Genomic DNA, 144,179 nt, shown 5'->3' with positions numbered 1-144,179 from the left:
AGATGATAATGATGTCTCAGACATTTTAAAATTATTAGCATTACAGGTAAGGAAATAACAAGTTTTGTAATGACATTATTTTATTGGCCTTAAATATTTTACAGTAATGTTAAGAGTCAGAAAATGCTATTAAATATGTATAACCAGTGTTTTGAACAAGCAAAATTCATGATGTGTGTGTGTGTGTGTGTATATATATTCACAAAGCATCTTTATTTTTGTTTCCCACTGTACCTTTAAAATTTGAGTAAGAGAAGTTCTTCCTATACCCTTGTTTAAAACTCAGTTAACCCTGTGACTTGTAGGTGATAAAAAGTGTGATTAGGTACTCTAAGTTATAAACACAGTTAAAATTTGGTTCTCAGAATGCCTAGTCCCGTGTGCACTTAAAAATTCCAACTTAAAACTCCTAAACCCCCTGACCTGTTGCAGGCTAGTTGCCTATAATTTGGTAAGAGGAGTGGTGGAAAATGGGTATCAGAAAGTTCTTACCTGGCTAGTTCTGTGATGGGATGGGCTACTCACAGTCTGGGCATGGGGGATATTTAAAGCTCTCTCTTGCTTGGGTAGAGAGTTTTCATGGGATCTTCAGAGTAGGGAGTAGGGAGGGCAAGTAAAACCTTACTCCACCAGCTTAAAAGCAGAAGTCCTGATTTTGTTTGTTTTCTAAGAAGAACTGACATAAAACATGTCTCCATCATAAATGTGACTTGTATATTTCAAAGACTATAGATGCTCTAAATGCTGACATTTTAAAAATATCTGGAGCTATTAGAGAATGAAGAGGGAAAGGATATATCAAACATTAATTGATGCTGATCTGGGCCCTGTTCACTCTGTTACCCAGTGTGAAGTTATATTAATTCTCTATATTTGGTTTAACGTGCTTCTTGTAAAAACATTGCAGAGAGCCTGGAACAATATACTGTATTCAGTCAGTCATATATTAATGTAAGTTATTTGATCTGAATGATTTTGTTAATATGCATTTTATATTTCATTTATACTCAAACTCCTTTCTTTCAAAAAGAAAGTTTTGATTTCTTTCTGATACTTACCTGAGATCATAGAGCGCATATTTGTATTTTTTCCCCTAAAAGTAGTTATATTAATTTTTAGTTATCAAAATAATAAATTTATATTATAGAAAACTCAGAAAATACAGAAAATAATAAAGAAGAAAATAAAGATTACCCTTAATCTCACCAGTCAGGTATAAATGCCTAATAACATTTTGGTACGAATTCAGAAAACTTTTTCCTACAGTAGCTAGCACTATCAGTTCTCCAGTATGTTATCATTATTTTAGTTCTTTGAAGGGTATTTTAAGAGCTCTGACAATGGACTGAATTTTGAGGGCAAAGTGATTTTCTAATATAATACGACAATAAAGAATGTAGGTACTTTTATGATTTATCTTTATGTATCCTTTTTTCTTTCTATTTGTAATGGTTTAAAGCTAAAATCATGAAAACATGCTGGAGAACTGATGTTGCTAGCTACTGCAGAAAAACGTTTTCTGAATTCTACGTACATTTATGATTATTACATAGAATTTATTGAAATTTCTTTTTTTCTCTGTTTTAGGTTGAATATGGCAAATTACAAGACTTTTAAAATGTTATTTTTATATATATGCTTAATTCTTAAGTGATCCAAGAGTCCAAACTTATGGTGTAACTGAATTAGTAATCATGTTATAAATGTAGGAAGTGTAGTGATTATGCTGAAACACCTTTTTTCCCCCCACTGCTTAGTTAGTTGTTTTTATTTTTCTGAGAATTGTGTTTCTCACTACAACCGTTTTTTCTTTTTTGGTTACATAGACAGAAGAAAACCTTGGTATGGTGATGATCTTTACTTTAGTGACAGCCGTGCAAGAAAAATTAAATGAAATAGTAGATCAAATAAAAACTAGACAAGAAGAAGAAAAAAAACAAAAAGAAAAAGAAGCAGAAGAAGCTGAAAAGGTATATTTAAAAGTCAGGTTTTCTTTCATTATTCTTTAAATCTGTTTTTGCGGGGTGGGGGGTTTGTTTTTGCTTTTGGAAATTTCAGTAATTTGGGGGGAATCACAAAAAGAAGCACAAGTAAATTTTAATAAAGCTTTACTAAGTAAAATTTTAGAAGGTCCCTCATTTAGTTGATGTACATGGCACAATAATGATTAATAATCAGTTAGTTAAAGGTTAATAAAGCTTATGCAGGTAAAATCAAGAAATATAAACTATTTCACTTACGGTATAGAGTTTAGAATTATAAAGCCTCCACTAGAGTGATTTAAATATTTACTAAATGTAAAGAAAACCTTAGATTCTAAAATGAAGTAAAAAAGATAAGCAATGATGTTAGTGTTATGAATTGATGTGTATTTAAACATATTAATATTGACAGTAGCAACTTTCTTCTTAACAGTGAATAACAGTGGGGACACATTACATATTATCTTTGCTTTTTTGTAATAAAAATTAAAAAAGGACTTTTCCAGAGTAAATTGCCAAAACCAATGAGAGTAGCCAATGCAGGCAGAAATCAGACTAAATATTTTAAACTTGAAACCATTTTTCTCTGTTTTTCCTGTGAGTGGCTGTATTCATTTGTCTAGAAGATCATTAGGCTTTATTTTCTAACTGTTGTATCATTTATCTCGTGGTGTGTCTTTTTTCTTTTCTAAGCAATTATTCCATGGCACTCCTGTTACAATCGAGAATTTCTTAAGTTGGAAGGCCAAGTTTGATGCAGAACTCTTGGAAATTAAAAAGAAACGAATGAAAGAAGAAGAACAAGCAGGAAAAAATAAATTAAGTGGTATGACCCCTCATATCCTGTTCCTTTAAGCCCTCCTATATTATTTCTTACATAGCAAGAGGATCACTTGGACAGATTTCTATAAGAAAATAATATACTTAGGCATCTAGGACAAAAAGAGAAAGCATTCTCTCCATATGGTGATGTTTCTTCACACATAATTATAATTAATTTTTATGGCTTATCTTTCATCTAAATATTGGAGTGGATAGATGTTGAGATATAACTACCATGACTTTTAGGATCACAAGCCTTAGGACTGATAGATTCAAACCCGTTTGTTTTTCTAGGACTCTGAGGCAGATTAGGTTTTCACTTCTTCCATTTTAATGCAAATACATTTCATATGCCTCTTAGCTACTCCCTGAGTTCATAAATTGATTGAAATTCACAGAAAAAACAGGTTTTAAGACTTGTTTTTTTATAACTTGTTTATATTATTCTACTGTTTAAAGCATTGTAGGGGAGATGGAGGAAAAGTATGCCATTCAAGTTAAATATGTTTATTTCTTTTAGGGAGACAGCTATTTGAAACAGATCATAATCTCGACACATCTGATATTCAGTTCTTGGAAGATGGTAAGATAATGTTAGAATTCCACATGTACATAATGTGCTGTTTTTATTAAACCATGAAAATCATAGTGGGAACTTAATGTAAATTTTTCCTCCCAAGGCTATAAAGAAACACATTTTGAAGAATAAATTCGAATGTTTGATCAATTTATACATTAAACTACAGCAAAGTATTTTTTTGTAACATCTTTATTGGAATATAATTGCTTTACAATGGTGTGTAAATTTCTGCTTTATAACAAAGTGAATTAGCTATACATATACATATATCCCCATATCTCCTCCCTCTTAGGTCTCCCTCCCACCCTCCCTATCCCACCCCTCTAGGTGGTCACAAAGCCCCGAGCTGATCTCCCAGTGCTATGCAGCTGCTTCCCATTAGCTATCTATTTTACATTTGGTAGTATATATAACTCCATGACACTCTCTCATTTCATCCCAGCTTACCCTTCCCCCTCCCCGTGTCCTCAAGTCCATTCTCTACATCCCTGTCTTTATTCCTGTCATGCCCCTAGGTTCATCAGAACCTTTTTTTTTTTTTTTTTTAGATTCCATATATATGTGTTAGCATATGGTATTTGTTTCTCTCTTTCTGACTTACTTCATTCTGTATGACAGACTCTAGGTCCATCCACCTTACTACAAATAACTCTGTTTCGTTTCTTTTTATGGCTGAGTTATATTCCACTGTATATATGTGCCACATCTTCTTTATCCATTCATCTGTCGATGGACACTTAGGTTGCTTCCATATCCTGGCTATTGTAAATACAGCTGCAATGAACATTGTGATATATGGCTCTTTTTGAATTATGGTTTTCTCAGGGTATATGCCCAGTAGTGGGATTGCTGCGTCATATGGTAATTCTATTTGTAGTTTTTTAAGGAACCTCCTTACTGTTCTCCATAGTGGCTGTATCAATTTACATTCCCACCAACAGTGCAAGAGGGTTCCCTTTTCTCCACACCCTCTCCAGCATTTATTGTTTGTAGATTTTTTGATGATGGCCATTCTGACTGGTGTGAGATGATACCTCATTGTAGTTTTGATTGTGCATTTCTCTAATGATTAGCAGTGTTGAGCATACTTTCATGTGTTTTTTGGCAATCTGTATATCTTCTTTGGAAAAATGTCTATTTAGGTCTTCTGTCCAGTTTTGGATTGGGTTGTTTGTTTTTTTGATATTGAGCTGCATGTGCTGCTTGTAAACTTTGGAGATTAATCCTTTGTCAGTTGCTTCATTTGCAAATATTTCTCCCATTCTGAGGGTTGTCTTTTGGTCTCATTTATGGTTTCCTTTGCTGTGCAAAAGATTTTAAGTTTCATTAGGTCCCATTTGTTTATTTTTGTTTTTATTTCCATTTCTCTAGGGGAAGAGTCAAAAAGGATCTTGCTGTGACTCATGTCATAGAGTGTTCTGCCTATGTTTTCCTCTAAGAGTTTGATAGTGTCTGGCCTTACATTTAGGTCTTTAATTCATTTTGAGTTTATTTTTGTTTATGGTGTTAGGGAGTGTTCTAACTTCATTCTTTTACATGTAGCTGTCCAGTTTTCCCAATACCACTTATTGAAGAGGCTGTCTTTTCTCCATTTTACGTTCTTGCCTCCTTTGTCAAAGGTAAGGTGACCATATGTGTGTGGGTTTATCTCTGGGCTTTCTGTCCTGTTCCATTGAGCTATACTTCTGTTTTTGTGCCAGTACCATACTGTCTAGATTACTGTAGCTTTGTAGTATAGTCTGAAGTCTGGGAGCCTGATTCCTCCAGCTCCGATTTTCTTTCTCAAAATTGCTTTGGCTATTCGGGGTCTTTTGTGTTTCAATACAAATTGTGAAATTTTTTGTTCTAGTTCTGTGAAAAATGCCATTGGTAGTTTGATAGGGATTGCATTGAATCTGTAGATTTCTTTGGGTAGTATAGTTATTTTCAGTGTTGATTTTTCCAATTCAAGAACATGGTATATCTCTCCATCTGTTTGTGTCATCTTTAATTTCTTATATCAGTGTCTTATAGTTTTCCACATACAGTTCTTTTGTCTTCTTAGGTAGGTTTATCCCTAGGTATTTTATTCTTTTTGTTGCAATGGTAAATGGGAGTGTTTCCTTAATTTCTCTTTCAGACTTTTCATCATTAGTGTATAGGAATGCAAGAGTTTTCTGTGCATTAATTTTGTATCCTGCTACTTTACCAAATTCATTGATTAGCTCTACTAGTTTTCTGGTAGCATCTTTAGGATTCACTACATATAGTGTCATGTCTTCTGCAAACAGTAACAGTTTTATTTCTTCTTTTCCGATTTGGATTCCTTTTATTGCTTCTCTGATTGCTGTGGCTAAAAATTCGAAAACTAGGTTAATAGAGGTGAGAATAGGCAACCCTCTCTTGTTCCTGATCTTAGGGGAAATGGTTTCAGTTTTTCATCACTGAGAACGATGTTGGCTGTGGGTTTGTCATATGTGGCCTTTATTATATTGAGGTAAGTTCCCTCTATTCCTGCTTTCTGGACGGTCTTTATCATAAATGGGTGTTGAATTTTGTCAAAAGCTTTTTCTGCATCTATTGAAATGATCATATGGTTTTTATTCTTCAATTTGTTAATATGGTGTATTGCATGATTGATTTGCGTATATTGAAGAATCCTTGCATTCCTGGGATACACCCCACTTGATCATGGTGTATGATCCTTTTATTGTGCTGTCGGATTCTGTTTGCTGGCATTTTGCTGAGGATTTTTGCATCTATGTTCATCAGTGATACTGACCTATAGTTTTCTTTCTTTGTGACATCCTTGTCTGGTTTTGGTATCAAGGTGATGGTGGCCTCGTAGAATGACTTTTGGAGTGTTCCTCTCTCTGCTGTATTTTGGTAGAGTTTGAGAAGGATAGGTATTAGCTTTTCTCTAAATGTTTGATAGAATTCACCTGTGAAGCCATCTGGTCCTGGGCTTTTGTTTGTTGGAAGATTTTTAAACACAGTTTCAATTTCAGTGCTTGTGATTGGTCTGTTTATATTTTCTATTTCTTCCTGGTTTGGTCTTGGAAGGTTGTGCTTTTCTAAGAATTTGTCTGTTTCTTCCAGGTGGTCCTTTTTTTTTTTTTTTTTTTTTTTTTTTGGTACATGGACCTCTCACTGTTGTGGCCTCTCCTGTTGCGGAGCACAGGCTCCAGACGCACAGGCTCAGTGGCCATGGCTCACGGGCCCAGCCGCTCCGTGGCATGTGGGATCTTCCTGGACCGGGGCATGAACCCATGTCCCCTGGATCAGCAGGCGGACTCCCAACCACTGCACCACCAGGGAAGCCCCAGGTGGTCCATTTTATTGGCATATAGTTGCTTGTAATAATCTCTCATGATCCTTTGTATTTCTGCAGTGTCAGTTATTACTTCTCCTTTTTCATTTCTAATTCTATTGATTTGAGTCTTCTCCCTTTTTTTCTTGATACGTCTGGCTAATAGTTTATCAATTTTGTTTATCTTCTCAAAGAACCAGCTTTTAGTTTTATTGATCTTTGTTATCATTTCCATCATTTCTTTATTTATTTCTGATCTGATCTTTATGATTTCTTTCCTTCTGCTAACTTTGGGATTTTTTTGTTCTTTTTCTAATTGCTTTAGGTGTAAGGTTATGTTGCTTATTTGAGATTTTTCTTGTTTCTTGAGGTAGGATTGTATTGCTATGAAATTCCTTCTTAGAACTGCTTTTGCTGCATCCCATAGGTTTTGCGTCATCATGTTTTCATTGTCATTAGTTTCGAGGTATTTTTTGATTTCCTCTTTGATTTCTTCAGTGATCTCTTGGTTATTAAGTAGTGTGTTGTTTAGCCTCCATGTGTTTGTATTTCTTACAGATTTTTTCTGTAAGATATCTAGTCTCATAGCGTTGTGGTTGGAAAAGATACTTGATATGATTTCAATTTTCTTAAATTTACCAAGGCTTGATTTGTGACTCAATAAATGATCTATCCTGGAGAATGTTCTATGAGCACTTGAGAAGAAAGTGTATTCTGTTGTTTTTGGATGGAATGTCCTATAAATATCAATTAAGTCCATCTTGTTTAATGTATCATTTAAAGCTTGTGTTTCCTTATTTATTTTCATTTTGGATGATCTGTCCATTGGTGATAGTGGGGTGTTAAAGTCCCCTACTATTATCATATTACTGTCAATTTCCCCTTTTATTATAGCTGTTAGCATTTGCCTTATGTATTGAGGTGCTCCTATGTTGGGTGCATAAATATTTACAATTGTTATATCTTCTTCTTGGCTTGATCCCTTGAGCATTATGTAGTGTCCTTCTTTTTCTCTTCTAATAGTCTTTATTTTAAGGTCTATTATGTCTGATATGAGAATTGCTACTCCAGCTTTCTTTTGATTTCTATTTGCATGGAATATCTTTTTCCGTCCCCTCACTTTCAGTCTTTACGTGTCCCTAGGTCTGAAGTGGGTCTGTCGTAGACAGCATATATACGGGTCTTGTTTTTGTATCCATTCAGCCAATCTATGTCTTTTGGTTGGAGCATTTAATCCCTTTACATTTAGGGTAATTTTTGATATGTATGTTCCTATTACCATTTTCTTAGTTGTTTTGGGTTTGTTATTTTAGGTCTTTTCCTTCTCTTGTGTTTCCTGCCTACAGAAGTTCCTTTAGCATTTGTTGTAAAGCTGGTTTGGTGGTGCCGAATTTTCTTATTAGCTTTTGCTTGTCTGTAAAGGTTTTAATTTCTCCGTTGAATCTGAATGAGTTCCTTACTGGGTAGATTAGTCTTGGTTGTAGGCTTTTCCCTTCATCACTTTAAATATGTCCTGCCACTCCCTTCTGGCTTGTAGAGTTTCTGCTGAAATATCAGCTGTTAACCTTATGGGGATTCCCTTGTATGTTATTTCTTGCTTTTCCCTTGCTGCTTTTAATATTTTTTCTTTGTATGTAATTTTTGATAGTTTGATTAATATGTGTCTTGGCGTGTTTCTTCTTGGTTTTATTCTGTATGGGACTCTCTGTGTTTCCTGGACTTGATTAACTATTTCCTTTCCCGTATTAGGGAAGTTTTCAACTATAATCTCTTCAAATATTTTCTCCGTCCCTTTCTTTTTCTCTTCTTCTTCTCGGACCCTTATAATTTGAATGTTGGTGTGTTCAATGTTGTCCCAGAGGTCTCTAAGAGTGTCTTCAGTTCTTTTCATTCTTTTTTCTTTATTCTGCTCTGTGGTAGTTATTTCCACTATTTTATTTTCCAGGTCACTTATCCATTCTTCTGCCTCAGTTATTCTGCTGTTGATTCCTTCTAGAGAATTTTTAATTTCATTTATTGTGTTGTTCATCATTGTTTATTTACTCTTCAGTTCTTCTGCATCCTTGTTGAATGTTTCTTGTATTTTCTCGATTCAATTTTCAAGATTTTGGATCATCTTTACTATCATTTCTCTGAATTCTTTTTCAGGTAGACTGCCTATTTCCTCTTCCTTTGTTTGGTCTGGTGGGTTTTTACCTTGCTCCTTCATCTGCTGTGTGCTTCTCTGTCTTCTCAGTTTGCTTAACTTACTGTGTTTGTGATCTTTTTGCACGCTTCAGGTTCGTAGTTCCTTTTGTTTTTGGTGTCTGCCCCCAGTGGCTAAGGTTGTGTCGGCCTCCTGGGGGAGGGGACTAGAGGTTGTGTTCTGGTGGATGAGGCTGGATCTTGTCTTTCTGGTAGGCAGGACCTCCTCTGGTGGTGTGTTTTGGGGTGTCTGTGACCTTATTATGATTTTAGGCAGCCTCTCTGCTAATGGATGGGGTTGTGTTCCTGTCTTGCTAGTTGTTTGGCATAGCGTGTCCAGCACTGTAGCTTGCTGGTCATTGAGTGGAGCTGGGTCTTAGCGTTGAGATGGTGATCTCTGGGATAGCTTTCACTGTTTGATATTACATGGAGCTGGGAGGTCTCTGGTGGACCAATGTCCTGAACTCTGCTCTCCCACCTCAGAGTCACAGGCCTGACAGCTGGCCAGAGCACTGAGATCCTGTCAGCCAGAAAGAAAGAGAGAGAGAGAGAAGGAGAGAGAGAAAGAAAGAAAGAGCAACCAAACCAAAAAAACAAATCCAGCAATGATAACAAGTGCTAAAAATTATACTAAAAACAAAATAAAGCAAAAAAATAACAGACAGAACCCTAGGACAAATGGTAAAAGCAAAGCTATACAGACAAAATCACACACAGAAGCATACACTCACAAAAAGAGAAAAAGGAAAAAAATATATGTATCATTGCTCCGAAAGTCCACCGCCTCTATTTGGGATGGTTCGTTGTTTATTCAGGTATTCCACAGATGCAGGGTACATCAAGTTGATCGTGGAGATTTAATCCGCTGCTCCTGAGGCTGCTGGAGAGATTTCCCTTTCTCTTTGTTCGCACAGCTCCTGGGGTTCAGCTCTGGATTTGGACCCTCCTCTGTGTGTAGTTCACCTGAGGGAGTCTGTTCATTGCTCAGACAGGACGAGGTTAAAGTATCCGCTGATTTGGGGGCTCTGGCTCAATCAGGCCACGGGGAGAGAGGGGTATGGAATGCTGGGCGAGCCTGCGGCGGCAGAGGCCAGCATGACGTTGCACCAGCCTGAGGCGCGCCGTGTGTTCTCCTGGGGAAGTTGTCCGTGGATCCCGGACCCTGGCAGTGGCGGGCTGCACAGGCTCCCGGGAGCGGAGGTGTGGACGTGACCTGTGCTCCCACACAGGCTTCTTGGTGGCGGCAGCAGCAGCCTTAGCATCTCATGCCCGTCTCTGGGGTCCGCGCTGGTAGCCGCGGCTCACGCCAGTCTCTGGAGCTCGTTTAGGCAGGGCTCTTAATCCCCTCTCCTTGCACCCCGAAATAATGGTCTCTTGCCTCTTAGGCAGTTCCAGACCTTTCCCCCGGACTCCCTCCAGGCTAGCTGTGGTGCATTAGCCCCCTTCAGGCTGTGTTCATGCAGCCAACCCCAGTCCTCTCCCTGGGATCCGACCTCCGAAGCCCGAGCCTCAGCTCTCAGCCCCGCCCGCCCCGGCGGGTGAGCAGACAAGCCTCTCAGGCTGGTGAGTGCTGGTCGGCACCGAACTTCTGTGTGGGAATCTTTCCACTTTGCCCTCCGCACCCCTGTTGCGGCGCTCTCCTCTGTGGCTCTGAAGCTGCTTCCCCCCCCTCCGCCACCCCCAACCCCCCGTCTCCGCCTGTGAAGGGGCTTCCTGGTGTGTGGAAGCTTTTCCTCCTTCACAGCTCCCTCCCACTGGTGCAGGTCCCGTCCCTATCCTTTTGTCTCTGTTTATTCTTTTTCCTTTTGCCCTACCCAGGTACGTGGGGGGTTTCTTGCCTTTGGGGACGTCTGAGGTCTTCTGCCAGCGTTCAGTAGGTATTCTGTAGGAGTTGTTCCATGTGTAGATGTATTTCTGATGTATTTGTGGGGAGGAGGGTGATCTCCGTGTCTTACTCTTCCGCCATCTTGAAGGTCTCCCCCCAGCAATGTATTTTTTAAAGTTTTATGATAACTTAAGCAATATCAAAGATAGCAATAGATAAACAATATGGTCACATTTGCCTCTAACAACTAGTAAACCAGGTCACTATGACTCAAGTGACCTGTTTTCTTCAAATTTCTAGTATCACAAATCTATGGTCTGTCATGGAGCTTTATAAAAACCTCAAACATAGAACTAACCAAAAGTCTTAGATTTTATATCACTCTCACTGTCTTTGGCACCTCTAGTCCCTTGTGCTTTCCTTTTCTTTTTTATCCTGACCCTTATGCTCTTGCTGCCTTTGCCCATCCATTGTCCATCCATCCACAAATATTTATTGCATCCCTGTAAGGCAGGCATTGTCCTGCCCGCCGAGGATACAGCAGAGAAATTTAGACAGATTTCCCTGCCCTCAAGGAGCTTGAGCCCTATGTGTATCTCTTAAACTGAGCTTCTTACTCAGTCACCCCTCCAGTAGCTCCCTGGGTTCTGTACTTCATCGTCCTTCTGTCATGCCCATTATGCCAGCTGGGGATCCTCTAGCATCTGGCCTTTCGACCTTGTTCCTGGACTACCTTCTGGAAAAGGTTAAGGTTAAGAATCAACTATCTGTTGAGGTGGCCCGCTGCTAAATCATGCTTCTTAACCTGAGCTGGGCTCCTACTGACACTGAGCAATTTTTTTTAATTTTAATATCTTATTACATTCTTGTTCTGAGATTTTTAGTCTCAAAAAAAAAAATTCCAAAACCAAAAACCGTGAAACAGAAAACAAGGATATCTTCATCTATCCTCCCTCTCATTTTAGGAGCTTATTTTCCTTTCTATTTTGTTGAGAAGTTTTAGATCCAGAAAGTTTAGTCTCATTCTCTCTTGAACTTTAAGAGTTTTACTGTCTATACTCATTTTTGACTCTTTTCCTTGTCTAATGGATCAAGTGCCTCCTTATATCCAGTAACTTACCAAAAGCTCTCTGTTGATTCTGCCTCTGAAATGTCTTTTCAGCTCTTTCCTCCTAATTTGAAAGTTTTGTTATTTTTCAACTGGACTTTAGTAATAGCTTCATAAATTATTTCCCTGCCTCAGTCTCTTCCTCCTGGTGCCCTTTCCTACCTTGTAGTCACCACCTCTGAGGTGGTATTTCTAAAAGCCATGTGTAATGATGCCATTTCTCTCCGTACGGTCCTCTGCTGCTTAGAGGGAGAGGTTGACCTGCACAGTCGTTCAGTTTGGCCTTCATCTGTGTTATCTCCAGATGTTTTTCCTCAAGAATCTTGTGTTCCACTTAGAAGTATTCAAGGTCTTAGCTCTTCTCTCTGCCTTTGCTTAACCTACGGAGAATTGCTTCATCCTGGCCCCTTTTCTTCTGGTTGGGTTCAAATTTATCATGAAGATATTTCAGATGTCGTCTGCTCTGTGAGGGCTTCACTGCTCCTCCCAGGCTGAGTCAGTTATTCTTCGGCTTGGACTTGACAAATTGTGTTTTATCACTGAACTGCTCTTAGGCATGAAGCAAGACTCCTTCTCATTAAGTTGAATGTCAGTGGACTAGAGTCTGAGAGGGAAAGAAGGTAAACAATGTTTGGTGATTTAAGAGTACTGTAATATCCTACTTTATTTACTACAGATAGACTGAAGAGTGAAGATGTTTCATACAAAGCCTGGGTGTTACTTCCTATAGGGCTTAGACATTTAGAATCTTAGAAAGGCATACCACTGGTTACAGGGGAAGTGGGTGAGAGTGAAGACCAAATTTGTCAATTATAAGTATAGTTGAGCTTTAATGATGTATATATCTCCAGTATTGGAAGAGATAAACTCTTGGTACAGGTCTCATGGTCAGTGATAATCAACTTTGTATCATCATTGTCTTCAACTTATAACATGCCAGATCATAAATAATTCATTCTAGACTGGCTTTTTTTGTAGCTGGATTTTTTAGACTATGAACTGGACGCATGAAGTTGCTCTTAAAATGTGTGAGTCTCTGCTGACCAGTGCAGATCACTGCTGGTATGAGTAGTAGTTCAGGATTTTGTCACGTGCACCTCGGATGCACATTTACGAAGTCTCTGTTTGGTACTGCCATTCGGTTGTATCTTTTATTTCTGAGTGTAAGACTGCAGGGGAAATCTTCTGTCTTTTGCAGCTGGAAACAACGTGGAGGTAGATGAGTCTTTGTTCCAGGAAATGGATGACTTGGAGCTGGAGGATGATGAGGATGATCCAGACTACAATCCTGCTGACCGGGAGAGTGACTTGACCGACTAATAGACTAGCCCGTCTTCAGAGAGGCTTGACTGCCATAGCATCTGTGGCTGTGCTAAGAGGGTGTTGATTTTCCTTGCTTTTTTCTAAGAAAAAATAATTTTCAGGAGAGTATTCTTCTGATGGCTTTCATCATTGAACTTAATAAACTGATCTTAAAATTTCAGATATAAAATGTTCAATTCCTCTTATTGGTGGGAAGAAGGCCACATGTTTAAAATCATTTAGCGTTGGAGAGAAATTCTGCCTAAAACACCAAGACTGGAAGGTCAGCTGTTGCTGTACCCAGGTGTGGGTTTACATGCAAGGAATTGGAATAACTTGGAATTTCTGTGCTAGAGACTGGTGGCTTTTGAATTCTAAGGTTTGTCATTCATATAAAATATTAGAAGACTGAGGCGAACAGAGCATTAAACCTTCTGAATTCTAGCCTTCGGGCATAGTAAATTTAAGTCTTAACAAAACCAGAAGCCCATATAATAGTCAGGAGTAAAATGGACTTTACTCTTATAGTAGTATCTGCATCAGAATCACCTTTGGAGCTATTAAAAAGTGTGCACTCCTGGTCCTTTCTCAGTGGAGGTTAATAGACACTGAGCCTCATTCTGAGCTTTAAAACAGTGAAATCTCATACCTGTGACACAGGTGATTGTGATGCACACTCCTGATGAAGAACTAAAATTGTGATTTTCCCCACTTTTCTAATTAACCAGTCTGAAGTGGTTTGAATTCTTGGGATTGTACACTGTCTGCAAGAGTACCACACATTCACATTCATGCACACATTAGACCTTTGTGATAATTTGGAATGATCGACTTGGGGGCTCCAGGTAGGAGAGCCAGGCTTCGTGCAAGTTATCCAGTCATTGCAGTTCTGGAGGATTGAATCTTAACCGCAATAGGAAATCACTTGTGCTATTGCAAATGGCTTCCTCAATTCAGAAATACTATAAACCCACAAACACAGCAATATCAATCCATGTTTATTTTTGAAGTCAGACCTTATGATTAAAATAAAGTTAAGACAGAACTATCATTGCGGAATTTAATGCTTTTCACCCACCTTGATCCTGACCAATAAAGAGGAATAGCAGTAATGTTCAGTATTTCTATGCAGAGAGAAGTCCAAAAGTTTGTTACGTGAGGTTTTGCTTTTCCTAAGGAGAGATCCTTTCTGCAGCTGATCAGCAGTTGCATAAGAACCTGAAGGAGTGGTTCAGTTAAGAAAAACAGTCATGAGCAGTGTAGTATGAGGTCAATGAAGACTTGACCTTGAAGTATCAAGAATGATTACACTTGCCCCTCACATAATTTTTTAAAGTCTAAGTTTTACACATTTTCTACAGATATTGAATAACCACCTTTGTCATTTCAGAATGTAGGCAGACCCTAATGAAATGGAAATAAAGACAACCTGGTTAGTTCTAATGATAATCCCAAATATTTTCACCCGGAGTAAAAATTAACTTTACTGTTGGCTTTGTATTCTGGGAATTAACCAAAGACTCTGCTTCTCAAACTGGAGCACACTTAATTCCTGGATGTGTAACAGCATGACTGGTAGTATTTGAAGCAATAATTGGCCCGTCTTGAATTATCAGTTTTGCTCTTGGATTTGGGAAAATTTTTGTTTTGGTTTTTCTACTCGTGTTAACTTGTATACAGTATTATTAAGTTAAAAACATACACAGATATTTGTATTCATTGCTGTATCCCTGGAACAGTGGCGCCTAATTGTTGGAATAGTATGCAAGATGCTTATGCATTTTAAAGATAAAATATAAGAGTTCAAAGAAATGTTCTATTTGCCGTCTGCAACTTTGAGTAATGCTTCTAGGTTCTGCTTTACATCACATTCTCCTGGCAGCAAGCATGCCTTAGGGAAAAAAAAAGTGGATAAATACTAACCTAAGATAACACATCTAAAAGGTTACAGGAACATTTCCTAGTTGAGGTAAAACCAAGAGAGATATCAGTAACATCTCTTATCAGTGAAAAGGATGAGATCATTGATTATTGTACTGTCCCAAACTCCCAAGATACATGTGCCAAGAAGTAAAGAGATGCATTCTTGGATTCCAGAAGAAAGGAAGTTGTGGGTTTTCAATATTTATGTGCTAGCTGGTTGTTAGGTGTTATGAAGGTGCAAACAGTAAGTAAAAGACTGCAAGTAGCTCCTAGTGTTTGTCTTTCAGAGAACATACGTGACAGGCAGCAATCGTAGGGATTGTATGATTATGGGTCAAAATGAGTCACACAGTTCAAGAACTGTAGGGAGTAATTTTAGAGAGACTATTGAGGTCTAAAGTGACAGGGAAAGTTTTCCACAAATGACACATGGAGTGTGAATTTATGTAGATAGGTAAATGTGAATGACACTAGTTTGTTTGCTGCCTTAGGACCTGTGTCTGAGTAACAGAGATGACAGAAGGTTGCCAAAAGATGTACTGTGAAGTTTATAGGTTTCTTTTTCATGTCACCTTTCTTGGGCAAACTCATCAAAGGACTTGAAAGAAGGGGGGTGAGTTGGATTCCAAATGTACTAAATCCCCTCCATTAATAAAAGATGGGAAAATGCTGGGGAAGTTTCAAGAATATTGTAAAGGGTTATCGAATCAAAAATTTCACAGTGCTGTGCAAAGCCATAACGGCACCTGCGCTAAAAGGAAAAACCAATAATTATTTAAAATTTGGATAATTCATTTATCATGGATTTTTACATTGATTTTTATTTTTTAAATGCAGCATTAAAATATTATTTATCTTTGTTGAATTTTATGCATCTCCTTAAATTTTGCACCCAAGGTAAGTGCCTCACTCACCTGACCATCGTCCTTGCTGTTTCAAAGAGGTTCTCAGGGTCCTATGGCCTCCATTCTAAAGAACATTAGGTAGAAAGACCAGGAAAAGAGACTACTTTTTCAGGTAAAGTGGGCTTCTCTGCTTAAATGAAAGTGCTCAGTGGACAAACAAAATGAAGCCATATTACTACCGGCCAAATAGTTAAGGTAAAGTAATTAAGGACATGAAATTACTGGAGTGTGGGCTGCTGCCACATGCCCAAGACATTAAAAAATAGGTCACTGGCTTTACTCATACCAGTCCAAGCTTATTTAAATGTGATATAATCATTAAATGAAAATGAATTATACTCCAAATTTGGTGGTATCATTAATAGATTTATTGTTGTGGAACTCTATTTTGAAAATATGGATCTAGAGCATTCTCCACCTGTACATTTGAGACAAAGTTAAAAAAACTTAATTGATTTTAATTTGGATGTATCTTCTGATGTAAATTTTGCTTTTAAAGTATCGGAGTGATCCATCTCTATTGATCTAAAGGCCCTTAAGACATTAGGATCTGTTACTAAAGGTATTTGTTTTAAAAGGTAAATATTGATGCTAATAAAGGTATGCATTTAATGTTTTCCATACTATTATCAGCTGATATTATGGGATTCTATTTGAGAATAGAATAGAAATAGGAAGTGTCTCTGTGCATACGGTTTGTTTTTACATAGTGAGGCTGAGATTTCTCACCGACATTGGTGCTCAATTGATAATAAACCAAGCACACTTTGAGCCAGCCCCTGGGAGCTTGAGCACAAAAGGAAAAAAGTAAGGATTTAATACTTGATATTTCAGTTCACCACTGAAATTTAATGTGCTGCTTAATATGAAAATATCTGAGATGGTTCTGCTGGAAAGAGGTGTGAGTTGGAATAATGGGCTTGTCTACTAACTGTGGGAGCTTGAAGAAAATTCACATAACCGCTGATCCTCAACTTTCTCATCTGTAAGGTGGGGGATTATAATAGTTCCTTAACATGAAAAAGGTGTTAAAAAAAGGAAACTTAAACATCCAAACTGGGCTGTTAACAGGGAACTTCTTCACAGGCCTTTGTCTACAAATCTCTCCCACCTTTCCCATTCCACCTGCCCTACACAATCAAATTATAATGAAGATGTCTACTGCTATGGACTGAAGATTTGAGTTCCCTGAAATTCAGATGTTGAAATTATAACCCCCATGGTGATGATGTTAGGAGGTAGTGCCTTTGGGAGTTGACGAATGGGATAATTGCTCTTGTAAAAAGAGGCCCTTGAAAGCTCCCTGCCCCTTCTGCCATGTGAAGTTACAGTGAGAAGACAGCCAAGGGAGCCAATTCTCACCAGACAAGAATATGCTGCTGTCATAACCTTGGACTTCCCAGCCTCCAGAACTGTGAGAAATAAATTTCTATTGTTTATAAGCCACCCAGTCTACAGTATTTTGTTAGAGCAGTCTGAGTAGACTCAGACAAATACTCCTCCATCTTCCTTCTGCCAGTATTTCATCAAAAAATCGAATTCTGGAAAAGAACAAAAGATATATTTGCAGCGGAGATAGCACCTCCTTTAGCTCCAGTTGTTGCCCTGCATTTTCATCTGTAGCAGCAAAAGTGCCTCAAGAGAGAACAGCTCTGACGGGTGTCCCAGCTCCTTAGCCCCGTGTTTGTGACCCGCTGTGGATACTGTTAAACCGCATCGCAGTTCAACTTCTCCCTGTGCCCAGTCTTGCTTCCTTCACTCCCTCACAGGTGGTGTTCCTGAGAGCTCTTCCCAGTCTGCAGGCACGTCTCTGTTTCCTGGGGGAACCCAACCTAAAATGTCTTACAATAATTTTTACAATAAATGTCTTACAGTAATAATTTAAATTAAAGCAGCACGGTGACCCAATGGCAGAACAATGATAGATCAGAACATACGAGGGCAGAGTTTGGTGGGATGGACCTTGAGTCAGTGCCCTTGGCTGCCCACAGACCCTAAGTGGTGCTCGGGAGTGATTCTGGGTCAGGGTTAAAGTGTGGGAGCGTTTTTGGCTGTCACAATATATCAGGGTGGCTAGAAGCCAGAGATACTAGACATTTTCTGGTGAAAGGACGTTCTCACAACAAGAAAAACTATTCTGAATCTTGCACAAATTTCTCACCTTCCTCTGGACATTCATGGCTGTGAAAAACCTGTCTACCTTAGAGTTGAACTAATTCCAGTTGTGTGTGAACTCAAAGTTTATTTTGCATAATTTTAAGAACTTCAGAATATTGTTACCATGCAAATTAAGAAAAGATTGTATTTTGTTTCCAGAAATTTATAAAAAAAAATTTCAACATCAAAAAAATAACATTGCAGGTAACAACTCCTCATATTCAACATGAATTGAATTACCAAGGCGATGTATATATTGCACTCATTAGAGCTGTTGCCTCTGTGGTGATTCTGCTTGTACCTGAAATGACTGGCCTACTCTATGACATCTTATACTGCAGGAATACTTGAGTATCTCATATGTAAATACACGTTATTTTTTATTTGTAACTTTCTTTGTATTTCTTTATAATCGGTATTATATTGATTTATTTTTCAAATTTCATATGTAGTTAGGTCATGTTATTTTTGGATTTTATGTTAGGAAAGTAAAGGAATTACAATGAAAAAATCACAATAATATACTTTATACTCACTAGAATGTCTAAAATTTAAAAAAAAACGAACAGTCTGGGGCTTCCCTGGTGGCGCAGTGGTTGAGAGTCCGCCTGCCAATTCAGGGGACACAGGTTCGTGCCCCGGTCCGGGAAGATCCCACATGCCGCGGAGCGGCTGGGCCCGTGAGCCATGGCCACTGAGCCTGCGCGTCCGGAGCCTGTGCTCCGCAACGGGAGAGGTCACAACAGTGAGAGGCCCACGTACCGCAAAAAACAGCAACAACAAAAAAAACCACAAAAAAACCCGAACAATCTGAATGTTGGTGCAGATGTGCAGCAGCTGCAATTTGTTCACACTGATGCTGGGGTGAAAAATGGCACGAGCGCTTTAGAAAACTGGATGTTTCTTACAAAGTAAGCAATACATCTATTCTACAACCCAGTAATTTTATCGTTAGGTATTTCTGCAAGAGATGTAAAAGGTATGTCCAAAAAGTGTTGTACAGGAATATACGTAGCAGCTTTATTCATAATTGTCCTAAAATGGAAACAAGCTAAATATCTCTTGATAGGTAAATGAACAAATTGTGTTATATTTATGCAATATAATTCTACTCAGCAATAAAAAGGAACAAACTACTGGTACACATTCAAACATGGATGACTATCAACAATTTCCTGTTTAGCAAAAGATAATTGATGCACTTTATGTAAAGCTTTAGGACAGGGAAATCTAATCAATGTTGATTAAGAAAATCAAAACAATGGTTTCCTCTGAGTTATGGGAGATTAACTGGAAAAGATCACATGAGAACTTCCTGGGTTGAGGGAAATGTATATATTTTACAAAATTCATCAACTACGCACTTAACATTCATGAATTTTATAGGATGTAAATCACACCTCAATTTAAACAAAAAGTGTTATGAAAGAAAGAGGGAAAACCCCCAAAAATGTGGGGATGTGATAGGGCTGAGAACTATTTTTCTAGGACGTTAAGTTCCACCAAGCTCTATAAAGGATGAAGAAGTAATAATAGAATCGGACAAGAAGAAACCTGGGAGGGGGGATAAGAGGCTCCTGAGTAGGAGGAACTTGAGACCTCAGGCAAAGCAGGTCCACGGTCACCAGCAGTAGCTGCCAGTTTCATGCAACACACACCTGTGCCAGAGGCCGCGGTGGAAGGAGAGACGTTTCCCTGGAGGTCTGCAAAGCTTGAGAAGACAGAACATAGGCCAGTCTAGACGAGACTCCCCCCACCAGTATGCAGACCCTTTTGAGAAGGAGAAGTAGGAGGAAAGATTAAGTTAGGAGGAGTGAAACAGCTTGACAGGGAGTTTAAAGTGTCTTAATTAAATTTACCTCAAGTCCATGTTCAACGCTGGAGGAGACATATAATCTTAATCTATTGTTTTATTATTTATTTATTTTGTTAATGGGAAGGAGGATTTGTGAATAAGATGAATTGGTATAGAAAATAGAAAATGTATACTTTTTCACACAGGGCTTAGTCATGGAGTATAAATCATTAATTTTGTTATAGGAGAATTAAATTGAGATAATATAATTAGAGCCTTGTCTTGAATTTGACTCAGTGCCAGGAGGCAGCTTCAAGGTAGCAAATAGCTTAGTTAATAAATAAGCACAGAGTATAATCTATTGAAAATCCCTGTGGGTATGAAAATCATGCAGGTTCTGCAGTTATGCTTCAAGAATGTTAGGTTCTAGCTATAACAGAAAGACAGTACTGCTTGTATTGTAGCAAGTGAGATGAGTTTCTTTAATTATTCATAATTTTTATGATGAAAAAATAAGCAAAGATAAGCACATGCCCAAGCATGGTTGTGAATGGGGAAGTCAGTTTTATTCTGTATTACCACCTGATACAATACATTATTACCATTTCAGAAAAAACTCTTTGTTCATAATAGAGTCCTTTTTGTTAAGCACAGAGTGTATTCCTGAGACTGCCTGTTCACTCTGTAAATGATGTTAAATACCTCTTTTGATCTTGAAGAGGACTGTATCGCCATCTATCAACCAAAATGAGTAAATTATCTTGAAAATGCTGGGTTCGCAAGTGTCATCTAGTGGTTAAGGAATCTATTGCGTTTTTAACCACCAGTATTTTTGGACAACGGTGGCTGGCTCCAGGGACAAAGAGGGCAAAAACCAAAACTTATCAAACAAAAAATAGGAGACCATCCCCGTCATGACCAATTATTCAAGTTTTGCATCCCCTCCACGCAATGTCTGCCTTCGTTTACTTTTCGGTATCTTCAACTAGTTGTGGGTTTTTAAGTCATTTGTCCAGAGAGTTTACAGATATTTGAAAGATGGGCTGAAAGGAGTTATGCCACCATCCCGGAACAAGAACTTGAGTGATAGGGTTTTTTGTTTTGTTTTGTTTTGCGGTACGCGGGCCTCTCACTGTTGTGGCCTCTCCCGTTGTGGAGCACAGGCTCCAGACGCGCAGGCTCAGTGGCCATGGCTCACGGGCCCAGCCGCTCCGCGGCATGTGGGATCTTCCCGGACCGGGACACGAACCCGTGTCCCCTGCATCGGCAGGCGGACTCTCAACCACTGTGCCACCAGGGAAGCCCCGAGTGATAGGGTTTTGATTCTAGAATCTTATGGAGCTTTGGGTGACCATGTTGGGCTTTATCCTCTAGATTGGATTGCTCTCAGAGAAAATTCTGACTCCCAGATAAGATTCTCTCTCTTCTAGTATGAGTAAGATTTTTATACAGAAAAATAGGCACCTGTAGTTGTTCCTTGGAATGTGGCCTGTCTTAGGTTCCCTGCCTAAAATTTCCTGCATCCCTGTTTTTCCCAGGAAACAATTGAACTGCATTTAAACCTTAAATCAACGCCCACTTAGAAAAAATTCAGAGAGAAGAGATTTCTTTTTTCCAAGTCTCAATCACCCCCATTGACATAAGAGAAATAGAGAATGACATCAGCACCTTGGTGGCGTAAGATATTCCTTTACTCTTCTCCTTTGATTTATGGACTAATTGGACGTCCATAACCAAACAAAAGTGACTGCACAGCACACCAGGACACCTGAGAAACATCCATTTTGTGCATCTGAAAGTGGGTGGGTTGGACCTCGAAGGAGACTGTGGAGCCGAGGGTGTCACGGCTGCTATAGAGGCAAAGGTGGCAGTGGTGGCCTCTCTAGCCAAGGAGGTGGAAAGGTGTTTAGTGAAAATCTGTCTGGCTCCCCTGGGTGCAGCTGGAGAGACCTGTTGCTCTCCAGCAGCACCTGTATCTGTGAAGAGACCTCAGTGACCCGGAGGAGGGAAAGGAAAGGGCAGAAGGCAGACAAAGAGAATAACGGATCACATTTCCTGCTGTCCACCCCATGATTTCAGCAAGAGGACAACCCACAGTCCCCTGGGACTCCCTATGGGCTCTAGACACAGCCAAAGCCCCAGTGCTATGCATATATCTCTCCCACGCTGCCACCACCTTCTTTTCATGCCATATTTTTTAGGGTCACTCCCAACTTTAGTTGCAAGTCAGCTCCACTAAAAGAAACCAAAAATTTGTGCTAAGAGCCAGCTTCTGGAAAACGAAAGAAAGATTTCTAATTGTCAATCTGTTGAACTGTTGAATCAAGGTAAACAAAGCCTTCCCTAAATAAGAAAGGTGTTTGCCATTTCAAATGAGATGGTAAAGGTGCATTTTAACATTATCACACACTATGAAATTGCCCAGTAATACGGCATCACAAGAGGAAAACAATTCTTCAGCAAAGCAATCGAAAGACACAGAATGCTGCAATCTAACTGATAAAGAATTCAGATGGCTGTTTTGAAGAAATTCAACGAGGTACAAGATAACTCAGAAAGGCAATTTAATGAACTCAAGAATAAAATTAACTCTATGGAAGCTGTTTCCCCAGCAGGATGCAAACTTTGATGTCTCCACTCATTAAAAGAAATTAAAAGTTGCAGTTTTATATTTACATATGGGCCTGCATAGCAGCATAGCTTAGTGGTCAGTCAATAATAGGTCAGGGTCTGTGCTTAAATAATTTAAGCTAGTAAGTTTTCCAGCTTTTCACCCTTATAAGACTGGAAATGAATTAGAAAGTTCACCAACCATAAGATTCAGTTTACTTGCCTTAATTTATTCACTTTAGTTGGAATCTCATAATTATTCTCTTCTATTAACATACTTTGTCTTCTAGAAATGGCTAATTTTTTAACATTTAGAAATCGTGGAAAAAGGCAGTCTGAATAATTATAAGGTCAAGTGTCTGTCACATTAAACTCTTATTTTCTTAGCAGTAATGATTTCTTCGGTAAAAAGGGATTGAAGCCTTCCTTGGATTAAGTTTTTATTTAATGAAAGGTGACAATAGGAAAGATGAAACTATGAACTCCAAAGCTACTAAGAGTTGTTCTAAGTGAGAAATACAATGTGGCCTTGCCTGGTGCAGCGGCTACGGGACAGGAGTGAGGGGAAGTGTGTTAGGAAGAGCTTGAGTTATGTTCCAAACCAGATAGTGTGTAGTGGTTGGTGGAGTCTAACAGATAAGAAACTGGTCTATAACCCTATTGTCTGTGTTACTGCGTCCTATGTTTGTTTCTTAGCTCATCACCCTGTAAGAAAAAGTGAGGTGCCAAACCCCACAGAGAACTAATGAATATTTGGCTTGGGTTGGAGAAGAGATTAAAGTGGGTTGTAGGAAGTTTTGTCCTGTTAGTGCTACCTCCTCACCCAGGTGCTGTCCATGTGCTTGTCCCACGAGGTATCATTGGACACTGGAAACATCACTTGACCATGGAGCAAAATGAAAGATTTGACAGAATTTTCCAAAGGAAGATGAAAGATTTTCCCTTGAAGTTCATCTAGGATATAAACGAGGAGTAGAATCAATGTGAAAGAATCATATAAAAAAATCTGCTAACCAGGGAGCATATTTTAATACACATATTAATTTGTGCTGTTCATACAAATGTTAATTATACAATTTTATTACAAAACAAAGTGACTAAAAAAAAAAAACAAAGTGACTAAACTGTGCTTAGATTAGTTGTCATGAGTTTGATGAACACATTGATATTTTGAAAATTAAAATGATTTGAGAATAATTTGCATTTGTAACCTATATGATAAAGGGATAGACAAAAAGCATGCAACATGAATTGTAAATGTATGGAGAGAGTTTTCTGTAGCGTGTATATTTTCTGTATATGCAATTAAATTTAGGATCAATCAAACATTAAAAATCCTTTTATTCTTTTATTTAAACCTTAAGTCTTTGGTTTAAAATCATTGTGAATGTCAAAATAGAGAAATCTCATGTAAACACAATGCATCTATCAATAATTTACCAGATCACAAAGTCTGAAGGGCAATCAAAGGTTCAAAAATGGAGTAATTATTTAATGGTTCAATTATTTAACTATTTGTTTGAAAATAGTAGTTGTGTAACCGAAAGTGGGGTCTGGCTGCTCGCCGCTCAAAAGCCAATAAAGAGGCAAGGTTGGTGGAAAGGAAATTTCCGAGGCCTGCAACCGGGGTGGGGGGAATGTCTGTGCCAGGCCAACTGCCCCCCACTGACAATCAGGGGGCAAGACCTTTCTTTTATAGACGGCGCGAGGTGGCTACACGCAGAAACAGCACAGTCAGCTCTGACGTCATCTTGAAATCGGTCGTCCGTGGTCTGACCAGCGTCATCTTGATTGTTTTAAGTACAGTTAATCTTCAGTTCCAAGGTCGGTTTGTTTCCATTCCTTTGAGGCCATTTCTCGGCACTGTGGCAGCCTGTGTCATGGCTACAGCCTGGTCATCATGTAGTTAACTTCTTCCACCTGGTAGGGGTTTCAGTATCTATAAGACAGCTCAGAGGACATGGCTCAGAATATTATCTACAGCCCTTGAGGGGGAACTAAGGGGCCTTGACTTTGCTTAATGACTACATTATTATGTGGTCTCACTTGACTGTTTTCCTTTGTTTCTGCATTTTCTCACTTCTCCGATTAAACTTATCAGAGAAGTAAGAAACTTAAAGTTTTTCCACAGACAAAAGGCAGATGGAGGACACGAGCAAGGACCTTAGGGTACTGCTCCGTTTCAGCTGTACCTATAACTGTACCCAAAGCATATTACTCACTAAACTAATTGCACCACGTGGAATTTAATTTTCACATTTCATATTTGAATATTTAAGATAAGTTATTTTGGTAACTAGAAAAATATAGGTGAATCTGTTTATAATTCCCAAATAGAGAAAAATTCGTGAAGCATAAAAGCAGTGGAAGAAACTTAAAAGAAAAAATTTAGGAAATTTACAATCATAAACAGTTCAAGCGCCACTGTCCTTAATAGTCAACAAATGGAAACAGCTCAATGTCCACGTATAGTTAAAAAAACAATTATGGCATTTCAAATAAGGAAACACAATTAGGATGCATGCATTACGACTACATGGAAAATATACATGAACCTCAGAAACGTAATATTCAGTGAGAAAAACCGGGCACTTGTTGAATGATTTGCTATGTAAGATTTAAAAAACAGCAAAGTTACTCTATGGGTTAGAAGCAGAGTTGTTATCTCTGGACAGGTAAATGAAGGAATTCCTGGGGTGTTGGTAATATTCTTTTCTTGAGTCTTAGTGCTGGTTCCCTAGGTGTTGTTACTGAAAATTTTCATTGGGACGTGCATGTAGAATTTGTGAATTTTTCTGTATTTATGTCATAATTAATAAAAATTGTGAAATAATTCCTGAACATGCAAGCATTTTGTGAGACCAGACAACCAAAATCTTGCCATTTATAGAAAATGCAAAAAATTTAGTCATAATTAGCAAAAGTTTAAAAATGCAGAATGCTCAATGTTAGAAAGACTAGGATGAAAAAAACATTCTCATATATTTTTGTGGAAATGGAAATCATTTCCAATCTTCTTTATAGCAATATTGATACAGGATCAATAGTCTTAAAAATCATTACGTCCTATTATCCTGTAATTTCATTTCTAGGAAGCTTCTCAACTCCTTTCAATTAACTCAGTTTTCTGTAATTTAAATTTTACATTCACTCCAGTTTTTTTAAACATTTTTTTCCCACGTCCATATAATTGGATTATTTTTTTACACAGTTAAAACATCTATTTACATATCTGTGGGAATATGAATCTGAGATTTTCTCTCATTTTAAAAATGATTTCCCTGGCATTTGGTCAAGCACGTTGTTGCAAATAAGAATAATCTACTTCTGACCAGTTTATGCATAATATGATTATGATTGATACGATTCAAGAAATCAGAAGAAATCGTCTTACCTTCCTGAAGAACTAGAACCAAAGGGTATGAAGCCATTAGGGATTCATATATTTTTTCAATTTTTCTCTCTCTCTCTCTTGTCTTGGATTTTCGTGGTCTCTCATTTCTGTGTTCTTTATGTGAAGAAGACATTCTTTTTTGTGTCTTTGAAGACCAGCTGTGCTTCAGCATGATTGTAGTCAGACACTAAGTCCAAATGAAATTAGTTCAAATAACAAAGAGAGATAGGCTGGTGTTGTTGAATTCACATGAAAACTCCAGGGAGAGAAACTGAACGGTATAGGTTAGGTCATCTAGCTTCTGTGAGCAGTCAACTTACAGTCAAGGGAAAATGGTCATGGAGTATAAGCACGGCACATAGAACCTTGTAGCATCCTTGAAAGGAGGAGATAGACATGAAAAAAAAATTTATTAAACTTGCTATAGCTTGAATTATCCCTAAAGGGCATGTTAATGTCTTAACCCCCATTACTTCAAAATGTAACAGTTTTTTGGAAATAGGGTCATTGTACATATAATTGATTATATTCAGACACCGGAGTGGTGTGTGTCCTTAATCTAATAAAACTGGTGTCCTTATAAGAAGAAGAAAGATACGGAGTGAAATGGCCATGTGATGACAGAGGCTGACTTTGAGTGATGTAAGCCAAGGAATGGCAAAGATTTTCAGCAAACACCATAATCTAGAAACTACAAGGAAGGATTTTCACCTACAGTCTTCAGAGGGAGTATGGCAGTGTTTAATTTGACTCAACATGGGAAGTGCTTCTTCATTTCCAACTGACAACCCTCTAGGGAATATTTTGGCAGACTGGTCAACCTATAATTATAAACCTATAAGTAAGGAAAAAATCAATTTAACACTGTGGTCACAATATTCTTTAGACTCTGGAGAAAATTTGTTGAGATGAAACTCTTTGGAAATTCCAAAACTGGCCCTTTTCCCATGTGCAGTTATAGAAAGTTGGCTTGATAAAATACTTTTTTCAGAACACTAACCCTGAGAGAACAAAAATATTCTTAGGAGAAAACTTGAAGTTAACTCTTATCATGTCCTTGAAGTAAAAACACAGCCCACTTTGCCTGGGACTTCAGCCTTGGGTTAATTAGTAGAACTTCAAGCCAAGGGAGGAAAAAAGGGAAGAAAAAGAAGCCTTTTAAAATCAAATGTGTAAATTTGACTATTCTGACTGTTATTTGTAAACTGGTAAGTTTAATTGCAATGGCTGATTCATGAACTATAAAAAGATGAAACAAAGATATCTCTGTTTGTTTGGATGTATGTATGTCTCAGTATGTGTCTTTGTCTTTGGATAATATTGCTGAGGTTAATTTGAAAATGAGCTTTATTTAATTGGCTTAAAGAAAGGTAAGTGCTTACAAATGAAACAAATCTAAATTTACCTACTTTTATCTTCTTGCAAGAGGGAAACTAAAGATGTTTGTGTTTATTAGACACATGTCTTGTGCCACTTTGAGAAAAGAAATTGTGCTCTGGGAAAATGCATGTTTTTAGAGATTATAGAATATGTTCTTAAATTTGCAAATCAGAGAATGCCAATATGACAAACAATTCACAATTGCTTTCTTCTTAGTTCTCACTAGAGAACAAGGTTTTTTTTTTTTTAAGGGTTAAAAATTACAATATGTAATTAAAACTACTAAAATGATATAGGAAACATTTCAATGTGTAATGCAAGTAGGAGATACATTGCCAGCGAGAGAAGATATAAAGACTGGAAATATTTTTGTTGAGGAAAATAATGATGCCAATAATTTTGTCCTACAGTTGGCTGTTTCTGGATGGAAAAAATAAGGGACAAATTAATATGAATCCAGAAAGTGATGAAAGGGTTGTGAAAAAGGCACTTTGAGAAAAGAATTTTGTACATCATTAAGACTGAGCTCCTCATTGTCAGACTTCTGCCATTCTGGTGACCTTATAGCATGGAAACGGTCTACTCCTAAATCAGGAAATTTAAAATGAATAAACAATAGCTGTATATTTTTTAAAATCAGGGCTATGGGAAGTCCAAGATGGCCACTTGACTTTTCCTGGCTCCCTGACAAACCTCATTTTCTATTCGGTGGGTTAAAGTTTTCCCTGGCTGCAGGGCTGATACCCTCACAATGAAAAGGAAAAGGTTAGAAAATGTGTTTCCCACTTGGAGCGTACTTTCTACAATCTCCAGTGATCAAGACATCCACTTCACTGGACAAATCATACAAGCCTTAACAAAAACTTCATGAACTTCTTGAAATTATCACTGTCACTATCATCCTCCATCATCAGCCAAGGTCAATGAAACTAATGGAAAAACTGGGCTCAAACAGAACAAAGATTAATTATATGGGATTAAATGAACTACTAAATATGACTAATTTTTATGACTTGTCTGACACACTACTGGCTTCTAATCTTTGTTTTCAGATATAAAAAAGCACTTTTCCTCAAGCTACTCATGATTTACAACAATTTGGTAATTTACACTTGTGGTTAAAATAAAAATATTTTTCTTTTCTTGCTGCCTGGTTCCTCCAGAAATTGGAGACTCTTGGGTTCAGAGCAACCTTATCAGGTGAATGGAAAAAACTGTCTCTTGGCATGTGCAGAAATCTAGATATTCTGGTGACCTGGAAAAGAAACAAATTTGACCGATGTATATATATCACAGGCAGAATCTGAAGGCAGGCCATTGGCATGGCTTTCCTGGCCTTGAAAGGCCTTTTAAAAGTTCAGTCTGAGATTCCTAATGAAAAGTTCCAGTGCAGCCAATTTAAAAGAGCCTATATGAGCAATTACATTTATATGAATAATGAGGCCATGTTTATTGAAACCAGACTCATTTTGAACAGATCAGCCTTAATTTAGCTGGATTTAGTAAAAATGAGGATAATCCAGAGAGAAAAATTATGTTTCAGTAATATACGTTTGTGGATATTGAAGTTTTGTATTTACTGAGGCTTTGCATTTATTATCTATGTCCAAGATGTCTCCTTGTTGCTATGTCACATTATTATAAAGTTTAATTGAATTAGTAAAAGAATATTCTAAGTTTGTTTCTAAAGCAGATCACAGTAATCTATCTTTGGTTGAAAATCAGATGCCCTGTGACCTACATCTATCTAAGAGGATATGCATACTGGAAAAGACATCATTTAAAGGACTGTCTCCAAACTAAATAAAAGGACTCTTATCAGGTACTCTTAACTAGCACATGTACAACAGAACTGAAGGGAATTGACTCCTGAATTTGTATTTCCATTTAAGAAGGGCCTCTGCATTGGACTGTCTATGGAAAAGACTGCTGACCCCAAAATGACACTCACACCAGGATGAGAAGAAGACAATAGCAGTGGAAGACAGTTGACATAAAAATCTGGACCAGACCTGTAAGAACCGTCCAACTAATTCAATTGTACTGTTACCAAGTGTTTGTCTTCCTATCAAAATGGAAATTTATTGTTTTACTTCTAACCATACTTTTGACCCCAATGTTCAGGATGAAAAGAAAATCCTCTAGTGAAGTTGTCACAGAGTATAACTATCCATGACATGTATCACTGCTTGTTTTAAGTGTATTGTTAAAAGCACATGTACAATGCTTGTGTGGCAATTAAGTACAAGTGATAAAATGTATAGCCCACACAGCATTTCCCCATTAGCATACCTCTGAGCCAGTTCATGATATCTGATTCCCCCCTAATGTGGAGAACTAGGTAAACTAGTTTCTGGAGATTTTTTTTTTTATCATAAATGGGTGTTTTTGAATTTTGTCAGAAACTTTTTCTGCATCTATTGAGATGATCATATGGTTTTTATCCTTCAGTCTGTTGATGTGGTGTATCACACAGATTGATTTGTGTTTTGTACGGATGCCAAAATTAAGTAAGCAGGACTACTGTGTACCTGAAGTTCTCTAGTATTTGACTCCTTTGCTTTTTCTGGAGTAAACAGATAATCTTAATGCCAACTAAATCTTACCCAATTTATTTTTCCAAATTGAGCTAGCTGTTTATACCCTGGAACACTACTCATTGGCCAAGACAAACTCTGCAGGGAATATTTCTTTCTCAACCACAAGTGGATCACTATCATCCTTAAAGTTATATCAGAAGTGAATTTTGCTTCCTCAGTTTATCTGTAACAGTGAGTAGAAAAAGGTAGATTTAGAGCCTTTTCAAGTCTTACCCTCTCTTCAGCATACAAATGTATTTATTTTTTTCTCCTCAATTTTCTGTTTTTCCTTCTCTTCTTTCAGACTTCAGTGAATGAATAAGAGGGAGACATTAGATGTCCTATCTCTTTATCCAAGCACTTTCTTCTATATTCATCAAGGAGATACAAACCATATATGATTTGCCAATACTGAGATCCTATATGAATCTACACTCTTTTTCTCTTGTTTCTGTAACAAAAAGCTCTCTAATTTTCTCTCTTCTGAGACAGTGCAAGAGAGACTAAGCTTACAAATAGCAAAAAAGAGTGTTGCTCAGAATGTTTCTGTGGAATGCCTGGCACTCTTTCCTCTCTTCTCAGCATTCTGAGTTTCTGAAATTGGTGTTTTTTAGGGCATGTTTGGGGTGGCTTTGTGGGGCATCAGGAGGTATGTGACAGTGACTCACACTGTCATCCTTGGCTTTCACTTCAAGTTTGACTGTTTGTAAAGGGATTAATTGTTTCTTGACATGCAATTTAGACAAAACCATATGTGCAGCTTTTTAACAAATTCATTTTCTTGGTGTTCACAGAAATTTTTAAAAGTGCATAATGAAAATATATGCTTATTATAAATCTAACGTTATTGGAACTTCTGGGATCCCTCACCTATTTCACATTCAACATTTCTCAGGCATGGCTAATAAAGAAATGCTTGCCTGGTCCAATTTTAAACTTTTTAAAAATTATTTATTTATTTACTTATTTATTTAGGCTGTGTTGGGTCTTCATTATTGCATGGAGGCTTTCTCTAGTTGTGGTGAGTGGGGGCTACTCTTCGTTGTGGTGCACGGGCTTCTCATTACGGTGGCTTCTCTTATTGTGGAGCATGGGTTCTAGGTGTGTGGGCTTCAGTAGTTGTGGCATGTGGGCTCAGTAGTTGTGGCGCACAGGCTTAGCTACTCTGCAACATGCAGGATCTTCCCCAACCAGGGATTGAACCCGTGTCCCCAGCATTGGCAGGTGGATTCTTAACCACTGAGCCACCAGGGAAGTCCCTGGTCCAATTTTTGAACAGGTGTATCTTTAGACAGTTTGCTTCTGATTTTTGGCTTTCATTTTTAGATTTATTTCAGAATTCTGATAAAAAACTCCTTTTGGAAAACATGACGATTACCATAAAACATCTTGCAACTATATGAGGGAACATTTCCAAAGGAAATGCAATTAGTATTTCTCATGCAAAACATTTCCCACAATTCATTTCAAACAGTGTATCAGATCTCAAAGCCTCAGAAGCTTCTTTCACAGATAGCAGATTATTTATGTTCCAGAAAAAAAAAAAGAAATAAAAATTGTATTAATTAAAGAATTTTCTATTTCTGGAACAATGAAAAAAATGTAAGAATAAAAATATAGGGCTTCCCTGGTGGCTCAGTGGTTGAGAGTCCACCTGCCGATGCAGGGGACACGGGTTCGTGCCCCGGTCTGGGAAGATCCCACATGCCACGGAGCGGCTGGGCCCGTGAGCCATGGCCGCTGGGCCTGCGCATCCAGAGCCTGTGCTCCGCAATGGGAGAGGCCACGACAGTGAGAGGCCTGTGTACCACAAAAAACAAAAAAAAAAGAATTAAAGTATTAAGAAAATATGATAAAGTGATTAAAAGCATGGACTCTGGCTAAATTGGCATCACTCTTGCAGCTGGACCACCTTGAATAGTTTGCCGAACCACTTGTGCCTTAATTTTCTCATCTGTATGTTTGGAATCATGATTATAACTCATTCATGGGGTTTTAGGAAAAGATGTTTAACCTCTTAGTATCTTAGTTTCTTAATCCTTGAAGTAGTTGTAGTAACAATACCTTTAGCAACTTTGGGTTGCTGTGAAGAGTAAATGATTTAATATAGAGAAGGTGGTTTGTATGCTAAATGAGTTGATACACATGGGACATTTTGCACATACTGAACACTCAGGAAGTGTTAGTCATTATTATAAAATACTCAGAACTTTGAAATAATTGTATCTGTTTTTACTTGTAGGTGAATAATTATGGACAACACAGACACATATTTATTGAACTTTAAAGGCTGTTATTTTCAACGTTCTTTACTTGATGTTGACCTTATAGAACATTTAGCTGATTTTGAAATTAGAGATGATGATGTGTTTATAATTACATATCCAAAATCTGGTAAGTTTGAGGAGTGGCCACCTGTTTTAGCCTTCACCGTGGTTTGGTAATTCATGTGGACAAATGTGCCCTTTTCCAGACATTGACAGTAACCCATCTACATTTACAGAACTGTTTAGGATCACAAAAAGTTAAATAAATCTCAAATCTCTATGCATTTGTAATGCATATATTGTCATTTCTGATGGAATATATGAAGAAACCAAATATTGAACCAAGAGGAGGTACTTGGTAAATACTGACCTGTTGGCTTGGTCTGAGAATGGAAGAAAATATATTTAAAAACCTAGGAAGATTTTTGTTACCATCATATCTCAGTCAGAACTAATTCCTAGTATTCTTTTCAATTACTCTAATTGTTTTTTATTTCCTTAGAATAATGCAATAATTTTAAACTAAAATTAATTGCTCTTAATCTTAAATTCCAAAAAAAAAAAAAAAGACAAAAACCCAACCTTATTTTTTATATTGCACTTTTCAGAACATAGGATGATAGGATGACTGGCGCCACTGAAGCAACGTTGTACAGAGTATTTAATGTGGTTCAAAGATATACTGGAGTCTAGGGCAATAAAAAAAAGTATTCCTGATTTTCATGAAAATGCTCCAGTCCCTCCCTTTTAATCTACTTTGAAAATCATGACCTTGTTTGCTTTCCCCAAATTAGTAACACGTTGCTTTACCCCTGAATTCTTCCACTCTCAGAACTTATGAGCACATCTGATTGAGCTTTTTTTTTTCCTGCATTAGATGTTAGTGGTATCTCAGTTTGCTTAGTTTTAGGTCAAGCAGAGCAGTCCATAAAAGAGTCTTTTCTTTCCCATTAATCCTAGTCTAGTGTTTGGGACACAACACACCAGTCCCCAGTGCAGCTTGCTGGATTCTTGCTCATCTTGGAGGGGAGATTAGTGAGTCTCCCCAGGATTCACTATAAATTGCATCAAATCTATCACATAGGTACATCAGTTGCATAGTGACATTGTGAGACTTTTGGCATCTCACATCCTTTTAGAACATTGATGATATATTCATGGACAAAAATGCAAAAATCCTAAACCCAATATAAGCAAAACACATTTAGCAATGTTAAATCATAAATACACTATGACAAAAGTGGGTTTCTTTCAAGAGTCAAGATTGGTTTCAAAAATTATTAATGTAGTTCACCCACATTACTGAAGTATAAGAGAAAGCCTGAATTATCATCTCAATAAAGCATTCAAAAAATTCAGCAGTCATTCATAATGAAAACCATTAGCAAACTAAGGAGAAAAGGAAACTTCTTCAACTTGATAGAGTTTACCAAAATTTCCACAATATCGTGTGCAACAATGATACAAATAAATATTACATTTAAAATCAGGAACAAGAAAAGAATGCCTGCTGTCACTACTGTTATTCAATATTGTGTGGGAAGACTTATGCTACACAATAAGTAAACAAAAAAAGTAAAAGAGGACTTGAGTTCTTAACTTTTTTTTTTTTTTTTGCGGTACGCGGGCCTCTCACTGTTGTGGCCTCTCCCGTTGCGGAGCACAGGCTCCGGACGCGCAGGCTCAGCGGCCATGGCTCACAGGCCCAGCCGCTCCGCAGCACGTGGGATCTTCCCGGACCGGGGCACGAACCTGTGTCCCCTGCATCGGCAGGCGGACTCTCAACCACTGCGCAACCAGGGAAGCCCTTAACTTGTCTTCTAAAAGATAACACTCTAAGAAAGGAGACTAAGGGAAAGAGAAACAAAGGTAGCCAGAGAAAATTGTGGTAACAGACTTTACATGAAGTACGGGAAAGAGAGGAGCTGAAAGATTAATCTGAATCACTGCTATCATGGAGTCAGAACCATCACAGCTCTTCAGAGTGAAAAAGAAACTGAGTCCCTGATTTTATCTTCATTAATTTTAATGTAAATGCAGACAAACAAAAAATTGGGCAAATTATTGGCATCCTTAGAGTGATTAAAAGAAATAAAAGTTCCAAATAATTTTAAGAAGGACAGCCTTACTGTTGACATTTATAATTAAAAATTAACTCAGAGTTGAAAACAAGATTATTTGTTTTCACAGGTACAATCTGGACTCAGCAGATATTAAGCTTGATTTATTTTGAAGGATATCGTAACAGAAGTGAACTGGTGAACACATGTGATAGAGTCCCCTTCCTGGAACACAGTGAACACAAAGTGGACCATGTCAACAGACCATCCCCTCGTCTCTTCACTTCCCACCTCCCATATTATTTAGCACCGGAAGGTCTCAAGAACCGAAAAGCTAAAGTAAGTCACAGAAATAGCTTATAGACATTTTTCACAGACAAAATTACTTTATTCAGATATTGTTTTCCAGCCCCATTCATCCACATCTTTTCAAATGTGATTACTATAGTCTTTATAATCTTGTTTTACATAATAAAAATATATACAAAATTATAAGTATATATATAAATTGGGTCACCATACATCATTGTTTGCAGTATAATTATGTAACATATAGTAAAAATAATTTTATATCAGCATATATAGTTCTATTTTTTAATGGTTTAGTAGGATTTTGCTGTATGACTACACAATATTGAATGTGTATTGATGGACAGGTAGGTGGCAGCCAATGAACATATCATATAGCAATAAACATTCTCATAGATCTTTGCACTTTTTTGTTCTGATGAAATGATTTCCTAAAAGTAGAATTTTCAGGTTAAAGTGTCCAAAAGTTTTGTGTTGGTACTTATTATCTCTTTGCCTTCTATAATGTATCAATTCACACTTCTCAAATAGCAAGAATGATTTTTTCCTCACACACTCACCAGAGACTGTGTGTTAGGTAAAAGCAATCTCATTCTTAAGTAACTGCAACCTTTTTGTTTTTAATAATTTTGAGCATCTTTTTATATATTTTGAGATCTTGAAATATCTATTATATTCTTTGCCCATTTTTCTCTAGCTTGTCTTTTATTTACTGTTTTGCAGAAGTCTTTATATGGGGGAAATATTTTCCCAATTAACAATTTACCTTTACAAATTGTTGAATGATTCTAATATTATAGAATCAACCTATCAATCTTTCTTTCATAGTTTCTGGATCTTGTTTCTTGCCAAGAAAACATTTCCTCACCAAAAAAAGAAAATATATGCAAATACACTTCAGATTTTTTCTAATTAACTTTATGTATTTATTTTTTTACATTTCACTGTAAATTATATCTGGCAATACATGTGATTTGAAATACGACTATTGCATGATATTTGCTAGGGGGTTGGCCAGCTGACCATCTATGAGTTGTTAAGTATTTAGTCTTTCCAACTAATTTGAAGTCTGCACTTTGATATACTACATTTCCATAGTTCCTCCCTCTGACCCTGCATTCTTCATACCCAAATTGGTACGATCTGTTTAATATGTGATAGTTCTTCATATTATAACTGATAAGGCAAATTGCCATCAACTTTATTTTTAATATGTTTATTCCCTCAATAATATTTAGATATTGATTAGAATTGATCAATTATATAGATTAATTCTAGGACAATCATTAGCATTGCAGTACTCCAACATTTCATCCTGCATTATTCTGATGCTCTATTTATCAGGTCTACTTTCAAACCCACCTCATGTGATATGTTTTTCTCTGCATGCTTTTTACACATTTTTTTTTCTGAAGTTGCAGTTTTTTATTCCTATTTTATGGATATTATGAACAGGTAATTTTTTCACAATTATTTTTTCTGTTTAATTATAAAGTAAATGGCACTGATTTAGGTACACTATTATATTTGGCTTCCTTAATTTCTCTTATTAGTTTTATTAATCTTCCCTATATTCTCTGGAATATATTTCTTCTTAAAATAATAATACATTTTATATTCCTTTACTTTCCAATATTTGCACTTCTATTTCCTTAGTTAAAATCTGCAGAAAAAAACAGAATAATGGAGGTGATGATGAATGTTGTTCTCTTGTCTTTGTAGCATTTTTAATGTCTTTTCTTGGTTTTGTTTTGTTTTGTTTTGCTTTGTTTTGCAATTGATTTTTGAGGCACATGATGCTGAGAAATAATTTTTTCCTGTTCTTAGTTTAATTGGAGTTTTACTTTTTTTTTCTTTTTGCTGTTCAGAAAAGGTCTACTTACATAAAATGCCTTTTTTGACAAATCTGACAGTACCACGTCTCCCCTCCTCCCCAAACCTCCCTTCAATTTATAGTGAAATGAAATTCATTAATAATTTACTAATGCTCTATTTCTGGAATAAATCCTACTTGTTTATAGCTTAGTAGTTGTTTTAACATACTGCAAGAAGAGTTTTGTTTTCTTTTACTCAGAAATTTTTATCTGTAATTATTTAAAAATATACTTTAGGGCTTCCCTGGTGGCGCAGTGGTTGAGAGTCCGCCTGCCAATGCAGGGGACATGGGTTCGTGCCCCGGTCCGGGAAGATCCCACATGCCGCGGAGCGGCTGGGCCCGTGAGCCATGGCTGCTGAGCCTGCGCGTCCGGAGCCTGTGCTCTGCAACAGGAGAGGCCACAATAGTGAGAGGCCTGCATACCACACACACACAGACACACACACAAATATATATATATATATATATATATATATATATATATATATATACTTTAATTTTTTGTGATTGCTCTATCTTTATTTTAGTATTGCTTTTATTCTAGTCTTGTAAATAAGTTTAGAAGCTTTTGGTATTTTTGCTAAGTTATCAAGTAGTTATAAATGTAAATCAACAGAATTTTTTGAAGTTTTAATTAAAGTCCATTATAAGTATATCTGACCCTGTTACCTTCATAATTCCACAACATTTTTCCTTTTTCTTATGCTTTTTTCAAAATTAGTTGTCTTTCCCTAAAGCAGTATTATGATTTTCCTAGATAAAATAAATTATTATGCATTCATATGATGTAATACTATGTAGATATTAAAATATCTGTTAAGATGACCAAGAATTGTTAAAATTGTTTCACTCTTCCCCCTGCAGATTCTTTACATCTATAGAAACCCCAAGGATGTTTTGACTTCATATTTTCATTTTTCAAATTGGTTAGTTACATTTGAACCTTCCGATAACATAGAACATTTCATGAAAAGGTTTCTAGATGGAAAAGGTAACTATTAATTCATTTCTCAGGCAACATTTTATGAGGCAATGTTGCTGTTTAGTCAACAATTCTCAAACCCATGGAAAAAAGTTTGGGGAGATGGAGAAGGGTAATCATAGAAGGAGGAATTGCACGTAAGTGGTCACTATTGTCTGTCAACTTAATCTGTCACCCAAAGGTTTTTCTATCCTCAGCAGGACCACTCTGGGGATTGTCAAGGTTGCAAAGATGTATTTTGACCAAATGAAAAGAGATCTACAAATGGTCTAGCAATTCAAACTGGCTAGATCCAAAGTTAGACCCAGGTGTTTCAATATAGCTAATGTTTAGGTTGGGTGAAGTTGTTGTGCTCTGTCATGGCCCTTGGGTAGGCCTTATATGGCAGCTGTGAAATGTTCATTCCAGCACTGAGGAGGATTAATTGATGCAAGAGGCTTGTGGAATGTGCAATCAGGGCTCTCACTCATTTCAAAAATTATATTCAGGTTAGCTAAATATTGGGTTGGCCAAAAACTTCCTTCGGGTTTTTCTGTAACATGGCGAAACCCGAAGGAACTTTTTGGCCAGCCCAATATAAATAGATAGCTAAACTTGCTCTGAACAGATTTTAAAACAGACAAGAGGGGAAATAAAGACTTATGTTTTCAGGTGGATGAAGTAGGAAAAGGAAGGGGCTTACCTTAAAGAAATCTTCAAAATGAATTCTTTGAGATTGTTTTTTCTGAATTCCCTATTCCTTACATACACAGAGTACCTTGCAAAGGCAGGGTTCTGTGAAAACCATTTACTTGTTTGCTCAAACACCATTTTAAAAAGGTAGCATAGATCTAGTCCAGTGGTGGGTGCTTGATTTGTCTTGATGATCCAGAACAGAAAAGAAAAACTGTAGTTTGCTATTCAATAAGTGCAACATTTTTACCTTCTTATGTATTAATTTTCCACAGTGATGGGAAGCCTTTGGTTTGATCATATCAGAGGCTGGTATGAACACAGACATGACTTCAATATTTTGTTCATGATGTATGAGGAGATGAAGAAGGTAGGAGGACTGTTTTGTTTTTAAAATTATTCCTTTGAGACCTTTTCTTATCTTGGTTAATGAACTGCATTCTCCTAGTTATCTTTGTATCACTGTATAGACTATAACTGAAACTATGATTATGCATAAAATTGAGAGTGGGAAGGGAGAAAGGTAGAAAAAGAGGAGGAAGAAAGAAAGGGAGAAAGAGGAGAGAGAAAAAAAAGAACTAGAATCTGTAATTGAGAGACATTAAGACAAATAGTTTGGGTAGGGAGAGAAAGCCTACCCAGGTAACAAAAGATACTATCAGAAACGTAGCAAGGGAAGTACCCCTTTGTTGTACCCCTTTGAATTCTTGTGGGTTTATACCCCCAAGTGGAATTGTTGGATGATATTGTAATTATATACTTATTTTTTTGAGGAACCACCATTCTATTCATACTATTTTCCATACTGACTGCACCATTTTATTCCTACTAGTAGTACACGAGGTATTTCTAATTACTCCACATCTTCATCAACACTTATTTTATTTATTTATTTATTTAAATAATAGCCATTCTAGTCCTTGTGAGGTATCTCATTGTGGTTTTTGTTTTATTTTTCCTTAGTGATTAATAATGTTGAATATCTTTTCATGTGCTTATACATTTTTTATATATTTTCCTTGGAGAAATATATTTAAGCCTAATTCATTCTGAGTTAATTTTTGTAAATGGTATAAATAGCATACCATAGTTATTCTTTTGCATGTAAACATTCAGTTTTCTCAAAACTATTTATTGAAAAAGCTGCCCTTTCTCCATTGAATGATCTTGGTACCCTTCTCAAAATTCATTTGATCTTATATGTAGGGGTTGCTTTCTGGGCTGTACATTCTGTTCCATTGACCTATCTGTCTGACTTTATGTCAGCACCACACTGTTTTGATAAATGTGGTTTTGTGGTAAGTTTTGAACTCAAGAGTCTGTTTCCTCTCTGTTTTCATGATTGCTTTAGACTTTCAGGGTCCCTTGAGATCCCACATAAATTGTAGAAGAAAATGTCACTGGGATACTGATAAGGACTGCATTGAATCTGTGGATCACTTTGGGTAGTATTGATATCTTGACATTATTAAGTCTTCCAATTCATCAACATTGGATGTTGGTCCAGTTATTTGTGTCTTCTTTAATTTCTTTTGCAGTGGCTTGCAGTTCTGAGTACACAAATCTTTCACCTCTTGGTTAAGTTTATTCCTAAGTATTTTTTTCTTTTTGCTGAACTTGTAAATGGAATTTAAAAAAAATTTCCATTTGGATTTTTCTTTGTTATTATATAGAAAAGTGACTGACTTTTGCCTGTTGGTTTTGTACTGTGCAACATTTTAAAATTTGTATATTAGTCCTAACAGTTTGTTTTGCAGAATCTTAGGGTCTTCTGTGTATAAAATCATATTGTCTGTGAAAAGAAATAATTTTACTTCTTTTTCAGTTTGGATGTTGTTTATTTCTTTTTCTTACCTAATTGCTCTGGCTTGGACTTCCAGTACTATGTTGAAAAAAAGTGCCTTGTTCTTGATCTTTGCAAAGTATCTTCCAGTCTGTCACCACTGAGTACAATTTTAGTAGTAGGTAATTCATATATGACCTTTTAGGTGGAGGTAGTTTCCTTCTAGTCTTCCTTCATTCGGTGTTTTGTCCCAAAAAGGTGAAGGATATTGTCAAATGCTTTTTCTTCATCAGTTGAGATAATCATGCCATTTCTGTATATGTGGCATTACGTTATAATCATATGTTTAACCTTGCTTGCATGACAGGAGTAAATCCCACTTGATCATGGTATATAATTCTCTTAATGTGTTGTTGGTTTATTTTGCTAGTAATTTGTTGAGGATTTTTGCATTTTTATCTTTCATGATATTGGTCTTTAATTTTCTTTTCCCATAGTGTTTTTCTGGCTTTGGTATCAGGATAATGCTCCTTATTGAATGAGTTTGAAAGTATTCCCTTTTTTTCCAATTTTTTGGAAGAGTTTGATGAGTATTGATGTTAATTCTTTAAATGTTTTGTAGAAGTCGCCAAAGAAGCCATCCAAACCTGGGCTTTTCTTTCTTGTGCCCATGGTATTTAATTACTTGCTTGACTCTACTCCTCATGATACTGTGGATTCTTAATGAACTCAGATAGCATGTTATTATTCTCTTAACCTTCTCCAGCATCTTGCACAGTTTTTTAAACTTATTAGGTATCCTAATAGTGTTGGTTATTTGAATGAATTGAGGTGAGTTCTCCTTATAAAATCAAACAGTAGGATGCTCTAACAGAGCTGACAACCAGAGCACTCATTTTCAAAGAACAAATAAGGTAGGAATATATTCTTGTCAAACTTTAGACTTAGAATAACCCCAAGCACTTTCAGTTTTCCAATATGTGATAAAGATGTTGGTCTGTAACTCATGTATTCCTTATAGGCTCAATAGACTCTTATACACACAATTTTTTCAGGATCTCAGAAGTTCTGTGCTTAAAATCAGCAGTTTTCTTGAAAAAGAACTGAGTGAAGAGGACTTGGATGCTGTTGTGAACCAGGCTACATTTCAGAACATGAAACTTGATCCACAAGCAAATTACGATTATATTCTAAAAGCTAAAAACTGGACAAGAACAAAAGAAGGAGCTTTCCTGCGCAAAGGTGATGATGCTCAGTGGTTAAGAGGAGCAAAATGTTGAACGTTTTCTTGACTCCTTGGCCCCTAGATTAATTAAGGAGTGCTTCCAACATTTCTTTCCGAGCACTGCCATCTGGGCCCTAGAGAGGACCAAAGATTCTAACTGAAAATAGCCTCTAAAAGTATCCCTGGAAACAGAACCATTCTGACTTATAAATATTAGATTCTTTCCTTCTAGTACAAGTGACCCTACTCTTGAAAATTGGTTAACAAGTCTTATCTGGAGGCAAAGGATATATGTGACCAGAATAGCTGCAAGTCTTTGTTTTATTTTTCCTAGAACATCCTAGAAGTAAAGTTAACATGTATTTTGTTTTGAGAGATGGGGTTTGAACTATTGTAATTTCCTCATGTGTTAGATTTCCTTCATTGTCAAAAGTAGACTGATACCTCATTAACCTAATCTGCTATTCAATTATTCAACAATGTGTGATACATTTTTATTGTGCTCCTATAACATGCCAGGAGTTGTTAAGAAAGAAAATATTTTCCTTCTGATACTCCTTAAGCTCAAAAATTTTTTAATTTAATTTTTTAAGGTACACCATTTAAAACATAATGGGTACTTCTCTAATTTATTCATATTTTATTCCCTAAAATTTTCATAAGTTAGCATTATGTGATGGGCATTGATTGATCTTAATTATCTAAAGATCTTATTGAAATTGATGTAGATATTGATATTTTTAAAAGTTATTGTTTCTTCTTTTGTCCCATGTATTATCAGCTTTCACTTCTCATTGCTCAATCAGATTACATATAAAGCATTTTTCATGCCCATAAAAGCTTGCTTACTATTCCACATTCCAACAATAACCTTTACATAAGAAAATCTGATACCTTAAAAATGCCAAATTATTACTCTTCATTGTAAAATTGTCTGAATAATGATGGTTTCAAACTTTTGTCATATAAAACTGCAGCAATGGCAGCTCTGGCCAACCTCTGTGACTTTGATTTCATTACTTGAAAACATTTGGGTCCAAATTTTTTAATGAAGTAGTACTTATCTTGAAGTGTTGGTTAAGAATTATATTCATGATAGATGTAGTTTGACAAGTGTGGTGCCTGGCACTTACTGAAATATTTTTAAATATTTTAATCTCTTCATGCATTTTGGCTTTATTTTTCCTTCTAAGGAAAGGCTATAATTTAATGCAGTGGCTGGTGGAAGTCTAATACATAAGGTAGTGGACGATAACTCTATTTTCTGTGTTACTGCATCCTAAGATTTTTTCTTAGCTCATCCCTGTATAAGAAAAAAGTAAGGTATCAAGCCCCATGGGGAACTAACAGATAGACATTTAGTTTGCCTTGGAGAACAGATTAGAGTGGGTTGCAGGAAACTTTTGTCCTGATAGTGCTATCTCCTCACCAAGTGCTGTCCATGTGCTTATCCCGTTAGGTACCATCGGAGACTGGAAACATCACTTGACTGTGGAGCAAAATGAAAGATTTGACAGAATATTCCAAATGAAGATGAAAGATTTCCCCTTGAAGTTCATCTGGGATATAAATGAGGAGTAGAATCAGTGTAAAACAATCACATAAAAAATCTACTAGCCAGAAAGCATATTTTAAATATACATACTAATTTGTGCTGCTCACATAAATGTTAATTATACGACTTTATTAATAAGCAAAATGAGTAAGCTGTACTTACATTAGTTGCCATGAATTTGATGGACATTTTGAACATTTTAAATTAAAATGATTTGAGTAATATTCGGCATTGGTAGCCAATATGACAAAAGGAAAAATAGCATGCAAAATAAATTCTGCATGTCTTTTGATTTGAGATTGAGATTTCTCAAATGATTGAGATTTCTGTTGAGTGTATTTTTTTCTTTATCTATAATTACATTTAGAATTAATCAACATTAAAAGTCCTTTATTTCTTCTAATTAAACATTAATTCTTCTGTTTAAAATCAGTATGAGTGTTGAAATAAAGAAAACACATGTAAACACATGCATCTGTGAATAATTTATGAGATCACAAAATCTGCACTGAAGGGCTTCCCTGGTGGCGCAGTGGTTGAGAATCTGCCTGCCGATGCAGGGGACACGGGTTCGAGCCCTGGTCTGGGAAGATCTCACATGCCACGGAGCAACTGGGCCCGTGAGCCACAATTACTGAGCCTGCGCGTCTGGAGCCTGTGCTCCGCAACAACAGAGGCCGCGATAGTGAGAGGCCTGCGCACCATGATGAAGAGTGGCCCCCGCTTGCCACAACTAGGGAAAGCCCACGCACAGAAACGAAGAGCCAACACAGCCATAAATAAATAAATAAATACATTAAAAAAAAAATCTGCACTAAAGATCGAAGTTTCAAAGGTGGATTACTTCATGTAATGGTACAATTATTTAACTATTTGGATTAAAAATAGATGTATTCATAACATATCACTCAATAAACTAATTCAAACTGTATTTAATAGTTAAATATTTAAGACAAAATCATTTTGAAGAACTAGAAAAATATAGCTGAATGAGTTTTTAATTCCCAAATGGAGAAAAACTTGTGAAGCATAAATACATTGGAAGAGGAAACACCTATTGAAAAAATACCGGGTACCCGTCACCTGAAGCTCCTGGAGAATTTTGTGTTCCACAGTCTCCGAAGAAAAACTGGGCGGGTATTCATCCGCTAATTGCCAAGTTTTCGAGGTAGTGGAAAACAATGGTTGGGACATGGAGAGCCACTTGCAGGAGATACGGGAGCGGCGGAAGTTACCGCGACAGCTTCTCGTGCAGCAGTTGGGAGCTGAAAGTGCTGCCAGTATTGATGCTGTGTTAAATAGCAAAGACGAGCAGAGAGAAGTTGCTGAAACAAGAGAAACTTGCAGGGCTTCCTATGATACTTCTGCTCCAAATGCAAAACGTTAAGTATCAGGATGAAGGAGAGACAGATGAAGACAAAATGAAAGAATATAAGGATGAATTAGAAATGCAACAGGACGGGCTTCCCAGGTGGCGCAGTGGTTGAGAGTTCCCCTGCCGATGCAGGGGCGCGGGTTCGTTCCCCGGTCCGGGAAGATCCCACATGCCGCGGAGCGGCTAGGCCCGTGAGCCATGGCCGCTGAGCCTGCGCGTCCGGAACCTGTGCCCCGCAACAAGAGAGACCACAACAGTGAGAGGCCCGCGTACCACAAAAAAAAGAAGAAGAAATGCAACAGGAGGAAGAGATTTTGCCATATGAAGAAGAGATTTACAAAGATTCTAGTACTTTTCTTAAGGGGACACAGAGTTTAAATCCCCATAATGATTATTGCCAACATTTTATAGACACTGGACATAGAGCTCAAAATTTCATCAGAGATGTAGGTTTGGCTGACAGATTTGAAGAATACCCTAAACTGAGGGAGCTCATCAGGCTGAAGGATGAGTTAACAGATAAATCTAACACTCCTCCTATGTACTTACAAGCAGATATAGAAGCCTTTGACATCAGAGAACTAACACCCAAATTCGATGTGATTCTTCTGGAACCCCCTTTAGAAGAATATTACAGAGAGACTGGCATCACTGCTAATGAAAAATGCTGGACTTGGGGTGATATCATGAAGTTAGAAATTGATGAGATTGCAGCACCTCGATCATTTATTTTTCTCTGGTGTGGTTCTGGGGAGGGATTGGACCTTGGAAGAGTGTGTTTATGCAAGTAAACATACAGATGTGAAGATATTTGTTGGATTAAAACCAATGAAAACAATCCTGGGAAGACCAAGACTTTAGATCCAAAGGCCGTCTTCCAGAGAACAAAGGAACACTGCCTTATGGGGATCAAAGGAACTGTTAAGCGTAGCACAGATGGGACTTCATTCATGCTATTGTTGACATTGACTTGATTATCACAGAAGAACCTGAAACTGGCAATATAGAAAAGCCCGTAGAAATTTTTCATATAATTGAACTTTTTTGTCTTGGTAGAAGACGCCTTCATTTATTTGGAAGAGATAGTACAATTCGACCAGGCTGGCTTGCAGCTGGACCAACTCTTACAAATAGCAACTACGTATGCAGAAACGTATGCATCCTACTTCAGTGCCCCAAATTCTTACTTGACTGGATGTACAGAAGAAATTGAGAGACTTAGACCAAAATAACCTCCTCCCAAATCTAAATCTGATCAGGGAGGTGGAGCTCCCAGAGGAGGAGGAAGAGGTGGAACTAAAGCACTTTGCTTTAGTTTCTCCAAGCTGCAGGAATATTTTAGCCAACCTCCGTTGCAGTTGTCACTGTCTGGTTTTGTCCAGACTTCACCAAACTTGTGAAGCATAAATCAATGGAAGAAACTTAAAGGAAAAAATTAGTAAACTTACAATCATCAACATTTCCAGGCACCACTATCCACAGCAATCAACAAAGGAAAGAACTCAATGTTTATGTACAGTGTACATTACTAAGGATGCATGAATTACAACCACATTGAAAACATACACGAATCTCAGAAACGTACTATTGAGTGGAAAAAATGCTAGACACTTACTGCATGAAACATTACGTAAGATTAAAAAAATAGGTTAAAATAATCTATGGGTTTAGAAAAAGAGAAGTTACCTATAGGAGTGGTATAGTAACTGGTAAGGCAAATGACAGACAGAATTCCTGTGGTCTTGGTAATACTCTGTTTCTTCATCTTAGTGCTGGTTCCATAGGTGTGGTCACTTTGTGAATATTTATCAGGCTGTGTGCATGTGATTAGTGATTTTCAATGTATTTTGTCATATATTAATAAACTGATGAAATAATTCATAAACATAAATAATAAGCATAATTACAATGATGTCATTATAAAGAAACAGCCTTTCAGACTATGTATGGCCATACTTCAATATTTTACTTTTTATTACCAGTACATGCTCATTATGAAGAAACAAGAAAAGTAGATTTGAATGTCATGCTTTTAAGGCACAGTGGAGAATGGATTACTTTTATAGAAGAATAGGTAAAACATCGTGTTTATTACACAATGACACTATAGCTAAGCTAAAAGAATACGATATGCATTAATATAACCACACTAAGCAGTAATCGCAATACTCGCAAAGCAGAGGAAAGAAATGGACAGAAAAAATATAAAATTTTAAACAGAATATTTCATCTCAACAAAGTCGCTTCACAAAAATAAAAAGTGAGACTGCAATCAAAATAAATACGCAGTGATTCATTTGTTAGCCAAGCAAAATAAGTTATTTATTGATGTTGGGTTGATTAGAGTTTGAGTAAAGCATCTAAAGAAACATGTCTATAGAAAATAAACATACCTAAGACTGTAAACTGTCTCCCAACATCTGTGAGTCTACCCTTGTCTTTAGTAGACATATATTACAAAGAATTATTATAAATTATAATCTAGTTTGAATAAAATATAATAGAAAAGCTGTAGAAACTTTTTTCTTTCTTGTTATATAAACACATAATATTTGGGCCGCAAAACTAAAACAATTACTGGCCCATTACCGAAAAGTTTGCCTATGCCTCGTATTAGGCTCATGTCTTCTTTATTTAAACAGTACAATCTGTACTACCTTTATTTATTTTAATATTTTAAATGTCCCAGAATTTGCCAGTTGCAATAAGTCTCAGTTGGCTCTGGTGTGCTTTTGACATGTTTCCAGTATTCTTTCAGTTTTTTCTGATATAGGAAGATGTTCTAGGCTCATTTGTACTTTCCTTGCCACTCCACTGCAATCAGTCACTGATTGTGACTGATTTAGGTATGCTTTAGGTATGCTCACTGCTCTGACTTCTCATTGCTTCCAGGTCCCTCAGCAGACAGACCTAGGTAATATAACATGGTACAATTTCATGTGATGATATGATGTGCTCCCAATTATTTCAATTCTTTGAGATCCAAAATGACAAAATGAAAAAAATGAATTGATTACTTGGAGTGAAGAAGAGGAACAAATTACGACATCACAATTATACAGGTCTTTCCAAAATGTTTCTCCATTTCACCTTTAGTTAAAATTTTGGGCAGACCATTATTGGAATAGGGCATCCCCTCCAACAGCTTAGGAAACTAAAACTTCACTGATCATTAAAAAGTTCCAAGGGGGGCTTCCCTGGTGGTGCAGTGGTTGAGAGTCCGTCTACGATGCAGGGGACACGGGTTCGTGCCCTGGTCCGGGAAGATCCCACATGCCACAGAGCGGCTGGGCCCGTGAGCCATGGCCGCTGAGCCTGCGCGTCCGGAGCCCGTGCTCCGCAACGGGAGAGGCCACAACAGTGAGAGGCCCGCATACCGCAAAAAAAAAAAAAGATGTAACATCACTAGAAATCCCATGGACATTAAAAGGATAATAGAAGATACTATGAACAAGTCTATGCTCGTAAATTTGATAACCTAGATAAAATGGAGCAATTCCTTGAAAAACACAGTCTGCCAAAACACACACACACATATATAGGCATATATATGAGGAAATTGAATCAATAATTAATAATCTTTGAAAACAGGCCCAGATGGGTTCACAGGTGAATTTGATCAATTCTCTACAATCTCTTCCAGAAAATAGAAGCAGGGGAAATACTTCCTAATTCATTCTATGAAGCCAGAATTACTCTAATAACAAAACCAGACAAAGAAATTGCAGAAAAGAAAACTACAGACTAAGATCTCTCATGAATATAGATGCAAAAAACTGTTCCTTATCATGCCTTTCTTCTGGTCCTACCACCCTGCTCTGGCTTGTCAGTCCAAGAAAAAAGCCTCCATCATATCTTGTCAGCTTCAAAGGTGGAGAAAATAGAGCTATGATTGGGAAAAAAAGCTATCCCCTCTTCAACCCTTGTATAAATTACAAAAAATCTCCAATTTATAATTCCAGTTTACCTTTCATTTTGTTTTTCCGAGTCTTATTCCAAGAGTTCTAATCTGGGATTCTGACTTCAAGGAGTCCCTGAACCAGAAGAAATTACATGCAACATTTGGTGTGTGCACACCCATGTGTATTTTGGGAAGGGTAAATATCCACAGCTTTGAACAAATGATTGAAGAGTTCTGTGCTTCTCCCACCAAATTGGGGGTGGGAGGTAAGTATGATGCTCTTTCATGAAATTAGAATTTATGACCAACATGTTGCTAACTGGAAGTTATATCAAGTATTAACTGGTTTATTTTAAAAGAGAGAGAGATACAGAACAAATTAACATTAAAAACTTTAATTAGGGAATTCCCTGGTGGTCCAGTGGTTAGACTCTTCTGCTCTCACTGCCCGTGGTCAGGGAACTAAAAATCCCACAAGCCACGTGGCCAAAAAAATTTTTTTAAATTATAACCTTAAAAAGAAAGACTTTAATTTACAGTTTTTAGTCAAGGCCAGATATGGTTCCATCCTTTATACCTTCTTTATGTTGGAGATGGAATAATATGAATTAATAGTCATGATCTTAAATATTGCAAAATTATGAATTCACATTCATATTATCAAATAAAGATTACACTATACTAATATAGCTTTAGGGTTAATTTGAATTTCAATTATTAGGAAACAGGTAACCCATGAATTGTCTATTTATATAGGGTAAGCTTCTGCACTGCCTTCTCCTTGAAGGTAATTTTCTGCCTACTCATCTGGCAGATTCCACATGAGGGAGAAGAGCAAAAATCAGGACTTCCTTGTTTATTGTTCAAAAGTTGCCCAAGTTTGGTTGGCACAGATGAGAAACCTTTGCCCTCTGAGTCTTGGACTCTGATGTTCTGCACACTAGAGTCTCATTGTCACCTGCACCTCAACATTACCAAGGTCTCCCCCTAGCTCCGTCCCTCCATCCCTCCTTTCTCTCTCTCTCCCTCCCTCCCTCTCTCGTTCTCTCTCTCTCTCACACACACACACACACACACACACACACACAAGCTCTGTAAATCTATTGTCCCTCCACTAATGCAGGACTCAGTCCTCAACGTGCAACTTGAATCAAACTATCAGAACCTGAAAATCATCCCGCCGGGTCGCGGCTCCTCCTCACTGCGTCGGACCAGTTCTCAGGTTTCCAACCGCGACTGATGGACTGCAGATTGGATTGGCTGAGCTAGGTAGAGGAGCAGAGGCTCCACCAAATCACAGATCTAGGATTTTCATCTTTCTTGGTCTCCTCCCTAGAATCCTGGCAACAGATGTGTGTTCTTTCTCTTAGGGGAACCCTGCCTGGGGTTGCTATGGAGATAGGACGCTGCGACTTGCAGAGCAACTAGGACCCAGAAATCGCCGAGCAGACCTAAGCAAAGCCACTGCCTTGCGTTGCCTCCTTCCATATCTGTACGCACCCTTCATCCAGAACTTTTTTTCTCTTGACTCCTTCCATGGAAGACTCGACCCCCCTGAAACAAAAAATACAACACCAAGAACTTGGGGAAACAGGGCGGCCGTGGGAAGAAATGGTAACAGCCTCCCAAGATCCTGAACCTGCGTTATCCGAGGCCTCAGAGTCGGAGCAGGGGCCGGAAACTGGACCCCAGCCCAGGAGCAGCCCTCCTGGGATCCCCCAATCTGGAGCCAGCACGCCTGTGGATGACCTCGTAGGACCAGGTGTGTCATCTCCACCTTCCCCATCTCAGGAGCCCTCTTCCACTCCTTCTCCCCTGGCTCTGGCCGTGCAGGACCTTATGGCACCATGGCAGTCAGACAAGACCACTAGTGTGATTTCTGAAGCTGGGACACCTCACTTTGACCATTTGGAACAATCATCTGATAACGGAGAGTCAACTCCTCATCAAACATACCAATCAGAGGGAAACACTTTTCATCATTCTCAGCAAACCAAATGTCACCTGTATGGACCGAGGGATGTGAGCTACAACAACTCTAAACGGGAAGAGCTGAGATTTGACATTTTTCAAGAAGAAGACTCAAACAGTAACTATGACCTGGATCAGCCTGAGTCTGGGGCTTCTGAAGTGGCCCCCAGCATGCTTGAGATTGCCATTCAGAATGCTAAGGCTTACCTACTAAAGTCCAGTAGCAAGTCGGGCTTAAATCTGTAAGTCTTGGAGGAAGGGGGTTGGGGGAGAAATTTGGCAAAGGAAAGTATCTCTGTGTGGGGATGTGTTTCTGTGGGTGAATGGAAATATATCTGAAGTCTGTATGAGTGAGAGAGTGACTTAATAACTCTTTGTATCATAGGACTCAAAATAGGTCACTGGTGGAGATTCTTCTAGCTTCTTTAAAGACCCTAGGTGCACAGATATAAAATCTAGGAATTGTGGAGTCTGGGGTTTGAAAGAAACCATAAAGACAGTGAAGTCCTAGCATCTCTCCAAGATGCTTGTAAAAAAAGAACTGTCTACCAAAATCTAAGCATTCTAAGTGCTTATATGGCTTGGTTTTGAGTCTGCACCCAGGCCAGTGCTAGGGTGATAGATTACCTGCGTTAAACTGGAACTGTCCTGATTGAGCACTGAAAGTTCTGCATCCTAAGAAACCTCTCAGTCCTAGGCAAACCAGGAGAATTGGTCGCTATACAGGCCACCCAAAAAAACATGCCATTTTATCCAGATCTCTTAAAATGTGGTGATCAATGGCCCAGGAATGTTCTGACCATCCCATTATAGCTAAAATTCAGATCTTATCGTTGAGTATAATTTTCTAGAGATTCTTGCTGCCGGGGTAACATAACAATAGAATCAACAGAATTTTAGGGCTAGAAGGGACTTGAGAAAACATCTAATACAATCCACTTGTTTTTTAAGTGAGGGGACTAAGTCATGGAAAAATTAATTTGCTCAAGGTTTCTCTGGCTTACAGCACTCACTGACTCCTACCTTTCCCTCCCTATGCTTTAGCCACATGGCCTCTTCAGTTCCCATGCTGCTCCCTCTGCCTGAAAAGCTTCTGCCCTAAGTCTTTCTAAGTCTTTGCCTGGCTGGCTTCTCATCTTTTAGAAGTCAACTTCCACAGAACTCTATTATAACTGCCTGTTCTTTCCTTCATAGCACGTAAGGCCATTTATAATTGTACATAGACTTATAGACTTATATTTAATGTCTGACTCTCCCACTTAAGTGCAGGCCTTCAGAGTGAGGGACCATGTGAGTTTTGTACACCACTATATACTTAATGCCTAGCACAGTGCTATCAGCTATTTACTGAATAAATAATGAATTAATGAATGGAAGTACAGGAAATACAGCCCGGACCTTTTGAATCCAGTTAATCCACCACGTAATTTGCTGAGATGCCTCCTGATTAATCAGCAAACATTAAATGAATGCCCATTCAATATACAGTACGTGGCTAATGTTTGCAGCTATTACTTGGCTTTTAAAAATATGAGGTATAATTTTAAAGTCTGAAGAATAAGAAACCAATGAATATTTGATGCGAGAAATCTTCACAAAACCCAAATTAAAATATTATGTATAAATTACTGTTTTTAACTACAATTTACTCACGTTTCAGGGATGTGATTTGCTGCCTAGCAGTGGATTCTATCTGAATTACTGATATAAACTTCTTGTCACAATTCCCTGGGTTAAATAACAAGCATGAATTTACAAACTTTGATAAAATGCCAAAAGAGCTCATTATAACCACTTGAAAGTTCACAATGTAAAACTGAATACAAAACAAAAAACGGGAAACTTTCGTTTACTGAATGATTTTGTAACTGACATTACTTAAATAGCTAAATTTAATTTAATTTCCAAATATTAAGTCTCTGAGGTAACAAATGAATACCTTCCATAATATTCACTATTATTTTCTAAGTGCTTTAGAGCCTGTATTTAAAAATGGCTTTTAGTAAAGGAAAGCTTTAACTCCATCTCCTATATGCAGACCTTATTTGACAGCCATGAAAGCTGTTTTTTTGTTGTTGTTGCAATTAAAACAATATTTGCCTAAAATACAAAATTTCACATTGTTGAATAAAAACCCTACAGAAAATAATTGCTTGCTTCTTTTTTGCCAGTCATAATATTTCTGTTCATTTATAAAAATAGCAATATTTTGAGAAAGAATATGATATTCTTCATATATAATATTTGTAAACTGGCCTTCACATTGGTTGCCCATATAATCTACATATTTTTCTTTGACATTCTTAAGATCTGTGAGATAGATACAGATATTAAAGAAAAAAAAAAAAAAAACTAACCTGGCAGTCCAGTGGTTAAGACTTCACCTTCCAGTGCAGGGTATGTGGGTTCAATCCCTGGTCAGGAAGCTAAGATCCATTAAGCCACGCAGCACTGCCAAAAAAAAAAAGAGAACTTGCTTTGATTTATTTTATGCTCAAAGTTTTTCTTGGCAGTGGTAGAAATTACTGTGTTTTTCCACTAAAAATCTCTAAAGTCTTCGAGTTCTTGAAGTTTCCTAAAAACCCACTGAGAATGCATGAAATGTTTTTCAAATGCTTTTGACAGGGTTATTATCTGGAATTCTCTCTTTTTGGGTAGATATGATCATCTTTCTGAAATGCTGACCAAGGTCTTAGATAAGCGTCCTGAAAATGCTGTGGACATCATTGAAAATGTGAGCCAAGAAGTGAAGATGGAACATTTTAGTATAAAACTGGATACACTCCAAAATGAGAATGAGATGCTTCCAGCCTATGAAATAGCAGAGAAGCAAAAAGCTCTTTTTCTCCAGGGAAATTTAGAAGGAGCTGACCAAGAAATGGAAGATGAAATAGTAAGTCACTCCTGTAAATTTGAATAGGTCAAACTTAGGGTTTGGAGGTTAGTGGGGTGTGGCTTTAAATTCATATCCACTGCCTTTTATAGCTTACTAAATAGTATTGCAGCCTCATTTCACACCACTCATTTCCTTGGTTAGAGTTTCTTATGTTTTCACACAGTGTTTTAGTATTTCAGAGGCTTAGCTGTTTTATATGTTTGTAGGGTTAAACTGCTTGATATCAGAAAAAATGTTTTCTTCATCTTTTATATTCTCCAAAGTACCTGGTACAGATCTTAGTGTGTAGCTGTTTCTTATTAAATATTTGCTGAATGAATGAATAAATGTCACATAATTTAAAATTAGGCTTTAAATCAAGTTGCCTATTTTCCCCTTTAATTTACTGGAAAAATTAAAAGAACTTCTAATGTCATTTGCATTCTCTTCCAAGGCTACTTCTTCATATTGTGTCTTGACAGTATATATATTATGTCAATGAGACAGGAGAGAAATGAAATATTTCTTTTAATCCTCATAGATAAATTGCTGAAAATATTTACAAAGTTGGTGACAGAGATAAAAAGGTATCATTCGAGAATAAAATCAGCTGTATTACTGAAATTTTACCTCCAAATATTTCAAATCAGTATACGCTACTGTTTCCTAAATGCCTGCATATTTGCAATTTATTCTACTGAGTAATTTATACTGTACATCTACTGAGCTTCTATGTTCTGTTACTATTAGACTATTTAAAACTGTCCTCATACTTGCAAATTTGATGTTTGGAGTAACATATGTTCAGAAAAGGACATACAGTTCAGTCAAAGAAAGAGGAGGAGTAGGGATATGCACAGTAGGTTTACCCTCTAGAGCTCCTTAGCTGTTATAGGGAGACACAAATTGACACAATGAGATATAGAATACTCAGAAGGAACAAGTGATAGGTGTCAAGGATTTGATATTGGCTGACCTTTTCTAAAAATATCTTACTCCAAACACTTGATTATGTAGCCACATATAGTATTGACAAGTCTGGTGGCAAACAGCATGTGGGGATCAAACAGAAGGCAGGCACTCTCATGCAGGAGTTTATCAAAGAAGGTTCGACTCCAGTATGAGAATAGGGCACTGCACTATCTATAGGCACAGTATTACAAGGCAGGGATCTACGTTCTGAACTAGGTTTTGGGATGAGAATACAGATAAGCTGTTCTGATGCTGGAACCTGAGCCTCTTAACCAGATTCCATCAATTCCTCCTAATAAAGAGTAGGATTGGTTTTAGAGAAAGGATGAACCAAGTTATCAGATGAAGATAAAAAGTTCTACCTCAGAGAGTAGAAAGATTCAGGAACAGGAAGACAGGTAGCTCTTGGAACTCTGTCCCAGACTGATATGTTTAGAGTATTAATATTTCTATTCATGTCTTTGAACACACCAGAATTCCTGTTCTTAGTCTTCAGCATTCATTTATTCCTTCACCCATTGATTTGCAAACATACCTGCATGCTAGGTACTGACATATACACATAAAAAAGACTTTTCTAACTTTACGTTGGTCACAGTCTAGTGAAAGAGGTAAAAAAAGATTAAAGTTATTTGGCTACTGCAGTAATAGAGATATGGTGGAAAAAACAGGGGCTTTTGAATTAGATCTGAATTTGAATCCTAGTTCAATCACTTATTCCCTGTGTGACTCTAAATGACTAAACCTTTCCAAGCCTCAGGGGTAATCACATGGCAACAACTTGAGGGGTAGAGGTCCTATATATAAAGGATCTGGCACATCCTAGAAACTTAATGAATAGTAGCAGTTACTACTGCGTTGTTTCGACAAGCTATGAGCAACTAACTCTGCTATTAGGGTCTCGGCAATGCTTTGTAATGGCAGTGATATTTCATTTCGATCATGAAGGATAAGTAGAAGTTCACCAGGTGAAGACTATAAGGCATAAAATTCTGGGCCAAAAGCACAATAAAATGTCAAGAGAGATTATTTAGCATTTGGGAAACTGACTTCAGATTTGAGGGATTTTGAGTGAAGGAAATGAAGCAAGCAAGGTGCTTTAAAGCTAGACTGCTCACCGTGTATTGATAAGAAATTGATCTCTTGCGTACAGTGGGAAATTAATAGAGGCTTTTAGTAGAGAAAGCATGGTCTGACTTATGGTTTAGGAACATAAATTTGGTAGTAATGTGGAGCAGAATGAAAGAAGAAGGGTTTGAATGGGGACAAGGAAGACAGTATTAGAAGACTTCTGTGACAGGACAAGTAGTCCAGGTGGAGACTAGCATGTTAAAGAGGAGGGGATAATGCCAACAGCTCTTTAGGTGGTGGAATCAATAGGACTTTAACTAAATATGAGAGTCAAGGGAGTCAGAGGGAGCAAGGATGACTGAACTTTCTAGTTCGGGAAACTGAGTGATGGTGATATCTTTGGAAAATATTCAGATTGAAAGTTCTCGTAGCTGGCTAGGAATAAGGGTGTGAAATGTAGGAGGAAAGTTAGAGTGAGACAAGTAGATTTTAAAAACCACATATCACTTGGGTTGGTGTGGGAGAAATCTTCTAAGCATAAAGTGCTGAGTGATGAGATGACTGAAATTTTGAGGACACTGATATTTAGGCCTCAATTAATTAAAAAGACTAAGAAGTAATAGTTATAGAAGACAGAGTAGGATCAGAGCGCGTGGTGCAATAGATCCCAAAGAAACAGTCTTACAATCAGATGAGATTAGGATTGAAAAAAGTCATTATGCTTATTTTGACACTCTATTTTTCAACTCAAGTTATAATACAAATGAGAGCAGATCATTTGTAAGAATAGCAAAGTGCTCTTAATTTCTCAGGGTCTAAAGGTTGTCTTGCCAAGTTATCCCTAGCTCAGTTAAGGTTATTTTCTACTTTCTCAAAAATGTTTTTCTAGAGTTCACTTGAGACTCTTTTTATTTTCCTGTATTTCTTTTTTGGAATTATTTCTGCTTTTCTCATTTTAAACCCCAAATTATTTATCATAAGTAGAAGCAAGCATCTAACTAAATTATGTCTTCAAATGTAGTCATGCCTGAGCATTTACCTTATTATACATTCCATTTATTTATCCTGTATATTACACCCATATTGATTTTTATTTACTCTATATCTTACCATATGCATATTATAAATATTTATTAAATGTATGATAATATATAAAAACATATATAAGCATATATTTATAAAAATTATTTTCTAAATATCTGTAGGTAGGTTTTGCTATATTTATTTGGCAAATATGGCATTTTTAAATTTTTAAATGTTTTTTGAATTTTATTTTTTACTACAGCAGGTTCTTATTGGTTATCTATTTTATATATATTACTGTATGCTATATTTTATTATTTCAAGATAGTAAAGGCGCCACTTAAATATTTCTTATAAGGAGAGGATGTTGGACTTTTTTTTCCATGGTAGGTTATTACAAGATATTGAATATAGTTCCCTGTGTTATACAGTAAATCCTTGTTGCTTATCTATTTTATGTATAATAGTTTGTATCTGTTAATCCCATACTCAATTTATCCCTCCCCTCCCTTTCCCCTTTGCTAACCATAAATTTGTTTTCTGTGTCTGTGAGTCTATTTCTGTTTTGTATATAGATTCATTTACATTAGTTTTTAGATTCTACATGTAAGTGATATATAATATTTGTCTTCCTGTCTTACTTCACTTAGTATGATATTCTCTAGGTCCATCCATGTTGCTGCAAATGGCAATAGTTCATTCTTATGGCTGAGTAGTATTCCGTTGTATACACATACCACATCTTCTTAAACCAGTCATCTGTTGATGGGAACTTGGGTTGTTTCCATGTCTTGGCTATTGTAAATAGTGCTGCTATAAACATCAGGGTGCATGTATCTTTTGCAGTTGTGTCTTTGTTTTCTTCAGATACATACCCAGGCATGGAACTGCTGGATCATATGATGGTTCTATTTTAAATTTTTTAAGGAACCTCCATACTGTTTTCCATAGTGGCTACACCAATTTACATTCCCAACAGCGTAGGAGAGTTCCTTTTCTCCTTGTAGATTTTTTGATGATAGCTATTCCGACCAGCGTGAGGTGATACCTATTGTGGTTTTGATTTGTAGTCTCTAATAATTAGTGATATTGAGCATCTTTTCATGTGCCTGTTGGCCATCTGTATATCTTCTTTAGAGAAATGTCTATTTAGGTCTTCTGCCCATTTTCTGATTGGGTTGTTTGTTTTTTGATATTGAGTTGTATAAATTGTTTGTATGTTTTGGATATTGACCCCTTGTCAGCAGCATCATTTGCAAATATTTTCTCCCATTCCCTAGGTTGTCTTTATGTTTTGTTAGTATTTTCTTTTGCTATGCAAAAGCTTGTAAGTTTGATTAGGTCCCATTTATTTTTGCTTTTATTTCTTTTGCCTTGGGAGACTGATCTAAGAAAATATTGCTATGATTTATGTCCAAGAATGTTTTGCCTATGTTCTCTTCTAGGAGTTTTATGGTGTTGTGACTTATATTCAGCTCTTTAAGCCATTTTCAGTTTATTTTTGTATATGGTGTGAGGGTGTACTAATTTCATTGATTTATATGTAGCTGTCCAGCTTTCCCAATACCACTTGCTGAAGAGACTGTCTTTTCTCCATTGTATATTCTTATCTCCTTTGTCGTGGATTATTTGGCCATGGGTGTGTGGGTTTATTTCTGGGCTCTCTATTCTGTTCCATTGATCTATATGTCTGCTTTTGTGCCAAAACCATGCTGATTTGATTACTATAGCATTGTAGTATTGTCTGAAGTCTGGGAGGGTTATACCTCCAGCTTTGTTTTTTCCTCAGATTGCTTTGGCAATTCTGGGTCTTCTGTAGTTCCATATAAATTTTAGAATTAATTGTTCTAGTTCTGTGAAAAATGTCATGGTTTTCAAAAATAGGGATCACATTAATGTAGACTGCAAACAGTTCTCTTATGGATAAAATATTAATCACAGCAATTGTATTCCCAGGCAGAACACTCTCTTCCAAATGTAATGGAGTCAGCTTTTTATTTTGAACAAGCTGGAGTCGGTTTGGGCACAGATGAGACTTATCGCATATTTCTTGCCCTCAAGCAGCTTACTGACACCCACCCAATCCAAAAATGTCGTTTCTGGGGTAAGATCTTAGGTCTGGAAATGAATTATATTGTAGCTGAAGTGGAATTCCGCGAGGGAGAAGATGAAGAGGAGGTGGAAGAGGAAGATGAACCTGAAGAGAGGGACAATGGAGACAATGAAGCTGATGAAGATGAATTACCAAGGTCCTTTTACAAGGCCCCACAGTCTATTCCAAAGGAAGAAAGCAGAACAGGTGCCAACAAATATGTCTATTTTGTTTGCAATGAACCAGGAAGACCATGGGTGAAGTTACCAGGAGTTACACCTGCACAAATTGTTATTGCAAGAAAAATCAAGAAATTTTTCACTGGGCGATTGGATACCCCCATCGTAAGCTACCCACCCTTCCCAGGAAATGAGAGTAATTACTTACGAGCACAAATTGCCAGAATTTCAGCAGGGACTCAGGTCAGCCCTCTAGGATTCTATCATTTTGGTGAAGAAGAAGAAGGAGAAGAGGAGGAAGAAACAGAAGGCAGGCGAGATAGCTTTGAAGAAAACCCTGATTTTGAAGGCATCCAAGTGATTGATCTAGTGGAATCCCTATCCAATTGGGTTCATCATGTACAACATATACTCCCTCAGGTAGGGGCTTTGCAATTCTCAATCTATCATCTAGTCAGCAAATATTTATTAAATTCTGTCTACAATGCATACAATATATACAAGACAAAGGCCTTCAGACTCCAGAGACAATTAAAAAACCTAGTGAAAACAGAGTACTGTATAATTGCCAAGTAGTATAAACCTGTGATCCAAATGTAAATAAAATAAATATTCCTATGGAGTATTTGACAAGTTACATAAGGATTTAGATTTAGGTGTGTTGTGAAATTATTTTCTATATGTTAAATATAGATGGTACATTAATTTTGGTAGGAGTTCTTTTATTCTATTTTTATAATACAAGGAACTTTTTTTGCCAAGAATGATAAAAGATTCTAACAAAAACAAGTAAACAGTGTTCTATAACAGTTATATAGAACCTATTCTGCCAGTTGTTCTTAATAGCACTTTATATGTATTATCTCATTTAAAACTCACAACTGTATGAAAGACTAATATCCTTATTTTACAGATGACGAAATTAAGGCAGAGGGTTTAGGAAATGTCACAAGGGGAATATAGCTAATAAACAACAGGGTCAGATGTGAATGGGCAGAATGGATCCAGAGTCCATACTCTTAATCCATCTGTTAAACTGTCTCATCTGCAGGTAGAAAATCTTCATTATACTTTAATGTACATAAGAGATATTCTTAAATACCTCTAGATGAGTTAATTAAATGAGAAATTATAAGCCACAAACTCCATACCTAATCTTATTATCACATTTTTGTTATTAATAATAATAATAGTAACTTACCTTCACATAAATCAGTAAAATGATTACCTTCTTCACCAAGGTTCTAATGATTTTAATATATAAATGTCCTGTAACTTCAAGAAGTGGGCAGATTCTTGAAATAAATAGTACAGTCTTTGCTTAAAATAACATTGATCAAAACAGCTTTTGGTAAATATATGTTGAATGATCGATCAATATGCCACATAATGGGACGTCATGCAGATAATTACTTCGATCCAAAAGAATATTTTGATATTTTAAGGTCCTTGTTAGACTACTAAATCTTCCAACATTTATACCCAGGGTCGCTGTAATTGGTTCAACCCCAAACGAAAAAGTGAGGAAGAAGAAGCAGCAGAAGCAGAAGCAGAAGAAGAAGAAGAAGAAGAAAGAGAAGAGCTTGACTACATAGAACAGGAAGTAGGGCCTCCTCTCTTGACACCAATCTCTGAAGATTTAGGTAATTTTACACAATATATTTGTGTGTGTGTGTATAGTCATACCTAAGTATGTACACATGTACATACAAGCAAACTTTGGAGGTATTGCGGGATAAATTCCAGACCACTGCAATAAAGTGAGTCAATAATTTTTTGGTTTCCCAGTGCATATAAAAGTTTTGTTTACACTCTACTGTAGTCTATTAAGTGTGCAATAACATTATTTCCCAAAATATGTACATACCTTAATTAAAAAACACTGTATTGTGGGGGGATGAGAGAATTAGGTGAGGGAAATTAAGAGGTACAAACTTCCAGTTACAAAATAAATGAGTCAAGGGTATGAAATGTACAGTGTGGGGAATATAGTCCAAATAAAAAGGTCTTTGTATGGTGACATACAAAGTGGCTAAACTTGTCGTGGTGATCATTTTGAAATGTATAGAAAATAAATCACTATGTTGTGTAACAGGAACTAACATAGTGTTGTAGGTCAATTATACAAAAAAACAAATATACATGCAAACTCAAAGAAAAAGAGATCAAACTGGAAGAAAAAATATTGTATTGCTAAAAAATGCTAACCATCATCTGAGCCTTCAGCGACTCATAATCTTTTTACTGGTGGAGAGTCTTTCCTTGATGTTGATGGCTGTTGACTAATCAGGGTGGTGGTTGGTGAAGGTCTTAAAATAAGACGACAAGGAAGTTTACCACATTGACTCTTCCTTTCGCAAAGGATTTCTCAGTAGCATGCAAAGCTGTTTGATAGCATTTTACTCACAGTAGAAAACTGAAGTCAATCTTCTCAAACTCTGCCACTGCTTATTAACTAAGTTTATGTCATATGTAAATCCTTTGTATTCGTTTCAACAATCTTCACAGCATTTTCACCAGGAGTAGATTCCATGTCCATGTCAAGAAACCACTGTCTTTGTTCATCCATAAGAAGCAACTCCTTACCATTCAAGTTTTATCATGAGATTGCAGCAATTCAGTCACCACTTCTTTTTTTTGTGTGTGTGTTACGCGGGCCTCTCACTGTTGCGGCCTCTCCCGTTGCGGAGCACAGGCTCCGGACGCGCAGGCTCAGCGGCCATGGCTCACGGGCCCAGCCGCTCCGCGGCATGTGGGATCCTCCCAGACCGGGGCACGAACCCGTGTCCCCTGCATCGGCAGGCGGACTCTCAACCACTGCGCCACCAGGGAAGCCCTGGCACCACTTCTAATCACAGTTCTCTTGCTATTTCCACCACATCTGCAATTACTTCTTCCAACTGAAGTCTTGATCCCCTCAAAGTCATCCATGAGGGTTGGAATCAATGTCTTCCAAGCTCCTGTTAATGTTGACATTTTGACCACTTCCCATGAATCATATATGTTCTTAATGGCATCTAGAAAGGTGAATCCTTTCCAGGTTTTCCTTTTTAAATTTTATTTGTTAAATTCTCCCATTTATTTTTTCCTTCCAGTTGTATTGATATAATTGACATACAGCACTGTATAAGTTTAAGGTGTAAGACATAATGATTTGACTAAAATACATCACAAAATGATAACCACAATAAGTTTAGTCACCACCCATTATCTCATATAGTTAAAAAAGAAAAATGAAAAAGAATTTTCCTTGTGACGTGATGAGAACTCTCAGGATTTACTCTATTCACACCTTTCATATATAACACACATCAGTGTTAATTATATTAATCATGTTGTACATGACATCCCTAGTACCTACTTATTAGGATGTTTGTACCTTTTGACCACCTTCCTTCAATTTCAATTCCCCTTCCGACAACCCACCATCTCTGGTAATCACAAACCTGATCTCTTGTTTTATGAGCTTTTTTGTTTGTTTTTGAAGTATAATTGACCTACAGCACAATATTAGTTCCTGGTGCACAACATAATTCACCATTGTTGGAGCAGTCAGAACACACACAATATTTATAGAATTAAGTTCTCTGTTTTACATGGGCATGGTTTTTGGTACCCCAATACAATTACAATAGTAACATTAAAGATCACAGATCACCATAACAAATACAATAATAATGAAAAAGTCTGAAATACTGAGAGAATTACCAAAATGTTACAGAGACACGAGGTGAGCAAGTGCTGTTGGAAAAAATGGTGTCAACAGGCTTGCTTGATGCAGGGTTGCCACAAAATTTCAATTTGCAAAAAACTCCATACCTGTTAAGCACAATAAAACAAGGTATGCCATACTATGTATGTATACAATGTAATACATATTTTTATATATATACCAAATACTCTCTCTATATTGATACTGTATGTGTATATATACACAGATATTTCCTGCTTTTCAAAAGATAGACTTACATCACTTTGCTTTTATGAGAGAACTACATTAGTACCTATTTTCACTGATAGAAATCCAGAGGATTTTCTCTTTTACGAAGAAAAAAAAAAAGGCAAAAATAGCGTTCAGCACTTGTTTTGCAGTGAGCAGTTATAGAAGCAGCACACACTTCAATCTGTCAGAGGGGCACCTCCAAGCTCCTTCTCCAGTAACTACACTCAGCATCTCAGCATCAAGTTGCCATAGCTTTGAACTGTGCTTGTGAGTTTCTATGCTTTATCTCAGTTAATCTCGTCAATACATTAGCAAGATGTGTCCTAAGGTAATTGCTTCTTCGCTCTATGTCATTTCAGCTTAAAAAAGGTTTCATAGGAATGCTCTACTTTTGGATAGTGGGAGAAACCTGTGTACACACACACACACACACACACACACACACACACACACACACACACACACACACACTACAGTACATGGTAGGAATAAAGAACGTAATGTAGCTGGCCCCACCGAGAACTGTCTAGGACAGAGGTTGCAGGAGTGCACTGCAGAAGAAGTATAAGGTGGCTCTACCTCTTAGTGGAAATGCTGATAGCTACCTTTTTTATCATTCTTGTTTTGCATTCTACAGATCATAAACACATGACATAGCTAAAATATGAGGTACTGTTTTTGGTTTTTTTCTAATCTACTATTGCTTTCATATTCTTTTTTTCTTCCTATTCAGTTTTGGAGCATTCATGCTTATAACCCTAGCTCTCTTTCGTAATGATTTGGTCATCACGTATTTTTCCCTCCGCCACATAGGCCTCCTCTTGTAAAACTTATTTTCTCTGCTTTACAAATGTACACACACATATAAACACACACAAATATATATATATACACATATGTGTGTGTATATATATATCTATATAAATGTATACACATTTTTTTTCAAATTTCATTTTTATACAACGTTCATATAATACCCTCCTGCTCTTATGTTAAGCTGCTAATGTTTTAACTTTATGTCAAGTGTGTATTTTAAGATTTATAAATACAGCTTTTCTGTTACACAGTATATCCTTGTCTATTTAGCAGTTAAGTCTATTTTGAATTTCTCTTTGGTTTACAGAGATCCAGAATATACCGCCTTGGACAACACGGTTATCCTCAAATCTCATTCCTCAATATGCTATAGCAGTCCTTAGATCCAACCTTTGGACTGGAGCATATGCCTTTTCCAATGGCAAGTAAGTATGTGACAACTTACAAGGCTATTATTTTGATTATTTAACTTCTGGAAATTATAAGTTATCACTGGAATGTCAAGTGTGTATGGCATAAGATTAATTCAAACAACATCCATCTTATACAACAAAGCATAAAATTTAGAACATTAGAGTAATTCAGACTTCTGCCTTTTCATCTGAATTATCCAATTAATGGGGCTAAAATATGTTTTTTCTTCTATGATTATTTGAGTAATTGATATTCATTTCATGGAGGTAATTCTAAGCAGTATTTAGTTTAAATCTCATCATTTTTGTTGGATATCTTGATAAAAGATAATTTAAAATATGTATGATTTAGGCTATCACTTTCAAAAGAGTTAGGATAAGAGGATAGTAAACGTCCTTTAATTCCTCACCCAGAGCTTACACTTTCATTTGTCTTATGCTTCCATGTCTTACTTAATAACCTAGTGTCAGAAGCTCGGCTGAGCTGGAGAGCTGAGCGGTCAAATGTCAAAGTAGCCATTAAAGCAACAAGCCAGAAATGAAAATGTTAAGCCTTTAATCACTTACTGTGATGGTATAACCAAGTTGAAGGACTGATTCCCCCCACCCCAACCCCGTTCCATTTTCCCCCATGGAATGGCACACTGGTGGAAGGTCAGATGGGTCAGCAGAGTTGTGGGGTCATCTCAATGACAAGCAAGTCCCCACGTAAGGCTCCTGCAGTTTTAAGGACCTGTGACCAGAGAAAGGTGGGGAGGACTAGGGAAAAGTACTGGCTACTGAGTCAAGAGTAGGGGAAGTGTCTATAAGGTCTCCCCTTCTCTCACCCAACCCTCATTAGGAAGCCTTGGCAAAGGGGCCTGAAGAAGACCTCTGCTGAAGGCCTCAGATGAAGAGGCCTGGGAATGAAGGCACCTGGGCCAGGAACACAATTGTGTTAAGAGCATGACAGGCCAGAGGGGCCAGAATCCTTGACCACAACGCTCTCTTAGAGATTGCAGTGCACTGGCTATGCACCAAGTCTGGGGTGGAGAGGGCAGTTTCCCTGCTGTGAGGCCTAACTAGGTAAAGGTTTTGTAATTGCTCAAGGATGGACCTGAAAAAACACACATAGGTTGTTAACCACAAGTCCAACTTCTCACCCAGCTAAGAGTTTTCAAGGTTGGCAACTTCTTAATTCTTTCTAACTCTAAGGAAGGTATGTAATTTTTAACTTCATTGCTTTGTTTTTCTGAAAATAATTAAAAGATGAAAGGCTGTGGTCCAGGTGTAGGGTACATTTTGACAGGGTCTGGCCCTATGTTTTCTTAACCAGCTTAAGCAGTTTGGATCATAGTAATTCCCTGTGGTAAAAGAATCATTTAGGGATATTTCATCTCTAATGCATTTAAAATATACTGTACTGTTTTAACATTATGGGACTATGATACTCTAAGTACCTTATCCTTACAGAAAATAAGGTTCAATTTTTCTTACTGAAAAATTATACAATGATCTACATTTTTTTTTAACTTACAGAAAGTTTGAAAATTTCTACATAGGCTGGGGTCATAAATATAGTCCAGACAGCTATACACCTCCAGTTCCACCACCAGTTTATCAAGAGTACCCCAGTGGACCAGAAATTACAGAAATGGATGACCCTAGTGTGGAAGAGGAGCAGGCTTTCAGGGCTGCACAAGAAGCAGCTGTAAATTCAACAGAGGAAAATGAAGAAACTGAGGAAGATGAAGATGAGGAAGATGACTATGACTAATAAAAATAAAATTAGCCCAGTTTTACGAGATTGATACACACATATTCCTTATTTGGGACTGATATATATATATACACACACATATAGTTGCCTATATATATATAGGCAACTATTGATGTGCAAAATACCATTCCTTGAAAATATAAAATTTGGAATTTTGTATGTATAACTATTAATATGTACTTTTAGAAAGATACTCAATGGATTTTTCAGAGGCTAAATGACATTTTCTTACATTACTGTTTTGATGGCTGCAGCTAATGGAATATGTGCCTCTATATTTTTTCTCTTTTTTTTTAAGTCTCAGGTTGAATTTCTAATATGGCAAACATGGAAATACATAACCCACAAAAGCTCCTTGGGAACGTAAATATTTTTTGAGCATCAAGGAATACTGAGACCAAAAATATTGAAAATAACTAAATTAGAGCGTGTGTTCTTAAGCAATCTGTGATATTGTATGCAAATACTGTGTGTATATACTGTGTACTGTGTGTATATACATGCAAATACTGTGTGTATATACATCTCTCTATATATATTCCCCCCCTGTGGGGAGAGGGTATGTAACTCCACCACCTGCTCAAAGACTGTGGGAACATTCAAATTTTTTAACTCTTTTGCTTGTTGCTTCTTAAAGAAATGTCTCAATGTAACTCTTCTTTCATCCTATAGAAACCGGTTTTATCTGATTTCAGGGAAAACAATTTGCACAGACAGCTAGCTGGGACATCCAAAGACTTCAAACTGATATCTTCTACCACTGCTTTTCTAAAATTAGTTATTTCCATTCATCAAAACAGTATTTTTAAGTTCTATATGTGATGTGCCAGGCACTGTGGGGCTACTGTTAAAAACTAGACATTGCTCCTGAAATCTTCGCGCTTACATTCAAGGAGGGAATAATTAGAATAGCAGGTATTGTGATACAAATATTACACCATAGGACAGTGTCTGTCAAACTCTGTGGTGAAGAACCAATTAAAAAAAAAAACAACTGCTAATCCATGGCTATTATCTGTGTGAAATAGAATAAAAGTATGTCAGCAATTGTAACTTCTATAATTATCTTGTCATAGACTGGTGGTTTGCAGCTCAGCAATCTATACTTTGAGAAACGTTGCTTATCAAACACTTAGAAGGTGCATTTAATCCAAACTTGAGCAGTTCAGGAAGCATTTCTAAGTGGAAGCCCTTCTAAGAGGAGAACTAAGCGGGTAAAGGCCCTAGGCAGCACCAGCTGTATTTTGGCAAAGGTCTTTAGGCTGAAAGGAGTGAAACTTTGAGAGTGGTGAGAGATGAAACTGGAGAGGTATGCAGGGCCCAGATTGTGTGGGATGTTTGGATTTTAACAATGAGCAATGAAGAGGACTCAACTGGAAGTCGCGAAATCGCATTTGTATTTTAGAATGGTTTGCCTTCCGTGTGGAAGATGGACTGACAGAGGATCAAGACAGGGAGCCCATTTAGGAGGTTATTACATTGTCTAGGTAAGAGATAATGATGGCATGAAGGAGCGTAACTGCATGGGGATATAGAGTAGAAACCTGTTTACCAGTCTGGATGACAGAATATTAGAAATGATGGCTTCCAGAATTTTCCAGCTGGCAATATTATTTTTTAAGACTATGAAGGTTATGGTTTTGTCAGTTCTTGCTGTTAATACACATTATTTTTTTTAAAACATCTTTATTGGAGTATAATTGCTTTACAATGGTGTGTTAGTTTCTGCTGTATAACAAAGTGAATCAGCTATACATATTATTCATTCTTGGAGTGTAACTTTCTGTATTTGATGCCATAAATAATATTTATAGAACTTCATTCAAATAAGTTCTTGTTCATTTTTTCATGGGGCAGTAGACACTTACTGCTTTTCTTTTTTGTTATTTAATATCCATTTCTTCATCTACCCGGATTTCCTTTTGAGAAATTGCCTCTGTCCCATGGCATACAGTCACATGCTAATCAGATGTGCCCTCTCTGGAATCTGAAATTTGAGCAGACATTCTACCTCTGCTCCTAACCTGATTGACCCTGCTGTAAATTATGCCATATTCTAGCCCCTACTATTGCCTTTGTTTTAGCAGAGCTCCCTAGTTACCTATGTATTCTGTGAGCTTCTGATAATTTGAATGAATTCTCTTCTGCTTAAATTGGCCAGAGTAGGATTCTAGCTTGCAACCTTACATGGCAAATCCAACAGAATCTGAAAGTTTCTTTCCTACAGGACACATTAAACACAACACTCTACATCACCATTGTAAAAGTATGAGTGTAAATATTTAACAAAAGCAAATCCCTCTTTTTAGAGCTATGCCTATTAAATATTAAGGTTATTTCTAAGTAGTGAGGAGGGAATTTCATTACATATATAATAACAGAAGAAAGCAGAATGCTATAATGGTAAGAGCCTGGAGGTGAGCAGTCTGGGTTCACACTCTGGATGATTACCACTTTCTTGTGCAAATTACTAATCTCTCAGAGTTTCAGCTTCCTCACAAGCTAATAACAGTACCTGTCTCACAGAACTATTTTGGAGATTAATTAATACACACAAAATACTGCGAATACCTAACACAAGAAAGAACCCAATAAATAGTCATATGACTATAATACAAAACCAGTTTCTGAAACATGGATAAGAAATATAAAACCCACAATGCAAACAAGATATTTTATTGGAATAACTACTAAACAATGGAGTACTAAAAGGTATAATTTAGAATTTTAGAAATTAAATTATAAATGGAGTATTTAGAGAATTCATATGTTGTATTAAAAGTTTAATATCTGAATTTGGAAAATAAAGTAAAATTCCACAATCACTGAAATGCTTACTTCTTCAAGGGATCTTCTCGGCTGTAAAGACTTGAGAAGCTTGTCTCCTGGCCTTGAAAAGAAATTAAAAAAAATATTAATAGTAAGGGAGAAGTCAATTAATTAAAATACGTATTAATTTTATTATACAAAAAATCTGGAATTTTTTCCAAGGTAATGAAAATTCCTTAAGGAATGTTACAACTTCAAATTTAGGAAATTAGGAAAAACATTTTTAAAGCCAAGCCATTAAAAAATTAAAGAAAATTCCAGATAAAGACAAAACAAAGGATTAAAAAGAAAATATCACCTTTTTTATGGAATAATGAATCAAAATTAAAAATCCTGGTTCAAAGTCAGAGACAGGTAAAAGCAGAGAGAAGGAGAGATAGAGATGGGGCTACAAGCAGAGAAACACCACCAAGGTCTCACTTTCCAAGACCAGAAAGCTAACAGCTAAATAAAATGTGCAGCTAGCCTCCATGATATTGGGTAGGCCAAAAAGTTCACTCGGGCTTTTCCATAACATCTTAACCCCACCTATGATGTCAAAAGTTATCGGTATATTGGTGAACAAGCATCTTGGTATTTTGTAACAGTTAAAATGAACCTCTAACTTTATTCAGCCAAATTAATGATAGGGTGAAAAAAATGAATGCAATTTTGGTATTTAAGTCATTGCAAAGAAACCTCTAATGTATCGTAATTAAACTGAAGAACCTCTTAAACAGTCCTTGCCTGTATATCCCAAGTTGTGATGCTGAAAAGATTACTCTAGCTCTATCTCTCATTTCAAATAATTTTAATCCTTTCCCTCATGATCCTACTATTCTTCATAAACGCTCCTTTCTACTGCTCTATCTCTTCTCTCTTTAGAGGGAAACAAATGTGAAGTACTCTAATAGGGACATTTTTTTTCTTTAAGATTTGAGAACTGTGTATTTTCTAGACTTGATATGCTACCACATAGCTTCAGTTTATACAAGTGGAGGGTTTCCAATTCCTAGGAATTCTTCTATAATGTACTACTCATCACTTAAATGCAAGGGATAAAGAGGTAACTGTACTGAAGTTAATTTCTGGAATTGTATATATCCAATAAGTAAGTGTATGTGTCCTATTAGAGTACTTCACTCTCTCAATAGTGTGATATATATATCTCCAATAGTTCATCCAACATATCTAAGTGCCTAACACAGAGCCTCAGGAATCACTAGAATCACATTTAATAAACAGTAATTATGAGACCAATATGAGTTAGAACTCCTTGGATTAAGTTAGCTTTTTCTTACCATATATGTTGCCATTTTTCATTACTCCCCTGACATTAAAAATTAAATTATGTATTATAAAATTAAATATTTTTGTGAAGCTCCAAGTAAAATATTTGACAAAATTAGGTACCATTTGAAATTTAAAGATGTTCATTCCAGAAATTAAATGACATACAAAATATCTTTGCCAACCTAATGTTACAGAATGAGGTGTTAGGAGTAAGCTAAAAATTTTATACTCTGAAGTCCAACCTGTCCAAGCTTCACATAATAAATATTTAGATACTTACAATTTTCTCCTCCGAAGAAAGAACACCCTCTACTGCCACTATCTGGTACTGCTTATGTTTTAAATTCCCCACAAATTTCCGAAGTTGCTTGACACTGCTAGCTTCCATGTCTTGTTTTAAGAGTTTCTGCATTTCTCGAGAAGGACATCCAGGATCAAATACTAGTAAACATAATGTTCGGTTTTTTCTCTCTTCAATTCCAACAACTGTTTGACTATGACCTATCAAAAAATCAAGTAAGAGCTATATGTATATATATATATATATATGTGTGTGTGTGTGTGTGTGCGTATGTGATATCTACCTATATGTACAGCTATATACAGATATGTTACTATATATACACACGCACATATATAGACACACTATATACACTTTCTATATATAGTGTGTGTGCACATGTGTATTTAGAATATAAATACAGTCAGTCCCTCTGACATATAGGTTATCTGAGTTCTTTCAGTTCTAAGATACTTTCAGTTTTCTTTGTTCAATTTTAGTTTTCTAAAGGCTTCACGGCAAAAAATTCTACTTTCACTATGCTGTATATTTTAGTTTTTCTTTCCTAATCCCATAGCCCTTCTTATTCAAATTATCTCAGATGAATGGATTTGAAATTTACCTACTGAAGAACAAAAAGTCTCATGGTTCCAAAAGGTAAACAAGAGTCAATTTATACATACTAGAATTTCAATGGGAAGGGCTTAAACTTTCTAGCTTGTATCCTGAACAATGAAATTCCTAATATTTACTTCTCCTTCCTCCTGTCAATCCAAATCATCCATTCAACAAATTTTATGAAATATCCATATGCCAGGCACTATTCCATGCAGTTAGTGATACAAAAGCAAACAAAACAAACACTTCTGCCTTCATGGAGCTTATATTCTAATAGGAAGGAATTCTCCACAAACAAGGTAAATAGGTAAAGTTTATATATATCATGTTAGATAAAGAAAAATAAAGCAGGGAAGAGGGATAGGAAATGCCATTGTTGGAGGGGGGTAGAATAACAAGATGAATTTTTTAAAAAGATGGTCAGGGAAGGCCTCACTGAAGTGAGGTAAAGCCTTGGAAAATGTAAAGGATGAACAATAAAGGGAGAGTGAACCAGGTGGCCCTGAAGACACCAAGGACATCATCCATTACTGGAATGTGTCATGACAATACAGCTCTAAAAATCAGAGTAATGTCACAATACTCCTCTCCTCCCATTAATTATCAGAATCTTAACGTATCCTAAAGCAAAAGCCAATTGCCTGTGTTATAAAAATAAATTGTCTTATAAGTTATACTTAGTATCTGTAAGTTATACTAACCTTGATGTTGAAGATAGATAGGAGGTTTAGATGTAAACAGTACTTTTGGACTCCCTTCTCTCTCTGAAGAATAGTAGCTCATTATCCATTCGAATAAGCGAGGGTGTGTACCCAAAGGGCCAGTTGACTTGTGAAAGTCAATAATACGACACCTATAAAAAAAATTGACAAAATGGATTATTTAGAAAAATATTAAAAAAAAATTTTCATCAATAGTTATAAAATACAAAAAATTCTTAATTTAGAATTAATTTTATTTCATCATCATTTTCTTAAGAAGAAATAAAAATTTTATTATTTATCTGAAAACTTATTTTATGAGAAAATTATTTAAATAACTTTTAAGGTTGATGACAGATATAAAAGTTACAAAAATTTTCTGACATATAAAACTTCCATTAGTAGTAAATGAGGGTCATACTTGATTTTTAAAAGTCTACCTATAACCTGAGACATAGGGACTTTTACTCCAAAGTCTCTAAACCCAATGATCAATTAGAAGCTGACCTCTAATTATAATTCCTCAACAGCCATTTGAAGCTATCAAAAATATCCTAAATATTTTTCCTGTCAGTTCTCTCAAATTTCAATAATAGACAAGAAAAGAATACCTGTAAAGATCATAAAAAACCTGTATGTACCCCCATCTATCTATCTCCTACTTGGCAACAGACCATGGTGGTATTGTTTCCTCAAGAGGAAGTCAACCATGAATAAACCAAACTATTTTAACCAGGAGCACTATTTACACTTCTCAACAACTATTTTAAAGAAGGTCGAATATAAGTAAAAGCAATTAATATAGAGTCATGAAGCTTAAGGCAAACTTTCCATTAAAGATGATCATAAGCATCTATCTCCGATGTCTCTTGAAAGCCGAGGTCCGCCAATCAGCTTTTTAGTGCCTCATTCTTCACTTTAGGAACAGACAGCTAAGGATTTTAAAAAGTTAGAAGAAAGCCTTCCAAATGGAAAAGACTAAAATAAATAGACATGAAAACAATTTAACATGGAGGATACAGAAAAATGCAAGGAATAGAAAAAGAGAAAATGTTGGAAAAAAATTTTATAACCATAAAAGAATACGATGCTATGAAATTACCCCTTAAAATTAAAAACATGATTGTTAAAATAAAAATTTCAATAGAGTAGTTGGGAGATAACGTTGAGTAAATTTAGATAGTAAAACAAAATCAAAGAAAGTCAAAGAAGTTCAGTGGCCAACTAACAGGAGTTCCAGAAAGAAAAATAAAGAAAATGGAGGGATCATAATTATCAAACAACATTTAACCTCTAAGCTCTTACTACATGCCAGTCATAGTCCTAAGGACATTATTATCTCATTTAATTATCACTACAACTCTATGAAGCAGTAACTATTTACATGTTCTTTTATCAATGGTGGGACTAGGACAAGTTAAGTCATAGAGCTAGTAGGCAGAAAGCTAGAATCAATTGTAGGCAATCTTACTTCAAAAAGTCTAAGCCCTTAACCACCATACTGAGATCTTATAGCCTACAATTCCAGATTCAAAAGGAAAAACAAATGCCCAACACAATGAATCAAAGCCCCACATCCAATGGTGAAATTTCATAGTATCGGGGCTAAGAAAAGATGCAAAAAAACTTCCAGAGAAAATAAATAGGTTATACACAAAGGAACAAAAATCAGATGGCAGCTTACCTTCTCTTTAGTAATACTGATTGCTAGAAGTCAACAGAGTAACAACTTGATCTGATTTGAAAATGATTTTGGGTTAAGAATAATACAGCCGCACAAACTATCACTTATGTAATAAGACTAGGTACCTTTTCTTAGAAGGCTAATAAAGGAATTGTTCAAGCAAAAGAGAGTAATCCAAAAAAGAGAGAGACATGGAATCCAGGAAAAATCCAGGACCCAATTCAAGAAAACAGTGAAGAAATGCAACATGATTAGAGCTATGGAAGGGATCTAGAAGGCAAATAATGCAGACTAGAGCAGAGGAAAGACAGCTTCAAGAAAAAGGTGTCCAGGAATAAGGAGCACCTCAGATTTCATGATAAATCGAGTTTTTGGAAAAATTTGACCATGATGCAGCCAAACTGTAAAACGGAAAAGGAAAGGCAATTCTTAAATTTTAAAAAGCTTTTCAGGAAAGATATAAAATCAGCAATGAATAATATTTACACAGTCATGATGTAAACCCTGACTTTAACTTAATAAAAACTGAGAGTTAACCATATTACAAAAATTGAGGGGAAACAGATGGGAGATATAAGGAGAATGCAATAGACAATGTCTAAAAGTGACAAACCAAGAAAAGGCCATGAAAGCATATTATTTAAAAACAATGGAAGTGACAGCTGCCTCTGAGAGACAGGACTTGAGAATAGATAAGAACACGAAATGGGGAATGAGTTGCTGGTTTTCACTGTCTTTCATTTTAATGCTACTTAAATTTTATTTTTTAACTATCCCTTTGATAAAAAAAAAAACCACAATAACAAAAATTTCCCAGATATGACAATAACATTAACTTGGTTTTTTAGGTACATACTTTATCCTTAGGGAGGTCAGAAGTGTATATACTTCACATGCTCCAATCCAGGCCTTTGTTCCCTGTAACCTGTTATTAAGTTGAGAGGCACCCTGGGGATCAAAACCTTCCTTCCATGCATCTTCAATCATAGACTGAATTTTTGGAATGCAAGGAACTGACATACCTAAAATTATACAAAGCAAATATGTAATATGACAGTAAAGTACTGAATAATATCATTTAGCAGTACACCATACATTCTACAGGAACCTACAGTTTTTATGCCAGTATTTCTGACATCTACTGTATAATTTTCTCTTCCTTCAACCAGAATTCAGGTTTTTAATGTAAATATCCACTAAAATACATCTTTATTAAAGCTATTAATTGTGCCTACTATATATTAATTCATTCCATGTCAAATGTACTTTATCAGATGATAAGTTCGGGGTATTGTATTTCACATACCTTTCAAGCAATCATCATAAGCATCATTTTGCAATAATGATGAAAGCAGCATTTGGAAATTTCTGTAACCACAACCCCAACCTTTGTCACCAAAAGATGACTGAAAGTGATCCACTACTGTAGAAAGCCACACACGCCTCACATCTGTGGCAGCATTCTGATAATACCTATAAAGTGCTTCCATAATTCCTAAAGTGAAAAAGAGATTTAGAAAGTTTAGAGGGATATCATCTTTCTATGGCTGTCTCATATATTTCTAACATCAACCTCTTTCTCAAGGGCCACATCTAAATCCTGTCGATTCCATCTTCTTTATCTTTTTACTGATATAATCTTGGTTATTGTCCTGCTTATTTATTACTACTATGCGAGTTTCCTAATACTAGCATGTTACTTATTATGCTGAATTGAAACTGTTTGCTTCCTTCACTTCTACATCTGCAGGGCCAGCACATAAAAGTACACTGCTGAATGAATGTTCTTGACCCCCCATTTTATTATACATTCTGCTGGACATCATTCTTTCTAAAGCTCAGTCCTAGTCAATTTGCTCTCAATTTAAAAACTTCAATAGCTTCCTATTACCCATGGAATAGTTTTAATCCATGGTATATGAAGCCCACAGCAGGCTATCATCTAACCTACCTTTATTTCAAACCACTCCTCTTGCCACAATTTTGGCTATGGCCTAACTGAACATGATTTTGACCATGGAGTTTTCATTCAATTACAATATTTACTAAGCACTTTTAAAATACTTAGCACTATGCTAAGCATTGAGGATACAAAATATTATGACAAGATTCTTTAAAACCTCCTGGACCCAGATTATAATAAGTGCTATAGCATGACTAACAAGGTGTTAGGACAGAGTACATCTGATTCTATCCCTTTCCTCCTTCTAGTAACTCTCCCTATATTTCAAAATCCTACTGATACCTTCAGAAGCAAATGTTACAGTCTTTGTAAACACTTTTCCTGATTCCATAACCCCAAACAGAAAGGTCCTCTTTTTCTGAACAATCACTACATTTTACTTGTGCCTCCTAGGTACTGGTCATATTTCATGGCAGAATTCTACAGTTCTTTGTGTATACTTTACAGACTCTGGGAAGCTTATTGGCAGGAAAATCTTATTTGGATAGCCCATACTTTCTCACATAGAACATGGCACCAAAAAGGCAATCACTAAATACTTTACTTGAGTGAAGATTATCCTATAGGAAAATGGGTTTTTGTCTTTAAGAAGGCAGAGTCAATAAATCAAAACAATTAAAGGAACCAAGAGTTGTAGCTGTGCCTACACTATGAAGGACAGAAATACAGACCATTATAACTATTTCCAGGGAACTTAAAAAGATTAGACTCACCGTCAAGAAAAAGAACAATTAAAATGCTATATAACTGAGTACTAAATGTTGTAGCATGGAATGGGTACTCTAGGAATTCAGAGAAATTAATGTGAGATTCAGTATCATAGACTTTGATACAGAGATCAAGATTTGAGAGACATTTAAGAGTGAGGTGGAATAACAGAAAAATAGGAAAAAAAAAGTAATGTACTTTCTAATATACTTTGGCATAGTTATTACTAACTCAATGGTGCCTCATTGTGTAGGTAATACTGTCCTAGTAACCACATCATAGCACTTGCTTTTAAAGGAAAATTTCCTCATAATTAAAGTTTTTTATTTCTTAGCACCTAAATGTCTTTAGATATTTTCCAAGATGAATGTACCTTCTGCTAAATTCTATTCTATATAGAATATAGAATGTTAAAATAATGAGACTCTTCAAATGAGAGCAGCTTCAATTAACATCTGCATAACTAACAAAAAATACAAAATTTATTTGGAAGTCTGGATTTCCTGGATCTGGATTTCTTTTTCCTTCCCAAGGTTAGGGAAGTTTTCAGAGAGCCAGTGTCTCCTGGAGGGGAGCCTTACACACGGCTGGTGTCCTGGTTTTTACGCCTGGTACCCCAGCTTTCACAGCTGCCACCCTGATGGCCTGATTCTGGTGGCCAGGAGGGCTTGCATTACTGGGTCTCACAGGACTATGGTAATCGGGAAGACAATTCTTAGAAGGCCGCCACCTCCAGGGTACTGCACAGATGAACACTGAGGCATATCCCCAAGTCTTTCTCTGAAGGCAGCCTCTTTTTTTGTCTTAGAGCTTCAGCCTGGGGGGCAAGCTTCAGGATTGGCACATATCTAGTGGACTACGGAGCTGCTCTCAAGGAACGAAGGCTGTGGATGCCACCTTGGCATTTTCCCTCTGTCTTACTCCAGCTTACCAGTAACTTCCAGAAAAGAGCCCATACACTTGTATGCAACCCTGATTTTTGCGACTGTCATCCAGGGGACACTGCCATATCACCTGGTGAGCAGGCCTTATACTAGCAGTCCAACAGGACTGTATATATTTGCATACTTTTGAAAGCTGTTGCAGCTACTACTGAAAACAGTATGGAGGTTCCTCAAATAAATAAAACTAGAACTACCATATGATCCAGCAATTTCACTACCATATGACACAGCAAGCCAATTTGTTTCAGAAGAAAACAAAAATACTAACTTGAAAAGATATATGCACTCCTATGTTCACTGCATAATGGTTTATAATAGACAAGATATAGACCCTAAGTGTCCACTGAAGGATGAATGGATAAAGAAATTGTGGTACACATACATACACGCAAAGGAATGCTACTCAGCCAGAAAAGAGAATGAAATTTCACCATCTGCAACAACATGGATGGACCTGAAGGGTAATAATGCTTAGTCAGACAGAGAAAGTCAGACAGAGAAAGACAAATACTGTATGTTATCACTTATATGAGGGATCTAAAAAATAAAACAAATGAATGTAACAAAACAGAAACAGACTCACATATATAGAGAACAAATCAGTGGTTAACCAGTGGGGAGAGAGAAGGAAAAAGGGGCAAAATAGGGGTAGGAGGGCCTCCCTGGTGGCGCAGTGGTTGAGAGTCCGCCTGCCAATGCAGGGGACACCGGTTCCTGCCCCGGTCCGGGAAGATCCCACATGCTGCGAGCGGCTGGGCCGCTGAGCCATGGCTGCTGAGCCTGTGCTCCGCAATGGGAGAGGCCACAACAGTGAGAGGCCCGCGTACCGAAAAAAAAAAAAAAAAAAAAAAAAAATAGGGGTAGGAGGTTAAGAAGTACAAACTACTATGTGTAAAATAAATAAGCTACAAGGATATATTATACAGCACAAGGAATATAGCCAATATTTTATAATAACTTTAGAGTATAATCTAAAAAGTACTGAATCACTATGTTGTATACCTGAAACTAATAATATTGTAAATCAACTATACCCCAATAAAAAAAATAAAAAAAGTAATGTAACAACAACAAAAAACAAAATGAGAAGAGATAACACACACACATACATACATACAATGGAATATTACTTAGCCACAGAACAGAGTGAAATCTTGCCATTTATAACAGTGGAGGGATCTTAAGGGCATTATGCTAAGTGAAGTAAGTCAGATAGGGAAAGACAGATACTGCATTATCTCTCTTACATGTGGAATCTAAAAACACAACAACAAAACAACAACAACAACAAAAACAAGCTCATGGATACAGGGAACAGACTGGTCTTTGCCAGAGGCAGGATGTGGGGGGATGGGAGAAATGAGTGAAGGGAGTAAAAAAAATCTTTAGCACTAAATCGATTACTTCTAAATAAAAAGGACACAGTATGTTACAGGTCAGTGTTCTTCAATCTTTTACAGATATATTTATTTTAAATTATACATACACTACTATATTCTCCAGTAACTCTAAAACATATGCATAAACAGAAATTAAAGGATACCATAAATTAAAGACAAGTAGAAGTTCTAATATTTTCTTCCTATATACCCTAATGCATCATATTACACATCTGCTGGGAAGTCCTATCCTGTATGGAAACTCTGCAGGGAGACCCTTGAAGTATAAAGACAGCCTTCAGAAACAGACCTATGGATATGTGAAAATATGACATATGTGTTACAAATACATGGAGACAGTACAGATTTGCTAAGTGGTACTGAGATAAATAAGCAATAACAACTTAGTATTGTAAGTATCACTATAAATAAGGGGAAAAATTAGATCCATACCTTCTCTTTCTCTCACTCAACTTTTTCCCTCCTTCCCTCTCTCTCACACAGACATATGCACAAATAAATTCCAAGTTGATTAAAAGTCAAAATATGAAAAGCAAGGTATAATTTTTTTTTTAGTAATGGCTACTTTATTTTATTTTATATTTTTGGCAGCGCCGCTTGCGGGATCTTAGTTCCCCAACCAGGGATCAAACTTGTGCCCCCTGCAGTGGAAGTGCGGAGTCCTAACCACTGGACCACCAGGGAATTCCTGAATATGAAAAGCAGGCATAAATTTTTCTTTTGTTCTATTTTTTAAAATTTTAGTTTATTTTATTGAAGTACAGTTGATTTACAATGTGTTAATTTCTACTGTACAGCAAAGTGACTCAGTTATACATATAATATTCTTTTCCATATTATGGTTTATCACAGTGAGTTGATTTTTATGTGCTATAATCACTTCCAGTTGGCATAAAAACATACCATGATCAATGTGAAGGAATTATCTTTTTAAAAAAATATATACTTTTTTTTAAACTTTTTATTTTATATTGGAGTATAGCTGATTAACAATTTTGTGATAGTTTCAGGTGTACAGCAAAGTGATTCAGTTATACATATACATGTATCTATTCTTTTTCAAATTCTTTTCCCATTTAGGTTGTTACATAATATTGAGCAGAGTTCCCTGTGCTATACAGTAGGTCCTTGTTGGTTATCCATTTTAAGGGTATAAATATTTAAAGACAATATAAAGGGATATGTTTATGATCTCAAAGATGGGGGGGTTTCTTAAACAAGACACTTAGAAAACAAATAAAGGGAAAGATTGAGAAATTCGATTATATTCAAATTTAAAATTCTGTCTAATTGAAGACACCATGTACAAAACTTAAAGGCAAATTATAGATTTGAAGAAGATATTTGCTCCTCATATAATCAATGAAGAATTAGTATCCTGAATACTTAATGGACTTCCAAAAATCAATAAGAAAAGGACAAACAACCCAACAGAGAAGGGGAAAAGGAAGGGACTAGGTTATTTACAGAAGAAACTAACTCAGGAGTAATCCGAGAAATACAATTAAGAGATGTATCCTCCTCTCATGCCCTATTAAATGGCAAAACTTAAAAGGTGTCACGATACAAAGTATAAGTCAGAACACACTGATGCTAATGTAGATTACAACCATTTTAGAAAACAACTCCATAATACCCTTAACAAAGTTAATTATTCAAATACCCTTTAATCTAGTATTTCCAGTCTGGATGTTAGAGAAACTCTTGAGGGGGAAACCTGTTCACAATTTGTAAGAATAAAACACTGGAAACAACCTAAGTAATACAAGGAAATTCTATACAGCAATCAAAATGAATGAAGTACAGTTATAAGGAGCAATATATTTAAGCAAATCCAATTAAAGCATACATATTGTATACCAATTTACATGTAGTTTAAAATATAAAAGATTATTTATTATTATGGAAACCTACATATAAGATAAAATTATTAAAACATATATGAGACTGATAAATACCAAATTCAGGATAATGATTCCCTTTGTGGAGGACAGAAATCAGAATGAATGAGGGGTACGCAAGGGGTTTAAAATACATATGAAAGGGTTTACAGCTTTAAAACATTAAATTTCATAAAAACTGGGTGGTGGGAACAAAGCTGTTTCCATATAATTTGGGTTTTTTTTAAACTATACTAACAGATATGTTAAAAAAAATGTTAAAAACATCAGGAAAAATGGCATTCTTTGGAATAAGGCAGATCTGATTGTGAATACCAGCTGGGCCAATAACTAGCTATGTAACCTTACCTTGGGAAAGTAATTTAACCTAAGTCACAATGACCTCATCCAGAAAAATCGAACAGTACACAAGATTTTTCTTTTGAGAGTTACATGATACAATATATATAAAGGTCTTAGTATCTAAAACTGTACTGAACAATACGGTAGAAACTATTTACAGGTGGCTATTTGAACACCTGAAGTGTGCCTTGTCCAAACTGATATGCCCTGTAAAGTAAAATACACATTGGATTTTGAAGAATTGTAAAATATCCCATTAACAGTTTTTAATACCTATTACATGTTGACATATTATGGACATGCTGGAAAAATATTAAAATTAATTTCACCTAGTCCTTTTTACTTTTTCTAATGTGACTACTGAAAATTTAAAATTATTTATGTGGCTCACATTCTACTAGACAGCAATTGTCTAGAACATAGTAAGCACTTAAAAACTTTTCTAAAAGGTTTGTTTCCAAATGTCAAATAAACTGACACAATATAAAAGTGAATTATTTACTATAAAAGTTCAGGAGTTTTAAAACAACAAACAAAAAATTACTTGAACACACAGTCTCCCCTAAAACTATATAAACTATGGGTTATGAAAATTAAGCAAAATTCAAATAATTCTGATTATTACTTCAGTGATGTATGGAATATTAAAACCATGATTTGGATGTTTAAATACTCACCAGAAGTTTTTGTTTTTCCATCATCAATACCAATAGCTAGTGATTCCATCATATCAGCTTTTCTTCTATGAAATTCAGATGGATGCATTCTTCCCCTATTTACTTCTATCTCCATATTTCGTAGCTGCTGTTGCTTGTACCCTCCAGAATTATTTAAACCATATTGTCTCTATTGAACATAAAAACAAATGACTTAATTTTTATGTCCTTTTACATTAATGAGGATGGAAACTTCCCACTATTTTTTATATCTGGAAATATATTTTGAAACATTCTGGTTTATAGACATTTATACAAGTCAACTTAAAGATTTTTATGAAAAATAAATCACACACAAAAAAATCCCTAAGTTAATAATAGCCTTTCTCTACAAACAACCATCATGGCAAGAGACTTGTTTTCCTTGTAGCAGGGAAAGTAGAGAATCCTGTCTTCCTACTAATGGTACTGTGAAAGGCAGATGAGTTCTGACCATACTGCTGATTTTTTCAAGACAACCTGTCAGTACTTGTTATTTGGTTCCTAGGCTAGCCTACAAAGGCCTACTTAATCCATAATTCATTCAGGTATTCATTCTATGTAGTAAATGAACTATGTTTTTGCACACTGACAATAATATGTTAAAACAGCCCCTATGGAAAACATTTCTGAGATTTGAACAAGTAACCTGCAAACTTACATAATAAACTCCCTTAAACACTGAAAAGTTTTTGTATTGATAAATGTTTCAAAATTATATAAGGCAAAGAAGACTTAGGAAAAGCCAACTTTCTTTTCTCCTCTGAATCCTGGTGGGAAAATAATTTTGCAAATAAATGAATCATGAATGAGAAAAATAGCCTAAATTAGATATTCCAAAGGAAGAATAGCCATGTCTAAGATACTGGAGAAAAAAAAGTCAGAGGTCAAATAAGATCAGGAAGATTATGATATGTACAATGCATATTAGTATATTAAAGGCTTTGAGAAGACCCCAAGTACACAAACCTGTTTAACTGGACACTTTCAAACCTATTCAATCATAAACCCTTTTTACTCATATATTACCCTATTAGCACATAGAAAAAGAACACTTAAAAACTATATTGAGCATTATTAGCACAGATGACATCATAGTCTACAGCAAATTAGGTCTGAAAAAAGTAGAAAAAGCTGTTAAAATTTTTAATGCATTAAAAATATAATAGATGCTACCAGTTTAGTTCAACAGATACCACCACTCACTTAAAAAAATGAAGACTCAAACATCATCAAAAAGCATTTTCCATTAAAAATGGTTTTCTAAATGCCTGAATTGCAATCACTAAAAGAATTTAAGACTCAGGAGACATTAATTCTAAGTTTATGTTTTAAGTACCTATACAAACACTTAAAATTCTGAGTCTCAATTTCCTAATTTTCCCCATTGACATAGGTTTATATCCAGGCTTTACCATTTAATACTGCCAAACCCTGAGCAAGTTAAGCTACTTATGTACTTTATGTCTCCATTTCTTCATCTGCTGTTAAAAAAAAAAGTCTAAAATAACTTCATGGAGCAGTGAAGATTTTAAGATACTTTATACGAAGTGTTCACCCCAGTACATGACCAGAATGAGTACTTATAAATGGTGGCTGTTATGAACTATAAAAAAAATATGTAAAAAAATATTTTGTATAATAAAGACAAAAATAATAGGCTGAAGGCTTGATAGCATGTTTGAAAAATAAGAACTCTAACCAAACGAAAATAATTTAATTGCTATTAATGTTTGTACCTGCAGGTTCTGAAATTCTTCCATTTCTTGTCTTGATTCTTCAGATCTCCTCTTTCTGTCTTCTTCTTGTTGAAGCTGTTGAGCCAATTCCAGATCTCTAGAACACTGGACTCTATCCATACCTATTATAAAATTTTAATGTTTAGAATAATATAACTACTGAAATAAAGGCTCACTTATATGTTATTACATATTTTTTAAAAGGAGTAAATGCTATATTTTGCCATTTATTCATGACTACGATGTCACAGAAACACTGAGAACAAATCTAGCAGAACTTGAACTGCTTCTGTAAGGGTATAACCTCCACTTAAATCGCTAATACTCGCTGAGTGTTTAGGCTGTGACAGGCACTTCTTATTATCTCATTTGGATCCTCATAACAACCTTAGGAAGTTAGGTATTATTATCTACTAAGGAAACCAGAACTTAGAGAAATTAAGTAGCACCCTTGAGTAGTGCCCCTAATTAACAAAAATAAGGCATATTGGTTTTTAAAAGAAATACTAGGGGGGGAAAAGGAAAAAATAAAGAAGGTAAAAATATAAGTTTGCAAAGTACAGATATTAGATTATAAATTAATTACAGTCTGACCCCTAAGCAAATAGTACAACTATGGAACATCTTGCCCTTTTTCCTCTCTACCCAGTGTCCCACAGATCCATTAGTGAGTGTCTTCTGGCCAGCATCTCCTTGACCTCCCAATTTGATGGTTTAATTATGTATCTGAATATTCTTTCTTTCCTTTCAAATCTCTCAGGCTCTGCTACATCTTCCTAATTTGTCCCTACTTCCACTGGTAGAAATATGCAATTCAAAACTGATTCTTAGCATACTTCTGAAGCTATCAACAGTGATTCATTCAGACCATATCTTTCTCTCATTACCCACTACAGGCTTACAGAATAATTTATGTACCCATACAAAGCTTATCATAAACAAAGTAAGAACTATTAGACTCTCAACTTCAGAGATTTATTCTTCCACAGTAATTAGTAAAGAACCACCACAGTAGAGAACTGTTCCATCTTTACTCCAGTAATTCTCATCTTCGTATTAGGCTGAGTGAGCAGGTAATGCTGTCCCTGGACATCACTAAGTGGTACTAGGATCACTGATAATGAACACTAAAAACCCCTGCACTAACAGGAGATATCTATGTACCTTAAGAAACTGAAATCCAGTAGAATACAATTGGTTTCTCTTTAGGTCTACATTACATTTTGTTTCAATGGAATTGTGAAAATCATATAGGATCTTTCCACTTCTAAGGCACCCTCATGATTACTTAATCAATACCACTATTAAAAAAATAGGGGACAGAGGAAAACTTTAGAATCTCTTATAAAACTAGTAGGTGGTAATAAAGAAACTAGAATAGCATCTGAAAATGCACTTGAAAAACTTTTAAGTCTCATAGTTCATATTCTTTTTAAAATTATATGTACCATATGGCAGCTTCCTAGTTCATAAACAATTTTTACTGACAAGATGCTAAATTCAACTACTTCCAGCTGCTGAAAGAATGGCCTCAACTTATAAATCAAAAAGGTTTTTTAAATTGTACAATATTTCACTGTCTTCTAAATACTGATGTTCTAGGTCAAAACCCTGGATTCACACCCCTAGTTCAGTCATTGGTCACAATAGTTCATCCTTTATAACTTTTCTGTGAAAAAACTTCTTAAAAAAGTTGAAGCGGTATTAGAATTTTTTAAGGGACAGATTTATTTTTAACCACTGTGGGTTTTTTTCCCCCTCTATAACACTAATCTAAAAAGTAGATAGTATCCTAGGAAGTAGAAATTAAATCATGACATTCTTATCTTTAAACATATAGGCATACCTTGTCCAAAGCTGCTTTCTTCCAAATGCAAGTCAACATGTTCTTGGAGAATATGGTAATTTGTACAGATGAGCCCACACATAGGGCAGTCATAGAGTGGTTGATTACAATCTGTATTAGAGATACAATTTAGTTGGTTTGATTTTTAAAACCTTAAAATTTTTCACGCCAAGTCAAAGACTCTACTACCCACTAACTTTATTAAATAAGTAAAAGCTCTTTGTAGTTGGATTTAAAGCAATTTTTCTACTTCTAGGGTCAAGATGAAAGTCTGAGCATAAGCACAAACCTCTTACAATAAAGGAAAATATTAATAATAAACATTTAGCTCCGTAGTCAAAACAAGAAAAGGAAAAAGGAAAATCAAATGGTAAGTAGAGGCCGGTTCAGATATGGACTTTGGGAGCTGGATTCTCAGTACCCTCCAAACTGCGTGGTGACATGCAGAATTCAAGCATTCAGCAAAAAAGCAGGACACTGGGATCAAATGCCCTAGTTGGGAGCATGCCCAAGACAGAAGAAATGGTACCTCTACAAGACCAAGACCTGGCTGATACTGGATACCGAAAATGTTATGTTATTAGGGAACTGCAAATTAAAACAAGATAGCACTACACATATATTAGAATGACCAAAATCTGGACCACTGACAACACAAAATGCTGGCAAGGATGTGAGCAAGAGGACCTCTCATTCACTGCTGGTGGGAATGCAAAATGGTACAACCACCTTGGAAGGATTTGGCAGTTTCTTATAAAACTAAACACATTGTCACCATATGATCCAGAATCATGAATTCCCTTGTATTTACCCAAATGAATCGAAAATTTCTGTCGACACAAAAACCGGTACATGGACATTTATAGCAGCTTTATTCATAATTGCCAAAACCTGGAAGCAACCAAGATGTCCTTCAGTAGGTGAACAGATAAATAAACTGTGGCACATCCAAAGGAATATTATTCAACGCTTAAAAAAAAAAAGAATGGGCTATCAAGCCATAAAAAGACATGGAGGAATCTTAAATGTACATTACTTAGTGAAATAAACCAATCTGAAAAAGTGACATACTGTATGATTCTAATTATATGACATTTTGGAAAAGGCAAAAATATGGATAGTAAAAAGATCAGTGGCTGCCAGTGGCCAGGGGGAGGGAAGGATGAATAGATGGAGCACAGAGGAGTTTTAGGGCAGTGTGACTATTCTGTATGATACTAAATACTAAATGGTGGGTTCATGTAATTATACATTCATCAAAACCTGTAGAATAGGGCTTCCCTGGTGGCGCAGTGGTTGGGAGTCTGCCTGCTGATGCAGGGGACACGGGTTCGTGCCCCGGTCTGGGAGGATCCCGCACGCCGCAGAGCGGCTGGGCCCATGAGCCATGGCCGCTGGGCCTGCGTGTCCGGAGCCTGTGGTCCGCGACGGGAGGGGCTGCAGCGGTGGGAGGCCCGCGTACCGCAAAACAAACAAACAAAAAAACCCCCAAAAAACCTGTAGAATATACAACACCAAGAGTGAACCCTAATGTAAACTATGGACTTTGAGTGATATTGATGTGTCAATGTAGATTCAGATTTTAACAAACGTATCACTTGGTATGGGTTGTTGAATAATGGAGAAGGTTGTGAGGATAAGGGGACAGGGGGTATATGGGTAATCTCTGTACTTTCTACTCAATTTTGCTGTGAACCTGAAACTTCCCTAAAAAATAGCATTTATTAAATTTCAAAAAATGAATTTATGCACTCTCCTTAACCTTTTATAGAAACTAACTCAAATGAATCAGACTTAAATGTAAAATTCAAAACTCTAAAATTTCTAGAAGATAACATGGGAAAGGTGACCTTGGGTCTGGCAAAGAGTTTTGATACAACACCAAAAGCACAACCCATGAAAGAAGAAATCAAGTAAGTTGAACTTCATTAAAAGTAAAAACTTCTGTGCTGTGAAAGACACTGTTAAGAGAATGAAAAGACAAGCCTCAGACCAGGAAAAAATATTTGCATAACACATTATCTGATAAAGGACTTGCATCCAAAATATATAAATTACTCTTAAAAACTCAATGGTATCAAAGAAATACATGATTCTAAATGTGTATGCACCAATAAAAGAGCCTCAAAATACATGGAACAAATCCTAATAGAGCTGAAAGGAAAAACAGACAAATACACAATTATAATTAGGGACTTCAACTCCCTTCCAAAAACCGGTAGAACTGCTAGACAGGAAATCAGCAAGGACATGGAAGATCTGAACACGATCAAACAACATACCCTAATTGACAAATATAGAACACTCGACCCAACAACCGCAGAACACACATTTTTTCCCCAAGTGTCTATGGAACATGTGCTAAGATAGACCATATACCATACCTTAGGCCATAAAACAAGTTTCAAGAAATTCAAAAGAACTTAAACCATTAAGTTCGTTCTCTGATCATAACAGAATCAAACTAGAACTTGGTAACAAAATCTGAGTCCCAGACAGTTCAGATGCCACTGGGCTGGTGGTAAATAAAAGAATGGCCTCTGTAGGGCTTCCCTGATGGCGCAGTGGTTGAGAGTCTGCCTGCCGATGCAGGGGACCCAGGTTCGTGACCCGGTCCGGGAAGATCCCACATGCCGCAGAGTGGCTAGGCCCGTGAGCCATGGCCGCTGAGCCTGCATGTCCGGAGCCTGTGCTCTGCAACGGGAGAGGCCACAACAGTGAGAGGCCCGTGTACCGCAAAAAAAAAAAAAAGAATGGCCTCTGCAAACTGGACTCTGAGTGTATTTCTCCTCAGAAAGTTTCTAAAACTATTTTCAATGTAGCTGAAACATTTATTATTTGCATCAAAACTCTTTTCCATTATTGTATTTTCATATTGCAATAATGGCAAATGAACAATGTTATAAACAAACTGAAAACACATTTGTAGTGATCTCATTTACAAACCAACTTTTGGGACACCACATATTAAACTGGGACTACTGCTACTTATTTATTATATAAAACGAATACTTTACCTTCTAATGGCGTGTCTAAAAGATCGGCATGCTCTGTTTTCACATGAGTTTCCATATCTTGACTACAACCTTCTATTTTTCCACAGAATGGACATTCAGGAGGAGTATACATTGCTTCATAAATTGATCCTTTAATTTTGGTTCGGTCAGACTGTTTTTCCTTATCTTTCAGGAATTTTCTAGATTCAGTTAAGTTCTCTGAATAAAAGCCTTTATGTTTTAAAATACCATTGTTAGGCGGGCCTTGAGCTGAAATTTTCGGATGATTAGATGCACAAGCTGAATGAATACTTGAATTAACTTCCATTCTACACTGTAGGGTGCTGTCCTTCCTGCTATTGGAAGTTCCATACTGTACTGTATTAATCCTCTCAAAGTTTTTTTCTAGTTCATTTTGCTCAAAATGAGCAGTTTCAATATGAAAACACATTTCATCATAATTCACACCTGACAACTTGCAAAATGGACATGTAACTTCATTTTCCATGTGAACAATTAGGAGGTGAGCCTTCATGTCTGGTTCTGAGGTTACTGTTTCACCACATATATTGCAAGATAGCATGGTACAGCAGGTAACTAGAAAAGAATACAATATTATTTTAAGTTTGAAAGTAGGAGTTGAAGAAAATACATTTTGTAAAATGATTTCGAGCAATTATATTTGTTATTTATAACTGGATTATTTAGATGAAGAAATTTTCAATGTACTTACTGTTCCTCAAATACACAAATTTATTTATAAATCTCAACCAAAATTTCACTACTGTATTTCAAGTTTATGGTTTCGATAAAACAAAGGCAATGATAATGCAAATTAAAGTAAATAATTTTTCAAAAATTTCAAAAAGTGTCTCTGGACTGAGGTAGAGAAAAAATAACGTTTATAAACTTGCCCAGGTAAAATAAGTCAAGTAAGAGAAAACAAAGAGAAGAAACCTTACCAACTGATATATCTAAATAAAAAACTTTAAAGTTATTAACAATGAATTGGGTAAATAAACAAATCTTTATAACAGCAGTTAACAGTTAAAGAGCTTTACATGTATCAAACCAATTCAAGCATCATTATTATCATCCTATATGGAGGAAACCCTGGCTCAGATATGTCACCAGCGCCAGAAAATGGTTAGCCAAAATGCTAGCCCAGTCACGCTCCAGAGGCTGTACTCTCCACCCAAAGAAATAAAAGCAGAGTGAGCATAATAGAAAACAGCACTGATTCCAGAGTCAAAGAGAACTGGATTATAATCTCAGGTTTCATAATTTTAGGTGAGATATCTCACCTCTTTGAGGTTCGGTCTACAAAACGAGTTGTACTAAATCAGCAGTCATTTCTGGGTTTTACGGACAAATAAAGTACTGGTTACTGACACAAAGGTGATTTTGCTAAGAAGTAATTTTCAAAAAGCAATCACCATCACAACCTTTCTACTACAGACTACGGTTCAGCTAAAAACTATTCAGAAAACAAACAGGAAATGAAAAATAAGTAAATTATTCCCATCATTTAAATAAATGTAGCTTTCTAAGAACTCCCAACTTTGTCCTTTTTTCCATTTCCCTTCAGGTAAGTGAAAATAGTCTCTGATTTTAGATGAAAATTCTCCCAAACCCCCAGTGGAAAGAACGTCACACGCAGAGAATTTTCTACGTTCCCCGGGCTGGGACACAGCTGGACGCAGAAGGATGCGCTTCAACTCCCTAACACTTAGATCACAACAGGGGATGAGAGATGTACGGAGGCCGGCGAGAGGTGCCAGAGCCCACCCAAGGGTCCATGCCAGCGTCCCAGGCCAGGACAGGAAACCAGCCCCGATACTAACTGGGTCAAAGCGTTGGGCCCAGGGAACCAGGGCTGGACGGTCACTTCCTACCGGCCTGGAGAGCCGGCCATAGGCCGGCCACACTGCCCTGTGCTCGGCTTCCTCTTCGGATCCCGCGGCTTACGCCGTCTGGCTTGCGGGCAGAGGAGTACGTGCCCGGCGTCGATTACCTTTCCCGGCCTAAAAGACTGAGGCAGGCCCTCTTTGTACCCAGAGACTCACGGTGAACCGAGAAGAGAACCAGGGACTCCGAAAAGCTTCAGCCTCCAGGAACGAATTCAAAAAAGCTCTTCTTCTATTCCCCGGAAGGGAAGGACTCCCAGCATGCACCGCTCCACGCTAATCTGGGTTGCAGTGCATTCTGGGAGTCGTAGTCTTTTTTGCACCTTCCCGACAAGGTTCCAACGCCTAATTTACGAGGAGAGGGCAGGTCCTAGGGCATTACACGAATCCACAATACCCACTATCCAGGACCTGACTGAGTAGCACTCTATTACGTTATCAATAAAGGGCTTATAATGCCACAGCGTGCCAAACTCAGAGCTATGGAGGATGAAAAAGACACGTTTTTGCCTCAAGGTTACAAGATAACGCTACCTTGATCCCTGAATTAAAAATATGAAACAGCTCTTGGGATTTAAAAAATACAATAGCAGAATTTTTAAAAAGACATCAATGGAGAGCTGTAGGATAACCCAAAAAAATTCTCAGAAAAGAGAACGAAAAGAACAAGAGATGGAAAACAGAAATTTCTTCGGGGAAGGAATCGTGTTATTTATCTTGCATATTCTGTGCCTAACACTACCTGTAGAAAACAGTCTGTTTTCAATACTGCTTGTTCAACCCCAGGGTGGATTACAAGGCTATATATGTGTTATAATAATTTAGAGTACTTTATCTGGAGTTATTTATTTCATATATCAGTGACTACTTTTTTGTCAAAAATCCACAGATGTTACAGAATACAAAAATTTAAATAAATAGCTAACTGAAACTCTTGAAACAAATGAGCAGAGAATGTAGGAAGGAAGGAAATAAAGCTCCATGAGGTTAAGATTTTTATCCGTTGTGTACACTGTTGTACCTCCAATATCAAACAATGCCTGGCACAGATTATGCCCTCCATCAATATACCACGTTGTAAAATGAACAAATGAATGGGTGGATGGATGGATGGGTGAGCAAACCAACGAATGAGTGAATGAAAGACTGAGAGCTGGCACGGAGGACTAGGGCAGTAGGACACACTCCTGCAACGGCAATCGCGCCGGGTTAAAATCCCGGAGTCCGAGCAGGAGCCGGCTCCCCAGTGGGTGGGTGCCGCTGGGGCTTCCGCTTCTCTCCGCCCCCTCTGCTGGTCAGTGCCGCAGCCGCCGCCGCCGCCGCCGCCGCCGCCGCGTGCAAGGGCTTCTGGGAGGCGAGCCTTGGGGTCTCGGGTGAGGGGCGCAGGAGGCCGCCATCTTGAGTTGCGAGCCTGGTCTTCAGACTCATCGCTAGGGGCGGAGTGGTGACCCCGCTGTTACCGCAGCAGACGCCGCAGCTGGGGACTGGAAAGTCAGAGCGCCGGATAGTGCCACATTAATAGGTAAGTAGGAGTGACACTGGACAGGTTGGGTGAGCCTCGGGTTTGGTCCCTTTGGGAGCTACTAAGTCCTGAGGCCACTGTTTTGATCTACCCCATACCCTACAAAGGGTTCAGAACCAGGCCAAGCCGGGATTTTCTCAGCTTCCCCAGAGGGAGAGAGCGGTGGCGGGGGCGTGGCAGCCGGACCTTTCTCTTGAGGAGGCGAAGTCGCGGGGAGCACTGAGCCTCTCCGAGAGCCGGGCTGGTCCTCTGAAGGAGCTTCAGGCAGAGGATCTCATCCTATCGCCGCTCTGCTCCACTGTTTTTCGGTAGTTCCTTTTTTGGTACATGGTCTTGTCAAACGTTGCCTGTCACTTCTGGGGCTCAGCAGTCTGTCCCGCGGCTCAGCTTATTAGAAGTTTCACTGTGTCCAGAATAAGGCAGGTTCGGACCCAGGGGCCTACACATGTTAGGTCGCACCCTCTACCTCTACGAGCTGCCCTCCACCAGGATGCAGGTGCCGGGAAGGGCTCAGTCCTGACGCGGGCGAGCGTGGCTTAGATGTTTCTATCTAATAGTCGGCCACCTCACTTCCAAGATGAAAATTTAATCGTGTCTCCTCGATAATGCATAAGAGATGAAAGGAGTTGAAAGCTGTTAAATGGGATAGTGATACTTCAAAAGAATATGACATGGGCATTAACTCTTCGGCTTTTTGAACACCTTTTTAAAAAAAGCCTTCTGGTTTGAGGTCTCTTAATTACAACATTCAGTGATTTATATTTTGTAAGAAAATGACTTTCCCTCTTGGTAAACAAACGGCTCTGTCCTTTAGATCTTCTGGTTGGTGCACTTTCCCCTTTGTACTGATCTTGTAATTTTACTAACAGCCACCCTAGCCCCTGGAAATGGAGGCTTTATGGAGACAAGAAATTCCGTTAATATATATTAGAAAAAGTTCGGATTCCAGTTGTTTGCCCAACGTCAGCAGTTTTTCAAAGAGAAGAGTGAAAAAATAAGCTTATGACTGAAAAAAAATTCCTCTGGCTACTTTACAGTGTTTGAATAGCATTTCTTATATTTAAAATAACTTGTATGAGACAGCAGCCTTTGAAGTACAGTAGTTTTTAAAGCTATAATCCAGAGAAAGAAACAATTCCCTTGGATGAGGCCCCTTTAAAGATCATTTTCCTTGAACTTTACATCCCCTTTGAAGCAACTGCAGTGAGGATGCAGATGTTAACTAAGAGACAGGAAGTTAGTACTACAGAAGAAAAAGGAACAAATGATGTATGAGTTGTTGGGGCTAGATTTTATTTGGTTAACATTTATATTGAAAGGTTTTAATGTCATTGCCTAGACTGATGGTATTAAGGAGTAGTGTCTACTGTGTGTGTTGGGAGGCACAAGGTGATTCAGTCAGATGTGGGGAGAAAATATTAGAACTTCTGTTTGTTTACCTTTTAAAACTACTCTGTTTTTTAAAAAACTTTTCTATCTGTGAATGTATAATGGGATAGTTTATTAAGCTAGTAATACATGTATATAAATAAACATGTTGAGGATGAATTCCCAAATGTATTTTGTGTACATGGAATTCCCAAAAGTATTTTGTGTACATAGGATATGTGATCAAAAAGTTTAGAGGCCAGTGGCCTAGAAGATGCCTAATGTATAGGTGGTAAGTATATTAAAGAGGTTTATTGCTGCAAACATTTCATTTTGCTAAGATATTTTATACTGTTGAACATAATTGAGCAACTAATGTTGAAGCCCAGTTTGCTCTGTCATGAACTCTGATCTCTGTTTTTCCCTTCCAAGAGCCTAAGCTTTTATTAATGTAGCAGAATTTTTATATATGAAGTAGAGAATAATGCTAAACATTGTTATTATTAAGAAAGTTAATAATAAAAGTTCAGAAGCACAAAGTTTTACATCCTTGTGAAGTCCTCAGCCCATTCCATTCGCCCTTTAGCCCCACCACTAATGAAATTTCTCTCAATATCTTTACCAGTGACCTAATTATCAAATCTATTGCTTCCTTCCTATGGTACTTGGCTTATTGTAGGCACTTAAATTTGCTGGATAAATCAATGAATGAACAAATTGGGTGACCTGTTTTTAGTGCTACTACAACTGAAATACTCCTTTATCTTTTGAATTCCCTTCTTTTTCACGACTCTTATTTTCTTCTGATCCTCCTATTTATTTTTGGCTTCCTTTGTTCTTTCCATTTTCCACTGAAATGTGAATATCCTTAAGATTTCTCCTTTGGGCATCTTTCCTTTATAGCTCTAATGCTCTTGGATTATCATTCAGCACTCTTTTCCTGAGCTTTGACTCATTTTTAACCATCCATAAATAAAAACTTTCTGTTTGTGCCCTATGTACTGTAAATTTAACACATTTAAAATTAAAAGTCACTGTATACCATTAGAATGGCTACAATTAACAATAACAAAATTCTAACAATACCAAGTGTATAGCCAGGATACAGAGTAACAGGAACTCTTATATGTTGCTAATGGGAATGCAAAATGTTATAGTTACTTTGTAGTTTGGCAGTTTCTTATAAAATGCGAAGCATACTCATATTATTCATCAATCCTACTCCTAGGTATTTACCCGAGAGAAATGAAAACTTACTTTTACACAAAAACCTGTACATGAATGTTTATAACAGATTTATTCGTAACTGCCCTAAACTGGAAACAACCTAGATGTCCTTCAGTAAATGAATGGATAAACTGTGGTATATCTGTACAATAGAATATTACTCAGCAATAAGGAGGAATAATCTATTGATACGTGCCAACAATATGGATGACTTATAGATGCACTATGCTAAATGAAAGAAGCCAATTAAGAGTACATACTGTTATTATTTCATGTATGTGGAATTCAGGAAAAGGCAGATCTATGGAAGTAGAAAACAAATCAGTGGTTGTCAGGTTTTAAGAGTGGGAGAAGGACTAATAGGAGCAGCGTGAGGAAGTTTTGGGGGGAGTTATGAAGCTGTTCTGTATCTTACTGTGTTGGTTATATGCCTGTGCATTTTGTCAAATTCATAGTACTGAAAGAGTGATTTTTGCTGTATAATTGAATGCAGTATTTTCATCTCAAAAACATGGAGGCAAGAAAACAAAACCACCAGTCTGTTCCTTTATCGGTATTCCTTATTTTGGGTTATTTTGTCCTTATACTGAAATGGCTCACACTAAAAACCATGGAGTCATACTCAACTCCTTTTTCTTCCTTACTGCATATTCCTTACATTCATTTGGCCTCTAATTCTTATTGAATCAATTTCTGAAATGTTTCTGGAATCAATCTGTCTTCTATATTTTTCAACGCAGCTACTAATATAGTTTAGGTCTTTATCATCAAAGCTTGAAACAACCTTCACTTTAATTTCTTTAATTCTATTCCTTAGGATCAAGTCCAGATTTCTCAACCAGATTGCAGGAAGCATATGTTTTCTTACCTACCTTTCCAGCTTTATCTCCTGCCCCTTCTCCCATGCATCCTCTTGTTCAGGTACACTTGATTTCTTACTGTTCCATGTTTATGCCAGGCTTCTTCATGAATTCTGTGTTTACATATATTCCCTCTGTCTGACATACTTGTTCCCTTCCTTTTCCCCTTTCATCCTCTTCCCTGGCAAATTCTTGCTCATCCTTAAGACAGGATAACTGGGAAAACTTTCAGAACTCCCTAAGGCACAGTTAGTTTCTGTGTCTTCTGTGCTCTCGCAGGATTTAATGCTTATGTATTAGTGTACTTTACTACTTAAAATATAATTTGCCAGTTCATTAATCTAGCTCTTCTATATCAGGGACGGCATATAAATGCCCATCTCTCCTTCTCTCCTGTTTACTTCATAAGTGCTAATTGATTACAGCATTCTCTCTGCCTATACATGGGTATGTCATCAGAATTTATCAGAATAACATTCTAGATAGGCATTAATTATCTCTCATATTAAATTCAAATAGAAACCCTGCTTTAGACTGATTTTTTTAATGTGTAAATGCAGGATAGGTTATAGTATTAGTAATTTTGTATTTGTTTCCAATAATACCAAAATATTAATATAATACTAAGAAGTGTTTATAATTCTTTTTCTAAAACTATTATATATATTCAAATATACAATTTTATGTTTATATAAAATATATATTTTAAATGTACTTATTAAAATGTTTATATAAATGTTAATTTTTAAAAAACATTTATAATAAAACTACTTAAAAATAAAGTAGAAGTATTTCAGTATTTTAAAAGAACTAATTATACTCTAGTACTGAAAACTGGTAAGGCAGTCATAACTCAGGTCATGACCTGTGTGGCTTTAGTTCTTTAGGCAGTGCCTTAAGTAAATGAAAGAAGACAGACCCCAATAAATATGTGAGGTGTGCTTACTGAAGCCTGATACCATATTTTATTGAAAATAAGACAATTCATTGCTGGTTATTTCTTGATCTTTCCATAAGCTGTAATTTAGAAGTTTTTTACCCAACTATTTCATGATTAGTTCCTGGCTGACAGTAATTTTAAGATGCATCTCACTTACAGAAAGTTTAAAATACCAGGGATGGGGGAGTGCATCTCAGAATCAGTTAGGGTATTGAATTAGGGTAATGACTTTGTGTTTAGACCAAAATCTATTATTTGATAGTTAAGTTCTAAAATATTTGGTCATTTTGCTCCAATTTTGATATGGCGGTGAAGAAATGTATTCTTTGTACATAATTTTCAGAATGGGTTTTGTTGGTCTATTTAATCCATGAGCCTGAATTTAATTGCCCTAGAGTAAACATCTTGTGTTGTTTTGAGAGTTACCAGTATCTGTTTTCTTCTCTCCTAATCTTAAGATGCCATGGCTAGTCCAGGGAAAGATAACTATAGAATGAAAAGTTATAAGAATAAAGCCCTAAATCCCCAAGAGATGCGTAGACGAAGAGAAGAAGAAGGAATACAACTTCGAAAACAAAAAAGGGAAGAACAGGTAGGTGTTTTAAAATATTTAATTCTGTTAACATAAAAACATTATATAAAGAGTTTAGAAGTAGTATTATTATTGCTGCTAATTTTTAGATAATTTTAAATGAAAAATATGTTTTAGGAAATTGAATATGGGTAAATATATATTTTAGTTTATTAGGCTCCAGTAATAATATTAGCAAATTCACGAATCAGAATCCTGTGCTATTTTTAATCACCAGCAAGAATGGCTTCTCCTTTCCATTGATAAACCTTTTACATTAATATTTCTGCTCCAGTGCTAAGAAATTTTTACTCTTGAGCCTATTTAGATCACTTCCACTTGTCATTGTAAAATTTGCCCCCTAAAAAAAGTTAATTGTATTCATTTGTTGCTTTATGATTTTCATAGCTCTTGCCCCTAAATTAATTATAATCATTTTCCTATGCTATTCATACTGTTCCTCCTATAGTCTATCAGGCAGACCTCTTAGCCTTCTCTGTTTGAACTTTATATATGTGACATAAGGAATAGAAAAATTAAAAGAATGCATCTCAACATTTTTCATTCCAGGATATACCTAAATTTAGGAGTATTCATAAATAATTAGGAGGGTATGGTCCTTACATACATGAATTAAAACTAATGTGTAAAAAGGACTAGCAATGAAGAAAGTAGAAAAAGGCCTGTTTTGGAAATATGACTATTTGTTGTTCCCCTATTTGTAGTAGCTAACATAGTCTCTACTATATTACAGTAGGTACTCAAAAAAAAAAAATCTCTTGAATAAATGAATAGAAAGAGAACTGTGTACAGACTGAGGAACAGCAGAATTTATTTAGCTATCAAAAAGTATGTGATACCAGATTTTTTTCGTCAATTTTGATTTATGAGATGTACCTATAAATCTTTCTCAGTGACCTGACCATGTCTCTTTCCTCCTCTGTTTTTTTTCTTTATATTCACTCCTGAGTTAATAAGCATAGGGTCCTCTTTCCTGAGAGCTGCTCTCTATTCCTTGTTAATCTAATATACTAACTCTGTTAATATACCACATTATCTCACTCATATAACAGATATGCTTTTTAACTAAGATTTTCTTCTTAGACATCTCATAATTTAGTATAAGCATATGTGGTTTTCCAAGTGCTGAAAAATATAAATGTGTACTCTGTTTATGCTATTAGACATTGGTAAAAGACCTGAGATTAAGAAGCAGTCTACAGGACAAGAGCTAATTTAGCCCCAAAACTACTCATAAATTTGTTATGGTATGATGATTAAGAAATACTAAAATATTCAGAATTTTGAATGATAAAATTATTGTTTTGTTCAGTAAAGGAAAAATATAATTCTATGGGAATTTATTTTATGGAAAGCTCAATATATTGTTATTTCTCTTTATTACAGTTATTCAAACGCCGAAATGTCTCTTTGCCCAGAAATGATGAATCTATGTTAGAAAATCCTATCCAGGATCCGGATATCAGTTCCACTGTACCCATTCCAGAGGTAGATATTACAAAAATGTATTTCAAATTATATTTCAACAGTATTACAGAGATGATACAGCAAAATTACTAATGCAAAATATTTAAATAACAATTGTATTTTCTGTGTTTTAGGAAGAAGTTATTACCACAGATATGGTTCAGATGATTTTTTCTAATAATGCTGATCAACAACTAACAGCAACACAGAAATTTAGAAAGCTGCTTTCTAAAGGCAAGAATTATTTTCAGTATGCTTATTTGATCTTACAAGAATTTGTAGTACAGTTTTATTTATTATATTTTTTTATTTCAGGGCACTTTCTTTGCCAGTAGGTCTTAATTTTTCTCTAAAATATATTTTTAAATAACATCTCTTTTTTAAACATTATATTATCAAAGTAACACATGTTGATTGTAGAATATCTGCAAATATAAAAGGATTTAAAGAAGCAAATATAGTCCCAAATTAGTCCCATTGCCAAGAAAGAAAGTTAGAAATACATATTTTTAAATTCCTGTAGAAATACTTTTCAGACTTTAAAAATTTTTTATTTTATTTATTTTTTTAAATTGAAAGTCTAGAAATAAACCCATACATCTGTGGTCAAAATCAGTTGATTTTTTTTTTTTAATTAATTTATTTATTTTTCAGCTGTGTTGGGTTGCAACGAGCAAGGGGCTACTCTTCGTTGTGGTGTGTGGGCTTCTCACTGCGGTGGCTTCTCTTGTTGTGGAGCACAGGCTCTTGGTCAGTGGGCTTCAGTAGTTGTGGTGCACGGGCTTAGTTACTCCGTGGTATGTGGAATTTTCCCGGACCAGGGTTTGAACCCGTGTCCCCTGCATTGGCAGGTGGATTCTTAACCACTGTGCCATCAGGGAAGCCCTCAGACATTTTTTTAACATCAGAGCATGACTGTAAAATGAATAATCAATCAATCAGATATTTTTTTCCGAACTTTTAAAAATTTAATTTGTATTTTATATTGGGGTATAGTTGATTTACGATGTTGTGTTAATTTCAGGTATACAGCGAAGTGATTCACCAAATTTTGATTATCATAAGCAAAGCTACATAAATCCTTGTATAACCTAAAGCTTCCTTAGTATGAATTTATAAAAGTGAAATCGTGGGTCAAAGGGCATAAACAGTGTATTAATTTACATTCCCATCTTTAGTTTGTGCAGATATTCATTTCACTATATTCTTACCAACACAGCTATCTTTAAAAAAAAAAAGATGGTTATATAATAGTGCTTATAGTGTGGCAGTTTTTGAGCACCTAAGTTGAATATTTTTTATTATTGACCATTATAATTTATAATTTGCCTATTTATGTTATTTATCCAATATTATATTGAGTTTATAAAAATTCCTTATTAAATAAAAATTTAACCCTTAGTCTATCTCATCTTTCATACATGGAATTTATAGGATTAGTAATTCTAATTATATTGAGCTGTATACATGAACTGATAAGATTTTGAAATTGCCCTTGGCTAGCTGCCGTATCTTCCTGAAAGACAAAATTTAGTAATGTATGAGGAATAAAAGAAATCTTGTGTTCAGTTCAGCACAGATTACAGGCTATTACCTTTGCTTTCTTATTGTAGTTCTTTTTCATAAGTACTTTTAATTTTCCTTTTCCATCCCTTATCTTCCAAGCAAAAGTAGCTTAGCAATGTTAGGAGACCCTATAAAATCAAGAGTAGCTTCCTCTTCCTCACCATATTCCACAGTTTTTGTTTTTTAGTTTGGATTTTTTTTAGTCAGATTAATATTTATAAATTAAAACATTAATTTAAAAAATAAGTTAAATGTATTAATAAGTAGCACATCAATAATTTTTATATTACCATATTCTCTTTTAAGATTTCTTTTTGGCATATGTATTATGTTATAACCAATTAACAGAATTAATTTAGATTTAATTGTATTTAAGAATGTTAGAGTTTGCCACCAGTTTTTACACCACAACTTCCCCATTATTGAATTCTTTAGTCATAAGATTTTATCTTCATTCCTAATTCCTCAGGGTGTTCTGTGTCTTTTAAAATATAGTATCTTTTTCATAGATTCAATGATTTTTCTGTTTCTTGTAGTGGGATTATGCTTGCCCAGGTTGGGCATATGTCAGGAATTATAGATACTTTCTTTTGCTGATTGATGTGAGTTCCTGCCAAATATTTTAGGTCTAGAAGAGTATTAGATTTACTATAATTTTCCTTGATCCATCACTGTAGGAAATATGGGGAAGGAGCTAGAACTAGAACTGGAGCTAGAAATAGAAATAGAACTCCTCTGATTTAAGTCATGATAGTGACCTTTTGCTAGAATATGTTATTTACTTCCCTATCATGGCCACTCTTATAGATGTAAATCACAAATTATTCTTTTCTTCAATACCAGTTTTGTTTCTCCAAGGCTTTTTTGTTGTGGATGACTCTTGATTAGTCTTCAGTGCTGAAGCAGATATTCCTCTATTTTACTTATGTTTACATTGCCATATTGACTAAGTCTTCTCTGTAATAGTTCATCACCTTTACAAGATAAGGTAGGCTATTATTCTGTCAGTATAATATCAATGTAAAAGTTAAAAGTTCACGATACTTTTTAGATTACTTGATGATCCAAGCACACTTTAATTGCTTTCTTTTAGATGAAAGTAACTGTAAAGTAATTCCCCAGGAAGAGATCATATTTGGGTTCTTAAATCTATATATATATCTTTGTCTATATTTCTTTATCTACATATTCAGGTAGTCTCAATACCCACTTCTCCCCACCCTCTAACTAGAAAACCAATTTTCTATGTTTACTTCCTTTTCTCAACCTCCCCTTTCTTTGCTCAAAAAGAGCAAGACAAAATTTTGTCCTTTACAAAAATAAGGGGAAAGTAGATTTAGAATTTTCTTTTGGGAAGAGAGAAAGAACTGGAAGGTAAAGATGTTAACCACAACCTAATAACTTTGTTTTGATTTTTTTTAAGATGGGAATAAAGGCATTAATAATATATATTATTTTATCTTGTTGATGTTTTATAACTATAAGAACAGTTTAAGCTATGGTCTGGAATTTACATTTTGAAGAATCCAGACTTTTCATTTAGAACACCCAAACAAAATTTTATAGTTTTAACTTTACTAATTTTGCAGAAGTCTCCCAATTTTTGAGCAAGTTAGAAAGATAGCAGATTTGTAGAAAAAAGAAAAAAAGGAAGAAAAAAGTCCATTCCTTTTTTTTTTTGCCACACCATGCAGCTTGTGGGATCTTAGTTCCCCGACCAGGAATGGAACCCATGCGGACTGCAGCGGAAGCGTGGAGTCCTAACCACTGGACCGCCAGGGAATTACCAAGAAGTCCATTCCTAAATAAATCTTTCTTAACAGTTGAGAACACGATTTCTAAGATTTAAACTGACTTAAAACTTAATAATAAGGTTTTTCTGTATCAAACAAGCAGGATTTGTAGACCTTTTATGGTTATCATTCATTTGTTAATTCTACTTATTAAACATTATTTATGATCAGTAACATACTCAAACAGGAATTAAGAAAAGGAAGAGTCAAAAGTGGAAATGAGATTTCTCTCGTGTAACCAGGTGGACAGTTAGCTCAGACAAATTTGTGTGGTGGGCACAGGGCAAGGGGAAGGAATAAGCATAGTGATATTATGAGTTTGGTTTTGTTTATGCTACATTTTAAAGAAGCTGTGGGGGAAAAATGTAACCATAAGCACTTAAAAACGTGGGACAGAATCTAGGAAAGAAGAATTTACGGGGGTTAGATTTGTGAATGATAAGTGATAACTGAATTAGCAAAATAGAAATATCTATAATAAAATAGAAATAGATTTTCTAGGAGGGGATTTCCTAGAAATAAATTTTTTAGGAGGAGAATAAATAACGGAGCAAACTAACCCGAAGGAACAACAGTGAAGAAGTTCCTGGAGAACCACAAGAGTGTATTTGTTGCTGAAGCCAAGGGAGGAGAAAGAATTCTTGGTAGTTATATTATTGGGAGCTAAAATATCTTTGTTTTGTTTTGGCTGTGCCCCGCGGCATGTGGGATCTTAGTTCCCCAACCAGGGATTGAACCCGCGCCCCCTGCATTGGAAGTGCAGAGTCTTAACCTCTGGACCGCCAGGGAAGTCCCAGAAATATCTTTGTTTTCAATTTACATATCTTTGTTTTAAAATTTCTTAGAGATTTTATGATTCTCAAAAGTCCTCAGCATTTCATGAGAATTTATCAAGAATTCTAGGTACTTCAATAAGCATTTTTGTAAATAATAAATAATATCCTGACAAAATAGAACCTATCTAGCTGAAAGACATTAGGCAATTCGTGGTTGATAGTGAAAGAGACATCCCTGGAAATTGGAGTATGGTTATGAAGAATTAGAAGACACTTTATCCTTCGATTGGTGTTTTGAGTATTGGACTGAAATATTCCCATATTGTGAAGGTGACCTCCTAAATAGCATTCAATTTATGAATTATAAATATTTGTATAGGAAATATTTTAAAATTTTCTTATCATTATGGTAATGAAAAACAATTTGCTTTTTTTTTTTTTGCAGTAAACATTGCAATTATGAGAACGTTTATTTTCTTCAGCTACATCCAGCTAAGGGTTTTAAACTGGATCAGTGAAACCTAGGAAAGAGTTATTTTATGTGCCCTGTTAATTGGCATAGGGTCCAGATCATTGTGTTTTTGTGTCTATGTAATAACTTAATTATTTTTTAATTTTCAGAACCTAATCCACCAATTGATCAAGTTATACAGAAACCAGGAGTTGTGCAGAGATTTGTGAAATTTCTTGAAAGAAATGAAAATTGTACGTTACAAGTGAGTTCTGTAGTTTACTTTCTTAATCTTTTTCCAGAAATGACATAGGATTAATGTGTCTAGTGAAAGCAGCTTCTACAGTACTGAGTATATTGTAAGCATTCAGTAAATACTTGGCAATTAAAGGTGGTGCTACCTGTCTTGCCTTGGTCAAGGTTGCAATGCTAATTTTTTCTAGGAACTGTTATTTAATTAAACAATTTTGGGAAAAATACATAAAATCATTCCTAATGTTAAGAAAAATTTTGTAGTTGTCAACCTTTAATAACTTTTGTTTTAGAAAACCATAAATCAAAATGTTAATGGTTAAATTTTTTTTGGCTCTTAGCTAACTAAAGTTGTAACTTTTTAGTATAAACTCTTGTACCTCTTAAAACATTTTTATCTGATTGATTAGTTCTTTTTTTGAAAAAAGAACGAATCAGTATAATCTACTTAAAAAGTGACCAGGCTTCCCTGGTGGCGCAGTGATTGAGAGTCCGCCTGCTGATGCAGAGGACGCGGGTTCGTGCCCCGGTCCGGGAGGATCCCACGTGGCGCGGAGCGGCTGGGCCCGTGAGCCATGGCCGCTGGGCCTGCGCGTCCGGAGCCTGTGCTCCGCAGCGGGAGAGGCCACAACAGTGAGAGGCCCGTGTACCGCAAAAAAAAAAAAAAAAAGTGACCAACGTTAAGTTTGTCCTAAAGAGCATTGCTTCTCAGTTATACTATAGTGAAAATTTTAAGATGTTTTCCAAATAATTGGCTACTAATAGTAAATTACTGAAGTTTGCAGGTATTTTACTGTTTAAGATTGTTCTTCCTGACTTTCATTGCTATAAATATTCTTAAGTAAGTGTACAGGGTGGAATTATATCTATCAGGAATTGCACAAGACCTACACCTAATTTCTCAATGCTCTTGTTGGTCATGGAGGACTTTTACTAATATTTGAGTAATAGTTGTTGAAATTACAACTTAGAATTGTGTTCCACTTATCTGAGTAATTTGGGAAAGGTCCTCACATCTAGGTGTAAGCAAAAGAATGTGTTGAACCTGTGACTATTAACCATCATGAGCTTTATGCTGAAAAATTGTTGAGAATGTTTACAACAAGGGTGTCTGAGGAAAAGACCCTTTTATCCATAGTATAGTCTTATTGTCAATTAGTGTTCAGAGTTTTTAGGTGATAGTGCTGAAAGGACGGGAGATCATGATCTAGTCCATTTGCCTTATTCATAAGCTCTGAGTCCAGACTAAAACCTAAACCTCCTGATAACTAGTTTTTTATTTGGCTCTTTAATTCTAAGTGATTGAAAGAAGAAATGAGTGAATACGAATGAATAAAATTGAGTGTTAGTTTAAGCAATACATTGTATAAGGCATTGTAGTTAAAAAATTGAGTAAGATATTGTCCCTCTCTGCAGAAATTCTTCACTCTGTTGGGGGAGACAAACACACAAACAGATCTGTGATACCATAGTACAGTTAGTGCTAGCAAAACAATATACAGAGTGCTTTGGGAGCACAGAGAACATGGCAACTTATCTGGGTTTTTTTTGGTTTAGTAGTGTCGCATGGCTAGTCTTGAGGGTGAATGAGAGTTTAACAGGCTGAAAAAAGGAAAATTAATTTCAGGTTGTGAGAATAACATGTGCAGAGAGCATGCAGTATTCAAGAAGAATATTGGTGATTTGAGTGTTTATTAAATCATTATACTTGAAACCTAATGAAATTCAGCAGTATGCTCCTGGGGCAGCTATATGCTGTGCCATATTATCCAAGTTCATATGAAACATGCTAGTTCGAAACATTGATCTAATAGAGAGGCCTTAAACTGGGGGCCTACATGCCAGATTGGCCCACAAACAAATTTTCTTTGGCCTGCACATGTTTTAAAAGATATCTGCTAATAATGAACTCTTTGACCTTGAACAAATCACCTAACTGTCTGGACTTATAATTTTCTTATTTCTTAAGTGAGGAGGTTAGGACTAGATGATGCCTAGGGAAACAAAAATACCTTTTATGATTCTAAGTTCCATAGGTATACTATTACTCTATTAAGTAGTGTCTCATTTATTTTTGCACTGCTTGCTTTAGAATACCTGGCTCCCTAATTGTAAACATTAGGAGTTTTATGAATTATAAATTCAAATGTGTTCATTTATTGCTCATGATTTGTAAATTTTATTATATTCTTCTCAGTTCTTATTTTTCCAGATTGAAGAGTCCTTTTTTAAAAATAAAGCATTTTTACCTATCAAATCTGATTTCACATTAAATCTTATTAATCGTAAGTCAGTCTTTCTCTCCGACTTGTTCAGCTAAGTCTTTACTCCCTCTCTTCTTCCTTTCTTCCCCTTTCTGACATTTTTTGGGTGCTTTCATTTATTCTACTTTTATTTTTCCTTAGTTTGAAGCTGCATGGGCATTAACTAATATAGCATCTGGAACTTTTCTACATACCAAAGTAGTGATTGAAACTGGGGCTGTTCCAATTTTTATCAAACTTCTTAATTCAGAGCATGAAGATGTTCAAGAACAGGTAAGTTTCTAATTTGACCTATTATATCTACTAGATTTTAACTTTCTCTTGAAAGTACCATTTGCGATTATGGTTTGAAATTCAGTTTTACCAAGTTGCCTGTGTTTTATATTTATTAGAATACAATAATTTCTATTTACTGTCAAATTAGAAGGAAGGAAGAATGAACTGTCTTAGGCATAATCCTGGGTTTTGTAAACATGGGATCTCAGCTATTGGGAATTACTATTCCCATTTATAAAAGAGCATACTGAGTGAGACCCAGAAAAGTTAGTAATCTACCTGAAGTCACAGTGAATGGCTGAACCAGGTTTTAAACCTGGGCCAGTCTGATTCCTTGTTCTTTGCATGTATGTAGATTATTTCATTGTTTCTTTTTAATACATCACATTATTTTGAATGAACCATTTTAGATTAAACTTTCTCATAGTTGTTGTAACAGGGAAAATTTAATCACATATAATTTGTTCCATCCAGAGAAAGTCAAATGTTTTTATATTTTCGTTTTGGATCATTTTCATGCAAATTGATCTGTAGATCTCTCTACCATTCCATCTGTTTGTTTATATTTTTATGTGTATATTTTTTTCCCACTTAACACTAGTATTGAGAGCCTTTGCATACAGCATTAATTATTCTTCCAAGAAAATTTTACTGATTACTCATTATCCATTCAGGTAGGTACCATAATTTATCTGTTCCTCAATAGTTGTACATTTGAGTTATTTCTAGCTTATTAGTATTAATAATATTGTGATGAACATCATTGTATATCGGTCTTGATATTAATATGACTTGACATAAATATGTACCTCGATTATTTCATTAGGGAAAAATGACTTTACTCAGTCAAAGAAAAAATTTTTAAGTTCTTATTACATATTTCAAAGTAGACTTCCAAAAATGTTAACAAATTTATATCCCCACCAACAAAATACTTCACAGGTTGCAAAATGTCATCACTTTAAAAACTTTTTCTTAAAAAAATAGACAATAAGCGTAGGTCTAGAGTAGATGTTAAAAATATTAATGCAGGGCTTCCCGGGTGGCGCAGTGGTTGAGAGTCTGCCTGCTGATGCAGGGGACACGGGTTCGTGCCCCGGTCCGGGAGGATCCTGCGTGCCGCGCAGCGGCTGGGCCCGTGGGCCGTGGCCGCTGGGCCTGCGCGTCCGGAGCCTGTGCTCCGCAACGGGAGAGGCCACAACAGTGAGAGGCCCGCATACAGCAAAAAAAAAAAAAAAAAAAATACTAATAACTAAAAAGTAACTTAATGTCTACTTTTATACTTATATGAAGAGCTTGAAATGAGAATATAATGATCATCTGCATCTGTGTAATTTCTCATCTAATTGAAATTTAATATTTGAATAATCTTTTACTACCATTTATTTAAGCTGGACTAACTCTAAACTTATTTTCAAGCATCAATTCAAGCCAATTCTCACATTAACTTTACCTTCCTTTCCTATGCTTTGTCTGTCCTTCCTTTTTTCTTTTATAAGTCAGTCCCTTCCCAGTGAGTGGATTCCTTGGCATAGGAGCAAACCTCTAGCATAGGTAATTGGAAGATTCACTAAATGTAGATATACAGTTGACCCTTGAACAACAACAGGTTTGAACTGTGCGGTTCACTTACACATGGATTTTTTGTAATAAATACGTACTACAGTACTATGCAGTCTGAGGTTGGTTGAATCTGCAAATGCAGGACCTTGGATAAGGAGGGCCAACTGTAAAGTTATACATGGATTCTCGACTGTGCAGGGCTTGGTGCCCGTCACCCCCTCATTGTTCAAGGGTCAACTCTATTTTGTCTCTCCATGTAGATTCAGAGTAGACAAACTATCTCTTTGTTGAACAGAATAAACATTTCACTAGCATGTAAGAAAAAGTTTTTAAGTGCCCTATGCTTCAATTTGACTAAAAATATTATTAAAGGTACTTTTAAAGTTTTCCTTTCTTGTTTCCTACTAGCATGTTTTGTTTTAACGTCTTGAAAACTATCACTTTTTTCCTTCTACACTAAAATCTCATTCTTAAGAGAGAGCATCTTATTTAAGATATTGTCATAAAAGAATCTTTTTTTCTTATTTTTCTAAGGCTGTTTGGGCACTTGGTAATATTGCTGGTGACAATGCAGAATGCAGAGATTTTGTTTTGAATTGTGAAATACTTCCACCTCTTTTAGAGTAAGTACTTTAAGTTATCATGATTAAATACTACTTTGGGAAAAGCAGACTGTTTTATACACTCTATTACTACATACACAATTAAGTTCTTCAGTGATACTTTTAAATTTCGCTTATGTTTATCCAAGCCTGAAATAGCTTGAAAGTACGTAAGACTAACAACAACAAAAATTTTCCAGTTGTATCATATCTGTCTTTTATGTTCTCTTACGCCACACTTCACAGTGGTCCTTGCTTACTTGATGCTTACTCTGCTAATATAATTATTCTACAAAGCAAGGATAAGTAGTAGTTTTTAATACAATAAAAGTTGCTAAAGCAGGGAGTATTTAATACATGAACAGATGATGTATTGAGGGTGTCAGGTTTTCATATTTGATTTTGAAATGTTTAGAGAACAAAGAGTTTTCTTTCAGAATTGGAATTTTACTTAAAATGACTTAACTAGTGGTTTCTTTTTCAAATACCTTATACTTTTTTTAAAAAAGAAATTATAATGTAAGGTTCTTTACAGAAATGATATAAAATTATTTGAAAGATAGGTTTCTTTATGTTGGTTATCATTTACTAAGAGAATGTTTATTTAGGCTAAATGCCAGTGGTAAATAGTGAAAAAGGAAAAACTAATTGAAAGGGAAAATTTTACTCTTATCATTTCTAGCCCATTCTCCATCCTTTCCAAGCTGAGAAATTGGATAGGAAGAATAAATTTTTAGATATGATTTTGTAAAAGATATTTTATTATTTTAGAGAGCGTAACTTTCCATGGACAAAATGGATTTCTCAGCATCATTTCACTCAACTAACATTGAGTACCTACTATGTGGAGGCCACTGAACCACTTGTGATTTCATTTACTTTGGGCTTATCCAGAGTTAAGCTTTATGGTATTTGAGAATTTAGTTGAGCCATGAAGGAAAACACTGATTCAGGGTTCAATATCAGAGTTATTTTGAAGTTCATACTATTAAAAACATCTCTTAAATTTTCAATTTGAGACTTTTTGGCCTAATTATATGGTTTGTAGATTAACTGTGAGCACTTTGTTTCTCTTTTCACTTTTGCTCTCTGTCTCTAGGTCATTTTATTATTTGTTAATATCTCAAGTTGGTAATGGTTTATGAAACAGTAAGTGTTTATAAGTTCTAATCCCTTTAAATGTTCTAAGGAGCTTTTAATTATGACTAAAGAAACCAAACTAAAAAAAAAAACTAATGACAAACAATTAGTACCCAGCTAGGTAGTCCTGTTTATAAACATAATAAATTTCAGAAAAAGAGTAGGTTTAGAAAGTTTCAAAGTTCATTAAAAAATTGAGAAAGGTCATAAAAAGGAAGTAATGTCAAGTTAGCTGCCAGATGTTCTCACTGTAGTTGGTCAAAAGGAAGAATGGTATTAACTTAAAAAAGCTAATGGATAATCTGTAGTTCACACTAAAATTCACATTTAGCTAATGCTTAAGTATACATAAAATTTCTATTAATATAATATGGTTTTATCAATTCTGCCTTGGGGAGTTTCAATTTGTTTTATTCTCAGTAAATATAAGCCTTTTGCGTCTATGGACTTTCTATACTGATATAGCTTTCTTGTTTTAATTTAATTCAACTTTAATTTATAATACAGCAAATCTGGACAAGAAAAGATTTGCAATTTCTCCTAATAATCCCATTAATACAAGTGAAGAAAAATAGTATACATCACAGCTTGGCCAACTACAGTCTTCAGGCCAAATTTGGCCTGTCCCCTGTTTTTGAAAATTAAATTTTATTGGAACACAGTCACATCAGTTTGCTTACTTAATGTCTGTAGTTGCTTTCATGCTACATCAGCAGAGTTCATAGTTGCAACAGAGAAAGGCCTGTGAAGCCAGAAGTATTTACTGAAAAAGTTTGTCAACCCTGATATAGAAAATCAGTGTAACTAATTTATTTCTAAATGAGTTATGGTTTTAGGAGGCTTCAGACTGTTTATAGGAAAACCTTTAGAACATATTTTTTTTGTGTGTGATAAAATATACACAGTATAAAATTTGCCATTTTAAAGTATACAATTTACTGCCAGTAAGTACATTCATAGTGTTTTGCAATCATAACCACTATCTAGTTCTAGAACTTTTTATCACCCCAGACAAAACCCCAATACCCATTAAGCAGTCACATCCCCTTTTTCCAGTGCCTCAGTCCTTGGAAACCACTAATCTTCTTTCTGTCTTTATGTATTTACCTATTCTGGATATTTCATATAAATGAAATCATTATAGGGTGTGACCTTTTGTGTCTGGCTTCTTTCACTTAACATATGGTTTTCAGGGTTCATTCATATGGTAGCATGTATCAATACTTTGTTCTTCTTATAGCTAAATAATATTCCATTGTATGGATGTACCACATTTTGTGGTACATTCGTCAGTTGATGGTCATTTGGATTATTCCCACCTTTTGACTACTGTGAATAGTACTCCTATGAATGTTCGTGTACAAGTTTTGTTTGAACACCAGTTTTCAATTCTTTTTACGTATTACCTACCGGTGGAATTTCTGGGTAATGTAGTAATGCTATCTTTAACTTTTTAGGAACCACCAAACTTTTTCCACAGTAGCTGCACCATTCTACATTTCCACCAGCAGTGTGTGAGGGTTCCAGTTTCTCCACTTTGTCACCAACATTTGTCTGTTATTCTGATTTAAGCCATCCTAGTGGATGTGAGGTGGTATCTCATTTTGCTTTGATTTGCATTTCCTAATGACACTGAACATCTTTTCATACATTTGTTGGCTATTTGTGTATCTTCTTTGGAGAAATATCTAACTCTTTGCATATTTTTAAATTCAGTTATTTGTCTTTTCGTTGTTGAGTTATAAGAATTCTTCATATATTCTGGATAGATTCTTGTCAGGTATATGATTTTAAAATATTTTTTGCATTCTCTGGGTTGCCTTTTCACTCTTGATAATTTTCTTGATTCACAAAGTTTTTAATTTTGCTGAAGTCCAATTTATCTATTTTTTTCGTTTGTTGCTTATGTTTTTGGTGTCATTTGTAAGAAACCATTGCCAAATCTAGGGTCATGAAACCCTTTTGTTTTCTTCTAATAAGAGTTTTATAGTTTTATCTCTTATATTTGCATTTTTGATCCATCTAGAGCTATTTTTTTTATATGACATGAGGTATATGTGGACATCCACTTGTTCCAGCATGATTGGTTGAAGAGACTGTTCTTTCCTCATTGAATGGTCTTGACACCCTTGGTGAATATGAGTTGACCATCCATGTGTGAGTTTATTTCTGGATTCTTACATTCTGTTCCATTGATCTGTACGTCTGTCCTTATGCCAGTAACTGTTCTGATTACTGTAGCTTTTATGGTAAGTTTTGAAATCAGGAGGTGTGAGTCCTTCAGTTTACCTTCAAATTTTTTTTCCATGTTGTTTTAGCTGTTCAAAGTTCCTTGTAATTCCATGCAGATTTGATGCCTCACTTTTCCATTTCTAAAAAATACCATTGGCATTTTGATAGCAATTTCATTGAAGTTGTATATCACATCACTTTGTGGAGTATTTCTGTTGTAACAAAATCAAGTCTTCCATCTGTGAACATGTGATATCTTTTAATATAATTAAGTATTCATTAATTTTTTCAACAATATTTCATAGTTTTTACTTTACAGGTCTTGGTTAAATTTCATCTTTAAGTATTTTATTCTCCTTGATGCAATTTTAGATGCAGTTATTTCTTGGATTTTTTGACTTGTTCAGTACCCAGTGTATGGAAATACAGTTGATTTTTGTGTGTTGATCTTGTATCCTGCACCATTGTTGTTGAATTCATTTATTAGCACTATTAGTTTTTTTTTGTGCATTTTTTTGGATTTCTATATATAAGGTCATGTCACCTGTGAATAGTGATAGTTCTTCCATTCCAATTTGGATACCTTTTATTTCTTTTTATTGCCTGATTGCTCTGGCTAGAGCTTCCAGTACAGCGTTGCATAAAAGTGGGAAAAGCAGGTATCTTTGTCTTGTTTTTTATCACTCTTTCACCATTAAGAATGATGTTAGCTGTGGGTTTTTCATAAATATCCTTTATCATATTGAGGTGGTTTCCTTATATTCCTAGGTTGTTGAATGTTTTTATCATGAAAAGGTGTTGGGATCTGTTAAACGCTTTTTCTGTGTCGACACCATCACATGTTTTTTTCCTTTATGCTATTACTGTGGTGTATTATATTGTTTGCTATTGTTCATTGGATCATCTTTGCATTCCTGGGATAAATCCCATTAGTTCATAGTGTATAATCCTTCTAATATGTTGCTGGATTCAGTTTCCTAGAATTGTGTTAAAGATTTTTCGTATCTACTAGGAATATACATACATACTTGTGATGTCTTTGGCTTTGATATCAGGGTAATGCTGGCCTCATAAAACAAGGTAGGGCACAGCTGGAACTCGCAGCTTGGGGTCTCTTTCCTCCGCCATCACAGAACTGCCCCAGAGCCCGAGGGGAGGGCGGCCTCACTGAAGCTGCCAGATCTGGAGGGGCCCCAGCGGCCAAAGCCGCGACAGTTGTGGGGACGGCGGGCTGGGGAAAGATGGTGGAAGAGTAACACGCGGAGATCACCTTCCTCTCCACAGATACATCAGAAATATATCTACACGTAGAACAACTCCTACAGACCACCTACTGAACGCTGACAGAAGACCTCAGATCTCCCAAAAGGCAAGAAACTCCCCACGTACCTGAGTATGGCAAAAGAAAAAAGAATAAACAGAGGCAAAAGAATAGGGACAGGACCTGCACCAGTGGGAGGGAGCCGTGAAGGAGGAAAGGTTTCCACACACTAGAAGTCCCTTCACGGGCGGAGACTGTGGGTGCCGGAGGGGGGAAGCTTCAGAGCCGCGGAGGAGAGCACAGCCACAGGGGTGCAGAGGACAAAGTGGAGAGATTTCCGCACAGAGGATCAGTGCCGACCAGCACTCACCAGCCCGAGAGGCTTGTCTGCTCACCCACTGGGGCGGGCGGGGCTGTGAGCTGAGGCTTGGGCTTCAGTCGGAGCGCAGGCAGAGGACTGGTGGTGTGAACACAGCTGGAAGGGGTTACTGCACCACGGCTAGCCGGGAGGGAGTCCAGGAAAAAGTCCAGACCTGCCAAAGAGGCATGAGACTTTCTTCCCTCTTTGTTTCCTGGTGTGCGAGGAGAGGGGATTAAGAGCGCTGCTTGAAGGAGCTCCAGAGACAGGTGCGAGCCGCGGCTAACAGCGCGGACCCCAGAGATGGGCATGAGATGCTAAGGGGGCTGCTGCAGCCCCCAAGAAGCCTGTGTGCAAGCACAGGTCACTATCCACACATCCCCTCCCGGAAGCCTGTGCAGCCCACCACTGCCAGGGTCTCGGGATCCAGGGACAACTTCCCTGGGAGAACACATGGCGCGCCTCAGGCTGGTGCAACGTCCCACTGGCCTCTGCCAACACAGGCTCGCCCTGCACTCCATACCCCTCCCCTCCCCTACCTGAGTGAGCCGGAGCCACCGAATCAGCGGCTCCTTTAACCCCGTCCTGTATGAACGAAGAACAGATGCCCTCCGGCGACATACACACAGAGGTGGGCCTAAATCCAAGGCTGAACCCCGGGAGCTGTGCGAACAAAGAAGAGAAAGGGAAATCTCTCCCAGCAGCCTCAGGAGCAGTGGATTAAATACCGACAATCAACTTGATGTACCCTGCATCTGTGGAATACATGAATAGACAACGAATCATCACAAATTGAGGAGGTGGACTTTGAGAGCAAGATTTATTATTTTTTCCCCTTTTCCTCTTTTTGTGAGTGTGTATGTGTATGCTTCTGGGTGAGATTTTGTCTGTATAGCTTTGCTTTCACCATTTGTCCTAGGGTTCTATCCATCAGTTTTTGTTTTTTTTTACTTAAAAAATTTTTTTTTCTTAATAATTATTTTTTTATTTTAATAACTTTATTTTACTTTATTTTCTTTTATCCTCTTTCTTTCTACTTTTTCTCCCTTTTATTCTGAGCCGTGTGGATGAAAGGCCCTTGGTGCAGCAGCCAGGAGTCAGTGCTGTGCCTCTGAGGTGGGGGAGCCAACTTCCGGACACTGGTCCACAAGAGACCTCCCAGCTCCACATAATATCAAATGGCAAAAATCTCCCAGAGATCACCATCTCAACACCAAAAACCAGCTTCACTCAACGACCAGCAAGCTACAGTGCTGGACACCCTATGACAAACAACTAGCAAGACAGGAACACAACTCCACCCATGAGCAGAGAGGCTGCCTAAAATCATAATAAGTCCACAGACACCCCAAAACACAACACCAGACGTGGACCTGCCCACCAGAAAGACAAGATCCAGCCTCATCCACAAGAACACAGGCACTAGTCCCCTCCACCAGGAAGCCTACACAACCCACTGAACCAACTTTAGCCACTGGAGACAGACACCAAAAACAATGGGAACCATGAACCTGCAGCCTGCAAAAAGGAGACCCCAAACACAGTAAGATAAGCAAAATGAGAAGACAGGAAAACACACAGCAGGTGAAGGAGCAAGATAAAAACCCACCAAACCTAACAAATGAAGAGGAAATAGGCAGTCTACCTGAAAAAGAGTTCAGAATAATGATAGTAAAGATGATCCAAAATCTTGGAAATAGAATAGAGAAAATGCAAGAAACATTTAACAAGAATCTAGAAGAACTAAAGATGAAACAAGCAACAATGAACAACACAATAAATGAAATTAAAAATACTCTAGAAGGGATCAATAGCAGAATAACTGAGGCAGAAGAACGGATAAGTGACCTGGAAGGTAAAATAGTGGAAATAACTACTGCAGAGCAGAATAAAGAAAAAAGAATGAAAAGAACTGAGGACGGTCTCAGAGACCTCTGGGACAACATTAAATGCACCAACATTCGAATTATAGGGGTTCCAGAAGAAGAAGAGAAAAAGAAAGGGACTGAGAAAATATTTGAAGAGATTATAGTTGAAAACTTCCCAAATATGGGAAAAGAAATAGTTAATCAAGTCCAGGAAGCACAGAGTCCCATACAGGATAAATCCAAGGAGAAACACGCCAAGACACATATTAATCAAGCTGTCAAAAATTAAATACAAAGAAAACATATTAAAAGCAGCAAGGGAAAAACAAATAAAAATAATTCCCTTGAATCTCCATAAGGTTAACAGCTGATCTTTCAGCAGAAACTCTGCAAGCCAGAAGGGACTGGCAGGACATATTTAAAGTGATGAAGGAGAAAAACCTACAACCAAGATTACTCTACCCAGCAAGGAACTCATTCAGATTTGATGGAGAAATTAAAACCTTTACAGACAAGCAAGAGCTGAGAGCGTTCAGCACCACCAAACCAGCTTTACAACAAATGCTAAAGGATCTTCTCTAGGCAAGAAACACAAGAGAAGGAAAAGACCTACAATAGCAAACCCAAAACAATTAAGAAAATGGGAAGAGGAACATACATATTGATAATTACCTTAAATGTAAATGGATTAAATGCTCCCACCAAAAGACACAGACTGGCTGAATGGATACAAAAAGAAGACCTGTTTATATGCTGTCTACAAGAGACCCACTTTAGACCTAGAGACATGTACAGACTGAAAGTGAGGGGATGGAAAAAGATATTCCATGCAAATGGAAACCAAAAGAAAGCTGGAGTAGCAATTCTCATATCAGACAAAATAGACTTTAAAATAAAGACTATTAGAAGAGACAAAGGAGGACACTACATAATGATCAAGGGATCGACCCAAGAAAGAGAGATAACAATTGTAAATATTTTTGCACCCAACATAGGAGCACCTCAATACATAAGGCAAATACTAACAGCCATAAAAGGGGAAATCAACAGAAACATATTCATAGTAGGGGACTTTAACACCCCACTTTCACCAATGGACAGATCATCCAAAATGAAAATAAATAAGGAAACACAAGCTTTAAATGATACATTAAACAAGATGGACTTAATTGATATTTATAGGACATTCCATCCAAAAACAACAGAATACACATTTTTCTCAAGTGCTCATGGAACATTCTCCAGGATAGATCATATCTTGGGTCACAAATCAAACCTTGGTAAATTTAGGAAAATTGAAATTGTATCAAGTATCTTTTCTGACCACAACGTTATGAGACTAGATATAAATTATAGGAAAAGACCTGTAAAAAATACAAACACATGGAGGCTAAACAATACACTACTTAATAACGAAGTGATCACTGAAGAAATCAAAGAGGAAATCAAAAAATACCTAGAAACAAATGACAATGGAGACACAATGACCCAAAACCTATGGGATGCAGCAAAAGAAGTTCTAAGAGGGAAGTTTATAGCAATACAATCCTACCTTAAGAAACAGGAAACATCTCGAATAAACTACCGAACCTTGCACCTAAAGCAATTAGAGAAAGAAGAACAAAAAAACCCCAAAGTTAGCAGAAGGAAAGAAATCATAAAAATCAGATCAGAAATAAATGAAAAAGAAATGAAGGAAATGATAGCAAAGATCAATAAAACTAAAAGCTGGTTCTTTGAGAAGATAAACAAAATTGATCAACCATTAGCCAGACTCATCAAGAAAAGAATGGAGAAGACTCAAATCAATAGAATTAGAAATGAAAAAGGAGAAGTAACAACTGACACTGCAGAAATACAAAAGATCATGAGAGATTACTACAAGCAACTCTATGCCAATAAAATGGACAACTTGGAAGAAATGGACAAATTCTTAGAAATGCACAACCTGCCAAGACTGAATAAGGAAGAAATAGAAAATATGAACCAACCAATCACAAGCACTGAAATTAAAACTGTGATTAAAAATCTTCCAACAAACAAAAGCCTAGGACCAGATGGCTTCACAGGTGAATTCTATCAAACATTTAGAGAAGAGCTAAGACTTATCCTTCTCAAACTCTTCCAAAATATAGCAGAGTGAGGAACACTCCCAAACTCCTTCTACGAGGCCACCATCACCCTGATACCAAAACCAGACAAGGATGTCACATAGAAAGAAAACTACAGGCCAATATCACTGATGAACATAGATGCAAAAATCCTCAACAAAATAGTAGCAAACAGAATCCAACAGCACATTAAAAGGATCATACACCATGATCAAGTGCGGTTTATTCCAGGAATGCAGAGATTCTTCAATATACACAAATCAATCAATGTGATACACCATATTAACAGGTTGAAGGAGAAAAACCATATGGTCATCTCAATAGATGCAGAGAAAGCATTAAACAAAATTCAACACCCATTTATGATAAAAACCCTGCAGAAAGTAGGCATAGAGGGAACTTTCCTCAACATAATAAAGGCCATATATGACAAACCCACAGCCAACATCGTCCTCCAATTTCACAGTTTGTATGGAAACACAAAAGACCCCGAATAGGCAAAGCAATTTTGAGAAAGAAAAATGGAGCTGGAGGAATCAGGCTCCCAGACTTCAGACTATGCTACAAAGCTATAGTAATCAAGACAGTATGGTACTGGCACAAAAACAGAAATATAGCTCAATGGAACAGGATAGAAAGCCCAGAGATAAACCTACGCACATATGGTCACCTCATCTTTGATAAAGGAGGCAGGAATGTACAGTGGACAAAGGACAGCCTCTTCAATAAGTGGTGCTGGGAAAACTGGACAGCTACATGTAAAAGTATGAGATTAGATCACTCCCTAACACCATACACAAAAATAAGCTCTAAGTGGATTAAAGACCTAAATGTAAGGCCAGAAACTATCAAACTCTTAGAGGAAAACATAGGCAGAACACTCTATGACATAAGTCACAGCAAGATCCTTTTTGACCCCCCTCCTAGAGAAATGGAAATAAAAACAAAAATAAACAAATGGTACCTAATGAAACTTAAAATCTTTTGCACAGCAAAGGAAACCATAAACAAGACCAAAAGACAGCCATCAGAATGGGAGAAAATATTTGCAAATGAAGCAACTGACAAAGGATTAATCTCTAAAAATTACAAGCAGCTCATGCAGCTCAATAACAGAAAAACAAACAACCCAATCCAGAAATGGGCGGAAGACCTAAATAGACATTTCTCCAAAGAAGATATATAGACTGCCAACAAACACATGAAAGAATGCTCAACATCATTAATCATTAGAGAAATGCAAATCAAAGCTACAATGAGATATCATCTCCCACTGGTCAGAATGGCCATCATCAAGAAATCTAGAAACAATAAATGCTGGAGAGGGTGTGGAGAAAAGGGAACACTCTTGCACTGCTGGTGGGAATGTGAATTGGTACAGCCACTATGGAGAACAGTATGGAGGTTCCTTAAAAAACTACAAATAGAACTACCATATGACCCAGCAATCCCACTACTGGGCATATACCCCGAGAAAACCATAATTCAAAAAGAGTCATGTACCAAAATGTTTATTGCATCTTTATTTACAATAACCAGGAGATGAAAACAACCTAAGTGTCCATCATCGGATGAATGGATAGACGATGTGGCACATATATACAATGGAATATTACTCAGCCATAAAAAGAAACGAAACTGAGCTATTTATAATGAGGTGGATGGACCTAGAGTCTGTCATACAGAGTGAAGTAAGTCAGAAAGAGAAAAACAAATATCATATGCTAATGCCTATATATGGAATTTAAGGAAATAAATGTCATGAAGAACGTAGGGGTAAGACAGGAATAAAGACAGAGATCTACTAGAGAATGAACTTGACGATATGGGGAGGGGAAGTGTAAGCTGTGACAAAGCGAGAGAGTGGCATGGACATATATACACTACCAAATGTAAAAGATAAGCTAATGGGAAGCAGCTGCATAGCACAGGGAGATCAGCTTGGTGGTTTGTGACCACCTAGAGGGGTGGGATAGGGAGGATGGGAGGGAGGGAGATGGAAGAGGGAAGAGATATGGGAAAATATATATATGTATAACTGATTCACTTTGTTATAAAGCAGAAACTAAGACACCATTGTAAAGCAGTTATACTCCAATAAAGATGTAAAAAAAAAAAAAATGGTAGGAATGTTCTCTTCTATTTCCTGGAAGAGTTTGAGAAGGATTTCTTTAATGTTTAGTAGAACTTACCAGTGAAGCTGTCTTGTGCTGGACTTTTCTTTATTGGAAAATTTTTGATTACTGGTTCAGTATCTTATATTGTTATGTATCTATTTAGATTTTCTGTTTCATCTTGAGTCATGGTAGTTCATGTGTTTCTGAGAAATTGTTCATTTCTTCTAGGTTATCCAGTTTGTTGGCTTACAGTTGTTCATAGTATTCTCTTATAATTATTTGTATTTCCGAAAGATAAGTAGTAATATCACCACTTTCATTCCTAATTTAAGTCTTTTTTTCTTTGTCAGTCTAGGTAAAAGTTTATTTTGTTGATTTTTCTTTCAAAGAATCAACTTTAGTTCATTTTCTCTAGTGTTTTTCTCTTCTCTATTTCATTTATTTCTGCTCTTTATTATTGCCTTCCTTCTGCTAGCTTGGGGTTTTGTTTGCTTTAATTTTTTTAGTTTCTTAATTGAGATGAAGGTTTATGTTATATTTTTTTGAGATCTTCTTTTTTCATGTAGGTATTTTCAGCTATAATTTTCCCTCTGAGCTTTCACTGCATTCTGTAGGTTTTAGCATGTTGGGTTTTCATTTTCATTTATTTCGAAGTATTTCCTAATTTCCTTGGGAGTTTTTTTGACCCATTGGTTGTGTAAGAATATGTTACTTAATTTCCGCATATTTGTGAATTTTCCAATTTTCCTTCTTTTAGTGATTTTTTGTTTCATTTTGTTGTGCTCTATATGATTTCAATCTTTGAAAATATATCAGATTTGCTTTGTGATCTAACATGGAGTGTACCACTGGGGAAGCCCTATATTGAGGTTTTTAACAATGATTCTATAGCTGTCTATTTCTCTCTTCAATTCTGTCAATTTTTGCTTTGTATGCTTGCTCTGTTGCTATGTGTTATAACTTCATGATGGATTGTCATTCTTATCAATATATAATGTTCTTCTTTATCTCTTAAACAATTTTTGACTTAAATCCATTTTTCTCATGCTAGTATAGCTCCCCTGGCTCTCTTTGGATTATTACTTGCATGGAATGTTTCTTCCACCCTTTCACTTTCAACCTGTTTGTATCTTTGAATGTAAAATGAGTGTCTTGGGCTTCCCTGGTGGTGCAGTGGTTGAGAGTTCGCCTGCTGATGCGGGGGACACACGTTTGTGTCCCGGTCTGGGAAGATCCCACGTGCCGCAGAGCGGTTGGGCCCGTGAGCCATGGCCGCTGAGCCTGCGCATCCGGAGCCTGTGCTCTGCAACGGGAGAGGCCACAACAGTGAGAGGCCCGCGTACCACACACACACACACACAAATTAAAATAAATAAATAAAATAAAAGGAGTGTCTTGTGAGTGTGTTACAGATGGTTCATGAATTGTTTTTGTTCTGTTTTTTTTAATGCATGCTGCCAGTCATTGCCTTTTAATTCTAAGTCAAGAGTTTAGTCCATTTACATTCAGTGTAAATACTGATGGGGAAGTACTTCTACCATTTTGTTGTTTTCTGTGTGTCTTATGGCTTAAATCTTTTTTTGCTCCTCAGTTCCTTCCTTCTTACCTTCTTTTGTGTTTAATTGGTTTTTTTTTTTTGGTAATATACTGTATTGATTTACTTCTCATTTCTTTCTTAGTATATTTTTTAGTTATATTCTTAATGGTTAATCTAAGGAGTACAACTAACAAAGTAACAACAACTTTGAATTTATACCAATTTAGTCTCAATATTATACAAAAACTCTGTTCCTTTACATCTCTGTCGTACAATAAGTTACTGTTGTCACAAATTACATTATTAAACATTGTGTGCCTGTTAGCATAGATTTGTAATTATTGCTCTATGTATGTATCTTTTAAATCATAGAAAAAAGAGAAATTATAAACCAAAAATAAAATAATACTGCCTTTTACATTTACCTGTGTAGTTATTTTTAGTTATGTTATTTCTTCATATGGTCTTGAGTCATTATTTATTGTCCTTTTATTTCAGGATATTTTAGTTATTATAGTTATTCTTATAAAGCAGATCTACTAGTGATGGAATTTCCTCAGCTTTTGTTGTTCTTTCATTTTTGAAGTGTAATTTTGCTGGATATAGAATTCTTCTTTGACAGTTTTCTTTCAGCCCTTCAAATATATTATTGCCTTCTGTCCTCCATGGTTTTTGATGACAAATCAGATATTCATTCATCTTAATGAGCGAGTTCCTGGTTAGGCAAAACAAAGGCAAGCCCTTCATTGGTCCTTCAGGGAGTACCCAGACAGGTCAAAACAGAGAAACACAATTCCTTGGAAACAAAGTCTCCATAGCCCCTTTTGGAACCAGAACTCACAGTGGGAACTCCAGCTTTTGTCTTCAAGGTTGCTTCCAGGCTGGGGAGGGGATTGAGCAAAGGCAAGTTATATTGCCAGAAAGCTCTCCTACCACATTTCAGCCCCTTCCTGATTAAAAGTTTACTTGCTTATTGTGAACTTTTACTTTCTTGGAGAGTTCTGATAAAGTTGATTCTGACAGAGTTTGCAAAATATTTTTGGTGTTTTGGGGAAGGATAGGCCCCCAGAGTTCCCTTCTCTACCCTTTTTGCTGAAGTCACTCCAGAACAAGAATTTTTTTTAAAGCTAGGTTCTCTGTACTTCTAGCAGGTTGATAGCAGGTTGCAAATGAAAATACTAAGATAGGCAATCTGTTTAAAACAAAACAAAAGAAAACAAACTATCTCTTCTCAACAGCTGATCTTCATTCACTTTGACTGTGTAGTCCTTACTTCATGAATTTGTATAGTGTATTATTTTCACAGTTAAAAAAAGTAATCTAATAATATACTCTTTTTAAAATATATAGAAATTAATAAGTCAGTTTACCATGGCACTCTTTATTTTGAACATGTTTTATGTCTTATAAGAATCCATTCAGGTCATATTTTTAAAATTTTCGAAATAGAGCTGTGATATGTTTATTTTTGTTTCTGGAAATATAATGAATTTTTAAAAATTCCTTTTCCTATTTTACCAGGTCGGTTTGAATTCCTTATAAAATATATTAAGAATTTTTATGTTATGATAGTAGAAAACAGCTAAAGAGGAAAAATGAATGTAAAGTGACAATTCCTTTTTTCTTTTTCTTGGCAGGTTATTAACAAATTCAAGCAGACTTACAACAACCAGAAATGCAGTATGGGCCCTCTCAAATTTATGTAGAGGCAAAAATCCTCCTCCAAACTTTAGTAAGGTATTTGTAAAATACACAAATTAAGGAATCTGTCTACATAAACTTTTAACTCTCCTTATTATAGAGTTTTAGAGATTAAAGGGACTTTACTCTTTTTTTAGTAATTACTTTTTTTATTGACTAGACAATATTTGCACATACATAAAATCAAAAGATATACAATGGAAAGGCTCATTTTATTTTCCAAAAAAAAATGTCTGCCAAATATCTAAGACTGAGTAACGATTAACAGTCTTTTAAGTAAAAATGATATTCCCATGGGAAAAAATAGCTAATTCAGCTTGTAACTCAAATGAGTGTTTTTCCTGGGGATCACCATCTTACTTTTTTGATATGCAGAAGTGTTCTATGTGTATTTCCCATTTTATCTCACAATATATTCAGAAGACATATATTCAAGGGTTGAGATTTAATAAAATTAGTAATTTTTACTGCTTCTTCAAGGTTATTCTTCCTCCCCACTTTTAACTACAAATGTGTGGACATGAAGAATACAAAGATCTGTGGTACATTTTGGTATCACTGCTTTGATTTGTGCAAATGTGCTGATAGTTTTACCCACCGTTTCTTTCTTTTTTTTCTTAATGTCTTTATTGGAGTATAATTGCTTTACAATGTTGCGTTAGTTTCTGCTGTATAACAAAGTGAATCAGTTATATGTATACATATATCCCCTCTTTCTTGTGCCTCCCTCCCACCTTCCCTATCCCACCCCTCTAGGTGGTCACAAAGCACCTAGCCAATCTCCCTGTGCTATGCAGCTGCTTCCCACTAGCTATCTATTTTACATTTGGTAGTGTATATATGTCAGTGCTACTTTTTCCCTTCTTCCCAGCTTACCCTTCCCCCTCCCCGTGTCCTCAAGTCCATTCTCTACCTCTGGATGTTTATTCCTGTCCTGCCCCTAGGTTCATCAGAACCTTTTTTTTTTTTTTTTAGATTCCATATATATGTGTTAGCATACGGTACTTGTTTTTCTCTTTCTGACTTACTTCACTCTGTATGACACCCACCATTTCTTTTATATTTTTCATGCAAATGTCAACAAAATGAAAAAGGCCAATTATGTGTTAGTATAATTATGAAAATAGTTTTCGCATTAAAGACCCCCTAAAGTTTTCAAGGGGGTCCATGGACCACACTTTGAGAGCCACTGCCCTATGACACTGCTTAATACCTACCTAATTCCCTCATCTTTAAGTCTTTGCTTAGAAGTTACCTGTTCCATGAGCTCTACCCTAACTACTGTATTTAGTGTAATCTATCACTATCCCCCAGCCACAGACCCCAACATTTTACTCTCATTTTTTAACACCTTTTAACATAATATGTGTTTATTATTTATATTAACTTAAAAAAAATCTTCCTCTAAAATGTAAACTCTTTAGAGTTAGGAATCTTGGTCTTTTTTGTTTACTTACATATTCCAAACTTACAGTGTAATATCACATTAATAGGGCTTAAGACTTTTGTTAAGTAAATTTTCTGTGATTTTCTATGAGAGAGATTCCTTTATCATTCAGATTTTTTTGAAATTTTATTTCCACAATCATATTTTATATTCTCAACAATAATTTTGTTTGTTCTTTGATTGCTCATCTTCATGTAGAATTTTGTTCTTTTATGGTTTCAGCAAATGTTCTTATCTGTGGATTTATAATTTTGGAAGTTTTCTTTTTTCTGATGTCTGTCTACATTTTTGTTTTGTTTATGGTTTGTTTGTCTTGATCTCTTTCCTACTGGAGGCTCTCCTTATATATCTGGTGATCCTTGACACGCTGGAAATACTCAGGAGGCAGGCACTAAAAAGCTGATTGGAAGATGGGTGTACAGGCTTGTTATCTTATGGGCTTCGTTGTAGGATAATTGGGCAGCAAAACCATATTTTCTTTGAGGAACTCAAAATTTCAGTATGTTTTCTAAAACCGTTTTGTTTCTCTAGAGACAGATTTTCCACTCTCCTATTGGAAGGTGGGTAGATTGGGTTGACTAGGTAATACCACTGGAGATCTGGGAGCTGGGAATTGCAAGAGGGCTGGAAGTTTTCAATTCAATCAGTATGTAACTTTTACTTAATCTCTATAGTTTCCAATCCAGTGTTTAATTTCAACCTCCTCTATGCTTGATACCCCAAAGTTCAGTTTCTGTAGTTCACCAGTTGTGGTCAGGTATAAATGTCTACTGGACTCCTCAAAGATGAGATTTGTATTGCTATTTCTTCTTTTCCTTGTTTCTGAGAAGCCAGAAACAGAAATGTTTTTATTTTACTTTCTTAAAACGAGAACTCTGTAGGACTTTGTTTTTTAAATCATTGAGGGTGTGTGTGTATGATTTGGACATAGACAGGGCATCCCAAATACGTATTTAATTATTTTTAAGAACTTTAAATTACCACATATCTTATTCAATATAAGATAAATAGGAATCGTAATCAGTTTCATATTTATATATAGTTTTCATGATCATAATTTTAAAACAATAGAATGTCTTAGTTTCTCTGGTATTTTTGTAGCATTAAATTTTCATTTTAAACAGAGTAGAAATAATTTTCCTAAAGAAACTTTGTTTTAGATAGAGAAAAATTTTAAATACTGGCTCTTTCTTCCCTTCCAGGTTTCACCTTGCTTAAATGTCCTGTCACGATTGTTGTTTAGCAGTGACCCAGATGTATTAGCAGATGTGTGTTGGGCCCTTTCTTATCTCTCCGATGGATCCAATGATAAGATTCAAGCTGTCATTGATTCTGGAGTCTGTCGAAGATTGGTGGAACTTTTGATGTAACTATAATTTATGGTTAATAAGTGTATGATTGTGTTTTAAGTTTAGCAGTTAGAGTAATGGCCTTCTAAACATCTCAAGAATCACTATCTTCAGGAAGGATTGAAAAGCTACCAAGTCCACTCTGCAGAATAGCTATAATACTGAGAATTTGACCCTTAAACTTAGTTCTTAAATCCTCTATTTGGAACTAATCAGTTTGTTAATTAATTTTACTAGTTTTAATCTCTTCAGGAATGGGCGGGACTTAATTCAACAAGTATTTATGAAATGCCTATTACCTGCTAGTGTTGTGCAATGTATTAGTGATGTATGGAATACAGTTCCTGCTCTCACAGAACTAATAATCTAGTTAATTGTTCATTACAGTAATTAATTTGTGTATAAGTCCGTGCAGTGAAAAACATTTAGTATTTCACTTGTATTAAAGATCATGTTTCTCTTCGCTGGGCTATTATTGCTACCTTCTTTAAAAAGAACAGATTTGCTTTACAAAGAAGTTAAAAAGTTGTAAGAAAACTTGTTTTAGAAAGGTATTGTAGTTTCCTCATCCTCTTCTTTTAAAAAAGTGTATAATCTTTCATCCTTTCTTCTTTTGTCAGAAAACCATTAGGTAGGCCTAAACAAGGTAGATGGTAGAAAAAGAGAGGTTCGATAAGGGGTTGTAGCCCTAGCTTGAGGACAGCATCTGAGAAGGATGGGAAGGCAGATCCAACAGGGGGATCAGATCAGGACCTAGGTTAAGGATGGCACCCACTAGAGCAGAGCAGATAAGCAGGCTGGAACAGGGGTTGGAGCCAACACACTACGAGATAGGATAGCAGCTTAGCTGGATCAGAAGACTGGTCATATATAGAGAGATTATGATCATAGAAGCCAGCTTCTTATTCTTAGAAAATGGAGCTATACATATGAAAAGGAGAAAAGCCAAAATAATCTTGTGTTATTAGATCTGAAGTAGAGGTATCAGTGTGAACTCATGGCTTTCATCATAAAAAGATAGATATAGAAAAAAATGTATATGTAAATATATGTGTATATATGTTATGTGTCCTCTTAGGGGCCTGAGAGCAGTGACACATCTGTACTAACAAGATGAGCACACCAAATGCGTAAATCTTGGTTTTTAAACACTATTCTCCACCACATAGAATCAACAGGTTCTTGAAGAAATGACTAACTCCAGGGCTGGAACTGAGAAAAAAATAAGATGAACCCAGAAAGTAATGAGTACTCAAAGAATAGAGAAATGTCAAAAGCCCACAGAAGTCCACTTGAAGGGACTCCTACTGCTTAAACCTGGGATGATTTGAGCATTGAAATAAATTGTAGTAACATAACTTATTGAATAAAATAGGAATCCATGAGTCCACACTAAAATAAGTAGATAGATCAATAGATAGAAAAGACACATAGTTGAAGTGATAGCATTAGAAAATCATCATGGGCAACAATACTAATAATTATTAATAATTCAGACAATAAATATCAAGATATGCTAAAACTTATGGTGAAAGTAGGTTAAGGAATGGGATTTTACATAGTCTAAAAGTAGTATTTCTTCAGAAAACAATTATAAAGGGAAAAACAGTAACGTTAAAGTGAAGAAATCTGGGAGACACCATCTTAAGTGACCAGAGGCCAGTGCCACTATAATGGACAAAATAGATACCATATGCCATCCAATACTATGTAATGAAAAGACTGTATAGCATTTGTGACATCTCAGCCAAAAGCATATAACTTGGACTTAATCACTGAACAAAAAAACCCCCAAATAACTAGCTTGTGATTGTCAAAGGGAAAACTAAGGAACCATTTTGAGTTGAAAGAGACTAGAGAGACATGGGTGCAACACATGATTCTGGGTTAGATTCTTTGTTATAGGAATATTACTGAGATAATTAGTGAAACTTGAATGGGATCTCTGGGTAGAGAGTATGCAAGAATTTTCTGTACAATTTTTGCAAATTTTCTGTAAATTTTAGTATAGTAAGTAAGTTCATATTTTTATTACTTTTAGGCACAATGATTATAAAGTTGTATCACCTGCATTAAGAGCAGTTGGTAATATTGTGACTGGTGATGATATACAAACACAGGTGAGTTCAGACTTTAATATGATGAACTGGTGACATAATGAACTTTAAGAAGTTTATCATGTTTCATACCACTTGATTACATATTAATCAAGATGTTAGCATTACCATAATTATGCAGGCATCTACAATGTGACAGTAAGCATATTTTTGATAGTAAGCAATCCATCTCAGATACCTCTGTCTGAAAGCACTATCCTAGACCTATATTGATGTAAAGAAGTACAAGATAGGAGTTCAGCTCTTGAGGGGTTTACAGTTCAATTGAGGAGAAAATATATATTGAAACAAAGCAAATTACCTGAGGTAGTATGTTTGCTGAGAACTGATTTGTCAGTAAATAGTATAAAAATTTAAAAAAGAGATCAGTGTGCTGAGAACTCTTTGTAGATTCCATAAAGGGGTTGGAACTAAAGCTAAATCTTAAAAGTGGAGAAGAATTTCAGCAGACTAGAAGAAATTCATGTGACCGTACGTACAGAGACAGACGTGTGAGTTATGTTTAAGAAGCGTTAAACTTGACTGGTAAAGAAACTGCTAGTGAGATGGTGATTGGTTATAAATAGGTTAGAAGTGGGGTTGGAAATGGAAGGGCCTTTTATAGTAAATTGAAGACTGATTATGAGAATGGAAGGAACGATAGCAAGAAAACATTTCCAGACTCTGTGTGTGTGTGTGTGTGTGTGTGTGTGTGTGTCTTTGTCTTTGTCTGCCTATCTTGGAGGATGGTGAGTGTCAAGAAAAAAAGGTGTGTTGTCAGATTGACTTCAGATGTGGGGTGGTCTTTCTTGAAGACAGAAGCTTAAACTCTGAAACATTAAATCCTCCTTTGTTTGCCATCATAAAGTAAACTTTTTATTCTAATCTACATTCTTTCAGTTTTAATATTTTAAAGTCATATTTAGATACTTACCTTAGTTATCAAACAGATCTTTAGAAATTGATAGTTATTAATTTAAAATAGCTCTTTAAAATAAAATGCACTTCTAAACATACACTGTTTTGAGCAGAATTTTGGTGCACTGCTTCATATGTTTTTAACCAAGTAAACTTAATGTAAATCATTGTGGGTACTGTGAAAATGGAACATAATTAATCTTGCCATGGAATAACAAATGTAAAGAGACAAAGCAGACTCTACTTACTTAGAAAAGGAAAATGGAAAATGGAACAGTAAAAAATTTAATGAAACAAACAGACTTATACACATTAAGGTTTCGTAACAGTTATGGAATTAGATACTTTCAGACTGTTTGAGATATGTTGATAGATAGATATATTTTTCCCTGTATATTTTTTTCATTTGGCAAAACTTAGAGGATGGTTGCTGACCAATCACTAAATCTCTCTTCAAATAGTTGTATCAGTCGAACTCTGAATGTATTTGTAAACTTGAAGGACACACCTCTGAATATGCTGCTTTTATTTGCAGATGAGTGAATTGAGAACAGGGCACTTCACTACACCAACATTGAACAACTTTTGGCAAATTGGGAGGGTAGAAGACAGCAAGTGCTTAAGTTTTACTTTGAGAGGAATTGCTTTTTTCTTTTTTCTCAATGCACTTAATGATTTTTAATGCAGAATGATTTTTGTGTTTCTAAATAGTATTTTTCTTTGAAGTTTTGAATTTTATTTATTTTTTTATACAGCAGTTTCTTATCAGTTATCTATTTTATACATATTAGTGTATCTGTGTCAATCCCAATCTCCCAACCACTGCCACCCCCTGCTTTCCCCCCTTGGTGTCCATACGTTTGTTCTCTACATCTGTGTCTCTATTTCTGCCCTGCAAACCGGTTCATCTGTACCAAATAATTAGTATATTTTTGTGTAGTTTTTCTCCAATAAAACTTTCTATTTCCATTTTTTTTGTTGTTGTTGTTTGTTTTAGGTAATTTTGAATTGCTCTGCATTACCCTGTCTCTTACACTTATTGAGTAGCTCAAAGGAGTCAATCAGAAAAGAAGCCTGCTGGACTGTTTCAAATATCACTGCTGGAAATAGAGCTCAGATTCAGGTAAATACCTTTCAGATCTGAAAAAACAAGATCTCAGGAGTCATTTTGGGCTAAAGTCAGCATTTTATCAGTGATTTGTTTTTAATGAGTTACTAAAAAAAGATTCTTAAAAGATTCTTGAAAAGTGTTTTAAAGAACTGGACTTTCCTCCTTTAAAATAATAACATTTACTTGTAGTAGGCATTCTAGTACAGTGCCTGACACATAGCATTTAGTCTTTAAAAAGGGATTGAATTTCATTAGGCTTAAATATAAGTTAGGCAATGATCTTCCTCTCAAAGCTTTTAAATAATGATTTATTAGTGTCCCATCAAGCTCCTTGAGTCAGTGATTACTAATGCATTTTGATCAATCATATGTTGATGCTTTATCATCTTTAAAATTTATATTCTGCTAATATATTCTCCAGTCTTAAAAAGAAAGTATGTGAAAGTTTGTTGGAAGATTGGAAATAAAATATTTCCAAAGATGTTTCCAAAAAGTCTGACATTTTAAAGCCAACAAGTTTCAAAATTCATCTACTTCCTAATATTTTTAAAATAGTATTTGCATTGATTATGATTATTTTTTTCTCCTCAGGGTGTTATAGATGCAAATATTTTTCCTGTATTAATTGAGATTCTTCAGAAAGCAGAGTTTCGCACCAGGAAAGAAGCAGCTTGGGCAATAACTAATGCAACATCAGGAGGCACTCCAGAACAGATAAGGTGTGAAACGGATTTTTTAAACTGTTTTATAAATGTAAATAGGACAAAATTTCAAATAATACATATTTTTTATTTGTTGATGAAACTAAAACATTTCTAAGTTTCTTAAGCATTTCTAATATGAAATGACAGCATTTGTTATATCAGTTATTCGTTCACAGTGATTTATTTTTTTCATTTAAAGTATAATTAACATCATTCTCCCTGGCAGACTACTTATGAAAAATCAGAGGTTTAAAAAATCTGAAGAAGAAGCCTGTGTTAATTTGAAAAATATACTATCATGGGCATTAAGTATTTTTTAGGTCATTAAAATCACATGCATGTAACTTTATAAAATGGCTAACAAATTTAAATATCCACTTATTTAAAATAAAATTGAAACAGACATTCCTAATTGGTTGTTAGCTTTACCTATGGATAGTATCTCACTTTTATTTTTCCATAAATTATTCTTTTTTTTTCTTAGGATAGCTTTTTGATTCTAGCCTTTTATTGTTTATTTATTTGTTTCTTTTACTAACAATATAAATAATAGGTATATGGGCTTTGAAGTCAGCCTGCTTTCAAATCCTGTTCCTTTAATAAAAGATGTGTGACCTTTACAAAGTCATTTAGTCTCTCTAATCCACAGTTTTCTTCATTTTTAAAATGGATTCAATAATGGATAGTACCTTGTGGTAGTATGTTGACAATTAAATGTAATTTGTACATTTAAAGTGCTTTAGCATGGTGCCTAAACGTTAAGGTCTGTACTAAGATTAGCTATTATCATTATTATAATTTATTATAATTTTTATTATCAATTCCTAAATCTCTTTTCATCTTCTGCTTTCACTCTTTTTTTTATTTGACTGCACCTTGTAGCTTTCGGGATCTTAGTTCCCTAACCAGGGATAGAACCCATGCCCTCTGCAGTGGAAGCACAGAATCCTAATCATTGGATCGCCAGGGAATTCCCTGCCTTTACTCTTTTTTCCTTGATAGCAAAATTCTACTTTGCAATTCTATAAAAGCCTGACTTCCTACAGAATCTTCTTGTTTTGAGGATCCCTTCATGAAACTCAGGACTTTTTAGGTTTCTTGAAGTGACTATTTAGGAAATATTTTCTAATGCATATTTGATTTATTTCTTAATTTATAAAACAAGAAGTCAGTCTGCTATGCCATTTTACAAATCACGTAGAGGATTTTGAAATCTACTTATTGGGAGATCATTGTCTATTATTGCCTTCATTTCTACTGTTATCTTCTTTTCTCAGATTCATATCTCTACATGTTGATAACATCTGTCTGTGCTTTTTATTTTCCATTCCTCTTCTTTGATTTAATTAGTATTATTTCCATTTCATTTGTGTCATGAATACAAGAGTAATAAAACAAGGTCTTTCATTTGTTCTAACTTGTATTTTTTTTAATGCTGGTGTTATTTTTATCTGCTTAGGGGCCCAAAGTTTGTCCACCTATAAACAGTTGTATTTTTTTCAATTTATTTTCATCTTTGTGTCTGTTCCGTATATTATTCCTTAAAATGTATTAATATGGGGCTTCCCTGGTGGCGCAGTGGTTGAGAGTCCGCCTGCCGATGCAGGGGACATGGGTTCGTGCCCCGGTCCGGGAAGATCCCACATGCTGCGGAGCGGCTGGGCCTGTGAGCCACGGCTCCTGAGCCTGTGCGTCCGGAGCCTGTGCTCTGCAACGGGAGAGGCCACAACAGGGAGAGGCCACAACAGTGAGAGGCCCGCGTGCCGCAAAAAAAAAAAAAAAAAAGTATTAGTATGAATCAGGTGTCCAAACTGAGATCATTATTTTTCTAGCCAGTTTTCACTATTTCATTAACTCTACATATATGGGAAGAAGTCTTGATCTCAGATAAGGTTCAGCATGCATATCACTAATATTTACTGAGTGCCAGTTGTTGTGCTAAGTCGTTTCAATTATTGAGCATCAGCAGTGCATCAGATACTTTCAAGTATTTTCTTTTCTTTAACTTTATAACTCTGTGAGATAGTTATTCATTCAGCAATTATATTTGATCAGTCACAGTAATAATAGTATATGGCAAGTGAGTGCTCCAGTGAAGGTATGCACATTTAAAAAAGCCAGGGGGTGGGGGGATGGAAACTGTTACTGAATACCTGCAGTATTCTTACAGCAACCTTCTGAGTTTAGTACTATTATTATTCCCACTTAAGATGTGGAAACTGAGGCACAGAGAAGTTACTCAAAAATCACACAACTAACAAGGAGTGGAATTAGGACTTGAAGCCATGCAGCCTGGCTTTAGAGTATATTTAATATGGACTTCAGGACATGCTTAATGTGGACTTTTTGCCAAGTGAACAAATCAGTTACTTTAAGGAGCTAATAACAACTAGAAAAGGAAAAAAGCATTAGGAAATTAGTAGAATAGTTACTGTGATCATTATTTATTAAAATTATTCACGACATGGCCTGTTTTGCTCCTAGAAGCCATCTATGCTTCTGAAACATAGCAGATGTTTTAGAACATTAACTACAATTGTTTTTGTGGGAAATTTCCTGAAGTTTGATTTAGATGTCTTCTCCATCTTCGTTTCTACCTATCCCCATATGACTCCATGTGTTCCATGGGCTAACTAACCATAAAAATCAAAACCAAAAATAAACCTTGAGCCCATTATTCTTAGTGCTCATATGCTATGCAAAAACAGGTGTAAGTACCAATTTGCTTGCATGTATTTTTTTCTAATATTTGTAATACCATTTATTGCTAATTATGTTAAATTATGAAACTAGGAGAGTAAGAATTTTCAGGTTCCTATGTAAGTGAAAATTTAAATTTTTTGATGTTTGAGATTGTATAGGAATACTTAATTGTTTATGTAGCATTTCACTGAAGAATATTTTTATGTCATTGCTATAAACAATATTTATTTAAATCTTTTAAAATGTTTTTTCCCCACTTTTCTTTTTTTAATTACTCTGAAGGTATTTGGTAGCCTTAGGCTGTATTAAACCACTTTGTGACCTGTTGACTGTTATGGACTCTAAAATAGTCCAAGTGGCTTTAAATGGACTTGAAAATATTTTACGTCTTGGAGAACAAGAATGTAAGCAGAATGGAATAGGGATTAATCCATACTGTGCCCTCATTGAAGAAGCATATGGTAAGCAGTCAAAAATTTATAATTACTATCAACTTTTTAAATTGAGATACAAGTGATATATTGGTTTCATGTATATAACATAGTGATTCAATATTTGTATATACTGCAAAATGAGCATAATAATTTTAGTTCATGTCATGAAACATAGTTAAAAATTTTTTTTCTTGTAATGAGAACTCTTCAGATTTACTCTCTTAGAAGCTTTCAAACATACAGTACAGTATTATTAACTATAGTCCCCATTGCTGTACATTACTTCCCCAAAGCTTGTACAAACTAGAAGTTTGTGCCTTTTGGCAGCCCCTTTCACCCATATAATTCACCCCCGACCTGCTGCCTCTGGCAACCGCCAATCTGTCTGTGCTCTGTATCTATGAGCTCGTTTTTTGTTTATTTTTTTAGATTCTACATATAAGTGATATTATACAGTATTTGTCTTTATCTATGACTTGTTTCACTGACTGTAATGCCCTTAGGGTCCATCCAGGTTGTTGCAAATGGCAAGATTTCCTTCTATTTTATGGCTGAATAATATTCCACTGTGTATGGAATGATATATATATATATATATACACACACACACACACACACACACACACACACACACATATACATATACATTTTCTTATCCATTCATTCTTTGATGGATACTTAGATTGCTTCTATGTCTGGGCTATTGCAAATAATGCTTAAGTGAACATGAGGGTTCATATATGTTTTGAGTTAGTGTTTTCATTTTCTTCAGATAAATGCCCAGAAGTAGAATTGCTGGATTATACAACACTTATATTTTTAATTTTTTGAGGAACCTCTGTACTGTTTTCCATAGTGGTTGCATCAGTTTATATTCCCACCAACACTGCACAAGGGTTCCTTTTCTCCACATCCTTGCCAACGCTTGTTATCTTGTCTTTTTCATAATAGTTATTCTAACAGGTGTAAAGTGATACCTTGTTGTGGTTTTGATTTGCATTTCCCTGATGATTAATGATGTTGAGCATCTTTTCATGTACCTGCTGGCCATCTGTGTATCTCCTTTGGAAAAATGTCCATTCAGATATTCTGCCCATTTTTTAATTGGATAGTTTGGTTTTATGCTATTGAGTTGTATGAATTCTTTATATATTTTGGATATTAAACCCCTACCAGGTATATGATTTGCAAGTACTTTCTCTCATTTCATAGGTTATCTTTTCATATTATTGATGTTTTCCTTTGCTGTGCAGAAGTTTTTTATTGTGATGTGGTCCCACTTGTTTATCTTTACTTTTGTGGTCTTTTCCTTTGGCATCAACTTCAAAATTCAAAAAACCATCGCCAAGACGAATGTCGAGGAGCTTACCACCTATATTTTCTTCTAGGAGCTTTATGGTTTCATGTGTTACATTTGAGTCTTTAATCCATTTGGAGTTAGCTTTTGAGTATGGTGTAAGATGGTGGTCCAGTTTCATTCTTTTGCATGTAGCTATCATTTTCACAGCATCACTTATTGAAAAGACTGTCCTTTTCCCCTATTGCATATTCTTGGCTCCTTTGTCATAAATTAATTGACTATATATGTGGGTTTATTTCTGGGCTCTCTACTCTGTTCCACTGATCTGCTTATATGCCAATACTATACTGTTTTGGTTATTATAGCTTTATAATATAGTGTGTAAATCAGGGAGCATGATGCCTCCAGCTGTGTTCTTTCTCAAGATTTCTTTGGCTATTTGGGTTCTTTTGTGGTTCTATACAAATTTCAGATTAATTGTTATATTTCTGTGAAAAATGCCGTTGGAATTTTGATGGAGATTGTATTGGATCTGTAGATTGCTTTGGATAGTATGAACATTTTAACAGTATTAATTCTTCTAATCCATGAGCATAGAATGTCTTTGTTTATGTGTGTCTTCTTTAGTTTCTTTCATCATAGTTTTCATTGTACAGGTCTTTCATGAACCTTCTTGGTTAAGTTTATTCCAAGGCATTTTATTCTTTTTGATGGAATTGTAAATGGGATTGTTTTCCTTATTTCTCTTTCTGATAGTTTGTTATTAGGGTATAGAAATGCAACAGATTTTTGTATATTGATTTTATATCCTGTGGCTTTACTGAATTCATTGATTAGTTATAACAATTTTTTGGTGGGGTCTACAATTTTCTGTATATAATATGTCATCTGCAAATGGTGACAGTTTTACTTCTTCATTTCTGAATTGAATGACTTTTATTTCTTTTTATTGCCTAATTGCTCTGGCTAGGACTTCCATTACTATGTTGAATAAAAGTGATGAGAATGGACAATCTTGTCTTGTTCCTGATCTTCGAGGAAAAGCTTTCAGCTTTCCACTGTTGAGTATGATGTTACCTGTGGGCTTGTCATATATGGCCTTTATTATGTTAAGGTACATTCACTATATACCCACTTTGTTGAGAGTTAGTCAATTCTTAATTATCTACCATAGGCATTTTCCCCCTCTAATTCTATAAAAATATTTTGTGTAAAAGCAGTATAATATTTTTGATATCTTTTTTTTACAGTTACCCTTAATTCTATTATCTTAACAATTTCTTTTTATTATTTACCATCCTTTTTACATTGTCCTTATGCAGAATTAGTTTACATTGATATAATTGCAGTCCATGTATAGTTTGGTGTTCTACTTTTAACATTTTGGAGAAATTTTACATTTTCTCCAAACAATACATAATTTCTATGATTTGCATAATTTTCTGTGATTTGCAATAGCCACATAATGTTATAAAAAGAGAATGTTGCATGCTGTTTTAGCCATATTAAGTGGGGTTTTAGCCACACTCTTGTAGTTGACCATTAGTTTGTTTCCAATTTGTTTTGCACTTTACATATGCCAAAATAAACATCTTTCTGATACTTATTTTTTAATATTTTTATTAAAATATTATATCATATATTTTAATATTTATACAAAATAATAACATACAAATAATACAAAATATACAAAAATATAATATTTATTAATATTTTTCTTCTGTTGAGTTAATACTTGGGGATAAAATTTCAAGGATATTATTGCTGAGCTTGGGCACAAACTTCTTTTTAAGTTTTTGATATGTTTTCTCATTTTGCTTTCTGAAGGCATGTTACTTGGCAGTGTCACTGCCTCTTACTTGTTTTGTTGATTTTGTTGATTTAGCCAATGTAAAATGGTACCACCAAGTTGTTTTTCTGTGTTTCTTGTTTTATTTCATTTAGCAAGTGGTGTGTATTTTCCATGTGTTAGTATATTTCCTTATCTCAATTACATCTTTATTATACTTTGTCCAGTTACCAACTTGTCGCTTTTTGTAAAATTTTGAATTAATTTTATTTTATAGTTTATTTTAATACAGCTTTTCTCCCATCCTTTTTACCTTTTTAATTTAATGAGATAAACTGTGTTCTTTTATAATTAATAAATGGTTCAGCCTAATATTCTATTCCTTCAAAGTTTACAAAGTCATTGTCCTCACAGAGATTTGATGAAAATTATTTTATTTATTGGCTAGATTTTTCTGATTGGAGTCTTAAAATATTTAACTTAACTCACATGGAATTTATTTTAGGATAACACATGAATCTAAGTCAGTATTTTTTCCTCTCAATATATTTCCATTAAATATTCACTTTCTGTCTTAAGTCCTATTATATTATATTGTTGAGTCAAGCTTTTATTTGTGATTCTTGAACCAAGCCTGGGAGATCACTTTGCCTTTATTTCAAATTATATAATGTCAATGGTTAAAACATCATATAAATAAAAGTTATCAATCACTTATATAAGAATATTTCCTTACTACAATCATTATTTTGATCCCAAGTTATACTAGAGTTTAGGCTATTCTATGATTGTATATAGATGTGACTACTTTGCTTATTCCTTATATCCTGCAATCATATAATTGAAGAGGTTTATCTGTAATAAGTGAAAAAGATTTTTAGCATCACCCAGACTTGTATGTAGATTATTTTCTTGTGAGCAATAAAATAGAGCACTGTAGATTCTCCTTATACTATCGAAATGAGCTTTTTCAGTTTCACTTATAGGCTGTATTGGATTTGCAAATAGTATTCATTTATCCTTATTGATACATTTTGGCTCATTCTGTGAGAGAACTTGTGTGGTAGCTTGCTTGTATTTTAGTTTTTTTTATTTTTATTTTGTTGCTTTCCCTTTTTGTGCTTTTTATTTAGCACAGTTACTCTGGAAACAACTTGTGGAGTTACATAATGTAAAACTGTCATTTTAAAATTCAGAAACTAAAGTACAGAGGAACCAAACTTATTTGGGAAAAATCACACAACTAGAAGGGTGGAGTCTATGATCTTCTTACTCCCCAGCCTGTGCTTATTCTTCATACCACATTGCCCCATTCTTTCATCCTTGAAGTATAAGGCATAAGTGTTGGCTATCAGTATGTGCAAAAATTAGATTAAAGTTATGATATCACTTATATGTAGAATCTAAAAAATACTACAAACTAGTGAATATAACAAAAAAGCAGACTCTTATAGAGTAAACTAGTGGTTACCTGTGGGGTGGGGGAGTGGGAAGTACAAACTATTGGGTGTAAGATAGGCTCAAGGATGTAGTATACAGCACAGGGAATATAGCCAATATTTTGTAATAACTGTAAATGGAAAGTAACCTTTAAAAATTGTATTTTAATCTTTTTAATTAGATAAAAATAACAATCCAATTGCCAGTGGACTGATGGATGCTATTGATTCATTATTTTGACTTAAATATATGTTGAAATTCGAGTAACAACTTTGTTTTTGTACATATGCTTTGCGTTAATAGGCCTGGATAAAATCGAATTTCTTCAAAGTCATGAAAATCAGGAAATTTACCAAAAGGCTTTTGATCTGATTGAACATTACTTTGGTGTAGAAGATGATGACTCCAGTATTGTACCTCACGTGGATGAAAACCAACAACAGTTTGTATTTCAGCAGCAGGAAGCACCAATGGAAGGGTTTCAACTTTAACTTGGTAGGAGGAAAAATTAATGGCTAAAAAGGGTAGCTTCAGATATCTCCCTTTTCTTGTAATGTCATTAGGAATATTTGATGTGTTTTTATGTAGAACAAAAAAGAAAGACGTTAATGCACTTTTAAAAAGCAAAACAAAAGTTTCCATCCATATGCAACCTTTTATTATAGTTTTGTTGTTATTTTGGTGTGCCTGTATATATGTCTTTCATCGTTTTTTTTGTATCTATTTGTGAACAGTTAAATACATTATGAGATTATTTAATAATTTAAGCCTGAAAAGGAAAACTTTAGTAAAGTATTACAATAATGGTTCTGAATTTTTCTAGCATTCTTAGAAACTGCACATTAGCAGTACAGCTGTCGATAATTGCATTTTGGCAGTAAGTTTGATATGCCCATTCTTACTAAATCTACCTCTCAAAGCAAAAACAAAACAAAAGAGCTTCAGAAGCATGAAACAGAGAAAAAGCTAAATTAGAATGTGAAAATAGCTATTACCTTAAATTATAAATCACTGTGCTATGTTATACTTTGCAAAAAAAAATGACTACAGAAAACCTGTAAAAGTTACTTATAAAATACAGAAGAAATATTGTACTGATAATCAATTAAAATGTGGCAATTGTGAAGAGAGAAGCTGTTCTTCATGTTGAACACATTAAAATGATTACACAACATTTAAATGTTTGTGTTTTTAACATATAAACGCTATTATATTAGTATATTTTGTATTTTGACCAAATATGCCAACATTTTTGAAATAGTGTTTTATTATTTTTTCACTGCTCATTTTAAAGAGCATCGTGAGATGCCATCATGAATCTAAAGTAGTGCTGCATAGCAAAAATAATACTGTATTCCTTTCTCTGATTTTTCAGAGCAGTAATTGAAAAGTTTCACTTTCGATGTAATAATGAACTTAGGTACTTGAATGGCAAAATTCTCCTGAAGAAATCACCTTGTTATGTGTTAAATTTTATTAAATGGACTTAATGGTTTGGACACAAAAGGATGCTATTCATGAAAATTACTAAGGATTCTTTAATTGGTTGAACCCTATATTAGGATTTTTTTCCCCTTTGGTGATCCTCAAAGGGTCAAACTGCTGCTTGTTAATGAACCATCGTATTAGATTACATTTGTATCAGATTCGTCAATATGATGTATGTGTTTATGTATTAACAGCAAAAACCTCTTCATACTGTGGAACTTTAAAAAAAGTTTCAATAGAAAATTATATATATATTTATTTACAGATACATATATATGTGTGTGTCTGTGTGTTTTTCTCACGGTACTAGGTAGTTTTCTAAGCAGATATGGTACTGTTGAATCAGTCTTTTCATTAGTATAGTTATGTGCAGGCTATTTACATTTCCAATTGTATACCTAAAATACTTGTTTAAAACTTAGTTTACTGATGTTTTAAGATGGGAACTAAAAGCATTTTTGATATGATTCATAGTCTATTCTGTAAAGGAAGGTTTCATTTATGATAGCATTTATAATGTTTCTGCTGGAAATCAGAGGTATGTTACAAGAAGGAAATGTATATAGGAGTACTTTTAAATAGTGTGACACTTTGTAAATTAAATATCATGAAACTAAGCTTTTGGCAAGACACTTAAAAACCTACAAGCTATACAATACAGGTTTAAATGGTGTCCACAATGCTGACTGCATCTGCCAAACCTCTTTTATATTGTTAAGTAGAAGATTGTATCTGTGCCCTTTTTATTGTAGTAGAAGTTATGAAGTTCAGTATATGTATATTCAAAAGAACAGGGTAGTTATATTAAAGATCACCAAATTGATGGTGAATTTATTAGATAAACACTTTCTTGTGATGCAGATAGTCTATAAGTATCAGGTGACAGGGTGTTCCACTCTTTCTAATCAACTGAACTTGTTAATGCAGCATAATTCATAAACTAACCAGCTGTGCCTGCTTTTTTTTTGAGGACCCTGTAGTCACATTAATAAATCTTTAAGCTAAGTCTTTCAAACAAAATAGTTCTTACAGAAGGAAAAATAATAGAATGACCTTTGAGGGGAGGATTTTTAAATTTTTGCCAGTGAAATAAGCATTATATCTCTAAGTATAGAATTTGACCATATTTTAAGCATTTATATATAAAATTATATTTAATTCATTGGATCTGTTACTTGGGTAATTAATTTGATTAGATGTGAATGCAAGGGGTAATATGTAATAGTTGGTGTGGTGATGACTTTATTGAACCAATACTAGCAAATACTTTGTTCCTAAAAATTTTTTTAATATGACTACTCTTTTCAAATGTACTATTTTAAATGCTCCAAAATGTATTTTCATTAATCTTCACTGACCCTTGTGGGAAAATTTTTCTTTTTTCAACTTGCTTTCCTAAGATTTATTATATTTTAATCCGAGAGAAACTGTGCCAAAAAAAAAAAAGAAAACATGTTGTAAAAGGGCAATGCATACAACATTAATGTAAAAATCAAGAGAATACTTGAAAGAGTCCTTTACATTTATTGAATTAAATTCGGTGTTTTATTTTTGTCTAATTTGAATTTTTACTAGCTGATCTATGCAATTATGCTTACTTGTTTTATATTTGTAAGTACTTGACTCAATGCCCTGGGGTTTTTTTTACTCTAAGTTTTATTTTGAAAATTGTTCCTAGAACTTAATTTTTAGTGTCATTTTATTCACTTGCTGGTAGCACTAGAACAAGCCAGCAAAAAATAAAAACCAAAAAAAAGTGATAAAATCTGTTGGCACAGAAACAGCATATCATTTGGTAACTGTAAAACCTATTTGCAGATAAAGGTTGATTTTTTGGATAAAGGACTTTTGTTGGACAAAGATTACTTCATATTTTTTCTTCATATTTTGCCTTCATATTTTTTGCCTTCATATTTTTTCTTAAGGAAGTTGCCTTCATATTTTTTCTTCTCTCAAGAAGGAGCATTATGGATAAAGTAATTATAATACAAAGTCTTCGTGGATTTTTGTTGCTGTTCTAAATTCAGCAATCTACTGGCTGCTTTGTGAAACTGTGAAATCAAAGTAATTGTTGTTAACCTTTACTCATTTTAGTTCATAGCATTACTGTTTTATGAAATGTAACATATTAGGAGCCAATATGATGGATCTCTAAAAGGATAATGCATCTTTAAATTCTAATTGGGAAGTGGGATGAGGGGAAGATATTCTTGCCAAACTAAATAAACCAACATTTGAGTAGTATGCAATATTATGAAATGTTACAGCACTATATTAAAAATAATAAAATACTATTTTACGATTGCATTTATATAAGTGTCTGTTTCATTTGTTTTCACTTATGATTGTATATGCCTAATAAAGCAAAAATAGATGCCCTGATTCATTAAAATTCCATCCCCTTTCTAAAACCAGTAAGATTTCATTGGTAGCATTATCTGATAAAGTAGTATGTTGCTTTTATTTTAGAACTTGTATATTCAGCTGTAACGGGGAACATATCCAATTTATCTTTGTAGCTCAAGTCTTGGCAGCTAGTGGGACATTCACATGTTTCAGCTGAGATTATTTTTCCTTTTCTGTTATTTTAATGCAGTACAATGCATTTATTTAAGGCTTAGAGTTTTAAACCTAATAAATACGAGGGAATGTCTGATTTAACTTCCTTAATACTGTGAAACACAAAATCACACAGTAGCCAAGCTTAGGCCCTCCTAGCTTACTGTTTTTATTTTTTTCTTCTTCCATTACCATGGTTTTCTGTTGTTCATTTTTTTTGTGGGGCGGGGTGTTTGTTTTGGCTGGCGTCATTTCCTTCAGTATTTGAAACTATGTTAATCACAGAATAGTGAAACTAATTGGATCAATTATTTTTAGGGTTTCTTGCTCCCAGTAAAGTGGTCAGCAATTTTAGTGGGAAATGAATTCCTGAAAATGTATGAAAATATAATGTACAGGTCAAACAATAGATTTAAACACGCAGTGGAGTTCCCATTGCAGAAATCCTTAAGTATACCCTTTAATTATGTGTTTGCTCAGTTGTATATTTGTTCTTTCATTTTTTTCCTTTCATATTTGAACAGTTTACCACTGAAATTAAATGAACATATGATTCCCCCCTTTCAGGACATCTAATGATATTCATGTTTGCTTCAGTAGTTTAAGTTTTAAGAGATACATACATCATATCATTACTAGTAGCACTTTAACATTTCAATTTTCCATTCTGTTTTGAAATAAAAATTTCAAGTAGTTGCACTTGCAAGCACTGCTCTATAGCACTACCAGAACTAAAATGTTGATTGGGAGCAACCCCACCAAGGAAAGAGCTTGGAGTGTTCACTAGTTTATGCATAAATATTTAAATTTGGAAACAGTAGGCAGTTTAGGGAATTTAATGTGCAATTCCCCAAAGTACCTGTTATTTAAAAATTGGGAGTTTTAAACTTTGGACAATATTACTTTTGAGGGATACCTCCTGTTCCCTTTCAGTTATGGTTGTTTTTTTAAACTGTTCTAAAAAAGCATGGCAAAATTTAATACATTCTTTGTTTAGGGTTTCAGCATGACTATTTTCTGAGCATTCCAACTTTTTTTTTCTTTTTACATCTTTATTGGAGTATAATTGCTTTACAACGGTGTGTTAGTTTCTGCTTTATAACAAAGTGAATCAGTTATACATACACCTATGTTCCCATATCTCCTCCCTCTTGCGTCTCCCTCCCTCCCACCCTCCCTATTCCACCCCTCTAGGTGGTCACAAACCACCAAGCTGATCTCCCTGTGCTATGCGGCTGCTTCCCACTAGCTATATACCTTACGTTTGGTAGTGTATATATGTCCATGCCACTCTCTCGCTTTGTCACAGCTTAGCCTTCCCCCTCCCCATATCCTCAAGTCCATTCTCTAGTAGGTCTCTGTCTTTATTCCTGTCTTACCCCTAGGCTTTTCATGAGATTTTTATGTTTCTTAAATTCCATATATATGTGTTAGCATACAGTATTTGTCTTTCTCTTTCTGACTTACTTCACTCTGTATGACAGACTCTAGGTCCATCCACCTCATTACAAATAGCTCAGTTTCGTTTCTTTTTATGCGTGAGTAATATTCCATTGTATATATGTGCCACATCGTCTATCCATTCATCCAATGATGGACACTTAGGTTGTTTCCATCTCCTGGCTATTGTAAATAGAGCTGCAATAAACATTTTGGTACATGACTCTTTTTGAATTATGGTTTTCTCAGGGTATATGCCCAGTAGTGGAATTGCTGGGTCATACGGTAGTTCTATTTGTAGTTTTTTAAGGAACCTCCATACTGTTCTCCATAGTGGCTGTACCAATTCACATTCCCACCAGCAGTGCAAGAGTGTTCCCTTTTCTCCACACCCTCTCCAGCATTTGTTTCTAGAGTTTTTGATGATGGCCATTCTGACCAGTGGGAGATGATATCTCATTGTAGTTTTGATTTGCATTTCTCTAATGATTAATGATATTGAGCATTCTTTCATGTGTTTGTTGGCAGTCTGTATATCTTCTTTGGAGAAATGTCTATTTAGGTCTTCTGCCCATTTCTGGATTGGGTTGTTTGTTTTTCTGTTATTGAGCTGCATGAGCTGCTTGTAAATTTTGGAGATTAATCCTTTGTCAGTTGCTTCATTTGCAAATATTTTCTCCCATTCTGAGGGTTGTCTTTTGGTCTTGTTTATGGTTTCCTTTGCTGTGCAAAAGCTTTGAAGTTTCATTAGGTACCATTTGTTTATTTTTGTTTTTATTTCCATTTCTCTAGGAGGTGGGTCAAAAAGGATCTTGCTGTGACTTATGTCATAGAGTGTTCTGCCTATGTTTTCCTCTAAGAGTTTGATAGTTTCTGGCCTTACATTTAGGTCTTTAATCCACTTAGAGCTTATTTTTGTGTATGGTGTTAGGGAGTGATCTAATCTCATACTTTTACATGTAGCTGTCCAGTTTTCCCAGCACCACTTATTGAAGAGGCTGTCCTTTGTCCACTGTACATTCCTGCCTCCTTTATCAAAGATGAGGTGACCATATGTGCGTGGGTTTAACTCTGGGCTTTCTATCCTGTTCCATTGATCTATATTTCTGTTTTTGTGCCAGTACCATACTGTCTTGATTACTGTAGCTTTGTAGTATAGTCTGAAGTCTGGGAGCCTGCTTCCTCCAGCTCCGTTTTTCTTTCGCAAGGTTGCTTTGGCTATTCGGGGTCTTTTGTGTTTCCATACAAATTGTGAAATTTTTTGTTCTAGTTCTGTGAAAAATGCCAGTGGTAGTTTGATAGGGATAGCATTGAATCTGTAGATTGCTTTCTGTAGTAGAGTCGTTTTCACAATGTTGATTCTTCCAATCCAAGAACATGATATATCTCTCCATCTCTTTGTATCATCTTTAATTTCTTTCATCAGTGTCTTATAATTTTCTGCATACAGGCATTTTGTCTCCTTAGGTTTATTCCTGGATATTTTATTCTTTTTGTTGCAATGGTAAATGGGAGTGTTTTCTTGATTTCACTTTAACATTTTTCATCATTAGTGTATAGGAATGCAAGAGATTTCTGTGCATTAATTTTGTATCCTGCTACTTTACCAAATTCATTGATTAGCTCTAGTAGTTTTCTGGTAGCATCTTTAGGATTCTCTATGTACTCTATCATGTCATCTGCAAACAGTGACAGCTTTACTTCTTTTCTGATTTGGATTCCTTTTATTTCCTTTTCTTCTCTAATTGCTGTGGCTAAAACTCCAAAACTATGTTGAATAAGAGTGGTGAGAGTGGGCAACCTTGTATTGTTCCTGATCTTAGTGGAAATGGTTTCAGTTTTTCACCATTGAGGACGATGTTGGCTGTGGGTTTGTCATATATGGCCTTTATTATGTTAAGGAAAGTTCCTTCTATGCCTACTTTCTGCAGGGTTTTTTATCATAAATGGGTGTTGAATTTTGTCGAAAGCTTTCTCTGAATCTATTGAGATGATCATATGGTCTTTCTCCTTCAATTTGTTAATATGGTGTATCATGTTGATTGTTTTGCGTATATTGAAGAATCCTTGCATTCCTCGGATAAACCCCACTTGATCATGGTGTATGATCCTTTTAATGTGCTGCTGGATTCTGTTTCCTAGTATTTTGTTGAGGATTTTTGCATCTATGTTCATCAGTGATATTGGCCTGTAGTTTTCTTTCTTTGTGACATCCTTGTCTGGTTTTGGTATCAGGGTGATGGTGGCCTCGTAGAATGAGTTTGGGAGTGTTCCTCCCTCTGCTATATTTTGGAAGAGTTTGAGATCTCTTTTTCTTGGATTGATTCCCTTGATCATTATGTAGTGTCCTTCTTTGTCTCTTCTAATACTCTTTATTTTAAAGTCTATTTTGTCTGATATGAGAATTGCTACTCCAGCTTTCTTTTGGTTTCCATTTGCATGGAATATCTTTTTCCATCCCCTTACTTTCAGTCTCTATGTGTCTCTAGGTCTGAAGTGGGTCTCTTGTAGACAGCATATATATGGGTCTTGTTTTTGTATCCATTAAGCCAGTCTGTGTCTTGGTCGGAGCATTTAGTCCATTTACATTTAAGGAAATTATTGATATGTATGTTCCTATTCCCGTTGTTTGATAGAATTCGCCTGTGAAGCCATCTGGTTCTAAGCTTTTGTTTGTTGGAAGATTTTTTAATCACAGTTTCAATTTCAGTGCTTGTGATTGGTCTGTTCATATTTTCTATTTCTTCCTGATTCAGTCTTGGCAGGTTGTACATTTCT

The 144,179-nt window shown here is 35.8% G+C and overlaps 5 protein-coding genes and 1 pseudogene across 8 annotated transcripts in view; 5 read left to right on the top strand and 1 right to left on the bottom strand.

Moving 5' to 3' along the window:
* RWDD1 (RWD domain containing 1) overlaps window positions 1–13,278 on the top strand; it is a 23,051-nt gene extending 9,773 nt beyond the window's left edge. Inside the window, exons 3-7 of the mRNA XM_065888963.1 lie at window positions 1–46; window positions 1,827–1,970; window positions 2,676–2,808; window positions 3,325–3,387; window positions 12,989–13,278. The exon at window positions 1–46 is cut by the window's left edge and continues 85 nt beyond it. Coding sequence (XP_065745035.1) covers window positions 1–46; window positions 1,827–1,970; window positions 2,676–2,808; window positions 3,325–3,387; window positions 12,989–13,110 — 508 coding nt within the window. The 3' untranslated portion in view covers window positions 13,111–13,278. The remainder of the gene's footprint in view (window positions 47–1,826; window positions 1,971–2,675; window positions 2,809–3,324; window positions 3,388–12,988) is intronic.
* An 18,809-nt stretch (window positions 13,279–32,087) lies between these two features.
* On the top strand, window positions 32,088–42,590 carry LOC136132321 (amine sulfotransferase-like). Its single transcript, XM_065889207.1, has 6 exons — window positions 32,088–32,229; window positions 34,293–34,501; window positions 37,212–37,338; window positions 38,277–38,371; window positions 40,840–41,026; window positions 42,469–42,590. Exons 1-6 carry the CDS (start codon window positions 32,088–32,090, stop codon window positions 42,588–42,590), a joined length of 882 nt encoding a protein of 293 aa, XP_065745279.1.
* Window positions 42,591–43,756: 1,166 nt separating this feature from the next.
* Window positions 43,757–45,339, top strand: LOC136131858 (N6-adenosine-methyltransferase non-catalytic subunit-like; annotated as a pseudogene).
* Window positions 45,340–49,376: 4,037 nt separating this feature from the next.
* On the top strand, window positions 49,377–64,951 carry RSPH4A (radial spoke head component 4A). 2 transcript variants are annotated; one of them, XM_065889041.1, is made up of 6 exons: window positions 49,377–50,053; window positions 52,470–52,704; window positions 57,709–58,443; window positions 59,510–59,666; window positions 63,090–63,207; window positions 64,714–64,951. In XM_065889041.1, the coding sequence occupies exons 1-6, from the start codon at window positions 49,377–49,379 to the stop codon at window positions 64,949–64,951; spliced, it is 2,160 nt and encodes a 719-aa protein (XP_065745113.1). The 2 variants fall into 2 exon arrangements, with proteins under 2 accessions (XP_065745113.1, XP_065745114.1); XM_065889042.1 differs by lacking the exons at window positions 59,510–59,666; window positions 64,714–64,951 and having other exon boundaries at window positions 63,090–63,155.
* A 2,658-nt stretch (window positions 64,952–67,609) lies between these two features.
* Window positions 67,610–89,045, bottom strand: ZUP1 (zinc finger containing ubiquitin peptidase 1). 2 transcript variants are annotated; one of them, XM_065888974.1, is made up of 10 exons: window positions 88,657–89,045; window positions 86,894–87,469; window positions 83,877–83,987; window positions 82,031–82,152; window positions 80,274–80,442; window positions 73,645–73,833; window positions 73,195–73,360; window positions 70,655–70,806; window positions 69,336–69,556; window positions 67,610–67,844 (listed from the first exon to the last, which is right to left on the bottom strand). In XM_065888974.1, the coding sequence occupies exons 1-10, from the start codon at window positions 88,670–88,672 to the stop codon at window positions 67,797–67,799; spliced, it is 1,770 nt and encodes a 589-aa protein (XP_065745046.1). In that variant the 5' UTR covers window positions 88,673–89,045; the 3' UTR covers window positions 67,610–67,796. The 2 variants fall into 2 exon arrangements, with proteins under 2 accessions (XP_065745046.1, XP_065745047.1); XM_065888975.1 differs by having other exon boundaries at window positions 88,717–88,974.
* Window positions 89,046–90,458: 1,413 nt separating this feature from the next.
* KPNA5 (karyopherin subunit alpha 5) lies at window positions 90,459–136,405 on the top strand. 2 transcript variants are annotated; one of them, XM_065888503.1, is made up of 14 exons: window positions 90,459–90,507; window positions 95,155–95,288; window positions 96,675–96,776; window positions 96,890–96,989; window positions 101,512–101,606; window positions 103,999–104,130; window positions 106,231–106,319; window positions 120,560–120,659; window positions 123,273–123,436; window positions 125,461–125,539; window positions 127,431–127,556; window positions 128,136–128,263; window positions 131,234–131,412; window positions 136,218–136,405. In XM_065888503.1, exons 2-14 carry the CDS (start codon window positions 95,160–95,162, stop codon window positions 136,403–136,405), a joined length of 1,611 nt encoding a protein of 536 aa, XP_065744575.1. In that variant the 5' UTR covers window positions 90,459–90,507; window positions 95,155–95,159. The 2 variants fall into 2 exon arrangements, with proteins under 2 accessions (XP_065744575.1, XP_065744574.1); XM_065888502.1 differs by lacking the exon at window positions 90,459–90,507 and having other exon boundaries at window positions 95,160–95,288; window positions 96,675–96,761.
* The last annotated feature ends 7,774 nt before the right edge of the window (window positions 136,406–144,179 follow it).

This window comes from Phocoena phocoena, chromosome 12 (genome assembly GCF_963924675.1).
Source record: "Phocoena phocoena chromosome 12, mPhoPho1.1, whole genome shotgun sequence".
In the NCBI taxonomy this organism is placed as follows: domain Eukaryota; kingdom Metazoa; phylum Chordata; class Mammalia; order Artiodactyla; family Phocoenidae; genus Phocoena; species Phocoena phocoena.
The sequence above is the reverse complement of the archived record's forward strand: the minus strand, read 5'-3'. Positions and strand labels throughout refer to the sequence as shown.

What these genes read in the sequence shown, in the direction of transcription:
- RSPH4A (XM_065889041.1), top strand. Translation starts at nt 49,377, where the DNA reads ATGGAAGACTCGACCCCCCTGAAACAAAAAATACAACACCAAGAACTT. An exon ending in AGCAAGTCGGGCTTAAATCT is followed by an intron (nt 50,054 to 52,469) that starts GTAAGTCTTGGA and finishes CTTTTTGGGTAG; the next exon opens with ATATGATCATCTTTCTGAAA. An exon ending in TATGCCTTTTCCAATGGCAA is followed by an intron (nt 63,208 to 64,713) that starts GTAAGTATGTGA and finishes TTTAACTTACAG; the next exon opens with AAAGTTTGAAAATTTCTACA.
- ZUP1 (XM_065888974.1), bottom strand. An exon ending in CTGACCTCCCTAAGGATAAA is followed by an intron (nt 70,807 to 73,194) that starts GTATGTACCTAA and finishes TTTTTTTTATAG; the next exon opens with GTGTCGTATTATTGACTTTC. An exon ending in TTTCTTCGGAGGAGAAAATT is followed by an intron (nt 67,845 to 69,335) that starts GTAAGTATCTAA and finishes TTTCTTTTCAAG; the next exon opens with GCCAGGAGACAAGCTTCTCA.
- LOC136132321 (XM_065889207.1), top strand. Translation starts at nt 32,088, where the DNA reads ATGGACAACACAGACACATATTTATTGAACTTTAAAGGCTGTTATTTT. An exon ending in TCAAGAACCGAAAAGCTAAA is followed by an intron (nt 34,502 to 37,211) that starts GTAAGTCACAGA and finishes TTCCCCCTGCAG; the next exon opens with ATTCTTTACATCTATAGAAA. An exon ending in AAGGTTTCTAGATGGAAAAG is followed by an intron (nt 37,339 to 38,276) that starts GTAACTATTAAT and finishes AATTTTCCACAG; the next exon opens with TGATGGGAAGCCTTTGGTTT.
- KPNA5 (XM_065888503.1), top strand. Translation starts at nt 95,160, where the DNA reads ATGGCTAGTCCAGGGAAAGATAACTATAGAATGAAAAGTTATAAGAAT. An exon ending in GTGATGATATACAAACACAG is followed by an intron (nt 125,540 to 127,430) that starts GTGAGTTCAGAC and finishes TGTTTGTTTTAG; the next exon opens with GTAATTTTGAATTGCTCTGC. An exon ending in CCTCATTGAAGAAGCATATG is followed by an intron (nt 131,413 to 136,217) that starts GTAAGCAGTCAA and finishes TTGCGTTAATAG; the next exon opens with GCCTGGATAAAATCGAATTT.